The sequence below is a fragment of the Phyllobates terribilis genome, unplaced genomic scaffold, assembly GCF_046119375.1.
Source record: "Phyllobates terribilis strain yellow unplaced genomic scaffold, ASM4611937v1 Scaffold_5__5_contigs__length_657084704, whole genome shotgun sequence".
In the NCBI taxonomy this organism is placed as follows: Eukaryota; Metazoa; Chordata; class Amphibia; order Anura; family Dendrobatidae; genus Phyllobates; species Phyllobates terribilis.
The window spans coordinates 2,458,448-2,602,626 of NW_027362765.1; the positions used below are offsets into that span (position 1 = coordinate 2,458,448).

The following is a 144,179-nucleotide window of genomic DNA, read 5'->3' on the forward strand; positions in this document are numbered from 1 at the left end:
CTTCAAAGTAGCCACCTTTTGCTTTGATGACTGCTTTGCACACTCTTGGCATTCTCTTGATGAGCTTCAAGAGGTAGTCACCGGAAATGGTCTTCCAACAATCTTGAAGGAGTTCCCAGAGATGCTTAGCACTTGTTGGCCCTTTTGCCTTCACTCTGCGGTCCAGCTCACCCCAAACCATCTTTATTGGGTTCAGGTCTGCTGACTGTGGAGGCCTGGTCATCTGGCGTAGCACCCCATCACTCTCCTTCTTGATCAAATAGCCCTTACACAGCCTGGAGGTGTGTTTGAGGTCATTGTCCTGTTGAAAAATAAATGACGGTCCAACTAAACGCAAACCGGATGGAATAGCATGCCGCTGCAAGATGATGTAGTAGCCATGCTGGTTCAGTATGCCTTCAATTTTGAATAAATCCCCAACAGTGTCACCAGCAAAGCACCCTCACACCATCACACCTCCTCCTCTATGCTTCACGGTTGGAACCAGGCATGTAGAGTCCATCCGTTCACCTTTTCTGCATCGCACAAAGACACGGTAGTTGGAACCAAAGATCTCAAATTTGGACTCATCAGACCAAAGCACAGATTTCCACTGGTCTAATGTCCATTCCTTGTGTTCTTTAGCCCAAACAAGTCTCTTCTGCTTGTTGCCTGTCCTTAGCAGTGGTTTCCTAGCAGCTATTTTACCATGAAGGCCTGCTGCACAAAGTCTCCTCTTAACAGTTGTTGTAGAGATGTGTCTGCTGCTAGAACTCTGTGTGGCATTGACCTGGTCTCTAATCTGAGCTGCTGTTAACCTGCGATTTCTTAGGCTGGTGACTCGGATAAACTTATCCTCAGAAGCAGAGGTGACTCTTGGTCTTCCTTTCCTGGGGCAGTCCTCACGTAAGCCAGTTTCTTTGTATCGCTTGATGGTTTTTGCAACTGCACTTAGGGACACTTTCAAAGTTTGCCCAATTTTTCGGACTGACTGACCTTAATTTCTTAAAGTAATGATGGCCACTCGTTTTTCTTTACTTAGCTGCTTTTTTCTTGCCATAATACAAATTCTAACAGTCTATTTAGTAGGACTATCAGCTGTGTATCTACCTGATTTCTGCACAACACAACTGATGGTCCCAACCCCATTTATAAGCCAAGAAATCCCACTTATTAAACCTGACAGGGCACACCTGTGAAGTGAAAACAATTTCCGGTGACTACCTCTTGAAGCTCATCAAGAGAATGCCAAGAGTGCAAAGCAGTCATCAAAGCAAAGGGTGGCTACTTTGAAGAACCTAGAATATAAGACATATTTTCAGTTGTTTCACACTTTTTTGTTAAGTATATAATTCCACATGTGTTAATTCATAGTTTTGATGCCTTCAATGTGAATGTACAATTTTCAAAGTCATGAAAATACAGAAAAATCTTTAAATGATAAGGTGTGTCCAAACTTTTGGTCTGTACTGTATACAGGGCTGCCACCAGGAATTTCAGGGCTCCATACTGGCAAAATTTTTGGGCCCCCTTGAGACTCTGCCCAAGCTCCACCCAAACTCCGCAACCACATCTCAGAACTTCCAAAGTCCCACCCCTCACTCTGAAAAAGTCTATTTCTGCACCACGTCCTCACCAATCACATATTAACAGTTCCCATTGAACACCAGATCACATACATAGCCAAAAGATTTTTTAAGCCACCACCACAACAAGGAGACTCTTCTGGCCGGGTCCTTCTCTACTCTAACCTATTAAACATTTGTTAAAATATCCAGTACTCTTTTTAGGTATATTTGTATTTATTTTTCTTTAAGAGAATGTGTCACGTACATTTTTTAAAATGACCAATACTGCCACATACAAGGAACAAATACTGCCACATCATGACTAGACCACATATTACCACCACATAGTAACCAAATAATAGGACATACAAGGAACAAATACCACCACACCATGACCAGACCACATATTACCACCACATAGTAACCAAATAATAGGACATACAAGGAACAAATACTGCCACACCATGACTAGAACACATATTACCACCACATAGTAACCAAATAATAGGACATACAAGGAACAAATACCACCACACCATGACCAGACCACATATTACCGCAACATAGTAACCAAAGGAGGGAAAAAAGAAAAGAATCACACAGGTGGAGTATAGAGCAGGGGGGAGAAAAATGTAACAATCAAATCATGGGGACTAATACATACAGTACATAATTATATATATCCTTACTGATTCACTGCTACCAACATGATTTCAAACCAGCCATGTAGGGCTAATAAAGTGTCAAAATTAATTGTTGGTAAATATAAGAATAAATATAGAATATCTGATGTTAAAGAATACAATAGCAAAATCACGACAGCTATAAAAGTACAACCAAGATGGAAAAAGTTACTATGGTTCAAATCTGCAACCAAGAGCAAATAAAGTGACAGTGCACACAAGATTCATAAATACCAGATATATTAAGATCATATGAAAGCTCAGATATGGCAGAGAACATAATACAGAGCAACATGTGCCGCCATGAAAAAACTAGCAGCAGCTTGGAAGTGAAGGGAAGTACATACCGTAGTGGTAGAGGAATGCCCCCATGGACGTCTACAGCCGGGGGGGGGGAGGGGGCATTTCTCTACCATGGAGGTATGTACTTCCATCACTTCCAAGCTGCTGCTAGTTTTTTCATGGCGACACATGTTGCTTTGTATTGTGTTTTCTGCCATATCTGAGCTAGGCATGAGCGAACATTTCAATGTTCGGTTCAAAAAAGTTTGCCGAACAAATTGATATTTGCCGAATTTATTTGCCAAATGTTTGTCGAACATTTCTGAATCCCACAGGAGTCAAAGGGGGACCAAAAAAATGCATACACAACACCTAGAAACGGAACCAAAAGCTGCCAAAACACATCAAATTTGGTGTAGACGCCAGGGAAGTGCCATCAATTGACCCAGAGTACAAGTACTATAATTATTATTACTGTGACAGCGACATTTATTCAGTTGCGCTTTACAATTCAAAAGGGGTCACCGACTGGTACAACAGGAGAGAGGACCCCACCTGCGAGGTCGCACTGTCACGGACGTGGTTTGTGGAACCACAGGGCCACGGACCCCGGAGAGCCTGGAGGGGGGTGACTAAGCGAGCACCGGACTGTTTACTAGAGCCTCTGATGGTGAGGTTACACTTGGCTCCCAATGAACACCAGGTGCCACTCCAGGACAGACCAACGGACACGCAGCAGCTGGATCCAATAAGATAGACTAGATGGTGCAGCAGGCAGAGTCTGTATCAGGAGTGCAGCAGGCAGAGTCTGTACCAGGAGTGCAGCAGGCAGAGTCTGTACCAGGAGGGCAGCAGGCAGAGTCTGTACCAGGAGGGCAGCACGCAGAGTCTGTACCAGGAGCGCAGCACGCAGAGTCTGTACCAGGAGCGCAGCACGCAGAGTCTGTACCAGGAACGCAGCAGACAGAGTCTGTACCAGGAGCGCAGCAGGCAGAGTCTGTACGAGGAGAGCAGCAGGCAGAGTCTGTACGAAGAGCGCAGCAGGCAGAGTCTGTACGAGGAGCGCAGCAGGCAGAGTCTGTACGAGGAGCGCAGCAGGCAGAGTCTGTACCAGGAGTGCAGCAGGCAGAGTCTGTACGAGGAGTGCAGCAGGCAGAGTCTGTACGAGGAGCGCAGCAGGCAGAGTCTGTACGAGGAGCGCAGCAGGCAGAGTCTGTACGAGGAGCGCAGCAGGCAGAGTCTGTATGAGGAGCGCAGAAGGCAGAGTCTGTATCAGGAGCGCAGCAGGCAGAGTCTGTACGAGGAGCGCAGCAGGCAGAGTCTGTATCAGGAGTGCAGCAGGCAGATTCTGTACCAGGAGTGCAGCAGGCAGAGTCTGTACCAGGAGTGCAGCAGGCAGAGTCTGTACGAGGAGCGCAGCAGGCAGAGTCTGTACGAGGAGCGCAGCAGGCAGAGTCTGTACGAGGAGCGCAGCAGGCAGAGTCTGTATGAGGAGCGCAGAAGGCAGAGTCTGTATCAGGAGCGCAGCAGGCAGAGTCTGTACGAGGAGCGCAGCAGGCAGAGTCTGTATCAGGAGTGCAGCAGGCAGAGTCTGTATCAGGAGTGCAGCAAGGACTGGTACGCAACCTTACACAACTTAGACTGCAGAACAGGAAGGTTCCACTACAGCCAACCCAATAGATGGAGACCCAATCAGGATTCCCCACATTTAAAAAAAATAGTGGAAGACACTAGCAATGTGTAATCAATTTCACTACAGAAGAAAGAGTGTAAATAAGACCCACACCTCTTCCAGTACAGCCAACCCAGGAGATGGAGATCTAACCAGGAGTGTTCACATTGCCCTAAATGAGGGCCTAACACCACCAAGTGGCATCAATGTCATCAGACTACAAGTAGTTTAATGCAGACCCAAACCTGTCCCACTACAGCCAACCCAGGAGATGCAGACTCAATCGGAAGTGTTTACATTTTAAAAAAATAGGGCCTAAGACCACCATTTCCGTGGCCAACAGATTGGAGATGGTGGAGTTCAACCTCTTAGCTTTGTCGTGTAGGATGATACAATCTTTTACGTGACCACAACAGCGGGATTGAGGGCTGGCTGCAGTGCTGGGAGAGGGCAGAGTACGGTGAAACGGACAAACCGATAAACCGTGAGTGAGGTGCAGGCGGATATGTTACGGTGGATTGAGAAATGTGTGGTGTGCTCAGAGTGACACAGCAGGCATGTCTGCTTCACTTACAGCTGACGGGCTGTCACTCAGCCTAACTTCAGCGGGTATACAGCTGGTTCTGTCGGACACCTGCGTGACACAACTTGGAACGGTAACAGAGGAGGAGGAAGAAGCAGCAGAGGTGTTTGATGTGGCGGCTGATGGTTGTTTATTGAAAATCAATTTAGAGTTTATCATGTTTGCGTACCCGTTTGGGGAGAACAATATCTGCACCAAATGCTCAATTTCACTACAGTATAACTATAGAAATGCATGGAGACCAAAACCTCTTCCACTACAGTCAACCCCATGGATGGAGACCCATTCAGGCTTCCCTACCTTTCCAAAAATTAGCGGCAGACGCCAGGAAAGTGTAATCAATTTCACTACAGTAGAAATAGTGTAAATGAGACCCACATCTCTTCCAGTACAGACAACCCAAGAGATGGAGACTTAACCAGGAGTGTTCACATTGCCCTAAATGAGGGCCTAACAAACACCACCGAAGTGACATCAATTTCACTAGAGTATAAGTATTGCAAAGGCGGCCCAAACAAGTTCCACTACAGCCAACCCAATAGATGGAGACCCAATCATGATTCTCCACATTTCAAAAAATTAGTGGCAGACACTAGCAATGTCTAATCAATTTCACTACGGTAGAAATAGTGTAAATAAGATCCACACCTCTTCCAGTACAGCCAACCCAGGAGATGGAGACCTAACCAGGAGTGTTCACATTGCCCTAAATGAGGGCCTAACACCACCGAAGTGGCATCAATGTCATCAGACAACAAGTAGTTTAACGCAGACCCAAACCTGTCTCACTACAGCCAACAAAATGGATGGAGACTAGTGATGAGCGAGTATGTTCTGTTAACCCTTTCGGCGAGTATGCTCGGGCCGAGCTCCGAGTATTTACAGCAGCTCGGTGATATGTTTGAATCGCTCCCGTGTACATGATTTGCAACTGTTTGACAGCTTTAGTACATGTGAGGAATGTCTATTTCTTACACATTCCTCACATGTATTAAAGCTGTCAAACGGTCTCAAATCATGCACACGGGAGCGATTCAAGCATATCACCGAGCAGCTGTAAATACTCGGAGCTCGGCCCGAGCATACTCGGCGAAAGGGTTAACAGAACATACTCGCTCATCACTAATGGAGACACAATCAAAATTCTCCACATTCCCAAAATTAGGGCCTAAAACCTGCAGCAGCAACAAGAGCAGGCACAGAAGCTATATCACAGACTGCAGTTTCAAGAGATCAATGCAGTACACTTAAAACGACAACATCGCCTACTCTGTACAGTCTGCAATTGGGGTGCAAAAGTCCTTGGAGATCCATGACTTGTTCATCTTGATGAAAGTTAGGCGGTCTACACTTTCAGGGGACAGCCGGGTCCGCTTATCCGTTAATACACTACCAGCACCGCTGAAGACACGTTCAGAGAGAACTGGCTGCCGGGCATAATAAAACCTCCAAAACGTGAGAGGCCATTCATCCATTTTTGAAGACCAAAATGTAAAAGGGTCAAAATCCTCCCTGATTGTATTCATATTAAGCTTTAGATACTCCTCCACCATCCTCGCCAGTCATTCACCACATGTCAGACTTGTACTGGTGCAAAAAATGTGTGAAAGGACTCCCAGAAATAGCTTCTGCCACTTACTATGGTGCTGCTGCTAATGTTTTCGCATTGACAAACTGACGTGCGGGAGGTTGAAAGACTACAGCGGACTACAGCTGTGATGCACACTGTGTGCCTCACTGTTATCTTGAGGAAAACCTCTACTAAGGTTGCTTAAAAGCTTGTTTCGATACTCCAACATAAGCGGGTCCCTTTCCAGGGCAGGAAGCATCTGGAAAAATTGACTTTTATAACGTGGATCTATCACAGTGGCAACCCCGTAGTCAGCATTATTTTGAATCCTAGCTATACGGGGATCATGTTGCAGATAGTGTATCAAGAAGGCACTCATATGTCGGGCTCTTCCAGGAGGTCCAATGCCAGGCTGTATTGTGGCCTGCTTAACACTGATGCTTGTTTCCTCCGTCCCCTCCTGCCAACAAAGTTCAAACGAGAGGGAATGATTATCCTCTTTATCCTCTGACAGCTGCCCATCACCTCTTCCTCCTCCATTAGTTCCTCGGCTCTTGCACCTTCACTAACAGTTTGCCTGGTATCACCAAACCCTGTCGATCACTGTAATCCACCATCACTTGGCATCCGCCTGTGTGATGACAGTCTGGAAATTTGAGACATTGGTATCCCTTCCGCATCCTACTCTTCTTCTGGGGCCACCATCTACTGCCACAGGTTATTCAAAGTTTGCTCCAGCATGTATATGACCGGAATAGTCATGCTGATGACGGTATCGTCAGCGCTAACCAGTTTAGTAGCCATTTCAAAACCGTGCAGAAGGGTACGGAGGTCCTTAATCTGTTCCCACTCCACAAACGTGATATGCCCAAAGTCCGTACTGCGTTGCCCCACGCTATATGTCATGACATATTGCGTCAGAGCTCGTTGCCGCTGGCACAGCATGTGCAGAGTGGAATTCCGCCGCGTCGGCACATCGCAGATCAACCTGTTAACTGGCACTGACACAGACCTCTGTACTGATGCAAGTCGATGACATGAGGGGTGCGAACGGCGTAAGTGAGCACATAGCTTCCGTACTTTGTGAGGCAGCTCATCCAGGCCAGGATAGTGGCGGAGAAATCGCTGTACCACCAGATTGAGGATGTGAGCCATGCAAGGCACGACCTTCCCTGGCTCTAGGTTCATCGGAGACTGATATTGCTCAAACTGAGCCTGGAGAGCTGCCCACAACTCTTCACCTGTATGACTGCAATCTCCAAGACATTAATTTGAAGACTGCCTGATTACGATGAGCCCTGACTGCGCAGTACGGAGGTGGTGTGTATTCGCTCCGCACCCTTGGAACGCATGTCTCATTAAGGCAGAGGTTGAGTGCGCAGGTGGAGGCCCTAGATGAGGTGGAGGACGCAGAAGCAGAGGAGGAAGTGGGAAATACAGAGGTTTCTTCTGCAAGCCTTGGGAATTCCAAGATTTGTGGAGCAGCCCTTGACCCCACAGCCACCAGAGTCACCCAGTGCAGGGCCGGCTCCAGGTTTTTCTGGGCCCCGGGCGAGAGAGTCTCAGTGGGCCCTTTTAACACATACACGATTCATGATGCACAGATACGGCGGAGAAATATATATATATATAGTACACAGGACCCAGCCTGCCACCTCATCCTTCACATATGCAGACATGCGCACGCACACATGGTACGCACACACGGTACGCAGACACATGCACGCACACACGGTACGCAGACACATGCACGCACACACGGTACGCAGACACATGCACGCACACACGGTACGCAGACACATGCACGCACACACGGTACGCAGACACACGCACGCACACACGGTACGCAGACACACGCACGCACACACGGTACGCAGACACACGCACGCACACACGGTACGCAGACACACGCACGTACACACGGTACGCAGACACACGCACGCACACACGGTACGCAGACACACGCACGCACACACGGTACGCAGACACACGCACGCACACACGGTACGCAGACACACGCATGCACACACGGTACCCAGACACGCGCACGCACAAACGGTACCCAGACACATACACGCACACACGGTATGCAGACATGCACGTACACACGGTACGCAGACAAACGCACGCACACACGGTACGCAGACATGTACACATACAGACATACACATATTTTTACACAAATTCTTAAAGACATATATAAAACAGACAAATATATATACACAGTCATACACACTGACATTCACATACATGCACTCACACAGACTCATTACAAGTATTTTTAATATGGGGATTGGGGAAGCCTCACTCACCTGTCCCCGGTCCAGTGTCCTGTCCAGCAGCTCCTCAGGTATGGGGCAGTGCAGGGCCCCCGGCGTGTCAGACTTCATGGCCCTGGAACATCAGAGGGGCCCACTTGCGGTCGGGTCTGGGCCGCTCCTCCCCATCTGTGCAGGACCTCCGCTCCGACGGTGTTTGATTGCCGGCACTCCCCCCAGACATGGCCACGCGCTGTGCGGCTGTGTCTGCTAGTAATGACGCGGCAGGGGCGACACACAAGCACAATTAAAGGTGCAGTGCCATCGATCCTGCCGTGTCATTACTAGCAGACACAGCCGAACAGCGCGCGGCCATGTCTGGGGGGAGTGCCGGCAATCAAGCAGCGCCTGCGTCCCTGAACAGGTGCCGAGGATGCGGCCAGGGCCCCGACAGTGAGTGGGCGGGTGGGTGTGTGGGCCCGGCCCCGACAGTGAGTGGGCGGGTGGGTGTGTGGGCCGGGCCCCGACAGTGAGTGGGCGGCTGGGCCCCTCTGATTTTCCAGGGCCCCGGCACTTGCCCGGGTACGCCGGGTGCTGACGCCGGCCCTGACCCAGTGCCCAGTCAGCGAGATGTAATGCCCTTGGGCCATGCTTATCCGTCCAGGTGTCTGTGGTGAAATGCACCCTGGCACACATAGATTTAGACAAAGAACAGGTGATGTTGTCTGCGACATGCTGGTGTAGCCAGTAGTCAGTCCACTTGGTGCAACAGCTCTCCAAGGTGTGATCACTCCATTTTAGATGCAGACTAACGAGCAGATCTAATTTGATGCAGGTGTTAGTTTTGGAAATTAAAATTTACAGGGTGATTCCATAATTTTTTCCTCAGAATTGAGTGATTCCATAATTTTTTCCCTCTGCTTGGTCCCGAAAAAAAATTACCCTTACTGAGTACCACATTTTTTTTCTTGATTTCTTTTAGTGTTTCTTAAAGCCATAAAGTTGCCATTTGAAATTACTTTAGTTTTGTGCCATGTCTGTGATCTGCTTTTTTTCAACAACATTAAACAACTGAATGAACATCCTCCGAGCCCAGTGATTCCATAATTTTTGCCAGGGGTTGTAGTAGTCAAATTACTGCAGTTTATCCCTCTACTGAGTTTTTTATTGCAAAGTTTGCAGATAACGTGAGTTGTCTCATCCTTTGCAGCGACAAAAAAGGCCCATGCTAGGCAACCCTTGCTGCCCCTGCAAGCTGCAGATCCGTGACCACTGCTGGCCACAGCCACGGATATGGCTAAGGATGTAGTGCTCCTCGTGCTTGCAACACTCCATGTCTGCGCCATAGGGCAAAATGTAACCTCCTCGTTTTCCTCCTCCACCTCCTCGATGAGCTACTCGGCTGCGTGACTCTGGGTTCGCACCAAGTAGGATCTTCAACCTTGTCATCATCCAATGTGTTATCCTATTCTTCGCCCTCAGAGTGACCCCTCTCTTCTTGTTGCTCTGACAGCACAGTACAGTCCGCATGAGCCTCAGGTATCTGAGTCTAATCGGGATCACCTCTCTCCTCTGAGGTTAACGTCTGGTGACGAGGGTCAGGAACCTGCTCGGACCCTACTTCGTCCTGCCCCGAATCCAAGCTAAAAAAAATTTTGGGCATCGGGGCAGATGCTTTCCTCCCCGTGACTGTTTGGAGTACACTTCTGATGCCCATAGTGTAGAATGGGTAAAGAGTTCTACAGACTCACCCATCTGTGGTTCGCTACAGTCAGCTGGGCAGTTGGCCAGTTGTGACGCGGGGGGAAACATGAGTAATTGGGGTGCCACCTCTGAGGACTGTACTGCGTGTGATGTTGAGGTGGAGGAAGAAGAGGAGAGGCCACTGGAAGCAGAGCTTGCCATCCACTGGAGCACCTGCTCTTTCTAGGCCTTATCAACAAGGCGTATTGCTGTGCGGCTGCCAAAGGAAGGGAGTGCAGTAGGCCATCCACTAACATAAGTTGTCAGTTGTCTTTGGATAGGACCTGTTTGTGTTGGTTCACTAGTGCTTTCACTAACATTACCACATAACCCACGTACACCTTGAACACCAAGCCTATTCCCCCTTCCACCATGCCCTCTCTTTTTCCCACTCATGTTGGTCAGATACAGTGGTAGGAGCACGCAATTAACTAAAGAAAAATACGTTTTTTTCCTGTGCAATAGCTCAGCACACACCTGAATTTCAGTGACACTAAATGACAAGGTAAGATATGGCCTGCCATATAACATTACTAACAGACAAAAGAAATTTGTTAGTGTGCATGAGGCCGATAAAACCTACGAGATGTTCTCCAAACAATTTCAAACTGAGATGTCCCCTGCTGTATTACTTTAGGAACAGAAGAAATTATTTTTTTTGAATGTGGATGAGGCCAGTATGACATAGAATATATGCTCCAAAATATTTCAAACTCAGATCTAGCCAGCTGTATCACTTTACTCAGAGCAAAAAATATATTTCGGTTACTCTGCATAAGCTCTGCGTCCAGCTGACTTTGACCACCACTGACGTAGTAGCTGGTTTATAGCACTCTATGACTTTTGGCACAGGAAAAAATATTTTTTGGACTGGGCCAGGTAAGAGAAGTTTTTGTTTTTTTTTACTGTGAAACCAGGACAAGTTCAACTCCACTAAAATAGGATCTGCCTTTTAACAGACTGGATCAACTTTGCCACAGTAAAAAACTTTTGGTGGACTCTGCCTGCCAACCAAAAATAAATATAGGTTTGACTGTGCGTACAAGCTGAATTTGACCGCCACTGACGTAGTAGCAGGCTTATAGCACTGTATGACTTTTGGCACAGGAAAAAATATTTTTTGGACTGGGCGTAGCATGAGTAAAAATGTATTTTTTTACTCTGAAACCACCTGAAGTTCAACTCCACTAAAATAGTATCTGACACTAAAAAAACTTTAGTGCGCATAGCTTTCAATATCACAATAGCAACAGAAAAATAGCAGAGCACAATGTCAACCCCACTAAATGAAAAGGTGCACTGCGCTTACTTGATCACATTAGCAAGAGCAAAAAAAGATTCAAGGTATACTGAGACATGGAGCTCTATACCAGCGGTGCACAGCACTATTGTATGGCATTGGCCCTCTGTTTCTGTCAGAATCTCAGTACTTGCACAAGAACACCAAAATGTGCTGCACCAGCGGTTGCAGAGGTACACAGGCCAGGAATTATCTACACTATCTGACTGCCACACAAGCGCCCATCTATCTAGCTAATATCTCTCATTACACAGGAGAACACTGAGCTGCGTCTGTCTCCAGCAGTGACATGGATATAATGGCGCTGAGGGAACATGGCCGCTTTTTAAATTGAGAGGACATGTGATTTCAGCAGCCAATCGCAGAAGCCCTTATGTCTGGACAGTGTAGATGCTTCCTGCACTATGATTGGCTGGCTGTGCTTTCTTCAGTTAAAGTTACCGCCCACCGGAAAAAAGAAAAAAAAAGTAACCTGTTCTAAGCTCTCCACAGCCCCCACACTCACCTGGCACATATCACGGCCCATCATACACTTGCACTATGCGAACAAAACATTTCAAAACGCCGTGGTTGCCCTGTATTCGCAGTCCCGTGCAAATTCTTAAACTTTTCAGATTTTAAGAAAGTTTGCTCGCCTGTGTGATCACGAATCCGAATGTGCCATATTCGTGCCGAATTTGAAACTTTCGAACATCCGCCGAACAAATTCGCTCAACACTAGTGACGACCACGGTTTTAGGCTGTGGCCTTTTAGTATAGTATTGTTCAGCGACCAAGTGTGAATAAGTTCAACAACACACAGGCTGACTTTAAATCGAGTATATTTGGTATGCTTCACAAAATGTCTGTATTATTATGGCAGTAATATGGGATCAGGTGTGACGACCACGGTTTTAGACTGGGACCTTTTAGTATAGTATTGTTCAACCACCAAGTGTGAATAGGTTCAACAACACACTGCTGGCTGACTTTAAATTGAGTATTGGTATGCTCCACAAAATGTCTATTGTTACGGCAGTAATATGGGATCAGGTGTGATGATGGAAAATTGTCTCTGCTTTACAATACAGCAATGTGAGTAAAATAAAAAAAAATGCCTGTATTCTGCTAACAAGCATATGGAGCAGCAAAATGGTGTACTGTATTGCTTTTTAAGCTACTAATCAGGATTAAGATAAAAAAAAAAAATTATCTGGGGCCATGTCTACAGATATCTGTAACAGCAGGAGCAGACAGAATGTGCAATGGACCCTATTGTGCAGTATACAGTGTCCACAAAAACCTGCCTGCCTAGCTCCTGCTATCACCACTGAATATATGCAGCTGGATTAGTCCTCAGAAGGACTGTTAGTTCAGATGGATATCTATCTTGGTGTGGAATACCTATACCTAACTATTACACTGCCAATTCTGTCCTTCACACAGCAGCACCTCTCCCTACTCTGCCTGTTTCCGGGTTAGACTGTGATGAGCATAGGGGCACCAGGTCTTATATAGACCCGATGACGATATGGGGCCTGGCAATCACTGTAATGCCACAACCAAGATGGCTACGGCATTACAGTGAGTGGCAGACAATCCCTGCATGTTCACTGGCTCTCTTAAGAGCACCAAACATGCAGGGCAGGGACCCGAGCTCCCGCCCAAGCATCCCAGAAATACTCGCCAAGCATGTCGAGCAGTGAGATCCTCAGGCGAGTACCGAGCAGTGTCGAGCACGCTCGCTCATCACTACTTCTGATCTTTGGGCACCACCACATCCACATCCCCGTTACTTAACGTCACCCTTTCCCATATTGAATGCTTTATGAAAAAAAATTCCCTGGCTTTATTTTTTACAAGTACTCTCACAGATGTGTTATGTATAAATTCCCTGTAGGTAGTAATGTGTGGGTAATTTTTTTTAGCTTTATTAGACACAGCAACAGCAGACTCAGGAAAATTACTGGTAAATAGCGACGTTTGCGTATCTCAGCAGGCTTTGCGCCAGTCACACAACTGTTGGATAAATATACGCCATTTACTTTACCAATAGTAGAGTAATTTTTGTTCTATCGCCTTTATGACACACGCCAACAGCAGACTCAGGAAAATTACTGGTAAATAGTTTAGTTTGCATAGCTCAGCAGGCTTTGCGCCAGTCGCACAACTGCTAGATAAATATACGCTATTTTAGCAATAGGCCAGGAATATTATTTAGCTGAAAAAATTGTTTAGTATATGCAGGTACTAAGGAATATTATTTTGCTCTAAAAAAGAGCTGTTTTGTATATTATGGTACTGGATATGAAACCCGGCCTCTCTCCCAACTCCCATAATCTGTTCCTACATTATACACAACCTACAAACAGAGTGGCGTGACAGAGCCCAAAAAAGAGTCAGGTCAACATCATAATGATTCCAGATAATAAAATCAGTTTTATTGTGGATTAAAAATATAAAAAGGAGGTCCCACAGACACTTCTAAATAGAGCACAACCAATAAAATAGTAGGTCATAGGTGAAAACTACACAAAGGACAGAGACAACCATGTGAGTCCACATATATGGGAACATGAAAAGAAGTGACAATATTATCAATCCAAGTATCAATAAATCGAGTTACCAAGTAATTGGACAACGTAACTTACAAGCACAGTATACAATCATGCATATGTGTTATCTTGGCATCATAACAGTAAAGGTGCCCATAAGACATGTGTAACCTTTTATGATGTCCAGAAATATACTGACATTGCCTGGGAAGAGAAATTGACATTGACATAAAGATGAGTCATAACATACCCATAGTGCTGTATGGACTGGTGTCTCGCTGGGGCACCGACGCGCGTTTCGCATGAGGCTCTTCGGGGGGCGTTGTCCACAACGTTGTGCCAGGATAACACATATGCATGATTGTATACCGTGCTTGTAAGTTACGTTAAACAACCAAAATATCCAGATCAATATATACTAAACGTCTGGACAAAGAAGAGATACCAGCTGCATATAAAAGGTAGGTGGTGACAGATGTAAGGTAATTAATTTATCTACCCATACCTTATCCACAACTCAACTAACACTCTTAGAGAAGGGCCCTACCTATTCTCCTGTTTATCACCTAGACCCGTTCACGAAGGTGAAAGTTACACATCTATTTGCAAGGAAACTCATTTACAAAAAATTACATTACAAAACAGCGTTACATGACCTATTTCCTACCAGAGAAGAAAGGGAAGCATTGGAAACCCTGGAATCTCTGGAGGCAGAAAGTAATTCAGAGGTTAGTGACTTTCCCCATAATCTATGTAACAAATCTAAGAAATTTCCAGCCCTCAGCCTATGTCCTGCCATTGAGGTATTCACTAAGTTGGTCACTTTGGACATTGAAAATCTTTCCCAATGCACGCCTTGGAAATCTAACCCAAGTAAAATGGAAAAAATGGAGCTAAAATATTTACTAAAATTGAAAGATGTTATTTTTAAACCTGCGGATAAATGGGGAAAAATTGTTGTCTGGCCAGTCAGCCTTTACAAAAAGCAGGCATATAAACTTCTGAATACCCCCCATTGCTATAAAAAAACTTTCTTATAACCCCCTATCCTCTTTCCAGGATGAATTGGTGTCTATCCTCGAAGAGGCATTCAAACAGGGTGTGATCCCAAAAGAACTGTTGGATACGGTGCGCAAACTACAGTCCTGTTTGGCCACCTTTGACTTAATTCCAAAACATCACAAAAATCCGACTGATCCACCAGGTAGGCCAATTGTTGCCGGTAACGGCAGTTTGTGTGAAATTATATCTAGTGTAATTGATCACTACTTGAAGCTCTTGGTCTCTGGCCTGCCCTCCTACAAGATACCATGGCCGCCCTGCAAAGATTGGATCACCTCTGCCTCGGTGACCATATAGTCATGGTCACTGCAGACGTAGAGACACTTTATACATCCATCAAACATGAAGATGGTATTAGGGTGGTTTCGTGGTATCTGACGTCAAGTGGTCTCAAGCTGTCCCTGGCCGAGCTGCTCATGGTCCTCCTGGAATTTGTCCTTCGACATGTGTTTATTTTCAAAAAGAACATCTACTTACAACAACAGGGCTCCAATATGGGGGCCTCCTGTGCCCCCTCCTACGCCAACCTTTTCTGGGTTCGTGGGAGCGGGATATATTCCAGGCGGATACCACCTGTTGAGATGGACATCGTCCAGGGAAGGATCAGATACATTGATGATATATGGTTTGTGTGGGAGGCTACAGCCAGAGATTTGGAGAGGCTTATGACCAAGCTGAATGATAACAATTTGAATATTCGGCTAACATATAAATTCGGAAGAAGTCTGGACTTCTTGGATTTAAAAATCGGGGTATCTGAGAATGGTATTATAACTACTGACATATTTAGGAAATCAACTGCGACAAACTCGTTGTTACACGTAGAATTGGCACACCCACCCTCCACTATAAGAGGAATTCCAATAGGTCAGTTCCTTAGGGCCAAAAGGATATTCTCTAATGAGAAAACATTTGAGGAACAAGCGATAGAACTGGATAATCGGTTTGAAGAGGGGATATAGCTGTAGGTCAATCAGACGGGGTTACAGGATAGCAGCACGAACCCCAAGAGATCAATTAATTTATGGCAATAAAAAAAACATCAACAAATCAGAGGAGGTACGATTTATTTTGGTATATAACAATCAGTGGCCTGAAGTGAGATCAATTTTACAGAAGCACTGGCAAGTTCTATTAACAGATCCTATCCTCCGTCAAATCCTGCCCCCAGCACCCTCAATGGTGGCAAATCGAAGTCCAAACTTAAAAGATCTGGTTGTTCACAGTCACTATGATCTGGAGAGATGTAGAGATAAACAGAAAAGAGATTAATGTTTTTTTCCCGTGCGGGCTTTGTAAGGCGTATGGTTATTTGAAGAAGGCAAAGAAGTTTGATAATTTTGATGGCTCCAAAACATTTGAAATAAGGGCACATTTAAATTGTACCTCGAAGGGCGTAATTTATTATGCCCAATGTCCTTGTAAAAAGATATGTCGGACTTACTACTAAAGAATTAAAAATTTGAGTAAGAGAGCATGTTAGGGACATTATCAAAACCCAAAAAGGTGTAAGACCCTAACACTCTCAAAACTTTGCCACGCCATTTTTTACATCACCATCAATGCAGCCCAAGAGAATTCCGCATCATAGATATTGATCAAGTCACCATGGGAGCAAGAGGAGGGGACCTGCGGAGGATTTTAGCACAATTGGAGAGTAAGTGGATCTATCGACTGGGTACCCTAGCACCGGCAGGACTTAATGAAAGCTTTGGGTTCAGTTCCTTCCTATAATAGAGGCTAATGAGTAGATGGGGGTTTATTTTAATATCTTATGATTTTATTGTATATGTATTGGTGCTTGTTTTTAATTGTTTTTATTCATCCTTAGGAAAGCTTTTGCCTGGGTTGATGGGTCGTGTGGGATGTCCGTTTCCAGTGGCTGGGGGACCAGCTCAACTGTATGAGCAAGGCAGTTGCGCGTCTATCCTCGCAGATGACCCTATACGTGTGGGATAGAAGACTACAGTGACAATATAGTTGTCTATGTGAATTAGTGTATCACTATGTTAGATGTGGTTCTTAAATGTATAGGGGTTATTTTATACTAATATATACAGTGGGTACGGAAAGTATTCAGACCCCTTTAAATTTTTCACTCTTTGCTTCATTGCAGTCATTTGGTAAATTCTAAAAAGTTCATTTTTTTCTCATTAAAGTACACTCTGCACCCTATCTTGACTGAAAAAAACTGAAATGTAGAAATTTTTGCAAATTTATTAAAAAAGAAAAATTTAAATATCACATGGTCATAAGTATTCAGACCCTTTGCTCAGTCACTCATATTTAAGTCACATGCTGTCCATTTCCTTGTGATCCTCCTTGAGATGGTTCTACTCCTTCATTGGAGTCCAGCTGTGTTTAATTAAACTGATAGGACTCGATTTCGAAAGGCACACACCTGTCTATATAAGACCTCAAAGCTCACAGTGCATGTCAGACCAAATGAGAATCATGAGCTCAAAGGAACTGCCCAAGGAGCTCAGAGACAGAATTGTGGCAAGGCACACATCTAGCCAAGGTTATAAAAGAATTTCTGCATTACTCAAGGTTCATAAGAGCACAGTGGCCTCCATAATCCTTAAATGGAAGAAGATTGGGACCACCAGAAGCCTTCCTAGACCTGGCCGTCCAGCCAAACTGAGCAATCATGGCAGAAGAGCGTTGGTGAGAGAGGTATAGAAGAACCCCAAGATCACTGTGGCTGATCTCCAGAGATGCAGTAGGGAGATGGGAGAAAGTTCCACAAAGTCAACTATCACTGCAGTGCTCCACCAGTCGGGCGTTTATGGCAGAGTGGCCCGACGGAAGCCTCTCCTCAGTGCAAGACATATGAAAGCCCACATAGAGTTTGCTCAAAAACACACGAAGGACTCCCAGACTATGAGAAATAAGATTCTATGTTCTAATGAGACGAAGATAGAACTTTTTGGTGATAATTGTATGCGGTATGTGTGGAGAAAACCAGGCACTGCTCATCACCTGCCCAATACAATCCCAACAGTGAAACATGGTGGTGGCAGCATCATGCTATGGGGGTGTTTTTCAGCTGCAGGCACAGGATGACTGGTTGCAATTGAAGGAAACATGAATGTGGCCAAGTACTGAGATATCCTGGATGAAAACCTCTTCCAGAGTGCTCTGGACCTCAGACTTGGCCGAAGGTCCACCTTCCAACAAGACAATGACCCTAAGCACACAGCTAAAATAACAAAGGAGTGGCTTCAGAACAAATCTGTGACCATTCTTGACTGGCCCAGCCAGAACCCTGACCTAAACCCAATTGAGCATCTCTGGAGAGACCTGAAAATGGTTGTCCACCAACGTTCACCATCCAACCTGACGGAACTGGAGAGGATCTGCAAGGAAGAATGGCAGAGGATCCCCAAATCCAGGTGTGAAAAACTTGTTGCATCATTCCCAAGAACACTCATGGCTGTACTAGCTCAAAAGGATGCTTCTACTCAATACTGAGCAAAGGGTCAGAATACTTATGACCATGTGATATTTCAGTTTTTCTTTTTTAATAAATTTGCAAAAATGTCTACATTTCTATTTTTTTTTCAGTCAAGATGGGGTGCAGAGTGGACATTAATGAGAAAAAAATGAACATTTTAGAATTTACCAAATGGCTGCAATGAAACAAAGAGTGAAAAATTTAAAGGGGTCTGAATACTTTCCGTACCCGCTGTATTTATGTTATGTATCAACTTTTGCATATTTATTGTAGGTTTTTGGGTATTTAAGTTATATTTATTTTTTAATGTGTATGGACTATCTAGGGTCACTACCCTTGCCCTTATATTGAGCACTTATGCACTTTATTTATATAAAATTGGAAATATATAGCTATCCTAGCTTGTTTTTATATAGTATGGGTTTCACAATACTACATACTCTTTGCACTAGGCACTTTTTTCTTTTTATAATTTGGTCTTTAATGCTCATTAAGATAAGTGTTCCAAACTGGGTTTTTATTTTACATTTATTTCTATTCGGGAATATTTACTATATTTCTCTCCTTCGATTCCCTATATTGTATGAGGAATGTCCTATTACATTTTATATATAGATCTCTCTATGTCCTGGGCCCTATACCCCTTGACTGAATCCAAATTGATAGATTGATAGAGCGCACATATCCCTTCAGACTTCCGGAAGTGCCGGCACACGTGACCGCTATGCGTTTCAGCATGCTGGTCACGGCGCGCTTCTCAGGAAGTCCCATTTGCCATAAGGGATGGACCGATACGTGTATGCGCCACCCACTCCAGGCATGTGACAACAAGCAATAATGCGGACACTCCGACGTGGCAATTTTTTATTGGATGGTGTAATATTTATATATCACGGCCCCTATTCTTATAGACAGGCCCTCGGAAGAAGCATTGGCGAAACGGTGTCGGGGTGGGGAGGACACTGCATGTGGTGACAGCGGATTGACTAGGTAACTTTACTCTGTGTATATATGATTGATCAAGCCTGCAGTTTATCTGTATTCATAGGCCTGTTTTACATCATGACATAGCAATCCATTACCTGTATGACCATCATAGTCACTGAAGCACTGGCACCTTAAACGTTGGCATTTTAGGCTGTATTTTGTGAATTTTTTCATTAGGACAGTCTCTTCAGTATTGATTTAAATTAATTTTTGAGAATCTATGTTACCATCATGTGCATGATTCATGTCACTTAGTAACAAGTACATTGTATGTATACGTATATGGCATTATATTAATTCATTTCTTGTTTACTAGTGATGTTCAATTTTTTGGCCTTTTTTGGGGGTTCATTTTCCCTCCCAGCTCATGTATGTGTCACTCCCTTATAGAGGTTGTTGCCCTGTCTTGTTAATTGGTTTTATCAATTTGATTAAATAAAATCTATATCTTTTATATGCTGCTGGTATCTCTTCTTCGTCCAGACGTTTAGTACATATTGATCTGGATATTTTGGTTGTTTATTAATGTTGAAGTGTCCAGGAATGGATTAACATAGGACATTTAATGTAATTAATTGTAAGTTACGTTGTCCATTTACTTGGTAACTGGAATTATTGATACTTGGATTGATAATATTGTCACTTCTTTTCATGTACCCATATTTGTAGACTCACATGGTTGTCTCTCTGTCCTTTTTGTAGTTTTCACCCATGACATACTATTTTATTGGTTGTGCTCTATTTAGGAGGGTCCGTGGGACCTTCTTTTTAGATTTTGGATACACAATAAAACATTATGATGGTGACCTGACTCTTTTTGGGGCTCTGTCACTCCACTCTTTTTGTAGGTTGTACATTATTGAGAGCGCCCACATATGAACTATGGTTTATCTATTCCGCCATGTTCTTCGGTTTATATGCTTCTGACTATACACAATGCAACCTAGCAGAGATCTGCAGCATGTACTTGCAATGCTAACACCCTGCCGCCCTTTTCCTCTCCCTCGTATTAAATCTCACCCTACGCTATCTGAACCTAACAGAGAACTAATCTTCACTCTAAGTAGCTCTTAAAAGAGCTTTTTGGACTCAGAAACACTCCCTATACGCTGCTTTCACTCTCCCTACATTCACACTACGTTGAGTCCGCATGTAAAATGCGCAAGATGGCGCCGGCAGGGCTTAAATATCCCCCTACGATGCTGTAAGGCCAGCCAATCACAGTAATGCCACAACAAAGATGGCAACGGCATTACTGTGATTGGCAAGCAAGCCCAGCATGTTCATTGGCTGCAAATAAAGCGCCAAACATGCTGGGCGGGTCACTCGAATATACCGAGGTGAATAGCTAATGACTCGTCGAAGAGCCTGAATTGTGTACTATTCGTGAGAGTAAAGAATAGTGCGGAATGTATTCGCTCATCACTAGTAAAAAGACATAAATCCAAGTGACACATTCATTCCTGCTCCAAGTGTGTCAAAGGTTGTCATAACTCTGTCTCTCTGAGATTTGAAGTTACCTTTTAATACAAGTAATTTCATGTCCATGATGCTGTAATCAGGGATACAAAAATGTTTGGCTACAGGTAGATCTATTCTTTTTTTCTTTTATTGTGTGGCGATGAGAATTCATCCGTGTTCTAAGTTTTTGCCCCATCTCCCCTACATACAGACCCCCAGTTGGACCTTTGGTACATATAATTAAGTAACTACATTAGATGTGATGCAGCTGAAAGTACCTGGGATGTTGTGGTCCTGATGTGAGTTGGGAATCTTTATCTTGTCCGTGGTCATTATAAACGGACAGGTTTACATTTACAGTTGGTGGGGATGAATTGTATAAGTTTCACCACAAAGGTGAAACTATCCTCCCAGTCAGTTTGCTTAGTTTGCTTTCCCTCCTAGTACATTTTCATTCTAACAATGTTAGGTTTCTGGGAGATTATACTTGTTCCTTTTATTTTTGGTTCTCCTTAGCTTGCCTTCTTTGCCCTATATGAATGTGTTTTAGTTTCTCACTCAGGGTTTTCGTATTTTACTTCATACTTTCCTTTCCCCTGGTTGACAGTGTGTTGTGGCCTCCCCTCTGGTTCCTCAGGAGGTATGAGAAACTCCTCAATTAGAGAATTAGGTCCGTAGTATTTTTAGTTGTGCAGCTAGGGCCTTTCTAGTCTGTACAGAGACTAGTTGGGTGTAGCTGCGGCATTCTCCTCTGTGTGGGTTCTCCGGTGGCTATCAAGATGCGCTTTCTGGTTAAAACATTTCCCACATTTTGAACATGAAAATGGCTTCTCCCCTGTGTGAGTTCTCTGATGTTTGATAAGACTTGATTTCCGTACAAAACATTTTCCACATTCTGAACATGAAAATGGCTTCTCCCCTGTGTGAATTCTCTGATGTTTGATAAGATTTGATTTCTTTGCAAAATATTTACCACATTCTGAACATAAAAATGGCTTCTCCCCTGTGTGAGTTCTCTGATGGTCGATAAGCGTTGATTGCAATGTAAAACATTTCCCACATTCTGAACATGAAAATGGCTTCTCCCCTGTGTGAATTCTCTGATGTTTGATAAGATTTGATTTCTTTATAAAACATTTCTCACATTCTGAACATGAAAATGGCTTCAACCCTGTGTGAGTTCTCTGATGTGTAATAAGCTTTGATTTCTCTGTAAAGCAGTTCCCACATTCGGAACATGAAAATAGCTTCTGCCCTGAGTGAGTTCTCTGATGGCTGATAAGATTTGATTTCTTTATAAAACATTTCCCACATTCTGAACATGAAAATGGCTTCTCCCCTGTGTGAGTTATCTGGTGCCTAACAAAATCTGATTTCTGATTAAAACATCTCCCACACTTGGAACAAGAAAATCTATTCTTCGCTTTGTGAATTTTTTCATGCTTAAGAAAAGACTTTTTGAGGGGAAAATTATTTCTATATTCTGAACGTGAAAATGGCTTCTTTGCTTTAGGAGCAATTTGTTTTTTAATGCTTATTTTGTGACTCTGATTTTTCTGAGTAGTCGGTAATGAATCAGAAGACAGAACCTATTTCAAAGGATCAGAAGACAGATCTTTGATGTGAAGGGATGATGGTATATCTGGAGTAATGCTATTCACTTCAATTGTATCCTCTGAGATCTCAAAATTATCTGATTTGAAAATTGAAGATGTCAGCTGTCCCTCTGATCTCCTGGTACAATCATCTGTCAATAATAAAACAAATTATTATTTTTTAATAAAAAATCCGTGTAATTATATATTTTTGAACATTTCTACTTAAACTGTCTGTAAAAATGGGAAGTTATGCAAAAAAATTGAATTATTCACCAAGACAATGACAGTTCACAGTCTAATAGATAACCTCATAGGATGAACCAGAAGAGCGTGGTGTTCAATTGTTTGTTCATTCTGCTTCCCATATATGGAATAAAAAGCCACCAAACAATGTTATGTAAGCGAAAATAATACCAAGAAAAACTTCTCATCTCACAAAAAAACAAGTCCTCACTCAGGTCCATCATCTGAAAAACAGAGGTTTCCACATTATTAGTGGCTCAAAGGCTCTTGAAAAGCAACATGGCTTCCATAAACCAATCCAGCAGTATCTGCTCTCCCAAAGTCAAATCTCCCCCTTGTTCTGAGCTTTGCAGTGTGCCCAAACCACATTTATCATCCATGTATTTGGCATTACTATAGTGAGAAGAACCCACTTAATTTACGGTGTGTGTGTCTCCTGGAGCACAATCTGGACACTATGTGTTGGGTTATAAAACAACAAATGTGCAATTTTCACTCTACAACATCCACAGCGTGCTAATTTCAGGAAAGTGGCTTTGGAGTCAAAATAGTCACTACTCCTATAGATTAATTCACTGAGGGTTATAATTTCCAAAATGGAGCCACTTTAAGGTGATTTCTACTGATCTGGTTTTCTGCCATTGTGTCATATAAGGGCTTCTGCAAATGGTGTGTCCTATCTCCTCTGGGATCTCCTACTGTGACATCTGCTTCTGTCACCAGGAGCCACCTTTTTCCCTTCCCCCATGACAGCACCATACGAGAGAGAGTAGGATCTGCCCCTATTACCGGACAGGAAGCCCTGAGCACAAAATAAAAAGACAACCCCCACTTCCTCCTTCAATGTGGTTTCCTGTCCTCAAGGATGTAGAAGCCTGGAGCTCACGGCTGGAGCAGCCGTAAATCATGGAACACCAGTGAATCATGGAACACCATGCTGAGTTCTATAGCTACCTCTAGTGAGTGGCAATGAGCAGGGGCCCAGTTGGGCGCTGAAATGATAACATCAGTCTGGAAGAATCTAAATTTAATGATTCCGTACCTACCTACGTTTTTTTGGCCTAAGCCTCATGGCTTGTGTATTGAGCCTCATGGTTAGGCCTCATGGCTTGTGTATAAAGCCTCAAGGCTAGGCCTCATGGCTTGTGTATTGAGCCTCACGGCTAGGACTCATGGTTTGTGCATTGAGCCTCACGGTTAGGCCTCATGGCTTGCGTATTGAGCCTCACGGTTAGGCCTCATGGCTTGCGTATTGAGCATCATGGCTAGGCCTCATGGCTTGTGTATTGAGCCTCATGGCTTGCGTATTGAGTCTCACGGCTATGACTCATGGCTTGCGTATTGAACCTCACAGTTAGGCCTCATGGCTTGCGTATTAAGCCTCATGGCTTGTGTATTGAGCCTCACGGCTTGCGTATTGAACCTCACGGCTAGGCCTCATGGCTTGCATATTGAGCCTCATGGCTAGACCTCATGGTTTGCATAGAGCCTCACAGCTAGGCCTCATGCCAATTCAGGTGTAGGTTTATGACTCACGTTGGCCTGTCTGAAGGTTTTTTTAGACCGCTTAATAGTTGCGGAAGAACCTGCCACGTTAGGTCTAGGATTTTCCTCAGCTGTCTGCCTCACGGGGGGTTGCCCGGTTAGCAAGACAACTTGGGGCTTGTAGATCTGTTTCACTAAGGTCTCAAAACTTCACTGCCCTTTACTAGCAATATTACTGATATTGGTAAATAAGGTCTCTGGACGATGCCCTCGGTCTGGGGTGATTCTATTAAATACAGTCCAAAGGATAGCTGCTGAGTAACAGGTCCAGTCAATCCCTCATACTTGGATAGCATATTGAACTAGTCTGCATTTAACATCTATGTCCCAGTGGTCTTCTTGGTAAAGGTGTGAATGGAGGCGCTAAAAGAATAATACCAATTTAAGTTCAGTTTATCTTCACAATCTGGGATCATTAGTAACGTAACATAGATTGAATAAAGACCTAGGTCCATCAAGTTCAACCTTTCTCCCCCAATTGCACTCTGACACTAATTTACTAACTTACTGGGACTAGGCCTCACAAATGTATTATTACCTTTATAATTATAACTTCACTATTACAATTATAATGAATCAGTTTATAATTTTTAATTAGTTTTATTTTTTTGTATTTGTAACAATCGTTTTACTAAAATCCCTATACCTAAAAACTGTTGATCCAGAAGAAGGCAAAACCCAGGACACATTCAGCAATTAGCATCAAGGGGAAAAAAAAAAAATTCCCTCTTGACCCCAAGAAAAGGCGATCAGTCCTAGAACCCTGGATCAAATGTACTACTATAGGTGTAATATTTTATCTAATTTAACTGTAACCCACAATGTTATGTGTATCGAGGAAATCATCCAGCCTTTTCTTTTTTGAAAGCTGTTAGTGTCTGCCCTTACTACCTCTTGCGGTTGGCATTCCACAGTCTGACAGTAAAGGACCCTTTCATATTTTAGGTGCTGGAATAGCCTTTCTTCCACCCGTAATGAGTGCCCCTGGTCCTTAGTATGGTCTTTGGAGGGAATAAGTCATGTGCTAGTCCTTTGTACTGACCACACATATATTTATAGATGTAAATGAGATCCCCCTCTGAGGAGTTATTTTTCTAAGCTAAACAAGCTCAACTTTTTCAACCTCTCATCATATGAGAGGCCTCCATCTCTTTAGATGAACTGGCTGATAAACATCTGCAGCTCAGTTCCCCCCACCCCCTCCTGGTTGAAGGTGCAAGAGGAACATGGCTACGCTAAGCTTAAAAGAAACCACTTCGAATGACCTTTTGGACCTCAAGTGATTAAACTCTCTATACCCCATATCCCCCTGATAGGAAATGGTAGGAGGAGCTGCGAGTTGTAGTCACCGGTGGGGGGCTGAAAATCCAACATTTGCCCCAATCTACCCTTCTGGCTTACAGTGATAAGAAACTTGATTGTGCCAAGAGGGCAGCACTATACCGGTCTGACCTCCTAAGGGAGGTATGAGTTGGTTGATAGACCACCAATTGCCCCAATCTACCCTCCTGGTATGGAATGGTAAGATAAACTTGATTGTGCCAAGTAAGGCAGCACTATACCGATCAGCCTTCCTAAGGGAAGTGCGAGCTGGACTCACTGGTAACTATGGTTGATAATCCAAAAATTGCCTCAATCTACCCTCCTGATTCGGAATGGAAAGATAAACTTGATTGTACTGAGTCGGGCAGCACTAACGGCTTGCCCTACTAAGGGAGGTATGAGTTGGACTCGCTGGTATGGGACTGACGAACCAGTAAATATCCCAGTCCATCTTCCTAATGGAGTTGCCCGACAGACATGATTATGCAGGATCTGGTAAAATTATTTCAAGACCAGTGTATCCTCCCAGTTAGAAGTGCAGATGGACAAATTGGAAATTAAGTCAATGGAACCATATTACACTATGTATTCTTGCGATTAAAGTCATAAACTGGTAGACTCAACTAAGTGGCGAGTTGGTTAAATATCCAATCAGTGCGCTCTTGGAGTGATAAGACGGCAGCGCTGCAATAAACCTATAAAAGGAGGAATTAGTGGATGAGTTAAAATGTCCTTGTATCGGTGAGACTCCTGTGGTGAAGGAGAAGCATCTTTGCTAGTTAAGACGAATGTCTTCACACTGAGGTAAGACTGTTCTGATTATTACTCAAGCACAGGATGATACGTACTTAAGGTACATGTTTAACGGGACGGGATGCTAATACCTTAGCTTAAGACCATCTGAGATTTGACCAATACCGTAAGAGATCTAGATCTCTTTCTGAATGAGTTGCTTTGGAAAAAAAAAGGGTATCAGAGGTGATGGTTATCACTCAGTTTACTTAGTTTCTTTGCTTGAAAACTAATCTATTTTTCATTTGAACTATTTTCATCTAACAATCTACATGGTTGGATTATAAAGTTGCAGAATTAATGCTATTATAGGGGAATAGTGTAAATACGATCATTCCTGAATAGTGTTGAGCATTCCGATACTGAAATATCGGGTATCGACCGATATTCGCGGCATCGGAGTTCCGATACTTTTAGAATATCGGATACCGGAATTGGAAGTTCCCATAATGCCTGCACTCTGCAGTGTCTCTGAAGGATGACAAGCTGGATGGCAGCGCTCAGCTGCGATCCAGCCTGTCATCAGAATGCCATCCCAGCGTGGGAGAATTCTCCTGATCGTTTAAAAGCCGGCGGGCGGTAAAAAGCCGCCGGCTTTTAAACAATCACACAGCCCCATACTGCTTCCCCGCAGCCTCCCATCCCGATCCTAAGTTAGGACCGGGCGGGGAGCGCAGCACCAAGGAGCGGGGAGTGAAGGACCCGGGCGGGGAAGTCGGCAGTGAAAAGACTATACCGCCGGCTTTCCCGTTCTGTGCTGCGCTCCTCGCTCCCTGATGTATGTGGTATGATTTATAATTGGTGTGTGTGCGGTGTCTGCGTGCAGGCAGACATAGGCCGATGTGACACTACTACTCCCATCGGCCTATGTCTGTCCCCCGTCCACTCGTGCCAGCAGGATCAGCTCGATGGGAGCAGTAGTTCCCATCAGCCTGATCCTGCTATTTAAATTGCCCTACTGTGTCCTTTAAACTGCCCCATATGTTATTTTGGCCCCCATAGGTTTATATTTTTGGCCCTACACATGTTTTATTTTTTTAGGCCCCCATATTTTTTTGTTTGTTTTTGGTCGCCAATAAATTTTAAATACATTTCATTGGTGGCCAGTGGTTACCTAAAATAAATTAGTTTATACATTACCTGTCCCCGCCGATCGCCACATAAAATAAAGTAAAAAATAAAAAAAATACACCTATACTCACCTAGACACCTAATTCCCCGAAGCCATCGATCACCTGTAATAAAATATAAAATAATAAACCACAATTTTATCCTTAACCCTCCGTAGTAGTCCAAATCGAGTGTCCCACGATGATCTAAACAATCAGGAGAATTCTCTCACGCTGGGGTGGCATTGAAGGAAGAAGTGGGAGTTGCCTTCTTATTTTGTGCTCATGGCTTCCTGTCCGGTAATAGGGGTGGATCCTACACTCTCGTATGGTGCTGTCATGGGTTTCAGGAAAATCAAATTACCAGTAAGTAATTACCGTTTATTCATTCTGCAGGCAGTGCTGGTGATGGAAGAGACGTCGGAAGAAGCTCTTGGCGGTGCAGGCTCTGTCCAGCCACTAATAGCCCCAGCCCCCTGAGGAAGCCAGACATGGCGAAACGTGTTGGGGTGGCTATGTATATATTTTTGGTAGCACTAGGGAACCTGTGTATGTCCTAGTAAATAATCTGATCAATTAATCTATAAACTGCAGACAGAGGAAAACTATAATGAATATAATGAGCTCATGATATCAGATGTATCGTAATACTATAGTTTCTAGAGACTTAATATCACAGTAAGGGCACAGACAAACTAGTGTAGTTTTAATTTACTTCTTTACCACATTTTAGTAAAGCAGTAATAAGACATTTTTTTATACACCCCTCAACCAGAGTTTTTTTTACCCTCTCGGTAATTTGTCAATATGCATATGACAGAAAATACCCAAAAGTGACACCATTCTAAAAACTGCATCCCTCAAGGTGTTCAAAACGACATTCAAGAAGTTTAGTAACCCTCCAGGTGTTTCACAGGAATTAATGGAATGTGGAAGGAAATTTTTAGTTTCACAACAGGAGAAAATGGACCCCAAAATTTGTTGTGCATTTTCTCTTAAGCATGCTGATATCCCATGTAGGGGAAAACAACTTTTTGGGACCATGGCAGGGCTCAGAAGAAAAGGATCGCCATTTGACTTTTTAAATGTAAAATTTGCTGGAATAATTAGCGGACGCCATGTCGCGATTGGAGAGCCCCTGATGTGCCTAAACAGTGGAAACACCCCACAAGTGACACCATTTTGGAACCTAGACCCCTCAAGGAACTTATCTAGAAGTATGGTGAGCACCTTGAACCCCATGTTCTTCACAGAAGTTTATAATGTTGAGCCGTGAAAATATAGAAAATCTAATTTTTCCCACAAAAATGTTTTTTTGCCCCACATTTTGCTTCTTCAAAAGGGTAACAAGAAAAATTGCACCACACAATTTATTGTGCAATTTCCCCTGAGTATGCAGATACCCCATATGTGGGGGACAACTACTCTTTGGGAGTACGACACGGCTCAGAAAGGAAGGAATGACGTTTCTTTGATGGAATGGTCTGCAGGTGTCATGTCATGTTTGTAGAACTCCTGATGTGCCTGAACAGAGGAAAACCTCCACAAGTGAACCAATTTTGGAAACTAGATCCCTTAAGGAATTTATCTACCTTATTATTTGGACTATAAAATGCATTTTTTAACAAAAAAAACTTGTTAAAAAGTGTGTGCGTCTTATAGTCCAGAGGCAGCTTCCTGTGATGGAGGAGAAAGCTGACACCGCATCCTCCCCAATCACAGAAACCGGAGGCTGCAGGAGCTGAGCAGCTGAAGGACCTTCTGCAACAGTAATTTCAAGACCTTTCAGGTCTGCGAGTGTCATGTCGCATTTGGAGAGCCCCTGATTTGCCTAAACAGTGAAAAACTCCCACAAGTGACCTCTTTTTGGAAACCTGACCCCTCAGGGAACTTATCTAGATGTGTGGTGAGCACATTGAAACCACAGGTGCTTCACAAAATTTTACAACGTTGATCTGTGAAAATGAAAAAAATATATTTTTCCCACAAAAATGTTGTTTTAGCCCTAATTTTTTTCATTTTCACAAGGATAGCAGGAGAAAATGGACCCCAAAATTTGTTGTGCAATTTCTCCTGAGCACGCCGATACCCCATATGTGGAAGAAAACTACTTTTGACGCACAGTGCAAAGCTCAGAAGGGAAAAAGTGCCATATTGGAGTTCAGATTTTGCTGGACTAGTTTGAGGGTGCCATATCACATTGGCAGAGCCCCTGAGGTGCCAGAACAATAGAACCTCCCCCATAAGAGACCCCATTTTGCAAACTAAACCTCTCAATGAATCAATCTAGGGGTGCAGTGATCATATTGACACCACAGGGGGGGGCACAGAATTTTATACTATTGGGCAGTGAAGAAAAAATAATATTTTTCCCACTAAAATTTTGTTTTAGTCCTAGATTTTACATTTTCACACTGGGAAATGGATAAAAATGGCACCAAAATTAATCGCACAATTTCTGCTCAATGTAGAAATACCCCATATGTGGCTGTACAGTACTGCTTAGCCACACGGCGAGACTCGGGAAGGACGGAACGCTATTCGCCTCCTAGAGCAAAGGATTCCATATAAAAAGCCCCTAAGTGCTAGAAGAACAGAATACCCCCTCAAGTGATCCCATTTTGGAAAATATATCCCTTTGGGAATTTACCTACAGGTGTAGTGAAGACTTTGACTCCATGGGTGTTTTCCAGAAACAAGCAGCAGTGGATGTTGCGGAGTGAAAATTGCAAACTGCCGTTGTAGTACCCAGTACATAGTAGTGCCTGTACATAGTGCCCAGCTCATGCTTCTGGAGACATGCACCCGTTAATAAGGCCGACTCTCATCGCTACAGAAATGCCAAACATATGGACGCTAACTGCGGTTTGGGCACACTGTGGTGCTCAGAAGGGAGGGGAGCATTTGCATTAGGGAGAGTAGAATTTACTGAATTTCTTTTGGAGGGCGAGGAGCCATTTTCACTTTTCCAGAACCTCTCTGCTACCAGTAATGTGGTTAGTCCCTCATTATATGGGAACTATTGGCAGTGAGACGTCAAACTAGTAGGAGACGCCCTCTAGTGGACGTGTTCATTATCAATGAATATAGGTGATACCATGGTAAAGATAATATAGTTTCTCTCACTGGTGACAAATTAATAAATTAGAACTAGTGATGAGCGAGTATGTTCTGTTAACCCTTTCAGCTAGCACCGAGTATCTTCAGCGTGCTCGGTGTTATGTTAAAATCACTCCTGTGTGCATGATTTGCAACTGTTTGACAGCTTTAATACATGTGAGAAATGGCTGCTTCTTAAGCATTCTTCACATGTATTAAAGCTGTCAAACAGTGGCAAATCATGCACACGGGAGTGATTTTAACATTACTCTGAGCATGCTGAAGATACTAGGTGCTCGCTCGAGCATGCTCGCTCATCTCGAGTAACGAGCATGCTCGCTCATCTCGAGTAACGAGCATGCTCGCTCATCTCGAGTAACGAGCATGCTCGCTCATCTCGAGTAACGAGCATGCTCGCTCATCTCGAGTAACGAGCATGCTCGCGCATCTCGAGTAATGAGCATGCTCGCTCATCACTAATTAGAACGTGTCAGTAAGAAGATAGATAGCATTCATCTTGAGACAAGTAGAAGCGCAAGGAAGCGCGAAACGGCCGTCATCCACAATATGTTCCACTTACTCCCCAGCTCTTAGGTTTTAAAGTGATGAAATAAAGACTGGTATTTTTACAGTCGGTGAGTGCTATCTATCCTCTTACTGACACAGAGGATTGCTCACTGTTTCCATTGAGATATGCACCCGACTTGCGTGGGATGAGGTGTCCTGGCTGCTTTTGTAACATTGCTGCTTAAAGGGGTTGTTCGGTACTTTTAAAAAAATGCCAGTGTGTTTTAATGATAAATACAACCTTCCTTTTAATTACCTCGCGCTGCTGATACTGCCTGTGAGCAGGTGGCCACTCACAGTCAGCACATGACCCCACGCTGACGTCACGACAAGAGAGGCGTGACTCAGCGCTGGGGTCCCCGCGGTGGCTGCTGGGTTGTGGGCGGAGTTATTCCCCTGCATCACACCCAGCATCCACCGCACGCTTTCCCAGTGAATGAGAGTGCGTGGTGGAAGCCGGGTGTGACCCAGCAGCCACTGGTGGAACGCGGAAGAGGGACCCCTGGCTGCAGCCGCAACTTGTCGTGACATCAGCGGATGTCAGCGCCGGCTGCAGCCGGGGGTCACGTGCTGCCTGCGAGCGGCCACCAATAGCGCCGCTCACAGGCAGTATCAGCAGCGCAAGGTAATTGAAATACACAGGTGCCGGCTTTTTGTCTTTATCTCCGATAATAAATTAGAACACTTTACATCAAGACCATATAAAGACCACACATTCATTGTAATTTTAAAATTGCACAAATTTTCTTTTATTGTTATTGGTAAATATATATATATTAATAGAGAATCTTGAGTTGAGGGATTATTTGCTTATGGCAATTAGTTAATAAATTACTAATACCCTATGCTGATTCCAAGAACAGTTGAGGTGTTGCTGTCAGATTATCCTGAGACATAAAACTACACAAAGCAAATGGAAGACATTTATTAGCATCCTGAATAGGACCTGTGCACAATATATATCCTATGGGAATAAACATGCTAGAAATAGGAGGAAACCACTATGGCTAAATAGAGCTGTAAGGGGCGCAATAAGTGACAAAAAGAAAGCATTTAGAGTACTAAAGCAAGTAGGTAGTGATGAGGCATTAAATAAATACAGAAAATTAAATAAATTCTGTAAAAACTAAATCAAGGCAGCAAAGATTGAGACAGAGAGACTCATTGCCAGAGAAAGTAAAAATAATCCCAAAATATTCTTTAACTAGATAAATAGTAAAAAACTAAAAAATGATAGTGTTTGCCCCCTTAAAAATAGTCTGGGTGAAATGGTGGATGTGGATGAGGAAAAAGCGAATATGCCAAATGATTTTTTTTCAACCGTATTTACACAAGAAAATTGCATGACAGAAAATATGATTAGTGATGCCAAAAATTCTCCATTAAAAGTCACTTGCTTAACCCAGCAGGAAGTACGGCGGCCAGTGGCATCCGCCAATGGCGGCAGGCCAAGCGACTGCTATGGGGCCCGTGAGTTGGGGGGGCCCCATAGCAGTCCCCCCCTCCTTCACTCACCGCTCAGCTGCTTGATTGCCGCCGCCGCCTCCCACCGGCACTGTCTTCAGGCATGGCAGTGCGCTGTGTGGCTGTGTATTGTAGTAATGACACGGCAGGGGCGACACTGCGCTTTTAATTGTGCTTGTGTCGCCCCTGATGAAGGCAGGCCCCGAGGGGGTTCCTGACGAAGGGAGGCCCCGATGGGGGCCCTGATGAAGAGAGGCCCCAAGGGGGGCCCTGATGAAGAGAGGCCCCAAGGGGGGCCCTGATGAAGTGCCGTCAATTAAGCAGCGCCGGTGGAGCAGGAGGGGGGCCCTGATGAAGTGCCAGCAATCAAACACCGCCGGAGGTCCTCCCTGCGGAGATGTTGGGGAAGCGGTGTGGGCCCCAACGGCGAGTGGACCGCTCGGATGGTCCAGGGCCTGTGATGGCCATCAGACAAGCCGGCGGCCCTGCACAGCTGGACTGGACACAGGCTTGTCGCCAGATTCACCAATCCCCATATTAAGTATATTTCTAATGTGTCTTGTGTGTATGTCAGTGTGTATGACTGTGTGTGTGTATGTATGTATATATATATATATATATATATATATATATATATATATATATATATATATATATTATATATATATATATATGTCTGTTTTATGTGTTTTTAAGAATGTGTTCAAATATGTACGTATGTCTGTATGTGTAGTTATCTGTGTATCTGTTTGTGTATGTGCATGTCTGCTTACCGTGTGCACGCGCATGTCTGCGTAACGTGCGTGCATGTCTGCGTACCGTGTGCGCGCGCGCATGTCTGCGTACCGTGTGCGCGCGCGCATGTCTGCGTACCGTGTGCGCGCGCGCATGTCTGCGTACCGTGGGTGCGCGCGCATGTCTGCGTACCGTGGGTGCGCGCGCATGTCTGCGTACCGTGTGCGCGCGCACGGCACCGTGTGCGAGCGTGCATGCCTGCGTACTGTGTGCGCATGTCTGCGTACCGTGTGCGCGCGCATGTCTGCGTACCGTGTGCGCGCGCGCATGTCTGCGTACCGTGTGCGCGCGCATGTCTGCGTACCGTGTGCGCGCGCATGTCTGCGTACCGTGTGCATGTCTGCGCACCGTGTGCGCGCGCATGTCTGCGTACCGTGTGCGTGCGCATGTCTGCGTACCGTGTGCGCGCGTTCGCATGTCTGCGTACCGTGTGCGCGCGTGCGCATGTCTGCGTACTGTGTGCGCGCGTGCGCATGTCTGCGTACTGTGTGCGCATGTCTGCGTACTGTGTGTGTGCGCATGTCTGCGTACTGTGTGCGTGCATGTCTGCGTACTGTGTGCGCGCGCATGTCTGCGTACTGTGTGCGCGCGCATGTCTGCGTACTGTGTGTGTGCATGTCTGCGTACCGTGCGCATGTCTGCGTACCGTGTGCGCGCATGTCTGCGTACCGTGTGCGAGCGCATGTCTGCGTACCGTGTGCGAGCGCATGTCTGCGTACCGTGTGCGAGCGCATGTCTGCGTACCGTGTGCGCGCGCATGTCTGAGTACCGTGTGCGCGCGCATGTCTGAGTACCGTGTGCGAGCACGCATGCCTGCGTACCGTGTGCGAGCACGCATGTCTGCGTACTGTGTGCGCGCGTGCGCATGTCTGCATACTGTGTGTGTGCGCATGTCTGCGTACTGTGTGTGTGCGCTTGTTTGCGTACTGTGTGTGCGCATGTCTGCGTACCGTGTGTGCGCACGCATGTCTGCATACCGTGTGCGAGCGTGCGCATGTCTGCGTACTGTGTGTGTGCGCATGTCTGGGTACTGTATGTGTGCATGTCTGCGTACTGTATGTGTGTGCGCGTGTCTGCGTACTGTGAGTGTGTGCATATCTGCGTACTGTGTGTGTGCGCATGTCTGCGTACTGTGTGTGTGCGCATGTCTGCGTAATGTGTGTGTGCGTGTCTGCGTAACGTGTGCGTGTGCATGTTTGCATACAGTATATGAAGGATGAGGGGACAGCCTGGGCCCTGTGTACTATACCTATATTTCTCTACGGTATCTGTGCATCATGAATGGTGTATGTATTAAAAGGCCCACTGAGACTCTTTCGCCCGGGCCCACGAAAATCTGGAGTCGGCCCTGGTTGATAGCAATGATGGAGGAGGGAACGTCATGTGACACTCTCTCTCCCATCATTCCTCCTCTGCGTCTGACGCAGCGGCGTGATGACGCTCCACGCTGTCAGACAGTGGAGCTGGCAGCTACTGAGGTGATGACACAGACGCGCTGCAGAGACTGAAGCAGTGGGGAACGAGGAGCGGTAAGTATGTATTTATTTATAAATCAGTGAATACTGATAAAACTGGAGGACTGGGGGCTGCATTTTACCCTATAGTGGGGGGAAGCTGCATTTTACCCTATGGGGGGCTGCATTATACTGCGTACAGGACCATGGGGTGCATTATACTGTGTTGAGGACCATGGGGAGTGCATTCTACTGCGTGGAGGACCATGGGGAGTTCATTATACTGTCGCATTATACTGCATACAGGACCATGGAGAGAGCATTATACCGTGTGGAGGACCATGGCGAGTGCATTATACCGCGTGGAGGACCATGGCGAATGCATTATACAGCGTGGAGGACCATGGCGAGTGCATTATACCACGTGGAGGACCATGGCGAGTGCATTATACCGCGTGGAGGACCATGGCGAGTGCATTATACCGCGTGGAGGACCATGGCGAGTGCATTATGTAACATACCTGGCGGCGTCCTTGCATAGTGGTCCATCTCCCACTGTGCAAGAGCGCGCACTTGATCTCCAGTCCAGTTTGCTAGCCTGGCTTCCCTCCATGCTGTCTGTTTGCCTCTGTGTCTGCTGCTTAAGGGCGGCACCCGATCACTACCTGCTTTTTGTACCTGCTGCAGGCACACCCCTTGTGCGTCCTCAGCCTATTGCTGTCTGCCATCTGGTATTTAACCCAGCTGCTCCAATGAATCCCTGCCTGAGCATTGTGTTCTATCAGTTGGCCTTTGGTCACTGATATGCCAGGTCCCGTTTATGTTTCCTGCCTTCGGTATCAGTTCCCGTGTCTGAACTGTGTCCTGTCTGTATTATCTTCTAGCTTGTTGTCTTCTGCCTATCCTGGAGGCTGTATTTCCAGGCCTGTGTGAACTCGCTCCTGCCTGTTCGTTCCGCCTTCTAGGGACCGCATACCTAGACCCGCTCCTGTATCTTGCTGCTGTGTCTGTTCTTGTCTGAATACTCTCCTAGCCTGTTTTGTTTTTCTCTATGTTCGTACTTTCCCTTTTTTCTGCAGAGTCTGAACTCGTACCTAACTCCTGCTCGTTGTTACTGTACTTCCGTTTGTGAGTTTGTGGTCCACTCGCTACTTCTCTGCAAGTACCCTGTGGGTATCTGGTTCTGCCTTTCCCTTCTAGTCTGTTCCGTGTGTACAGAGCCCTGTCCCCACCGAGTCTGCGGTTTTCGCTTTGCTCAGCTCTGTCCACCGCGTCTGCGGTTTTCGCTTTGCTCAGCTCTGTCCACCGCGTCTGCGGTTTTCGCTTTGCTCAGCTCTGTCCACCGCGTCTGCGGTTTTCGCTTTGCTCAGCTCTGTCCACCGCGTCTGCGGTTTTCGCTTTGCTCAGCTCTGTCCACCGCGTCTGCGGTTTTCGCTTTGCTCAGCTCTGTCCACCGCGTCTGCGGTTTTCGCTTTGCTCAGCTCTGTCCACCGCGTCTGCGGTTTTCGCTTTGCTCAGCTCTGTCCACCGCGTCTGCGGTTTTCGCTTTGCTCAGCTCTGTCCACCGCGTCTGCGGTTTTCGCTTTGCTCAGCTCTGTCCACCGCGTCTGCAGTTTTCGCTTTGCTCAGCTCTGTCCACCGCGTCTGCGGTTTTCGCTTTGCTCAGCTCTGTCCACCGCGTCTGCGGTTTTCGCTTTGCTCAGCTCTGTCCACCGCGTCTGCGGTTTCAAATTTGTCTCCCAGTCTGTACTGGACCCTACCCAGCCTGCGCCCTAGTCTGCCTGTTCCTGTATTCCCCGGTGTGGGTCATCAGCCGTGTCCGGAGTCTGACCTGGAGTAGACCCTGGTTCCTCTGCTCGGTTCCTCCCTGGTGCACTGGCGTCGTATGCCGTCGTGCGACCTTGGTCGGATCGGGCAGATACTTAGTTATGCCCCTCCAGGCACTCTCCGGTTCATGGCACAGTGGAATCACTACATAAACACGCACACGCCAGTCAGTCCGGGCGTGTGCATTACAGCATGCTCAGGCCATGGTTCCCGTTGAGCCCCACGGCCTTCGATCTCTGAGACGTTTTCCAGCGAATACATGCATTAAAAATAAATAATTTTTTTTTTCTCTAGCTGAGTTCCAGGCGAACTACGCACCCGTCCAGATGGATCTATCAGCTCTCGTTCCTGCAGATCCGCCACGGTACTATGGGGATCCAAGACAGAGTCGTGCATTTGTGGAGCAATGCATGCTACACTTCAAGTTCTACCCTCTTTGTTTTCCCACCGATCGGGTTAAGGTGGGATTCATTATGTCTAACCTAGCGGGTGATGCCTTGGAATGGATCAACCCCCTATGGGAAACACAGGATCCTATCGTCCTCGACATAATGGCCTTCCTGGTGGCCTTTCTAATGGTCTTCGATGATCCTAACCCGGAGGCTCCTGCTGTAGCTTCACTTCCCAATATCCCGGAGCAGCCCCGATGGGTAATGTGTGTGGGTAGCGCACTAGTCCTCCTGCCCGAAGAGACTACTGCCCAATCAGAATCCACACAGGATGACTACGCTCTCTGGAATACTTCTCCCAACCTTAAGAGGCAGTCCAGACGTGCTAGGCGTAGAGGCAAGCCGTCACGCCAGGGTCTGTCCTCCCAAAGACCTCCTGACCCCAACCTTGAAGTCCCTGTTGAAGCTTCATTTCCCAGTATCCCGGAGCAGCCCTGATGGGTAATGTGCGTGGGTTGCGCACCAGTTCTCCTGCCCGAAGAGACAGCTGCCCACCCAGAATCCACACAGGAGGACTTCCTGCACCTGGTATCTGATACTTCACCCACTTTAATCGGTGAGCCTGTCCAAGGGTACTCCGAAGCAGAGGTTACCCCCGAGTCTCTACACCCCTCTGACCAGGCGGAGGACCTCCAGTTGTCTCCTGAACCCTTCGGGATGCTATCTGGTAGCGAATGGACAGAGACTTTCCTATACTCTGCACCTGATACCTCGCCCGCTTCATTCAGTGAGTCCGACCTAGTGTACTCCGAAGCAGAGGTTACCCCCGAGTCTCTGCACTCTTCCGACCCGGCGGAGGACCCCCAGTTGTTTCCTGAATCCTCTGGGGTACCACCTGATAACAAAGAGACAGTGACTTTTCTACACCTTGTACCGGATACCTCGCCCATTTCATCCTGTGAGCTTGACAAGATGTACCCCGAAGCAGAGGTTACCCCCGAGTCTCTGCACCCCTCCAACCCGTCGGAGGGCTTCCAGTTGTCTCCTGAACCCTCTGGGGTGCTACCTGATAATAAGTGGAGAGAGACTTCCTTGTGTGCTATTCCTGGTACTCCACCCGTTTCGTCTGTTGCTGAGGATGGCTGGATAGGAGGTAGCATCCTAGCTACCCAGAGGAGACCAGTTTTTCCGGTGGACAGTGGAAGTGATCTCCTTGAAGTAAAGGATTGGCCCTCGAATTCCCTGCGGAACATTCTGGCAGGCCTGAAGAAGAGGGGGTGTAAGGGGGGGTACTGTAACATACCTGGCGGCGTCCTTGCATAGTGGTCCATCTCCCACTGTGCAAGAGCGCGCACTTGATCTCCAGTCCAGTTTGCTAGCCTGGCTTCCCTCCATGCTGTTTGCCTCTGTGTCTGCTGCTTAAGGGCGGCGCCCGATCACTTCCTGCTTTTTGTACCTGCTGCAGGCACACCCCTTGTGCGTCCTCAGCCTATTGCTGTCTGCCATCTGGTATTTAACCCAGCTGCTCCAATGAATCCCTGCCTGAGCATTGTGTTCTATCAGTTGGCCTTTGGTCACTGATATGCCAGGTCCCGTTTATGTTTCCTGCCTTCGGTATCAGTTCCCGTGTCTGAACTGTGTCCTGTCTGTATTATCTTCTAGCTTGTTGTCTTCTACCTATCCTGGAGGCTGTATTTCCAGGCCTGTGTGAACTCGCTCCTGCCTGTTCGTTCCGCCTTCTAGGGACCGCATACCTAGACCCGCTCCTGTATCTTGCTGCTGTGTCTGTTCTTGTCTGAATACTCTCCTAGCCTGTTTTGTTTTTCTCTATGTTCGTACTTTCCCTTTTTTCTGCAGAGTCTGAACTCGTACCTAACTCCTGCTCGTTGTCACTGTACTTCCGTTTGTGAGTTTGTGGTCCACTCGCTACTTCTCTGCAAGTACCCTGTGGGTATCTGGTTCTGCCTTTCCCTTCTAGTCTGTTCCGTGTGTACAGAGCCCTGTCCCCACCACGTCTGCGGTTTTCGCTTTGCTCAGCTCTGTCCACCGCGTCTGCGGTTTTCGCTTTGCTCAACTCTGTCCACCGCGTCTGCGGTTTTCGCTTTGCTCAGCTCTGTCCACCGCGTCTGCGGTTTTCGCTTTGCTCAGCTCTGTCCACCGCGTCTGCGGTTTTCGCTTTGCTCAGCTCTGTCCACCGCGTCTGCGGTTTTCGCTTTGCTCAGCTCTGTCCACCGCGTCTGCGGTTTCAAATTTGTCTCCCAGTCTGTACTGGACCCTACCCAGCCTGCGCCCTAGTCTGCCTGTTCATGTATTCCCCGGTGTGGGTCAACAGCCGTGTCCGGAGTCTGACCTGGAGTAGACCCTGGTTCCTCTGCTCGGTTCCTCCCTGGTGCACTGGCGTCGTATGCCATTGTGCGACCTTGGTCGGATCGGGCAGATACTTAGTTATGCCCCTCCAGGCACTCTCCGGTTCATGGCACAGTGGAATCACTACATAAACACGCACACGCCAGTCAGTCCGGGCGTGTGCATTACACATTATTCCGCGTGGAGGACCATGGCGAGTGCATTATACCGCGTAGAGGACCATGACGAGTGTCTTATACCGCGTGGAGGACCATGACGAGTGTCTTATACCGCGTGGAGGACCATGACGAGTGTCTTATACCGCGTGGAGGACCATGACGAGTGTCTTATACCGCGTGGAGGACCATGACGAGTGTCTTATACCGCGTGGAGGACCATGACGAGTGTCTTATACCGCGTGGAGGACCATGACGAGTGTCTTATACCGCGTGGAGGACCATGACGAGTGTCTTATACCGTGTGGAGGACCATGACGAGTGTCTTATACCGTGTGGAGGACCATGGCGAGTGGAGTGTCTTATACCGTGTGGAGGACCATAGCGAGTGCATTATACTGTGTGGAGGACCATGGCGAGTGCATTATACTGTATACAGGACCATGGGGAGAGCATTATACTGTATACAGGACCATGGGGAGAGCATTATACTGCGTGGAGGACCATGGGGAGTTCATTATACTGCGTGGAGGACCATGGGGAGTTCATTATACTGCGTGGAGGATCATGGCGAGTGCATTATACTGCGTGGAGGACCATGGAGAGTGTCTTATACTGTGTGGAGGACCATGGCGAGTGTATTATACTGTGTGGAGGACCATGGCGAGTGTCTTATACTATGTGGAGGACCATGGTGAGTGTCTTATACTGAGTGGAGGACCATGGTGAGTGCATTATACTGTATGGAGGATCATGGCGAGTGCATTATACTGTGTGAAGGACCATGGCGAGTGCCTTATAATGTATGGAGGACCATGGCGAGTGCATTATACTCTCTGGAGTGTGGAGAGGTGTGGGGCCATTATATTGTATGTAGGCCCATTATACTGCATGGAGGGCTGTGTGGGGGTCACAGTTGGGGGATCATACTGTGTTGGGGTCACCATACTTTGCCTTGGGAGTTGAGGTGGGGTACAATAGGGTCATTATACTGTGAATGTGGAGGAATTCACCATGGGGGTATCATACTGTGTTTGGGGACACTTTTGTTGGCATTGTTGGCATCACACTTTATGGGGCAATGAAAAAGGAATCTAGGACTTCAGCAGGAGGAAAATTACTATGTAAAGGCTGCAAAGTTGTGAGATCTGCTCTTCTGTGACCCCGACAATTATTTACTTTTTTTGGGGGGGGTGGGGCCCAATTAGAACTTCTGCTATGGGGCCCCATGATTCCTATGTGCGCCCCTGATGGCGGTGTCTAAAAATCACTAAAGTTGACAAATCCCCGGGCCCGGATGGGATACACCCGCGAGTACTGCAGGAATTAAGTAACGTCATAGATAGACCATTATTTTTAATCCTTAAAGATTCCATAATAACAGGGTTTGTACCATAGGACTGGCGTATAGGAAATGTGGTGCCAATATTCAAAAAGGGGACAAAAACCAAACTTGGAAATTATAGGCCAGTAAGCTTAACCTCTACTGTGGGTAAAATCCTGGAGGGTTTCATAAGAGATGCTATACTAGAGTATCTGAAGAAGAATAACCTCATGACCCAATATCAACATGGGTTTACGAGGGACCGTTCCTGTCAGACTAATCTGATCAGTTTTTATGAGGAGGCAAGTTCTGGACTGGACCAAGGAAATGTAGTGGATGTTGTGTATATGGACTTTTCAAAAGCTTTTGATACGGTTCCACACAAAAGGTTGATACATAAAATGAGAACAATGGGGATAGGGGAAAATATATGTATGTGGGTTAAGAATTGGCTCAGTGATAGGAAACAAAGGGTGGTTATTAATGGAACACACTGAGACTGGGTCTCAGTTAACAGTGGGGTACCACAGGGGTCAGTATTGGGCCCCCTTCTTTTTAACATATTTATTAATGACCTTGTAGGGGGCATACAGAGTAGTTTTTCAATATTTGCAGATGACACTAAACCATGCAGGGTAATCAATACAGAGGAGGACAATTTTATATTACAGGAGGATCTATGTAAACTAGAAGCTTGGGCTGATAAATGGCAAATGAGCTTTAATGGGGATAAATGTAAGGTAATGTACTTGGGCAGAGGAAACAAAATGTATAATTATATGCTTAATTGTAAAACACTGGGCAAAACTGTCACTGAAAAAGACCTGGGTGTATTGGTGGACGACAAGCTCACGTTTGGTGACCAGTGTCAGGCTGCTGCTGCAAAGGCAAATAAAATAATGGGATGCATTAAAAGAGGCATAGATGCTCATGAGGAGAAGATAATTTTACCTCTATACAAGTCATTAGTGCGACCACACTTAGAATACTGTGTACAGTTCTGGTCTCCGGTGTATAAGAAAGACATAGCTGAACTAGAGCGGGTGCAGAGAAGAGCGACCAAGGTTATTAGAGGACTGGGGGGTCTGCAATACCAAGACAGGTTATTACACTTGGGGTTATTTACTGTGGAAAAAAGAAGGCTTAGGGGTGATCTTATTACTATGTACAAGTATATGAGGGGACAGTACAAAGACCTTTCTACTGATCTTTTTACTCTGAGGCCTGAGACGGGGACAAGGAGGCATCTTCTACGTCTGGAGGAAAGAAGGTTTAATCATAATCACAGACTGGGATTCTTTACTGTAAGAGCAGTGAGACTATGGAGCTCTCTGCCGCATGATGTTGTAATGAGTGATTCACTGTTAAAATTTAAGAAGGGCATGGATTCCTTTCTTGAAAAGTATAATATTACAGGTTATATATACTAGATTCCTTGATAGGGCGTTGATCCAGGGAACTAGTCTGATTGTCGTATGGAGTCGGGGAGGAATTTTTTTCCCCAATGTGGAGCTTATTGTTTGCCACATGTTTTTTTTTTTGCCTTCCTCTGGATCAACATGTTAGGCTATGGGTTGAACTAGATGGACTTAGTCTTCCTTCAACCTTAAAAACTATGTTACTATGACACCCGGCGGCAATCGTGCGGCACAGCTCCTGTGCACGCAAAATCGCATGGGCATATCTATACATCCAAGGTCGGTAAGATCTTACCAACCTGGATGTATGGATAAGTCCAATGTCGTGAAGAGGTTAAAGGGTGATGAGCAAGGCAATCCCTGGGATCTGGAAAATGGGGTATATAGCACCAAGTTTGTTTGTGGTCACCATCTTTTGAGCTGCCAGGTGACCATGAACAGTGCCCCAATACATTGTGTCTGCAAACTACTCCAACAAAATCTGCATTCCAATAACTAAATGGCGCATCTTCCTTTCTTAACCTGCCAGGTGCTCAGACAGTAGTGTACAATCGTATATAGTGTATTATCGGATTTGGCTGCGTAATGCATTCCAACAGCAGGAAGACTGTGTTCTGAGTGGGTGGAGTGCGTTCCAGAACAGGGGAGTTTGCGTTTCACTGTGGGATGAGGGATGGACGCCGTGCAGGACTATAGGACAAAAGAATAATAAGCCTGGAAATATGACAGGAGGTGAACATGTGTAAGTGGATCAGCCTGTGGGCCGTGGAGGATGATGATCAGTGATTAAAATAAGGAGAAGCCGTTCTGCAACATAAAGAATACAAAATAAATACCATGATAATGAAAGAAAATTAATCTCCCTTAAATGACATGCAAATACTGTATCTCAAAACACATATATGTACACTCCAACAGTGAAAAACTCATGGTTAACAAGAACAATGTGGTACATCTTATGCAGTTCTCCCATCACAGGAATGACAATAAATTATAATCCATATTGAGCCCACTGGGGGTAAGAGTTTGAAGTTCATGGATCCAAAAGGCCTCCCTTATCTTCAGTAGGCGTACAAGGTCACCTCCGCGTGTAGGGGGAAGCACCAGTTCAATGACCTGGAACTTGAGTTGAGATACTTATTATACAGTGTAAGGCGGCGGTGTTCACACAGTGCAGTAACTGAGGCAGTGACCCAAGAAAGTCCAACATAAGCAGCTTTTATTCAGCAGACTCACGGGTAAACAGAAAAGTCCTCCGGTTCGCAGCCGGGTTAACACAAGTCCATAACAACGGGCTCAGAGCCTGACGGGGCAGAGCCTTCCCAGGCATGGGTTCAGCTACTCACAGGTCCACCAAGCTTTCCTGCTATGCTCCTAGCAGGTTCCAACACTGAACAACACTAATCCTTAATGTAGGGTTTTTAAAGGACCTGTGGCAAGAGCCACTGGAAAACCCGGGTTGGAGTGAGGAGGCCGCCCTACTGCCTTCCTGTAGCCTCCTCTAAGAAATGAAGGCCCTGCCGGATTTTACTTAATCTGCCTTAGCCAGATAGCCTGACCAGGTCAATGCTCAACTTCATTCCTGCATTGCAGCCACAGCTGTGTCTGTGACGGCAATGCACTCCAATGGTTTAATAGGTCTCTGCACATATTCTGGGGGATATATACCGTCCCTCGTATACGATCCCAGTCACTGCCTCACAACAGCTATTATGTGCACTCTATTGTAATGTTTTGGATTTTCAGATGATTATGAATTTCAGAAATACCTTATGACAGTTTGTTTCTAGTACTTTTTATGCTTTTGTCTGATATATGTAGTTTTTATTTTTATGTGTTTAAGCTGCAGTACACACTGATGAAGGTCTTAAGGACCAAAACGTTTGTACCTGTGTTGGACTAGTTAAATACTTTAAAATTATGCCTGTTTGAGTGCCAAGTTTCATTTGCCTTTTCAAAGGTTTTGGACCCTATTCCACCAGTGCTGCGGTTTTCTACACTATTATCTACTCCAGGACGTAAGCATGCTGAAGTGTCATGTCCTCTTCTACGTTCTCCAATATCATTGCACAATCTAACCTATCATGTGATTTCTTAAAAGTCCCCCCGTTGGAGATGCGAGGATGGAACTTGAAGCGAGAATTTAGCCACCTCCCCAGCATCGAGTTGCATTGTGCCACATTGATGGAATACTTGAGAGTATAAAGGATCCCAATGGGATTGATTCGTCCAACCCTGTATAGCGATTAGTCTGAGTACTGTTTGAAATTTGAACATATACTTAATAAATGCTCTTTCAATCTTATGACCCTAACAGTTGACTACTTACAGAAGGCTATTCTATCTATCAAGGAACAGGTAAAAAATATTGAGACTCAACTTGCTGCTACTATCTCTACAACAAAACTCAGCACTCTACAAAACAAAATCAAGACGAGCATCGACCAGTGTCAAAGAGATAAGGAGAGCAAGAAAAGGAATAAGTTTGCGAGAGATACCGAAGATTATGAGCAAGAATGGGTCTATAGATGGCAAAACAGATACACCTCAAGAAATTATGCTCCCAGATTTGCCAAATCCACTACAGATTCTTCTACCTCCAGTTCGGACACGGACAGGAGGGACCTTTTTATCACTTCTGCTCATTATTTAGGTCAAAGAAAAAGATATTACCGATGCAGAAGACCAGAAGAGGTGGCCAACACAAGCGGAAACATGGACTTCATCCGAGTTATCTGCTCCCAGGCACAGCACAGTTGGTGGCAAATATCTCCTCTAGGACTTTGAGTATTGCACAACTTCCTGTACTACAAATGGGGTTATTTTTTGTCACTAACAAGTACAACATATTAAATCTTGATATGGAGTTACAATGTTTTTATCTCTCACTACGCCTTAGGACACAGTAGGCAATACCTTTTCTATTCCCTCTACCCTCTCTGATATTAATACCTTCATCACGGCTGCCAGTCTCTGCCTACGCCCCAAAAGTTCATACAGTCCTCCACATGGCTTATACGCGCTCGAGACCTTCATTGGTTTTGTGGATAGTGCCTTTCAGGACTAAAGTTCCAAGGTAGATAAAGGGCTGCTTCATTACCAGTCCAATATTTCTCCCCTTAACAGTCAGGTCCTCAGAAGCCTTCAGGAAGAGAGCAATCTTATCATCAAACCGGCAGACAAAGGGGGCGCCATAGTAGTGATGTATAAAGGGGATTATCTCCTGGAAGTCAGTAGACAACTTAACGATAACTCCACATACCAACGACTACCCCATGACTCAACACATCAAGTCAGGACTGCAATAGCATCTGTGATGGAACATTTTCTCTCCAGAGGAGTGATTGATAGTAAGGCACGTGATTTTCTCACTAAGCAACATCCCATCACACTTGCCTTTTATGTACTCCTCAAAATTCACAAAAGCCTTGACCATCCTCGCGGTCGTCCTATAGTAACCTCAACAGATTTGCTTCTTTCACCTTTAGCAATTTTCATAGACAAAATATTGACACCTTTAATTAAAAAAAAAGTCCCTCCTTTTTACTAGATACAGGAGCTTTTCTCAGTTTTATCACTGACCTAAAATGTGTCCCCCACTAAATGCATCTTGGTTTCTTTTGATATCAACAGCCTCTATACGGGCATTCCACACTCCAAAGGTATACATGCTGTACACAGTCTGTTGCTTGAGTCACAGACAGATCATTGAACTTTGCATTGAACTCCTGACCTTAGTTCTTAACAAAAATTATTTCTTGTTCCAAGATACTTACTTCCTACAGACTAAAGGGACAGCAATGGGCTCTGACATGGCCCCCCTTATGCAAACTGTTATATGGCCACCTTCGAAGCCCAAATAGTTTACTCCAATCTATTCTTCCATACTCACTCCATCGCATGGAAACGTTACATCGATGACATTTTTTGCATATGAGGGGTGTCCACAGGAATCTCTAAATGAATTCTATGACCTTTTGAACTCCTCCTGGACAGACCTGGGCTTTACCATGACTCACAGTTCTCATCAAATCAGTTTCCTGGATACCATGGTCCTCAAGGACCAACAAGGATTACTAACCACTGACATACACAAAACCTACCGATCAAAACGGTCTCTTACACTTTACGAGTAATCACTCTTTACAAATGAAACGGTCAATTCCAAAATCCCATTTCCAGCGGGTAAATAGGATAGTGAGTAATGATCAATTACACTCACAGAGGTTACCGGAAATGTGCCACAAATTTGAGGAAAGGGGCTATCCCCCTGAAATCCTACACCAACATAACACACCTTCAGCTCACACCCATCCTAAAACCATGAACCAGATTCTATTTGTCCACACTTACCATCCGTTCGCATACATCTTGCACAAAGCCATCCTGAGACATTGAAACATTCTACAATCTGCTTATCCCCACATCCCAGAGTTCCAACAACCATTTTTTCCATGTTTCAAACAGGCACCCAATCTCAAGGATTGACTAGTTTGTGCCGACGTGGGCCTCACACATACCTGGGTTAAACAACATTTTTTACAAATTCCTAAGAGGGGGACCTTCCCCTGCTTGCAGTGCCACCAATGCAACAACATCCTACATGGGAACACCATTTACCATCCCCATACTGGTAAACAATACCCGGTCAAAGGGTATTTTACCTGTTACACCAACTTCATATTATACTTCATTAAATGCCCTTGTGGTCTGGCATACATTGGTGACACGATACAACCACAAGCATAAGTCCACAATTAGATGCAAGAATCTACTACACTCTTGCTACAACATTTTGTTACATTAGGCCATAACATATCTCAACTCAAGTTCCAGGTCATTGAACAGGTGCTTTCCCCTAGACGCGGAGGAGACCGTGCACGCCTACTGAAGATAAGGGAGACCTTTTAGATCCATGAACTTCAAACCCTTACCCCCAGGGGGCTCAATAGGGAATATGTTTAATTGTCATTCCTGTGATAATTTTAGAGAGAACTGCATAAGTTGTACCACATTGTTGTCAGCCTTGAGTTTTTCACTGTTGGGAGTGTACATATATGTGCTTTGAGATACAGTATTTGCATGTCATTTTAGAGAGATTAATTTTCTTTCATTATCATGGTACTAATTTTGCATTCTTTATGTTGTAGAACGGCTTCTCCTTATTTTAATCACTGATCATCATCCTCCACGGCCCACAGGCTGATCCACTTATACCTGTTCACCTCCTGTCATATTTCCAGGCTTATTATTCTTTTGTCCTATAGTCCTGCACGGCTTCCATCCTTCATCCCACAGTGGAACGCAAACTCCCCTGTTCTGGAACGCACTCCACCCACTCAGAACACAGTCTTCCTGCTGTTGGAACGCAGGACGCAGCCTCTGACATGCACGTTCTGCACCGTGGAACGCACATTCGCGCTCAGTTTCTCCAGTCACGCCTCCTATGCCTTCAGGCAATTGATAGCAGCGTATGACACGGCGTCACTTCCTGACGTCACTGCTATCCAGACACCGCCTTCTAACACTTCAGTCCACTTCCAGGAATGTTACACCAGCGGTTCACCCTGATTGGTCTCCTGGGACATTAGTTCCAGCCCTCTGACCACATATACTAGGCTTTCTCCTCCCTTGACATGGCGACCTTAGGAACCAGTGGCAGATACCATGTTCCACGCCTGTCATACTTCCTGCTCTCACTACTGGGTATGTTTCTACATATATCTGCTGGTCCCTATTGGATAATTCCCTATGGGGCTGATGTTCTTATGGCTGTTTGTCTCCCTAGATCCTGTCTTTCCACTGAGACACTGTGTCCTTCCTGCTTTTACCTTTAACTATATTCCTAGCAGTCTGGTAGGTCACACTTATTATACAGCCATTATGTGCACTCTATTGCAATGTTTTTGAATTTCAGAAATACCTTATGACAGTTTATTTCTAGTACCGTATTTTTTGGACTATAAGGAGCACTTTTTTCCTCCAAAATTTTGGAGGAAAGTGGGGGGTGCATCTTATAGTCCGATATACATAAAATACTGTGGCTGTGAGTGGTGGGGGATGTGGGGGAAGTGACAGTGACGGAGTAGCGGTGCACAGGAGGAAGCAGCCGCCTGCGGCAGCCTACACTGTGCCCACTACTAAAGAAAATTAATATTCACTGCTCCCCACGTCCATGGGCGTGGGGAGCAGTGAATATTCATTTTCCTTAATAACCGGCACACTGTGCCTGCAGCGCGGCTCCTGGTAAGTATGGCACCCTGTATGTATGGCCCCCTGTATGTATGGCCCCACTCATCCCTGTATGCATGGCCCCCCTCATCCCTGTATGCATGGTCCCCTTCATCCCTGTATGTATGGCCCCCCTCATCCCTGTAGGCATAGCCCCCCTCATCCCTGTAGGCATAGCCCCCCTCATCCCTGTAGGCATGGCCCCCCCTCATCCCTGTAGGCATGGCCCCCCCTCATCCCTGTAGGCATGGCCCCCCCTCATCCCTGTAGGCATGGCCCCCCCTCATCCCTGTAGGCATGGCCCCCCCTCATCCCTGTAGGTATGGCCCCCCTCATCCCTGTAGGTATGGCCCCCCTCATCCCTGTATGCATGGCCCCCTTCATCCCTGTATGTATGGTCCCCTCATCCAGGTATGCTTGGCATCCCCTGATCCCCCTCACGCTGCACAGAAAAAAAAAAAAACTTTCATACTCACCTTCTCTCTCCTCCAGTGCTGTGTCCAGCTCTGTGGCGGAATAGTCACCGCTCCTCACGCTGGGACTCTGTGCGTGGGGAGCAGTGAGCATTCATTCTCCCTAATAGTGCGCACGCTGTAGCCGCAGCGCGGCTCCTGCTGCGCTCGGCTGTCAGCGTCCCCACTATTAAAGGCCATGAATATTCACCACGACTTAACAGGGCATCATGACCACATTTTTTGCTTACATTTTTTTTTCTATTTTCCTCCTCTAAAACCTAGGTGCGTCTTACAGACCGAAAAATACGGTACTTTTTAAGTTTTTGTCTGATATATGTAGTTTTTAATTTTTTGGTCTTTATGCTGCAGTACACACTGATGAAGGTCTTGAGGACCAAAACAATTGTACCCGTGTTGGACTGCAATTAAATACATTAAAATTATGCCTGTTTGAGTGCCAAGTTTCATTTGCTATTTGAATGGACCCTACTTGTTCACCTATTCCAGCAGTGCTATTATCTGAGAAGAATCTGTGACTTCTCTGCATTTAGTGGTTACTACTCACCTGGGTAGTCATATGTAGGAATCTCCTCTTTACACCGCTCATCACCCCTCACATATGTCTCTGTAGTATTAATATGGGTCAGATCTTCACCCTGAAACAAATATTGTAAAAGTCACAGACAGATGAAGAAGTCACATCTATGATCAGCTCTAATCCTGCCATCTCCACCGTTCTCATTACACAAATATAAAACACATAATACTGGTGGATAAAACAAGACTGAACACAAGACCTTCACAGCCATCTACACATCATAGGGGAGACCTCAAGACATCTTCTCTCCATCTACCTGATGATCCTGAGGAATATTGGGATCTTCTTGTTTACAGTCCTGTGGAAGAAGAGGACGGGGACATCTCTCTGGTGTTGTCCTCTTACTGGACAGATCTGGAGGAGACACATACAGGGACTGAATTAATTCTTTACATACAGATAATTATAGGCTGTGTGTATTTAGTCCTGTCTATTACCTGGTGATGTGAGGGGCTGGGGAACCTCCATCATGACGTCCTTGTACAGATCTTTGTGTCCTTCTAAATACTCCCACTCCTCCATGGAGAAATAGACAGCGACATCCTGACATCTTATAGGAACCTGACACATACAATGATACCGTCATCTCCCCGATCCCTTCATAGCGTTACTGTATAATGTCCCAGCATTCCCAGCAGTGTCACCTCTCCAGTCAGCAGCTCAATCATCTTGTAGGTGAGATCTAGGGTCTTCTGGTCATTGATGTCCTCATGTATCAGGGGGTGTGGTGGAGGCCCTGTGATTGGGCTCAGGGGTCTTCCCCATCCCTCAGACATAGGGTCCTGACAGCGCTCACTAGAGGTCTTCTTCACTACTGTGTAATCCTGGTAATGGAGAGACACATTAATAAACCTCACTACAGACATTTCCAGAGTCCTCACCTCTCCAGTTCTGTCCATATGTTATTCCCATAGATAAGAATGATGTAATGTGACGTCATCAGAATCTCTCACCTCTCCAGTAAGCCAGAAGAGGATCTCTAGGGTGAGGTGTAATATCCTCTCCGCCATCTTGTCCCTGTCCATATCCATGCTTAATAGATGAATCAGAAAATTTTTCTTATTTAAAGGATCCGATATTGTAGAGACCTGAATGAGAAGAACATGAGCCGATGTAAATTCATAAAAATCCTGTGTAATAATAAAATCACTGGAGATAATAAGGGAAACATATGAGATTTACTATTTTATACTATTTAGTTTTCTTCTTTACATCTAGTAACGTTAGATCTCAGGTCTGATTCACACACAGAAGTTTGAGACATTTATAAAAGTTTGTTTGTAAGAACATCAAGATAGGAGGTATTTGATGCCAAACTCTCCATGTACAATGTATTTTTTTCTCTGGATATGATAGGAGTTTTTTAGCATTTTCATGTACCGGATTGGTGTATAAGACGACTTTTTAACCCCTGAAAATCTTCTCAAAAGTCAGAAGTCGTCTTATACGCCGGGTGTCATCGTATAGGGCGTATACTCCTATACTCCGAATGTTGGGGGTATATATATATATATATATATATATATATATATATATATAAATATATATAATGTGTGGTGTGTGGGGGGAGCGGCAGCGGTGGAGGAGCGGGGCACAGGAGGCAGCAGCCACCTGCTGCAGCCTACACTGTCCCCGCTGCTATTGAAAATGAATATTCAGTGCTCCCCATGCCCATGGGGAGCACTGAATGTTCATGCTCTTTAATAGCGGTACACAGTGTAGCCACGCTGCGGCTCCTGCTGCTGCCGGAATCGCCTGTACCGGCTGTTAAAGGACATGAATATTCAACCTCTCTCTACGCCCATGGGTGTGGGGAGGGGGTGAATATTCATGCTCTTTAATAGTGGTACACAGTGTAGCTACGCTGCGGCTCCTGCTACTGCCGGAATCACCTGTGCCGGCTGTTAAAGGACATGAATATTCAACCTCTCTCTACGCCCATGGGTGTGGGGAGGGGGTGAATATTCATGCCCTTTAATGAGCGGGCACAGGAGATAGCCGGCAGCAGCAGGAGCCGCAGCGCGGCTCCTCTGTGTACCAGCTATGAAGGAGAGTGAAGTCACTGCTCCCTGCGCACACAGTCCCGGCGTGGGGAGCAGTGACTTCCGGCAGCTGAGCTCTCCTTGTGAGCCGCGAATCGTAGTGACGTCATGCGCAGCTCACATGGAGAGATCAGTGCAGGCAGACAGGATGCAGTGCTGGAGGAGAGAGAAGAAAGTTGAGTAGGAGTGTTTATTTTTTTTTATGTGCAGCATAATGGGGATTAGGGGGACCATGCATACCAGGACAGGGATGAGGGGTGCCATGCATACCGGGACAGGGATGAGGGGTGCCATGCATACCGGGACAGGGATGAGGGGTGCCATGCATACCGGGACAGGGATGAGGGGTGCCATGCATACCGGGACAGGGATGAGGGGTGCCATGCATACCGGGACAGGGATGAGGGGTGCCATGCATACCGGGACAGGGATGAGGGGTGCCATGCATACCGGGACAGGGATGAGGGGTGCCATGCATACCAGGACAGGGATGAGGGGTCCCATGCATACCAGGACAGGGATGAGGGGTGCCATGCATACCAGGATGGAGGGGTTCCATGCATACCAGGATGGGGGATTGCCACGTATAAAAGGAAGGGGGGGGGCATATATACCAGGATGGCGGATATTGTCAGAATTGGGGGACATTACCCCTATACTAGTGTCAGCAGAAGACCCCCTCCCCCTTAAAAGTACATCGTGAACACATTTTTTTTATCTTTCCCCCATCTCTCATATCTTCCCCACCTGATCTATCTATCATAATAAACGACATCACTCTTTCCGCTGTACCGACAATCTGCTGCCTCGGAGTAACCCTTGACTCTGCCCTGTCCTTCAAACCCTACATCCAAGCTCTCGCCACCTCCTGTCGCCTCCAGCTCAAAAACATTTCCAGAATCCGTCCTTTCCTCAACTCTAACTCTACTAAACTGCTTGTGCATGCCCTCATCATCTCCCGCCTCGACTATTGCAACATCCTCCTCTGTGGCCTCCCTGCTAACACTCTCGCACCCCTCCAGTCCATCCTCAACTCCGCTGCACGACTCGTTCATCTCTCGCCTCGCTACTCCTCTGCTAAGCCCCTTTGCAAATCGCTTCACTGGCTCCTAATTGCCCAGCGCATCCAGTTCAAACTACTAACACTGACCTACAAAGCCATCCATAACCTCTCTCCTCCGTATATCTCTGAACTAATCTCCCGATATATTCCCTCACGTAACCTCCGGTCCTCCCACGACCTCCTTTTCTCCTCCACACTTATCCGTTCCTCACGCAATCGCCTCCAAGATTTCTCCCGAATATCCCCCATCCTATGGAATTCTGTGCCTCAACACGTCCGATTATCCACCACATCCGGATCCTTCAGACGGAACCTGAAAACCAATCTCTTCAAGAAAGCTTACAGCCTGCAATGACCTCGCTGCCTCCTCAACAACGCCGAAGCTACTACTACTGCAACCCCCCAACCTACTGTCTCCTCCCTATTCCCGTAGAATGTAAGCCCGCAAGGGCAGGGCCCTCTTCCCTCCGTACCAGTCTATCATTGTTACTTTGTTTACTGTAGTGATATTCTTATTTTGTATGTAACCCCCATGGAATCAATGGCGCTATATAAATTAATAATAATCATAATAATAATTTTTTGCTTACATTTTTTTCTATTTTCATCCTCTAAAACCTAGGTGAGTCTTATGGTCCGGTGCGTCTTATAGTCCAAAAAATACGGTATTTATGGTAATTTATAAGCCCTCCCTGTCTCCAAGACTATCAGGGCGGTAGCACATCCCTCTGGACCGCCCTTGTATCCTATTACTGGTACCTCCTTCTCTGCCTCTCTGATCTCGCTCCTGAGGACTGCAGTGATGAGGTGAGGGGGCGCCTCACCGGGAAAGTGTAAGTGAAGCAAGCTGCAGGCGTCCCCCTCACCTCGTCACTGTAGTCCTCAGGAGCGAGATCAGAGAGGCAGAGAAGGAGGTACCAGTAATGATACAAGGGCCAGAGGGATGTGCTACCGCTCTGATAGTCTTGGAAAAAACTGTAAAAATCACTGCACACGTAGAGAGGTATGGTATGCTTTAGGTGAAACTTTATTTAAAGGGTGATGCTTGAGGCAACTAGTGGACGTTTCGGCCAACACTTGGCCGAAACGTCCACTAGTCGCCGCAAGCATCACCCTTTAAATAAAGTTTCACCTAAAGCATACCATACCTCTCTACGTGTGCAGTGATTTTTACTGACGGAACCACTGGCTCCCTTCACTAGGACCGTGCCTTTCCACTTTGTTGAGTGCTAGCCTTCATCGTTTCCACTGATAGTCTTGGAGACAGGGAGGGCTGGACAGGCAGGGAGAGCTGACCAATCCAAGCAGGATTTGTATACAACAACCAGCCAATCGCCGGTAAGGTTCATCACTTTAAAATTACCATATTGAAATCAAATCTGATTTTTTTTTTTAATTTTTACCGTATTTGCGTTAGAAGAGGGGTAGTCTTATACGGCGAGTATATCCCAAATCCTTTATTTTAACTGGAAAAGTTGGGGTCATCTTATACACCCAGTCGTCTTATACTCCGGCAAATACGGTAGGTTTCCATATATTACATGACAAACACCCCCAAAAAATACAATTGGGGATGGAGGTAGTGTGCAGACATTATACAGTGTGTGGGTGGATGGTGGTACTAGGGGGAACAGTATACTGTGTGTGGGGGCCATGAAAGGGGCACTGTACTATGGGAGCAATACATGATTCCTTCACAAAAACACCCTAAATATAACATTTTCAAAACAACCCCACAATTTGTGAATCTTCAGGTAAATCACTATCTAACCATTTGATTAGAGCTGATATTATTAAGCTAAAGTGTCTAAACAGACTTTCTTTCAAATCCATAAAGGGGCACTTTTCAGTGTTTGTCATTCCAGAACTGTGTGAGGATTATTAGAGGTGATAGTTTTCCCACCAATTAGAAGGGACACATGTGGATATTGGTGGTTTTTACTGGCTATATTTCTGGTGTGAATTACTCAGTAAAGTGCCCTTGTGTTAAAGGGGTTGTCCACTACTTTATATGATCCCTCAATGTATTCCCCCAGGGAAGTGTTTCTCTAAATACTTTGTGGTGCCTTTTCTGCCTGTGAGCGGCGCTATCACTGGCCGCTCACAGGCATCACGTGACCTCCCGGTTCAGCCGGCTCTGACATCTGATGTCACGTCATGTTCCGGCTGCAGCAGGGGGTACTCACTTCTGTGTTCCACGGTGGATGCTGGGCTGTGGGCGGGGTTACCCTGCGCATCACACCCGGTATCCACCGCGCACTCTCCCTCTCCTCATTTACTGGGAAAGCACGCGGTGGATGCTGGGTGTGACGCACGGGGTAACCCCGCCCACAGCCCAGCATCCACTGCGGGGAGCGCGTCACTGATGTCACACCTCACTTGACGTGACATCACGTCACGTGATGCCTCTGAGCGGCCAGCGATAGCGCCGCTCAGAGGCAGAAAAGGCACAGCAAGGTATTTGCAAAAACATTCTGGGCCCTGGGGGGATAAGTTGGGGGGTTCATATAAAGTAGTGGACAATTTCTTTAAAGTGGACATTGGACAAACACCACGATCAATTACAATCAGACTGAAGGAACATGGCTCCTCTATTCGGCTCTATGAGTCTAGGATGAAATCCACTGCGGCCCCTGCAAGAAAAAGAATGAAGAAGAGCAGAAGTTTGTTGAGACCACCGTGGCCAGACATTTCTCAGAGATGGTGATAAAAGTTCTGATCTCCGATGGTCGGTGTTAGAAGAGATGACCGCAGCGGATTCACAATCACAACGCTGTAAACTTCTACAGAGACGTGTTCTGGATTTACTCCCTGGAATCACTTTCTCCCAAGGGGTTAAATGACGTCTGTAACATCAACGTATTTCTATGAAGCTTCTTCTCTGAACTTTATTCCTCTGTTGTCTGTCGGGGAGTTGTTTTCTAAAAAAAAATATTTTTGTTTGTTTTTTTTCTTTTAGTTTACTGGGTTTGTAATGGGGGTGCCTGATAGACGCTTCTCTAATACTAACTGTTACAATTGATAACAGCTGACAATACACAGCTGATGTAAACCCAAAAAATATTACCCCGGTTGCCAACATACCAGGGCAATTGGGAAGAGGCAGGCAAAGTGCCAAAATTTGTCGCATCTAATTGGATTTTCCAATTCTGGGGCTGCTGTGGACTGGTATTTTTAGGCTGGAAGGGGCCAATATCCATGGACCTTCCCAGCTGGATAATATCAGTCCCAAGCTGTTTTCTTTACCTTAGCTGGTCATCAAAAATAGGGGGGGAACTCCACATCATTTTTTTAAATGTTAGACAGCCTCAACACATGCAGGGATTGCCTGTTTGTTAGGGAATCCTCACGTGTTGAAGCTGTTTAACAGCCGCAAATCATGCAGACACAGGGACTCGAACATAATATAGGAGCGCTCCAATGATACTCAGTTGTGCTCGAGCGTGCTCGGTTAACCCCTTATCTAAAGACCATTCGCTGATCACTAGTTCTTGGCTCTTACCGAAAGACCCCCGCAATGCGATGCTCGGCCCACTGTCCTCAGAAAGTATAGTAGTTCAAGGAGAGTTGTTATAGGAGGGAGTGCTTAGATTAATGTCCACTCCCTCCCCCTAAATATTATAAAGTTGCACCCTTTAGTTCCTTATCGGAGCATGTTCTCTCATCACTACCGATAACAAGATGTGGCCGGCCAATCGCAGTAATGCCAGTAGAAAACATGGCTACAGCACTACAGTGTATGGCAGGCAATGCCCGAATGTACATTGGCCGTATAACAGACACAAGACATACGGGGGGCGGACTACAACTCCCCCGATACTCGATCCAGTAATGGAGAGATAATCACCAGTATCTACATTACTGCGCTGGAGCTAGGAGAGGAATAATGGCGCTGTGTGAGGACTTCTCTGGGCTTCTGTCCTTCATCCTGCAGTCGTCTGAATGGATCTAATGTGGACGGGAACCAGCTAAGCCGCATTCTGTCCACAGCTGTTACCTCACTGTTCACACCACACAGAGACCCCAAAAGAGTCTCCATGCTGAAGGGGTTAATGCCCCCTGCACCCAGTAATGGGGGTCTCCACATACCTCCACCTGCAGAGCCGCCACCACATATATGGCTGCTCTGTGCGCACAGGAGCTGTGATGAGGTCACAGGAGGGGAGGAGTCAGGGGTCACATGATCAGGGGCCTCAGTGGATGCAGGACTCTGCTGTGCTGGTTGTCATGGTGCTGGGTGAGCTGAAGTTTATGTGTGGGGTCAGGAGGGGTTTACAGTGTGGATGTAGCAGAGCCGCGTGTGTACGAGGTGTACGGAGCGGAGCCGCGTGTGTACGAGGCGTACGGAGCAGAGCCGCGTGTGTACGAGGTGTACGGAGCGGAGCCGCGTGTGTACTAGGTGTATGGAGCAGAGCCGCGTGTGTACGAGGTGTACGGAGCGGAGCCGCGTGTGTATGAGGTGTACGGAGCGGAGCCGCGTGTGTACGAGGTGTACGGAGCGGAGCCGCGTGTGTACGAGGTGTACGGAGCGGAGCCGCGTGTGTACGAGGTGTACGGAGCGGAGCCGCGTGTGTACGAGGTGTACGGAGCGGAGCCGCGTGTGTACGAGGTGTACGGAGCGGAGCCGCGTGTGTACGAGGTGTACGGAGCGGAGCCGCGTGTGTACGAGGTGTACGGAGCGTAGCCGCGCGTGTACGAGGTGTACGGAGCGTAGCCGCGCGTGTACGAGGTGTACGGAGCGGAGCCGCGCGTGTACGAGGTGTACGGAGCGGAGCCGCGCGTGTACGAGGTGTACGGAGCGGAGCCGCGCGTGTACGAGGTGTACGGAGCGGAGCCGCGCGTGTACGAGGTGTACGGAGCGTAGCCGCGTGTGTACGAGGTGTACGGAGCGTAGCCGCGCGTGTACGAGGTGTACGGAGCAGAGCCGCGCGTGTACGAGGTGTACGGAGCGGAGCCGCGCGTGTACGAGGTGTACGGAGCGGAGCCGCGCGTGTACGAGGTGTACGGAGCGGAGCCGCGCGTGTACGAGGTGTACGGAGCCTAGCCGCGTGTGTACGAGGGGTACGGAGCGGAGCCGCGTGTGTACGAGGCGTACGGAGCGGAGCCGCGCGTGTACGAGGCGTACGGAGCGGAGCCGCGCGTGTACGAGGTGTACGGAGGGGAGCCGCGCGTGTACGAGGTGTACGGAGCGTAGCCGCGTGTGTACGAGGTGTACGGAGCGGAGCCGCGTGTGTACGAGGTGTACGGAGCGTAGCCGCGTGTGTACGAGGTGTACGGAGCGGAGCCGCGTGTGTACGAGGTGTACGGAGCGTAGCCGCGCGTGTACGAGGGGTACGGAGCGGAGCCGGGCGTGTACGAGGCGTACGGAGCCTAGCCGCGTGTGTACGAGGGGTACGGAGCGGAGCCGCGTGTGTACGAGGCGTACGGAGCGGAGCCGCGCGTGTACGAGGCGTACGGAGCGGAGCCGCGCGTGTACGAGGTGTACGGAGGGGAGCCGCGTGTGTACGAGGTGTACGGAGCGTAGCCGCGTGTGTACGAGGTGTACGGAGCGGAGCCGCGTGTGTACGAGGTGTACGGAGCGTAGCCGCGTGTGTACGAGGTGTACGGAGCGTAGCCGCGTGTGTACGAGGTGTACGGAGCGGAGCCGCGTGTGTACGAGGTGTACGGAGCGTAGCCGCGCGTGTACGAGGGGTACGGAGCGGAGCCGGGCGTGTACGAGGCGTACGGAGCGGAGCCGGGCGTGTATGAGGCGTACGGAGCCTAGCCGCGTGTGTACGAGGGGTACGGAGCGGAGCCGCGTGTGTACGAGGCGTACGGAGCGGAGCCGCACGTGTACGAGGCGTACGGAGCGGAGCCGCGCGTGTATGAGGCGTACGGAGAGGAGCCGCGCGTGTATGAGGCGTACGGAGCGGAGCCGCGCGTGTACGGAGCGGTGTACACAGCGGAGCCATGTGTGTACAAGGTGTACGGAGCCGGGTATGTACGGCTGTATACTCCCAGGTTAGGACAGAGACACTGCGGCTCTTTATCAGACTGTAGAAGAACTGACACTGGACACTCGGTAAAACTGCGCTCGGACGTCTTAAGTTTCTCGCACAGATATTGATAACATAAGATGGAGTCAGACGAACCCTCCTACAAAACCTGATAACAAAGTCATTACTACAGGACTGGATGAGAAAGGGATTTATTCTACAAGAAACGCTGGGGCCGCAAATGAGAGAATCCGGGCCCCGTGGCTGAATACTCCGGCCCCCAGCGTGTTAGGACCAGACGGGGTCTTTGTCCCTGGAGCTTCTCTGCTCGGTATAACGAGACTCTGATCTTGTTCTTATAAAGAGGGTTGGAGTAAAATAGAAGCTGCCTGAATATGAGGACCTTGTCTGATGTCTATGTCCTTGTGTACAAAGCTATGGAGATAGCGCTATTCTCTGTATAATAGATGTGATGTCGCTGGAGCCCTAATATTTCTGTACAGGGGTCTCTGTAGTACAGTGTCAATTTTAGGATATGATCAGATATCAAAATCAAACATCAGAATGATGTTTGAGGCTAAATACCCTGTCTGACAAGTGATCCTGACAAGTGATTCTGAAAAGTGATTTTGACAAATGACTTTTACAACTGTAATAATAATGAAACTCATTGGGACTTATGCACAGACTGCAAGCAAGCCAAATTCAAATGATGTTTGATTTTGATGTGTGAGTCTGATGTGTGACTTTCTTCAAACTTCAGAATGAGAATCACAATGACTTTTAGTTACCCTGAGTATTTTCATGGTGAATCTCATAAGACAAGAAAAGCTGCCAGCTCCTATCACTTGCCTGGATAGCTCAATGGTAAGGCATCAGCCTCTGAAACTACAGTGTCATTGTTCAAATCCCACTAGGAATATTATTATTTTTAAACTATGTCTGTTTAGCACACAAACTACAGAAATTATGCAAATGTACAGTCACTTGGAAATAGATATGTAGTAAATTAGTGCCTCCCAATTTAGTTTGGCTATGTAATTTACCATGCAAATAGACAACATGTCTGAAACTCTTAGCACGTCAGGATGGCAATCAAAATGTCAGATATTAAAAGTAAAACATCCCTGTAGTTTGTGTGCTAAACAGGCATAATTTAAAAAAAATAATAGTAATATTTCTATTGGGATTTGATCTGTGACACTGTAGCTTCAGAGGCTGATGCCTTACCATTGAGCTATCCAGGCAAGTGATAGCAACTGGAAGCTTTTTTGTCTTATGAGATCAACCATGAAAATACTCCGGGTGACTAAAAGTCATTGTGATTCTGATGTTTGAAGAAAGTCACACATCAGACTCACACATCAAAATCAAATATCATTTGAATTTGAATATACCACAAAAAGAACCAGACTTTGATATAAATCATGCTAACGCCCTTATTAAGCATTTTATTTAAAAAAACAGAGTGATTACACATGCCGCAATTTTTGTGAAAAAGTATAAATCCATTTATTTTACATATATGCTGACAAACAATTAAAAACAGTTATTTAACAGACAGTGAACCGTAGTAAATGATGAACTGATCAATTGGGGTGGTTTGCAGGTTTACAAGTGTATATCCTGAGTGGCATTAACATCAATCAAATCACATTGCAGTAAACAGTTTAACACCAGTCTTTTTTAGTAATCAGAAGGGCTTTATCTTCCCCTCTCCACGGGAGGTAGCAAACAGCAGGCAGAGAAAAAAAACAGTCACAGTTTAACAGCACATTATATACATATCTCAGTCTATGCCTCGAGTGCAATCATGAATGCAGGCTGCAAACTATCAGTGCTCATGTACCCAGTACACAGTTACCCTGTGCTGAAATCTCAAACCCCAGCTAGTGTCACCTCACTGAATCAAGCAAGAATATCTCATTTTGCGGTGTTGAATCATGTATTACATGCTATTACCGGTCAGGAAGGCTGTTAGGACCCACTTACCACGTGACCCCTGGCCCCAATGCGCATTTCGCACTAGCTTCCTCAAGGGGGCGTGGCTATTTGAATTTGGCTTGCTTGCAGTCTGTGCATAAGTCCCAATGAGTTTCAATCAGGTTTGCACTGAAAATAATATAACTCTTAGGTCCTACTTCAACTGAGTTATTAGCTCAGTGGTTAGTGCACTGGTGTCTGGATACAGAATTTGGGGTTCAAGTCCCAACAGTGACTTTTTATTATTATTATTACAGTTGTAAAAGTCACTTAAAATCACTTGTCAGAATCACTTGTCAGACAGGGTATTTAGCCTCAAACTGACATCATTCTGATATCTGATCATGTCATAAAATGGACACTGTACATGTGTGTGATGTCGCTCCTCTCCTCCCTTTCTGGGTGTTTGTAACAGGATAAGGGAGGATGAAATTTAGGATCACAGTGTGGAGCCATTTTGTTGGTGACTGCCAGTGATACTGACAAGTATAGTGTCACCGAGGACGGCCGGCCGCGCCAATTCTGTTAGTGCTGCTCTCTGTATCATAAGCTGCGGTTAGATACTGTCGTTGTAGTCCTTCCAAGAATTTGGATTGAGATAATTATCTCCAAATCTGCCATTTTTGGTTCAAATTAAATAAATGAATACGATGCATCGGATAAATAAAATAACACACAGCCAGTGTCTGAGTGTACAATTATTGTCTGCCTTCAGAACCCAAGCAACAAGTATTTTATTACACCCCCAGAAGAAAGGGGTGGCTAACATTGCCTAAGAAAGAAAGTATTTTAATTGGAAATAACAGTCCTTGAAAGCAGCTCTGTCCAATTTACTATACTTTTAAAAACAAAGGAAAGCTTAACACGAAGACAGCTCTATATTTCATACAATGCCGTGTTATCACTTTTATGAGTAACACTTATAAGACTAATATTAAAATATAAAATTATCAAATATATATATACGGTATTTTTCAGACCATAAGACACACTTTTTTCCCCCAATATTTGGGAGGAAAATTGGGGGTGCGTCTTATGGTCCGAACGTTACCTACGGTGGTGGTGAAGTGGGATTGCAGGGCCCTCCAGGATCGCGGTGGTTGTAGCAGCGGCAGCAGAGGTGAGGCAGAGCGGCTGGGGCCGGGACCTGTGCCCGGCCGGTACAGGGGCTGGGGCCAGTGTCGGGCTGTGAGCGTCGTTGGGTGGCGAGGCAGTGCGGCCTGCGCAGGTTTCCGGTGTGCGCAGCCATCTTTCTAGAGCTGTGATCTACAGGAAAATGGCCGCCCGAGCCGGCGCATGCGCAGACCGTAGCTCTGGCGGCCATTTTCCTGTAGATCACAGCTCTAGGAAGATGGCCGCGCACACCGGAAACCTGTGCAGTCCGCACTGATTCGCCGCTCACTGCCCGGCACCTGCCGCAGCCCGGTACAGGCACCAGCCCGAGGTCCCGGCCTCAGCACGGTACAGGCCCCAGTCCAAGGCCCCGGGCTCAGTCCGCTACAGGCCCCAGCCCGAGGCCCCGGCCTCAGCCCCAGCCACAGGCCTCAGCCACAGGCCTCAGCCCCAGCAATCGGCCAGGCTGAGGGCCTCAGCCAGGCACAGGCTCCACAGCATCTGACCTCTTCTGCTGCAGCCGCCGACTTCCTGAGGGACCCTGCCTCCTGTGACCCTCGCTTCACTGCCCCCCAGGTAAGATACCATACCTATTCAGACTATAAAATGGACCCCCATCTTATAAAAAATATTTTTTTCTATTTTCCACCCCAAAATATAAGGGTGCATCTTATAGTCCAAAAAAATACGGTAGGTAGATTTAATTGTCTAAAATAATAATCAAATCAAAGTATAAATATTTACCATAACAATACGGAGTGTTACACACAGTGGGATTATTCACAGCACATGATACACTACACATATCTAGATATAGGGCTCAGTGTAGTGTATCACATGATGGGATTAGATACACCAGTCCGGGGCGTATTGCACACAATGATGGGATTAGATACACCGGTCCGGGGCTTATTGCACACAATGACGGGATTAAATACACCGGTCTGGGGAATATCGCACATTTTGTTGGTGACCGCCAGCGATACTGACAAGTACAGTGTCACTGAGGACGGCCGGCAGAGCTGATCCTGATAGATGGTGCTGCTCGCTGTATCATAAACTGGGGTTAGATATGTGGACTGTATCACATGCGCGATTAGATACGCTTAGAGTAACACATGCTGCTATTAGATACAGGACTAAGTGTAGTCCTGTATGGGATTAGATATTGAGCTCAGCAGAGTGTATCATACAGGATGGGATTAGATACAGTTTCTAATGTATGGAGCAGGGTCAAACCTTACACCACTGCTCCCATAGAAGTGAACGGAGCGGGGTCACACATTACATCACTACTCCCATAGAAGTGGACAGAGAGGGGTCACTATTGAGGGGTTTGTACTTTTCTAGGGGTACAACAACAGTTTCATGTACCATACCATCCACAGTCTGCTGGTATTGTGGAAAGGATGAATAGGACAATAAAATCCAGAATTGCCAAAATGTTATTGGACAAAGGTCATACTTGGGTGGATGCAGTACCTTTTGTACTGTTGAGTGTTTGAGGAACAACTTCCTCCACATCTCAGTTTACTCCTTTTGAACTAATGTCAGGAAGGAAAATGCCATTGATTTTCCCACATGAACCATTTTTGTCCACACCTCAAAAAGATGCTGTTGCAAGGTTCAAATGGTTGCAATTGTTGCAGGAAAACTTGAAAACCATTCTTCCACATCCTGCATCAAGAATGCAGAGGATGGAGCCACCATATGAATCCAAATTCAAAAAAGGGGCTCTAGTCATGATAACAACTTTCAGGAAGAATGGACCTTGGGAAAGTAACTGGGAAGGTCCATTTGAAATAATCGACACCATGGGATGAGTTATGATCCTAGTGCAACCAGCATCCAACATGGTTAAAACTACCCGCAGACAACAAAAATTGTGGGAACATGTTGATCAATGCAAATTGTATATTGCAAAATAATGATACTGCATTTCTTTTAGGAAGAAATGGATTCCAATAAGAGCTGGAATATGGAATACCATGTCCTTTATGGAAGGGATTCAACACCAATCCTTCAAGAAAAGAAAAAGTTTCCCAGGAAAAGCTATTATCTGATGGGAACCACATTTCTGCTACTTTGTACTGTTTCAATTGTAATCTACGCAGAAGACATTTTATATCATGGAACAAATACTAGTGAAGTGGATGGACATATCAAAGGAACTTTACATTCACGGAAACCAAGAGGATCAAGTCTACAAAATCTAATAGATGAAGACATACCGGACGATTCAGTAGATATTACTGGAAACATTTGCATGGGTTATGGTGTAAAATGCGGTATTGAGCTACACTTCATACACGTCACTTAATATTACATGCTACCATAGGACCTAAGTCTAAATTTACACAGTTGCAAGGAGATTATATACATAATAAGACAGGCACATGGGAATGCAATCCTACAGATGTGTTATACTGGAATATAGAGATAAGAGGTGAAGAGAAAGCTGTGTGGCCGGGTGATATTACTAATGATATGATCACAAAAGGGACAGTTAGAACATCCGAAACAGAGATTGTGTTAAAGACACAACTTTTGGGGAAAATTTTGGATCCTTCATTACTTTCTATTACAGAAGGAGATGAAGATTGGGTAAAAACATGGAATTTCCAGATAACCAGAGAATCAGTACAAGTATCTGTAGTTTTTACAGTAACAAGTACTATCGCTCCAGAAGTAAGGGTTGCACCACAAGCAATACATCGTCATGAAAATATGGCTCCTCTTTTATTGAAATGCAACACAAGGTTAGAGTTACCTCCCGAGTCTTTGTTAAAATGGACCAGAAACAAATTATTTTTGGGAAGTTTTTCAAATGGTCCAACAAATGTTATACACAGAGGTCAATATGGGAATGTGAGATGGTTGGATAAGAATTTAGTTTTTTCTCTAGATAATCCATCTCCTAAGGATTCTGGACTTTACCAGTGTTGCGTTTTAACTAAAAATAATTATAAACAATGTAAAGATGTAAATGTTTGGTCAGCAGTAGATAATGTATGTACACAGACAAGGTTTCAACCATCTACTCCTTTCCAAATCAATCGATTCCAATCTAAACCTCTATTAAGGGATGGAGTGTTGATGACTATGGTCTGGACTTTTAACATGTCTAGTTGGAAAATCTCATCCAGATATCCCCAGTGTCAGTCACATCTCATCAACATGGAAATGGGAATAGAACAATGGTTTGGGAAAAGAATTTCAACACAGGTTAGAAGAGGTGGATATTAGAAGGTATTTTGGGGGGGATTAGGAACAGTGGGAAGTTTAATTAACACTATGAACATTCATACACTTAAATCAGATTTGGAAAATATTGGGTATATTGGAGGTAAAGGGGTAAAAATTCAGAAAAGTTTGCATCAACTCCTTGAGAAGATGATTTTGAACACGGCTGCTGTGTTGGGATCTTCAGTGTCACATCTACAAGATGCTACTTTAGCTCTAATAGAAAGTGAGCAGGAATCCCAAGTGGCCACAGCATGTCTAGAAATTCAGATTGAATATTCCACCAATCTGAAAATGATTGCACAAGCATTGCAAAGTGGAATTACCCTTTTAGGAATAATGAGAAATTTGCCTACAGAATATAATTTTGCGTTAAATCACACAGATTTGTGGGTAAATAAGTGGTTAGGATGTGAACAGAACATTTATGTAGGAACATCACTAATCCCAATATCAGGAAGAGAAGAAACCATGGTTCCTATTACTGTTCTGGGAATTCCTGTTAGTAATACACAATTGCTGTATTATCCATTACAGGACACAGATTTTGCATTTGATGGTACAAACACGGAACAATTAGACATTTCTTCATGCTTACATTTCGTTTCTAAGGTAATGTGTCTACCTGGACAGGATAAAGTCATTTATAACTCGTGTTTCCATAATCATACCTCATGTCATGCCAGAGTTGAGAATGTACACACGATACATGACTTGGTGACTCCAATAAGCTCGAACAAAATTTGTTTCCAGGTTATGTCCGAAAAAGAAGTTGTTTCTGCATTCTTCTCATCTTGTGTACATGCTGAAAATCTGACAATAGGTTTAGATTGTATGGAGGGAAGTGTGAAAACTATCTCCAAGAAGGAAGGAAGTATTAATATTACATCAATAGGGACAAGAAATCTGAAAATCTTTCCGATACAGTTCAATTTGTCACAAATAAATAATTTCCCTTGGGATATGTGGACAAATGAGATAAAGAAAGACAAAGGTTTGTTAACAAAACAACTAAAAGAAGCTGAGATTGTATTCAGACATGAACAAGGTCATTTAAGTGATATTGAACATGAGTGGACAAGTATGTCAGGCTCATCTTGGTGGAAAAATCTAGGAAGATCAGTAACAAGTTGGTCACAGTCTTCAGCAAAAATGGCAGCAGGTAATGTATTAACAAATCCAATCATAATCATATTTATTTTGGTCTTGCTGTGCATTTTTTTATCAGATTTTTATTATGTGTAAAATTAAGAAAATATACAAAAAAGATAAAGACAGAAATTAAAACGATGATACTTTAAGAGAAATGTTAAAATAAAAAAATATAACTTTTTGATTTTAATTTTTATTTTTAATTTAGAAGATTTTTGGGAACTCAGATGACATTCAATACAGGTGTTGATACAAGGTTTTCAGAATAAAGAATGAATGTGATACAAATGATGAGAGAATGAGTTTAGGATTGATTATGATATTTTTTAAATCATAATCGGGGGGACTGTAAAATATTAATTTCTTATGATAGAAAAATATACATAAGCTTTAACTTGCTTAGGCTCTAACCATGCTTAGATTCAAATATAGAGAAAGACTGGAGTTATTCTGGTAGAAACCTGTTAATTTTGTCAAACCTATAGGACTCTTGTCTATATGGGTTATTTGGGGATAACTAATGATCCTTAAAGGTCACTAGCCATATGTTTAAAATATACCAACAAGAGGTGATGTGCACGTAGCCAAAATGCATATGTCACAAGTTACTAGTTTTGTTCTAATATGATAGAAGCTACTAATATATCAGCAAGTCACCATATTGGGTTATGAAACTGTAAAAATATTCTCCAATGTATGTCTATGAGGCAAGATGGTATATAAGGAGAGCCGGACATGAATGGGGGAGATCACTCATTCCTCGAGTATCTCCAACACGGATCATGCTTCTATACTGGATACGTAAGAACCTATAATTGTTTCCTTTCTCTCTTCTAACCTGATACTTCTTTTTGTGTGCTATGAAATATATTTCTTCATTTTTGTAATCACTTTTGAATGAACATTAAATAAGCTTTTGTTTTATCCACACAATTCAAGATTGTTTTCCTCTCTATTCTCACAGTACCCTTACCTAAAGTAAGGAAGTGTTAGTTTTTCTAACACCAACCAACAACCTTTTCACACTGCTCTGGCTTCAAGAGTGGTATTACACAGCCCCCTAGAAATTGGGACAGGAAGGTAGTTCGACATGATGTGGGTGCCTGTTGTGCTCCCTCAGCAGGAGCAGTTTCATGTTGCCCACGGCTTTGGCGTGCATGTCCACTTCCCCCTCCCTTGCTACGCGCCTTGCCCATTTTAAATAGAGTTTAATATTTGTCACGTTGCCAAAAATGTCTGTATTATTATCGCAGTAATATAGGATCACGTCTGATGACCACGGTTTTATGCGGTGACCTGGGAGTCAGAGATGCTTCCAGGGGTCTTCCCCATGCTGTTTCCATGTCTTTTCAGCACTGTATGCATGTGTCTGATGATGTCTCACACACTACATAGCCTGATAAGGTTGTAAAATGTTAAAATGTCATTTACCGGTGAATGTATTTTTCACACTTGAAAGTAATGCAAAAACGCATCAAAAACGCTTTGTGTGAACATAGCCCAAGGGTTCCTTAACATATTTCCCAGGAAAATCCATTTTGGTTTCGTTTTTGTTTGTTTTATTGTGAGTCTGTAAAAGTGGTGTAATACCTCTGACAACATTGTTGACAGCAGTGACCTGGGAGTCTGAAATGCTTCTAGGGGTCTTCCCCATGCTGTTCCCATTGACTTGGGCAATTTTTAGGCCCCCTGCAGGCGCTGGAAAAATGCTTGAGTTTCCCATAGACTTACATTGGGCTTGTTGCTCGGGTCCAGCACCAAAGCATTCCAATTTGCTCGACTCAAGCACCCGAGCATTTTAGTGCTCGCTCATCACTACTGTTTCATTTTAACTCCAGATTAGTGGCCTGCAGAGCTGAAATCATGAAGATTCACTGTCCAAATATTTCTGGACCTACCTGTATTCATATATGTACACTATATGGACAATTATTGCATATCTTGCCCCCACCCCACAAAACAAATCCCAAAATGTTCTCCTGCCCCTTTTCCTAACTCCCAATCCCAAAATAGACAAGGACATTCGGAGTTGCCAATCCTCCCTCTTTTGTAGACTAGTGGAGATAAAGCATCTTCAGCCTCGGCTCTTTACTTCCTACAGACAACATGGTGGGAAAATGAACCACTTTTTATAATCAGTTATTTTTTATCACATTTTTTTAAAGGCAAATTACAATAAAATGCCCCTAATCCCTTTTTCTCCGTCTCCCAATCCATAATGCTGGGGTAAGATTATCTCTACAGAGACCCCTGTACAGGAATATTAGGGCTCCAGTGACATCACATCTATTATACAGAAGAATAGCGCTATCTCCATAGCTCTGTACACAAGGACATAGAGATCAGACAAGGTCCTCATATTCAGGCAGCTTCTATTTTACTCAAACCCTCTTTATAAGAACAAGATAAGAGTCTCATTATACCGAGTAGAGAAGCTCCAGGGACAAATAATAATAATAATTTTTATTTATATAGCGCCAACATATTCCGCAGCACTTTACAATTAAGCGGGGACATGTACAGGCAATAAATTCAATACAAGGTGAGACAGTTTAACAGTTACATCAGCAAGCTTACATTCTACAAGGAAATGGGGGGACACAATAGGTAGAAAGTGCTTGTTATTTCAGGTCTGGCAATTATAATAGGTCGGGATTATCATATAAGGCTGTATGATCCGGTCATCAGCTTGTATGTTCAAGTGCAATACTCAAATACCGAGTGCTGTTATCGTGTGCATGGAGGGTGTAGAGACAGATGAACAGTGGGGGGCAGATTCTGAATAGTATTTAGGAGGGAACAGGGGAAAGTTAGTTTACTGAGTATTTGAGGTGGTAGGCTTGTTTAAAGAGATGGGTTTTTAAAGCGCGCTTGAAGACATCGGGGCTAGGCATCAATCGGATCGTCTGGGGTAGAGCATTCCAGAGAACTGGCGCAGCACGAGAGAAGTCTTGGAGACGGAGGTGCGAGGTTCGGATTATGGGGGATGTTAGTCTTAGGTCATTTGTGGAACGAAGGGAACGTGTAGGATGATAGACTGAGATGAAAGAGGAGATATAAGGTGGTGCAGAACTGTGGAGAGCTTTGTGGGTGAGAGCAATGAGTTTATATCCGAAATACGACCCTGGCTGTCGCATTCAGGACAGATTGGAGAGGGGAAATTTTGGTAAGAGGGATACCGATCAGGAGAGAGTTGCAGTAATCCAGACGAGAGTGAACAAGAGCGACAGTAAGAGTTTTAACAGTTTCAAAAGTGAGAAAAGATCGGATTCTAGAGATGTTTTTAAGATGCAGGTGACAAGAGCGAGTGAGTGATCAGATATAGGGAGTAAAGGAAAGGTTAGTGTCGAATATGACCCCAAGGCAGCAGGCGTGCTGCTTGAGAGTTATGGTTGAACCCTCCAAGGTAATTTCGATGTTAGGTAGAGTTAGGTTAGTAGAGGGGGGAAACACAAGACCCCGTCTGCTCCTAACACGCTGGGGGCCAGGAGTATCCAGCCACAGGGCCCGGATTCTCTCATTTGTGGCCCCAGCGTTTCTTGTAGAATAAATCCCTTTCTCATCCAGTCCTGTAGTAATGACTTTGTTATCAGGTTTTGTAGGAGGGTTCGTCTGACTCCATCTTATGTTATCAATATCTGTGCGAGAAGCAAGAGCGCAGTTTTACCGAGTGTCCAGTGTCAGTTCTTCTACAGTCTGATAAAGAGCCGCGGTGTCTCAGCCTGAACCTGGCAGTATACAGCTGTATACAGTGTACATACAGGGCTCTGTACACACACGGCTCTGTACACACACGGCTCCGCTCCATACGCCTCATACACACACAGCTCAGCTCCGTACACCTCGTACACGCGCGGCTCCTCTCCACACGCCTCTCGTACACACACGATTCCGCTCCGCACGCCTCGTACACACAAGGCTCCGCTCCGCACACCTCGTACACACACGGCTCGGGTCCGTACACCTTGTACACGCATGACTCCGCTCCGTACGCCTCGTACACATGGCTCCACCTTGTACACACGGCTCCGCTCCATACGCCTCGTACACACACGGCTCCGCTACACACGCCTCGTACACACGGCTCCGCTCCGCACACCTCGTACACACGGCTCCGCTCCGCACACCTCGTACACACGGCTCCGCTCCGCACACCTCGTACACACGGCTCCGCTCCGCACGCCTCGTACACACACGGCTCTGCTCCATACACCTCGTACACACGTGGCTCTGCTCCGTACACCTCGTACACACGCGGCTCTGCTCCGTACACCTCGTACACACGCGGCTCTGCTCCGTACACCTCGTACACACGCGGCTCTGCTCCGTACACCACGTACACACGCGGCTCCGCTCCGTACGCCTCGTACACAAGTCTCCGCTCCGCACACCTCGTACACACGTCTCCGCTCCGCACGCCTCGTACACACATGGCTCTGCTCCGTACACCTCGTACACACGCGGCTCCGCTCCGTACACCTCGTACACACGCGGCTCCGCTCCGTACGCCTCGTACACACGCGGCTCCACTCTGTACACCTCGTACACACGCGGCTCTGCTCCGTACGCCTCGTACACACGCGGCTCCGCTCCGTACGCCTCGTACACACACGGCTCTGCTCCGTACACCTCGTACACACACGGCTCTGCTCCGTACACCTCGTACACACACGGCTCTGCTACATCCACACTGTAAACCCCTCCTGACCCCACACATAAACTTCAGCTCATCCAGCACCATGACAACCAGCACAGCAGAGTCCTGCATCCACTGAGGCCCCTGATCATGTGACCCCTGACTCCTCCCCTCCTGTGACCTCATCACTGCTCCTGTGCGCACAGAGCAGCCATATATGTGGTGGCGGCTCTGCAGGTGGAGGTATGTGGAGACCCCCATTACTGGGCCCAGGGGGCATTAACCCCTTCAGCACGGAGACTCTTTTGGGGTCTTGTGTTGCCCCTTTATAAGAATCATAAGGTTTTTGTTCTGTTCCCTGTAATAGATACATTCGACCCAACTATGGAGACAGGAAGGAGGAAACGTATTGTTCTCATAGTACAGGACCCCTTTACTGGCCCCACAGTGTAATGCCCCCATTATGCCCCTTATGCAGGATGTATGATGCCCCCACACAGTGTAATGCCACCATTATGCCCCTTATGCAGGATGTATGATGCCCCCACACAGTGTGATGCCCCCATTATGCCCCTTATACGGTATGTATGATGCCCCCACACAGTGTAATGCCCCCATTATGCCCCTTATACAGTATGTATGATGCCCCCACACAGTGTAATGCCCCCATTATGCCCCTTATACGGTATGTATGATGCCCCCACACAGTGTAATGCCCCCATTATGCCCCTTATACAGTATGTATGATGCCCCCACACAGTGTAATGCCCCTTATTATTATTATTATTATTATTATTATAGCACCATTCATTCCATGGCACTTTACATGTGAAAGGGGTATACAAAGCACAAGCAATTACAATAATCTTGAACAAAACGTGACAGCGACTGGTACAGGAGGAGAGAGGACCCTGCCCGTGAGGTCTCACAGTCTACAAGCGATGGGTGAGGATACAGTAGGTGAGGGTAGTGCTGGTCGTGCAGCGGTATTTGTGGAGTGGTGGTTACTGCAGGTGGTAGGCTTGTCGGAAGAGGTGGGTCTTCAGGCTCTTTTTGAAGGTTTCCATGGTCGACGAGAGTCTGATGTGTTGGGGTAGAGAGTTCCAGAATAGGGGGGGAAGCACGGGAGAAATCTTGTATACGGTTGTGGGAGGAGGAGATAAGAGGGGAGTAGAGAAGGAGATCTTGTGAGGATCGGAGGTTGCGTGCGGGTATGTACCGGGAGACTAGGTCAGAGATATATGGAGGAGACAGGTTGTGAATGGCTTTGTATGTCATGGTTAGGGTTTTGAACTGGAGTCTCTGGGCAATGGGGAGCCAGTGAAGAGATTGACAGAGAGAAGAGGCCGGGGAATAGCGGGGGGACAGGTGGATTAGTCGGGCAGCAGAGTTTAGGATGGATTGGAGGGGTGCGAGAGTGTTGGAAGGGAGGCCACAGAGCAGGAGGTTGCATTAGTCAAGGCCGAAGATGATGAGGGCGTGCACTAGTGTTTTTGCAGATTCATGGTTGAGGCATGTGCGGATCCGGGAGATATTTTTGAGTTGGAGTCGGCAGGAAGTGGAAAGGGCTTGGATATGTTGTTCCTATGAAGGAGAGTTCAGAGTCCAGGGTTACCCCAAGGCAGAGTTGATGGACTGGGGAGAGTGGGCAGCCATTGACTATGATGGATAGGTCAGTTGGGGGGTTTGAATGAGATGGCGGAAAGATGATGAATTCTGTTTTGTCCATGTTAAGTTTTAGAAATCTAGCAGAGAAGAAGGATGAAATAGCAGACAGACATTGTGGGATTTTGGTTAGTAAGGAGGTGATATCGGGTCCAGAGAGGTAGATCTGTGTGTTGTCAGCATAGAGGTGATAATAAAAGCCATGAGACTCTATGAGCTGTCCCAGGCCGAAGGTGTAGATGGAGAAGAGCAGGAGTCTTAGAACTGAACCTTGGGGGACACCGACAGATAGGGGGCGAGATGAGGAGGTGGTCTGTGAGTGAGAGTCACTGAATGTCCTGTCTGTTAGGTATGAGGAGATCCAGGATAGGGCCAAGTCTGTGATGCCGAGAGATGAGAGATGTAATGCACACGCCCGGGCTGAGCGGCGTGTGCGTGTGATTGTAGTGATTCCACTGGACCGTGCCGGAGAGTGAATGCCTGGAGGGGCGTAACTAGGTATTCACCCGATCCGACCAGGGTCGCACGACGGCATACGACGCCAGTGCACCAAGGAGGAACCGAGCAGAGGGACCAGGTGCTACTTCAGGACAAGCCCCGGACACGGCTGTTGACCCACACAGGGGAATACAGGAACAGACTGGTAGGCTGGCACACAGACTGGTGGGTATAGGCTGGCTCAACTGGGATGCAGGCAGGCGGGTATGCAGGCAGGGGGGTACAGGCAAGCACAGCTAGAGTGCAGACAGGGAGGCACTAGCAGGTAGGAACACAGGCGGAATAGGACCCAGTACACACTGGGACTCAGGAACAATACAGGCAGAGGGGTACAGACAAGCACAGCTAGAGTGCAGACAGGGAGGCACTAGCAGGTAGGGACACTGGCAGGATAGGACCCAGTACACATTAGGACTCAGGAACAGAACCACAGATGTGGCGGACAAACACAGCAGAGTGAGGCCGCCCAGAGAGGTGAGCGAGACTGCCGGAGCAGTAAGCAAGAGTAAAGCAGGACGAGGCCGCCTGGAGCGGTGAGCAAGAGTGGAGCAAGACTGCCGGAGCAGTGAGCAAAAGGGTCAGAGCGGAGCAAGGCTGCCGGAGCAGTGAGCAAAAGGGTCAGAGCGGAGCAAGGCTGCCGGAGCAGCGAGCAAAGGAGCCAGAGCAGGCTAGAACCGCCGGAGCGGTGAGCAAAGGAGTCAGAGCAGGCTAGAACCGCCGGAGCGGTGAGCATAGGAGTCAGAGCAGGCTAGAACTGCCGGAGCGGTGAGCAAAGGAGTCAGAGCAGGGGGGACAGGGCTCTGTTCACACGGAACAGACAGGAAGAGAAAGGCAGAGCCAGATACCCACAGGGTACTTGCAGTGAAGTAGCGAGTGGACCACAAACTCACAAACAGGAGTACAGAGACAACAAGCAGGAGTTAGGTACGAGTTCAGACTCTGCAGAAAAAGGAAGGGAACGGACATAGAGGCAAAACAGGTAAAGGATAGGAGAGAGTTCAGACTGGAACTGAGTGTACGGAGGAGACCGACACTGCAGCGGGATACAGGAGCGGGTCTGGGAATACTGCCCCCAGAGAGGCGGGACAAACAGGCAAGGAGCGTGTTCAGACAGGACAGACAAGATACAGGAGCAGGTCTAGGTAATCGGCCCCTAGAAGGCGGGAGGAACAGGCTAGGAGCGTGTTCAGACAGGACAGACAAGATACAGGAGCGGGTCTAGGTAATCGGCCCCTAGAAGGCGGGAGGAACAGGCTAGGAGCGTGTTCAGACAGGCCTGGAAATACAGCCTCCAGGATAGGCAGACAAGAGAACACAGAACGGGACCTGGCACCTTCAGAGTGCAAGCACACACTGAATGAAACACTATGCTCAGGCAGGGATTGATTGGAGCAGCTGAGCTATATACCAGGTGACAGACAGCAATAGGCTGAGGACGCACAAGGGGTGTGACCCACAGCAGGTACAAAAAGCAGGAAGTGATCGGGCGCCGCCCTTAAGCAGCAGAAACAGACACAAACAGACAGCATGGAGGGAAGCCAGAGAGACATTCTAGACTGGAGATCAAGTGCGCGCTCTTGCACAGTGGGAGATGGACCGCCATGCAAGGACGCCGCCAGGTATGTTACAGTCCCCCCCCCCTTACGCCCCCTCTTCTTCAGGCCTGCCAGAATCTTCCGCAGGGAATTCGAGGACCAGTCGTTCACTTCAAGGAGATCACTTCCACTGTCCACAGGAAAAACTGATCCCATCTGGTTAGCTAGGATGCTACCTCCTATCCAGCCATCCTCAGCAACAGACGAAATGGGTGGAGTACCAGGAACAGCACACAAGGAAGTCTCTCTCCACATATTTTCAGGTGGCACCCCAGAGGGTACAGGAGACAACTGGAAGTCCTTCACCGGGTTGGAGGGGGACAGAGACTTGGGGGTAATCTCTGCTTCGAGGTACATCTTGTCAAGCTCACAGGAAGAAATAGACGGGTTATCTGGTACATAATGAGGAAAAGTCACTGTCTCTTTGTTATCTGGTGGTACCCCGGAGGATTCAGGAAATAACTGGAGGTCCTCCGCTGGGTCAGAAGAGTGCAGAGGCTCAGAGAAAACATCTGCTTCAGAGTACACTAGGTCGGACTCACTGGACGAAGCAGGCGAGGTATCGGGTACCGAGTATAGGAAAGTCTCTGTCCATTCACCACCAGGTGGCACCCCGAAGGGTTCTGGAGACAACTGAAGGTCCTCCGCCTGGTCAGAGGGGTGTAGAGACTCATGGGTAACCTCTGCTTCAGAGTACACTAGGTCGGACTCACTGGACGAAGCAAGCGAGGTATCAGATCCAGGATATAGGAGAGTCTCTGTCCATTCACCACCAGGTGGCACCCCGAAGGGTTCTGGAGACAACTGGAGGTCCTCCGCCTGGTCGGAGGGGTGTAGAGACTCGGGAGTAACCTCTGCTTCGGAGTACACTAGGTTGGACTCAGTGGACGAAGCGAGCGAGGTATCAGGTACAGAGTATAGGAGAGTCTCTGTCCTTTCGCTACCAGGTAGCACCCCGAAGGGTTCTGGAGACAACTGGAGGTCCTCCGCCTGGTCGGAGTGGTGTAGAGACTCGGGAGTAACCTCTGCTTCGGAGTACACTAGGTTGGACTCACTGGACGAAGCGAGCGAGGTATCAGGTGCAGAGTATAGGAGAGTCTCTGTCCTTTCGCTACCAGGCAGCACCCCGAAGGGTTCTGGAGACAACTGGAGGTCCTCCACCTGGTTGGAGGGGTGTAGAGACTCGGTGGTAACTACCACTTTGGGGTACCCATTGTCAGGCTCACAGGACGAAGCGGACAAAGTATCGAGTACCGGGTGTAGAGAAGTCTCTCTCCATTTGTCAGCGAGTGGTATCCCGGAGGATTCAGGAGGCAACAGGGGATCCTCCGCCAGGTAGTAGAGGTGCACAGACTCTGAGGTAACCACAGCTTTGGAGCATCCTTGGACATGCACACCGGTTAAAGTGGGTGAAGCATCTGATGCCGGGTGCAGGAAGTTCTCCTGTGTGGAGTCTGGATGGGCAGAAGTCTCTTCGGGCAGGAGAACTGGTGCACTACCCACGCACATTACCCGTTGGGGCTTCTCCGGGATACAGGGAGATGAAGCTTCAGTAGGGACTTCAAGGTTGGGGTCAGGAGGTCTCAGGGAGGACAGACCCTGGCGTGACGGCTTGCCTCTACGTCTAGCACGTCTGGACTGCCTCTTGAGGTTGGGAGAAATATTCCGGAAAGCGTAGTCACCCTGTGAGGATTCTGGGTGGGCAGTAGTCTCATTGGGCTGGAGGACTATTGCGCTACCCACACACATTACCCATCGGGGCTGCTCCGGGATATTGGGAAGTGAAGCTTCAGCAGGAGCCTCCGGGTTAGGATCATTGAAGACCATTAGAAAGGCCACCAGGAAGGCCATTAGGTCCAGGAGGATCGGATCCTGTGTTTCAAATAGGGGGTTGATCCATTCCAAGGCATCACCCGCTAGGTAAGACATAATGAATGCCACCTTAACCCGATCGGTGGGAAAACATAGAGGGTAGAACTTGAAGTGTAGCATGCATTGCTCCACAAATGCACGACTTTGTCTTGGATCCCCATAGTAACGTGGCGGATCCGCAGGAACGAGAGCAGATAGATCCATCTGGACAGGTGCGTAATTCGCCTGGAACTCAGCTAAGAAAAAAAAAATTATTTATTTATTTTAATGCATGTATTCGCTGGAAAACTTCTCAGAGAGCGAAGGCCGTGGGGCTCAACGGGAACCATGGCCTGAGCATGCTGTAATGCACACGCCCGGGCTGAGCGGCGTGTGCGTGTGATTGTAGTGATTCCACTGGACCGTGCCGGAGAGTGAATGCCTGGAGGGGCGTAACTAGGTATTCACCCGATCCGACCAGGGTCACACGATGGCATACGACGCCAGTGCACCAAGGAGGAACCGAGCAGAGGGACCAGGTGCTACTCCAGGACAGACCCCGGACACGGCTGTTGACCCACACAGGGGAATACAGGAACAGACTGGTAGGCTGGCACACAGACTGGTGGGTATAGGCTGGCTCGACTGGGATGCAGGCAGGCGGGTATGCAGGCAGGGGGGTACAGGCAAGCACAGCTAGAGTGCAGACAGGGAGGCACTAGCAGGTAGGAACACAGGCGGGATAGGACCCAGTACACACTGGGACTCAGGAACAATACAGGCAGAGGGGTACAGGCAAGCACAGCTAGAGTGCAGACAGGGAGGCACTAGCAGGTAGGGACACTGGCGGGATAGGACCCAGTACACATTGGGACTCAGGAACAGAACCACAGATGTGGCGGACAAACACAGCAGAGTGAGGCCGCCCAGAGAGGTGAGCGAGACTGCCGGAGCAGTGAGCAAGAGTAAAGCAGGACGAGGCCGCCTGGAGCGGTGAGCAAGAGTGGAGCAAGACTGCCGGAGCAGTGAGCAAAAGGGTCAGAGCGGAGCAAGGCTGCCGGAGCAGCGAGCAAAGGAGCCAGAGCAGGCTAGAACCGCCGGAGCGGTGAGCAAAGGAGTCAGAGCAGGCTAGAACCGCCGGAGCGGTGAGCAAAGGAATCAGAGCAGGGGGGACAGGGCTCTGTTCACACGGAACAGACAGGAAGAGAAAGGCAGAGCCAGATACCCACAGGGTACTTGCAGTGAAGTAGCGAGTGGACCACAAACTCACAAACGGGAGTACAGAGACAACAAGCAGGAGTTAGGTACGAGTTCAGACTCTGCAGAAAAAGGAAGGGAACGGACATAGAGGCAAAACAGGTAAAGGATAGGAGAGAGTTCAGACTGGAACTGAGTGTACGGAGGAGACCGACACTGCAGCGGGATACAGGAGCGGGTCTGGGAATACTGCCCCCAGAGAGGCGGGACGAACAGGCAAGGAGCGTGTTCAGACAGGACAGACAAGATACAGGAGCGGGTCTAGGTAATCGGCCCCTAGAAGGCGGGAGGAACAGGCTAGGAGCGTGTTCAGACAGGCCTGGAAATACAGCCTCCAGGATAGGCAGACAAGAGAACACAGAACGGGACCTGGCACCTTCAGAGTGCAAGCACACACTGAATGAAACACTATGCTCAGGCAGGGATTGATTGGAGCAGCTGAGCTATATACCAGGTGACAGACAGCAATAGGCTGAGGACGCACAAGGGGTGTGACCCACAGCAGGTACAAAAAGCAGGAAGTGATCGGGCGCCGCCCTTAAGCAGCAGAAACAGACACAAACAGACAGAATGGAGGGAAGCCAGAGAGACATTCTGGACTGGAGATCAAGTGCGCGCTCTTGCACAGTGGGAGATGGACCACCATGCAAGGACGCCGCCAGGTATGTTACAAGAGAGTTTGTAGTAAGAGGGAATGGTCCACTGTGTCGAAGGCAGATGACAGGTCTAGGAGGAGGAGGACAGAGTAGTGTCGCTTAGATTTGGCGGTTAGTAGGTTGTTGGTGACTTTGGTCAGTGCAGTTTCAGTAGAATGGTGCGGTCGGAAACCAGATTGTAGGCGGCCGAAGAGGGAGCAGGAGGAGAGGTGGGAGGACAGCTCAGAATGGACATGTTGTTCCAGTAGTTTTGAGGCATAGGGGAGAGGTGATATGGGGCAATAGCTAGACAGAGAGGATGGGTCAAGGGAGGGCTACTTGAGGATTGGTGTGATTGAGGCATGTTTGAAGCATGAGGGGAAGACACCAGTTGTTAGTGACAGGTTGAAGAGGTGGGCTAGGGCTGGGATGAAGATAGTGGTAAGGTTTGGGATGAGGTGGGACGGGATTGGGTTAAGTTTACAGGTGGTGAGGTGTGATTTAGAGAGTAAAGAGGAAAGTTGATCTTCGGTAATGGTGGAGAATGTGGTTTTGGAGGAGGAGGGTTGAGTAGGTGTGGGAAGGGGCTCTGGGGGCTTTAGGCAAAAGCTTTGTCTGATGGTGTCAATCTTCTGTTTGAAGAATGAGGCAAAGTCTTCGGCTGAAATAAGAGGAGAGGGAGGAGGCACTGGGGGACGGAGGAGAGAATTGAAGGTGTTGAATAGTTGTTTGGGGTTGTGAGACAGGGAGGATATGAGAGATGAGAAGTATGTTTGTTTTGCTGCAGTGAGTGTGGACTTGAAGGTAGTGAGGGACTGTTTGAATGAGATGAAGTGCTCATTGGAGTGGGACCTTTTCCATCTACGCTCAGCAACCCTGGAGGCCCGTCGCAGTCCTTTAGTTAGGCTGGTGTGCCAGGGTTGTCTGTTGATTGTGCGAGCTTTGGTATGTGTGAGGGAGACTACTGAATAGAGAGCTGCAGCTGTTGTGGTGTTGTATAAAGTGGCATCAACATCTGCATCATGTAAGGACCTAATGTCTGTGAGAGGGAGGAGGGATTCAGAGAGTGAATGTAGGTCAAAGTGTTTAAAATTTCTGCGAGGGTATGCAAGTTTGTGGAGTGGGGATTGTTGCCCTGGAGAGGAGAGGCTAGAGAATGTAAGTAGGTTGTGGTCAGAGAGAGGGAGAAGTGAGTTAGAGAGGTTAGATAGGGAACAGAGGCGGGTGAAGATGAGGTCCAGTGTGTGTCCGTCTTTGTGGGTGGGTGTGGAAGACCACTGAGTAAGACCGAAGGAGGAAGTGAGGGATAGAAGCTTAGAGGCAGCTGAGAGGGAAGTGTCAATGGGGATGTTGAAGTCGCCCATGAGGATAGTGGGGATGTCAACGGAGAGGAAATGAAGTAGCCAAGTGGTGAAGTGGTCAAAGAAAGTGGTGGCTGATCCTGGGGGGCGGTAGATGACAGCCAGTTGGAGGGGGAGTAGATGCGCACGCAGTGCACTTCAAAAGAGGGGAGAGTAATTGAGGGTGGCAGTGGGATATGGGTGAAGGAGCAGTTATCTGAGAGGAGGAAACCTATTCCTCCACCGTGCTTGCCGGTGGGGCGGGGGGTATGGGAGAGGTGGAATCCGCCGTACGAAAGTGCAGCAGGAGAGGCCGTGTCGGAGGGGGTGAGCCAGGTTTCAGTGATGCCGAGGAAGGAAAGCTTGTTAGTGATGAAGAGGTTGTGAATGTAGGAAAGTTTGTTGCAGACGGAGCGGGCGTTCCATAGAGCTCCTGTTACGGGGGCTGGGCAGATGGGTATAAGGTTAGAAGGGTTATGAGAGTTTGGGATAGATCGTAGGTATGAGGTGGAAGTGGCTGTGGGGATGTGGTGAGGAGGGCCGGGATGTGGAGAGATGTCGCCGGCAGTGAGGAGGACCAGAGAAAGCGTTAGTAGGTGGGAGCAGGAGAGGGCATGAGGTGGCTGTCTGTGTTTTTAGACAAAGGATTGTATGTTGAGGAATAGCTCTGAGGAGGAGGTGAGATGGGTGGGGAGAATGAAGGGAGAGATGAAGAGTTCATTACTAGGTGTAGGGATTAGGGGTGGTTGGAAAAGGTGAAGGATTAAGGGGGTGAGAGTGAAAACAAAACACAAACATTGTTTACTGTGACTTAGTATCCAGTTACCTTCAGTTCACTTCAGGTTCAATTCAGAACTAATTCATATTTCTCACACTTAAGCAATGGCCACACTTAAGGTAATGGACACAGACTCCTGGCCCACAATATATTTGTAACAGAATGCATTCAGCTGTGAACCAGAGGGGAGTGGTCTGTGCTCATCTTGATCAACTGATTAAGGCTGAACCAGATGCTGGATACTCAAAGGCTAAGTAAACAAGGTCATAAATGAAAGTGGGGGGTAGCTGGTGTAACTTGAAGAACATACCATTAGTAAATAGGAGCAGAGAGGTACAGAGAAGGCTGCATGGAAATCAGGATAGAAAAGTTGGGTCACGTACCATTATGCTGGATGTATGATGCCCCCACACAGAGTAATGTTCCTACAGTACCACCATCCCCCCACACACAGTATAATGTTCCCACAGTACCGGCTGAGGTCCTGAAGTTGGAATAAGTCCTGAGGTTTTACAGTTGGAATACTCCTTCCGGACAGTGGTTCTCCCTTTGCCTGCTCCCCTACATGTATACCCTCGAGCATGTATACAGGCATGTAGGGGAGCAAGCCTTACTAGATATCAAGGCTTTGTACAGTAATATACTGCATGAGGATGATATTAGAGGAGTAAGACGTTTATTGAAATCAAGATCAATAGAGTGTAGCAGACATAATGACTTCATGGACGATCTTCTAAAATTCACTCTTACTCGTAACGTCTTTCTTTTTGACAGGAAGTACTTACCCGAGCTCAGGGGTACTGCAATGGGGAGCCCCTGTACCCCCTCATCTGATAACTTATTCCTGGGCTGGTGGGAGGAAACCACAATATTCAGGGATGATCATAAGTGGTGGCAATCATATATTGGGGCATGGGATAGATATATTGACAACATTTTTATCATCTGGTCAAGGACGAGTGAACAATTTCTTGAGTTTGTCAGGGAACTCAATATCTATAGAGTGGGGCCTTAGATTTATATCAGTTTAATTATTACCAGTTGCCTTTCCTGGATATACTAATCCAGAAAGTACGGGATGTGAGCCAGGGTTGTGAAGTCGGTAAGCCAAACCTTCGACTCCTACTCCTCAATTTTCATGACACCGACTTCCTCATACATGGCTCATAAATTTACAGTAGGACACATTTTTCTCAGCTAAAAGTCTAGACCCTTAGATCAGGAATAGGACAGACATTTATAGGACATTTCATAACTTTCCCAAATTCTTATGAAAAAATATTCCTCACAAACTACATTGTACTACTGTACCCAATTTATTTATTTTAGGAGTCGGTCCATTTTATGCCGACTCCGACTCCATCAAAATGGGCACCGACTCCACGACTTCGACTCCACAGCCCTGGATGGGACCCTAGGGACACTCATCTACCATAAACTATTAAAGTGGAATAGCAACCACCCCATCCTCCTAAAAAAAAAAAAACAAGCAATATCCAAGGGCCAATTTTTACAGTTGAGAAGAAACTGCTCTAATGTCACAGATATTAATAAAGAGGCAATAGACATAAACACTAGATTCAAGGAAAAAGGTACCCACAGTACATTTTGGATTCCGCACGATTGTTTACAGAAAAACAGGATAGACAGACATTCCTCCATACCTAACCAAGAGACCAAGAAAAAGATGGGATAACACAAGTAATAGAAACTTGTGACAATCAGAGTGACCTTATCTTTAATATCTTCAGAAAACACTAGGATGTACTTGTGGCCAACCTGGACCTGAGGGTGCTGTGGGATCTACTCCCACAATAACTTTCAGAAAGGGTTGGTCAATTAGGGACCGTTTAGTGCATAGTTTCTATAAAAACCTGCACCCTAGGGGACATGGCTAGATAGAAGAATCTGTGGTTTCTTTAGATGTGTAGAAAGTTGTACATGTAATTGGATGACACCATCTAAATCTTTCTCAAGTTCCTCTACAGATGAAACCTTTTTCCAGATGGATTATTCCAACTGTAAAACCTCAGGACTTGTATATGTGGCCACATGCACCTTCCTCCTAGATTATGTATGCACGACCAATAGGCAGTCTAGGAGGAGTGTGGGGTGGCATTTGGGCGAAATACGCCATGGTCGGGACACCCCATTAGTGAGACACATGAACAGTGCACATTGAGGTGAAACAAGAGACATCTCCTTTTGCATCGTTGAGGTGGTTAAACCCAATGTGAGAGGGGGTGATCTCAATAGATGTATCCTCATAAAGGAAAGTGAGTGGATTTCCAAACTGGATTCACGAGAGCCCCTAAGGGACTGAATAAGCAGATTTACTATGCTTGTTTTGTATGAATACAGCCCCAATCTGGATTACATTTTTGGATTTTATACTCTACCCATTGCTATTCAGTTCTCTGTGAATGAGGCTCACATATTGTTTTACTTCATCAAGAGATCTGAGCTTCTATATCAGAATTATTTCTTATCAGTTATATCCCACTTATACTGTTTAGTAACTAACAAGTGTGGTGATCCTTGTGTATCTCTAATTATGCAATAGGGGTCAAATATGACCATCTAGGAATATACTGTGGGCCACCATCCCATATTTTTTTGTAGTGATAAAGTAGATCTACATGCCTATTGCATGATGGGAGGATGTGCAATACTTGTTTTTAGTCTCCCATGATACTGATCTCAGAGAGAGGATTTTTCTGTTGGTGGAATGCAATCCAATACCATATGCGCTCCGGCGTGGAACGCAGACATCTGGCCATGCGCATTTGTGGACAATGATCCTAGATGTGCTCTGTCGTGGAATGATAACTGCGGGCACGCGCAGTCACAGGTACGAGTGACGCGGAGGCAATCAATTTATCTGGCGTTTCAGCGTAAAGCACGTCACTTCCGGACATGCACACTAGGAGATGGACATTATCGAACCTCTTGCTCATGAGAAGTAGCGTAGGCGCGGTACAGTATATCCTGTGACAATTCACCTCTAGGAATGGGAATGGGCATCCTAATCTGGGGTTTTGGATGAAATGTGATATTTAAACATGGACACCTGGCTATTAGGCACACTATGCTGAACATCATGAATTATCATCCCTGTATCAAGCCTCCTAATGAACCTGTTGGGGAAACGCTTTGAGGCGGATTATTGAAACATTCTCTGAGTACCATACCCTTTATACATATACCTTTATACATATTGTAGGGGTTTTACTTTCTTGGGCACAACGGGAGGAAAACAGGAGGCATGTTCCTTTAAAAGTTCATGTGGGTTTATTGCTTCATAAATCCAGAAGCCAAACAGAAAAACAAATAGCCTTTAGATCAGGCAAACAAAGTAAATGTCCTTAGCATGTCTCTGCTCAGCCAGGCTTGTGCGGCACACAGCTAGGGTAGCGTCCAGTGTCCTGGCTTGGTCTGAAGACAAACATACACAGGAGGCCGTCTACCTCCAAACACACAGACCATGTGCCAAACAACAGCCTTCATTTTATAGGCTATTAACCACACCCAGAGGTGAGGTATGTTGGTAGCTGGACCCGCCCACCTTACATATCTACCCTAAAGCCATGGGGCTTGGCATCTTCTACTGCCAGACAGGGGATTCTCGAGAGGGCATGGGCATTACCATGTAGCTTCCATGCTCTATGTTCTACATGAAAGTAGAAGTCCTGTAGGGCTAAAAACAGAGGTTGACCCCTCATCCATCCGAGTGGGGCATAGTCGGATGCTAATCTAAATTTTCGACCTAACAGATAGTACCGTAAAGTGTCCACCGCCCACTTTATGGCCAAGCATTCCTTCTCTATGACCGAATAATTTTTCTCGCAGGAGGACAGCTTTCTACTCAGAGGACAGGGTACTCCTCCCCGTGTATCTCCTGGGAAAGGACTGCTCCTAAACCGACATCTGAGGCATCTGTCTGGAGTATAAACTCTTTCTTGAAGTCCGGGGCAACCAGGACCAGTTGCCTACACAGAGCCAGTTTCATCTCTTGAAAGGCCGTCTCCGCCTCTGCAGTCCACTTGGCCATGGCTGATTTTGTCCCTTTAAGGAGGTCCGTCTGGGGTGCGGCTGACGCGCCCCTGGGCCTGTGTCGCGCTGCGTTGTGCACGCGGGAGCTTACCCGGAGCCGGATCTCTTGAGGGTTGTAGTCTCGTGGCGGTGATCCGGTCCGTGCCCAGGGAGTCAGACTAAGTGGCGCTGTATTAGCGGTAGATGTTGGACGACTACGCCACCCGTTGAGTACAGCTAAGGAGCTGCTGCTGCAGGGCAGACCGCTGAGGCCGGTGGTAGGATTGTGCAACGTGATAGTATAACCCCCAACGGGAGGGGTATGGCCTCAGGGCAGCCGACGTGGATGATGGGGGTAGCAGGAACCACTCGGAGACGGTACGGTGTAGTTCAGGGTCTTTACTGGTGACAACGATAGACCCTCCCGGAGTACTGGCTAGCGATTGGGGCCTGGTCAGTCCTTGAGCAGATGGGATCTCCCCTGGCCAGGCGGAGTTGTAGGCCTCCCAAACTAACGATACTCTTCTGGCTACCTTGCTAGAAGCGGGTATAAGTAGCCCACGTCCCTAAGTGTACCGTGTGGTGCTCACCCGTATGGCCGGTGACTCGGGGCCTTCTAGTAGCTTCCGCTCCACGACGGCGGTGCTGGTCCCACGCGTGTGACCGTGCCTTCGGGTTTCTGGGCCAGAGGACCTGCAATCCCCTGCCGGTCGGTTTCTGCTGCTGGATAGGAGTTAGTCCCCACAGCCTCGGACTCCGGGTCCGGTGATAACTTCTCAGTCAGGGCGAGCTCTGCAGCTGCCAGCCCCTGACTCCTTGTAGCACTGCTCCCACAGAGCTCCTGATGTTCTTTTCCTATATCTGCTTCTCTGTCTCTACTTCTTCTCTACTCACTAACCCTGCCTCAGCCCTAGGTTTATATAGGGGAAGTTCTTCCCCTCCCAGGACTGGGCAGGAGGTGTGGCATGCATAGGATCCCTGACCAAGTACCTCCCACCTGCTCTCAGACATAACATTGCTGTTACTGTGGAAACCAGACCCCTGGGGTGCCACACGGCCATCATGGTGAAGTTTGGGATGAATTTCCTGTAGTATCCCACGATTCCCAGGAAGGCTCTGTCTTGCTTTTTCGACAGCAGTCTATGCCAATTTTGGATTGCTTCTACTTTAGTAATTTGGGGTTTTATCTCGCCTCTACCCACTACATATCCGAGGTACTTGGCTTCTTCTTTCCCCATGCCACATTTCTTCTGGTTTATTGAAAACCCCACCTTCCTCAGAGCATCAAATACAGTCTGGATTTTTTCCAGATGACTCTCCCAGTCTGGACTGAAGATAATAATATCGTCCAGGTATGTTGCGCCATATTTCTTATGGGATGCAAGGATGCGATCCATGGCTCTCTGGAAGGTTGCAGGGGACCCCTGCAGTCCAAACGGCATCTGGACATACTGGAAGCATCCGTCAAGTGTAGAAAACGCAGTCTTCTCTTTGGCTACCTATGCCATAGGGATCTGCCAATATTGGTCTGGTAGTGCACCGCTCCTTGGTGCCCCTGTGTTTCCCTTCTAATATTGTTCTTCTACCAGCTGGAGTTACATTATCGCCATCTGGATATTTTTTTAAAAAAATTCTAAATAAAAGACATTTGTTTTTACCATTGGAGTCTGTGGAGCTGGATCATCGTCATTTCTATTACCTGTCTACTGAGCGCAAGCAGCAGCGCTGATCACGGATCCTGGAGACACCCAGCTGGTTCATGGAGGTGAGCTGGTTTTTTCTTTTCCCTTTCCATCTGCCAATATCTCTTCGTCATATCCAAGGTGGTTATGTGCCTTGCTGGCCCAAGCCTCTCGATCAGCTGATCAACGCGTGGCATGGGATATGCGTCAAATTTGGAGACCTCATTCAACTTCCGATAGTCGTTTCAGAATCTCCACTCACCATTGGGATTTGGGACCAAGACGATCGGGCTTGACCAATCGCTCTTGGATTCTTCAATGACACCGAGCTTCAGCATACAAGCTACCTCTTTGGAGATCAACTCTCGTCGGGCCTCAGGTATCTGATAGGGCTTCAAGTTTACCCGCACATGAGGCTCCGTCAGAAACTCGTGTTCTATGACACTTGTGCGTCCCGGCAATTCCGAGAACAGATCCCTGTTCTTCTGTATCAACTCCCGACACTGTTGTTTCTGGGCCTTCGTTAGCGTTTCCGCTATTGCGACTCTTCCAACGTCACCTTCTGGCTTGCCCAGCAAGCATGGAGCTTCCACAGCCTCTCTGTCTTGCCACGGCTTGATGAGGTTGACGTGGTATATCTGGTACGCCTTACATCGTCCCGGTTGATGAACCTTGTAGTTCACTTCACCCACTTTTTCCACCACTTCATACGGCCCTTGCCACTTGGCCAAGAACTTGCTTTCCATCGTAGGAATTAGCACGAGGACTCGGTCTCCTGGATTGAATTGCCTCACTCTGGCTAACTGGTTGTAGACTCTGGCATGAGCTTCTTGTGCCTGGAGGAGATGTTCTTTTACAATGGGCATCACCTTCGCAATCCTCTCCTGCATCAGAGCAACGTGCTCGATGACTCTCTTGTGGGGCGTGACCTCGGCTTCCCAGGTTTCCTTTGTGACATCCAGGTAACCCCGCGAATGTAGGCCATACAGGAGTTTGAATGGCGGGAACCCCGTAGAGGCCTGTGAAACCTCTCGGTTAGAGAACAACCGATAAGGTAGGAGACAGTCCCAGTCTCTTCCATCCCCTTCTATGGCCTTCCTCAGCATACTCTTCAGATTCTTGTTAAACCTTTCGACTAGGCCATCTGTCTGAGGATGGTATACTGAAGTCCTCAGTTGGGAGATTTGAAGGGCTTTGCATAACTCCGTGAGTATCTCCCTTTTGGTAAGCCTGTTCGTGAAAAGACATGGACCAACTCACGGGCTAGACTCTTTGCGGAGGAGTTCCTCAGTGGAATCGCTTCAGGATAGCGTGTGGCATAGACCAGGATAACCAATATATATATTGATGCCCACGAGCAGATTCAACCAGGGGACCGACCAAGTCCATAGCAATTCTTTCAAACTGCACTTCAATAATGGGCAATGGCACGAGGGGACTTTGAAAGTGAGAGGTGGGGGCGGTTAACTGGCACGTAGGGCAAGACCTGCAATACTTAAATATTTCCCGGTGACATCCAGGCCAATAGAACCTTTGCATGATCTGTTCCTGTATTTTTTCCACTCCCAGATGTCCCCCCAAGACATGTGAATGGACCATGTCCAACACCTTCCGTCTAAACGGGCCCGGCACTATTAACTGCTCTGCACGCTCCTCCCTCACTTTCTTGACCTGGTACAACAACTCCCCACTCATCATAAAATGGGGAAACCTTGTGTTACCCTCAGCTCCTGTGCAACCCCATTTATAACAGTGACATTATTAAAGGCTTCCTTCAGAGCTAGGTCCCTATGTTTGGCAGACCCAAAATTCTCGCTGGTCACCCCTAACTCCGGAATGGCAGACACAGGGGGCACCACCTCCTCATCCCCCACAAGGACACAAAAGGGAAACCTGTCTGACTCTGGGTGTGGTGATACCTCATTAGGATTAACTGTTTTCTTATCTGAGCCAGGGAACCCAGAACCCTTCCCCCACAGATCCCAAAGCATACAAAAGTCCCAGCCTATAATAATAGGGTGCAACAAGTCCAGAATGATGCCGACCTCGTGAGACTCAGTACCGTGGGCCGTTTCAATGTCCACTCTGGCCATGGGTTGTCCTTAGCATCACTATGAATGCACCGAACGCCGACTTTTTTCCCTCCCCGAGTCTAGTAGTGCTGTTACCTCCCATCCGTTCACCTTCACGGGACATGCTTGTGGCCCCTCGCTGGGTGGACAGTTCACACTGCTGGCTGGATAAACTTAATATGAACAACTGTGTCCTATACTGCAGTCCATCGGCTCAAGGGTCAGGGGACAACAGGTGGCTATATGGCCTGGGCCGTGGCACCTCCAGCAAACATCACTCTTAAGGACCTTGGGCACCACCTCCCTTGTCCCTTTGGACCTTGTCACCCTGGGCAACCCAAGGCTGTATGGGCCTCGGCAGGGAGTGCACAAACCGGTCCATCACCATCCACTCTACCATCTGCGCAGGCATTGAGGACTCCAGCTGCAGTCACTTCTGGACCAGGTGCAACAGGTCAAACATTTGGGAGCGAGGTGGTTTGTTCCGGTGATACGAACCAGCTGTTCCCTGATAGTCATTGTCACCCCCAAGCGCGCGAGAATCTCAGTTTTTAGCTTGCCATACTCTTTGGCATCCTGCAAAGCTAAATCATAGTACACCTTTTGGGTGTACTATGCAAAGCTAAATAGGGTGTCCTGCAAAGCAAAATCATAGTAAGCCTACTAGGCGTAGTTCTGGGGCTCTCCCGTCAAGTATGGCGCCAGTACCTTTGTCCACTGGTCTTGCGGAAATTCCTCCCTCTCGGCGACCCTTTCAAACACCGTCAGGAAGGCCTCAACGTCTTCCCCCGGGGTCATTTTCTGCAAAGCCCGTTATACCGCCTTCCGGACATGGGAGTCATCAGTCGGACCTGGTGTTGGAGCACTCATCATGCCCTGGATGGCGGTTGCCAGAAGCTGCATCTGCTGCCATTGTTCCTGCTAGTGCTGCTGGATCTGCTTTAACAGCCTGTTGGGGATGCTTGCTGGCTTGCGACAGACTTCACCCAGGGCATGCAGTCCATCCTGTAGCAGTCACGCGTCTCTGCTGGGAACACTGCTCGCACCTCTAACACCAATTTTAGAGGTTTTACTCACTTGGGTGGCGATGGGAGGAAAACAGGAGGCATGTTCCTTTAAAAGTTCATGTGGGTTTATTGCTTCATAAACCCAGAAGCCAAACAGAAAAGCAAATAGCCTTTAGATCAGGCAAACAAAGTAAATGTCCTTAGCAGGTCTCTGCTCAGTCAGGCTTGTATGGTACACAAGCTGGGGTAGCGTCTAGTGTCCTGGCTTGGTCTGAAGACAAACATACACAGGAGGCCTTCTCTGTCCAAACACACAAACCATGTGCCAAACAACAGCCTCCATTTTATAGGCTGTTAACCACACCCAGAGGTGAGGTATGTGGGTAGCTGGACCTGCCCATTCTCTCCTAGCTACCCGTAACCCATCTCCCAGGTGCACCAAACGATCCTCTTAGTGCTTATGTGCCCTAGAGAAACACTCCGAGTTACATCACAGAGACCAGCCATCTCTGTGACACATACCTCCCATCGACTACGCAACCATTAGCCACCTTACAATACTTTGATACATATCTGGTTTTATGATTACCCCATGGCTGATTAAAGGGAATCTATCACCCCCTGGGACTTATCTGACCTCTAATATTGGCATACAAGTAATAGAAATGTGAATCTATACATACAGTACAGACCAAAAGTTTGGACACACCTTCTCATTTAAAGATTTTTCTGTATTTTCATAACTATGAAAATTGTACATTCACATTGAAGGCATCAAAACTATGAATTAACACATGTAGAATTATATACTTAACAAAAAAAGTGTGAAACAACTGAAATATGTCTTATATTCTAGGTTCTTCAAAGTAGCCACCTTTTGCTTTGATGACTGGTTTGCACACTCTTGGCATTCTCTTGATGAGCTTAAAGAGGTAGTCACCGGAAATGGTTTTCACTTCACAGGTGTGCCCTGTCAGGTTTAATAAGTGGGATTTCTTGCCTAATAAATGGAGTTGGGACCATCAATTGTGTTGTGCAGAAGTCTGGTGGATACACAGCTGATATTCCTACTGAATAGACTGTTAGCTGCTTTTTTCTTGCCATAATACAAATTCTAAGTAAAGAAAAACGAGTGGCCATCATTACTTTAAGAAATGAAGGTCAGTCAGTGCGAAAGATTTGGAAAACTTTGAAAGTGTCCCCAAGTGCAGTTGCAAAAACCATCAAGTGCTACAAAGAAACTGGCTCACATGAGGACTGCCCCAGGAAAGGAAGACCAAGAGTCACCTCTGCTTCTGAGGATAAGTTTATCCGAGTCACCAGCCTCAGAAATCGCAGGTTAACAGCAGCTCAGATTGGAGACCAGGTCAATGCCACACAGAGTTCTAGCAGCAGACACATCTCTTCAACAACTGTTAAGAGGAGACTTTGTGCAGCAGGCCTTCATGGTAAAATAGCTGCTAGGAAACCACTGCTAAGGACAGGCAACAAGCAGAAGAGACTTGTTTGGGCTAAAGAACACAAGGAATGGACATTAGACCAGTGGAAATCTGTGCTTTGGTCTGATGAGTCCAAATTTGAGATCTTTGGTTCCAACCACCGTGTCTTTGTGTGACGCAGAAAAGGTGAACCCGACGCTGGTGACACTGTTGGGGATTTATTCAAAATTGAAGGAATACTGAACCAGCATGGCTACCACAGCATCTTGCAGCGGCATGCTGTTCCATCCGGTTTGTTTTTAGTAGGACCATCATTTATTTTTCAACAGGACAATGACCCCAAACACACCTCTAGGCTGTGTAAGGGCTATTTGACCAAGAAGGAGAGTGATGGGGTGCTACGCCAGATGACCTGGCCTCCACAGTCACCAGACCTGAACCCAATCGAGATGGTTTGGGGTAAGCTGGACCGCAGAGTGAAGGCAAAAGGGCCAACAAGTGCTAAGCATCTCTGGGAACTCCTTCAAGATTGTTGGCAGACCATTTCCGATGACTACCTCTTGAAGGTCATCAAGAGAATGCCAAGAGTGTGCAAAGAAGTCATCAAAGCAAAAGGTGGCTACTTTTAAGAACCTAGAATATAAGACATATTTTCAGTTGTTTCACACTTTTTTGCTAAGTATATAATTCCACATGTGTTAATTCATAGTTTTGATGCCTTCAGTGTGAATGTACAATTTTCATAGTCATGAAAATACAGAAAAATCTATAAATGAGAAGGTGTGTCCAAACTTTTGGTCTGTACTGTACCTGAATGCCTCATATTAGAGGTCTGTTTGCTGTGAAATGGCTTTTATTCAGTGAAGATTCTGATGCTTGCTGGCCGTGGGGTAGTCGGTGGAGTGGATTCCCTTTAATAAATACTCACTTAGCCCCATTCTTCATGCAGATACTAATAAATCCAGGACCTACGAGATTTTTACCATATGATAGTTGGATAGTTAGGGGTGTATCATCCATATCAGCAGCCCACAGGGCCACTATGGTGCCCGTGAAAAAACACAGAATTTGAGCTTGGTATAAGTTGGTATCCATGCAGCACATAAATGCATGTTTACTATGGCCATAAATCAGAAAAAAAACTATAAGAAGAAAAATGATCATAAACCCTGCTGTAAATAAATAAAAAGCAAAAGTGCATTTAAATAAAATAGGGTTCTTAGCAACACTGTTTTTTATCAAAAATAGCATGAAAGCTACCATGGCAAGGTGAACCTATTCGGAATAGTCCTACTCTGTATAATATTAAAAACCTTGCCGTGTATCAAAGCCTCAAACTTCTGTGTGTGAGTTAGACATGAGATCTAACGTGATAGAAGATTACAGTCCGGGGAAGACGGGAAACATTCATATAGACGGCTGGTGGAGATGTAGTCAGTGAAGAAATCTGGCTAAATATGTTTCTAGAGCCGTAGTAGAAGATGAATGTCGTCCTCATCATGAAGTAGTTATTTCTCATGTTACGTGTAATGAATATCTCCTGCAGTATTGCTAATGCCGATTGCAGTGTCGGTAAATGAGACGAGAATTAGCGTTATGGAAGATGAGTCTTTGAGAAACGTGTTCAGCTACAGACTCCAAGGAAGAAACTGCTTGTTGTCTGTGGCCTAAAATATATCGTTTTTATTAGTAGATGTAAAGCAGAAAACTAAATACTGTAAAATAATAAATCTCCTCATATGTTTCCCCTTATTATCTCCAGTAATTGTATTATCACACAGGATTTTTATGACGTTACATCTGCTCATCTTCTTCTCATTCAGGTCCTTACAATATCGGATCCTCTCAGTGAAGATCTTCTATTTAAGAGAATTTTCCTTATGAACCCATGAAAGATGGATATGGATAGAGACAAGATGGCGGAGAGGATATTACACCTCACCCTAGAGATCCTCTTCCGGCTTACTGGAGAGGTGAGAGATTCTGATGACGTCACATTACATCATTCTTATCTATGGGAATAACAGATGGGCAGAACTGGAGAGGTGAGGACTCTGAAAATGTCTGTACTGAGATTTATTAATGTCTCTCTCCATAACCAGGATTACACAGTAGTGAAGAAGACCTCTAGTGAGCGCTGTCAGGTCCATGTGTCTGAGGGATGGGAAAGACCCCTCAGCCCAAACTCAGGGCCATCATCTCACCCCCTGATACATGAGGACATCAATGACCAGAAGATCCTAGATCTCACCTACAAAATGATTGAGCTGCTGACTGGAGAGGTGACACTGCTGGGAATGCTGGGACATTATACAATAGCACTATGAAGGGATCGGGGGATGACGGTATCATTGTATGTGTCAGGTTCCCATAAGGTGTCAGGTTGTCGCTGTCTATTTCTCCATGGAGGAGTGGGAGTATTTAGAAGGACACAAAGATCTGTACAAGGACGTCATGATGGAGGTTCCCCAGCCCCTCACATCACCAGGTAATAGACAGGACTAAATACACACGGCCTATAATTATCTGTATGTAAAGAATGAATTCAGTCCCTGTATGTGTTTCCTCCAGATCTATCCAGTAAGAGGACAACACCAGAGCGATGTCCCCATCCTCTTCTTCCACAGGACTGTAAACAAGAAGATCCCAATGTTCCTCAGGATCATCAGGTAGATGCAGAGAAGATGTCATGAGATCTCCTCTATGATGTGTAGACGGCTGTGAAGGTCTTGTGTTCAGTCTTGTTTTATCCACCAGTATTATATGCGGTGGAGATGGCAGGATTAGAGCCGATCATAGATGTGACTTCTCCATCTGTCTGTGACTTTTACAATATTTGTTTCAGGGTGAAGATCTGACCCATATTAATACTACAGAGACATATGTAAGGGGTGATGAGTGGTGTAAAGAGGAGATTCCTACATATCACTACCCAGGTGAGTACTGACCACTAAATGCAGAGAAGTCACAGATTCTTCTCAGTCACCAGCTGTGGCTGCTTTATCGGTTGTGTAGTCCGGCCGTATCACAATCGTGTGATCACCATTTTGCCTCTAGACCACAACATTCTCCCCCACCCAAAACTGTTCAAATGATTTTGGGCATTGAAACCCTTTTCCATAGAACTTACAACCTGGAGGATCTACCTACTCCCTGTGATTAGGAGACGTTACCTGCCCAGATCTGTAAACCACAAAGCCAGAAAATCACTTGAAGAAAAATATTATGATGGTCCTGTAAGAGAAAGCGGAGGGTAATGATGGTGTTGGCTTCCTAGAACCCTGATATCTTATTGGATGAATCTACCTTCTCTCCCTTCTGTGCTGCTGAATGTCCTCATATGGTCCCTACAAGACCAGGTCCAGTCTTTCTGGCCAAACTTCACTTTTATGATCGACAACATTAAATGTGCAGTGACGGCCAAGTGTGAATTTCTGTACAATAACAACAGAGTTTCCCTTTATCCTGACTTTTCAATTTCTGTTAAAACTGACTAACTTCAAACCAGATTGTGATAAACTAAACAAAAAAAAATTACTCCTGTGCCATGATATATCTTTAATAGTGATGAGCGAGAATGCTCGTTACTCGAGCTTTACGAGCATGCTCGGGTGTTTTCCCGAGTATCTTCAGCTGTGCTCGGGCGTTATGTTTTCGTCACTCAGTGCTCATGATTTGTGACTGTTTGACAGCTTGAATACATGTGAAGAATGACTGTTTCTTAGGCATTCCTCACATGTATTAAAGCTGTCAAACTGTCGCAAATCATGAGCACTGAGTGATGAAAACATAACGCCCGAGCACCACTGAAGATACTCGGCGAGCACCCGAGCATGCTCGCCGAAAGGGTTAACAGAACATACTCGCTCATCACTAATCTTTAAGCTAAATTTAAGACGCCTCATCTCTGCACTATTATAAAAGTTCTCTTTGAAGTCTAATATTTCTTCTTGAAACTCATCTGACAGAAAATATTGTCCCTTACGATAGTTTAGATTGCCAAGAGCCACCGAGCCCCATACTCTAATTACCCCAGAGAGGTTTCACCACTAGTTACTCACTACTTACTGATGGAGACTGTTGAGTTTGATCATTTCAGTAGATGTGTTATTGTTACTCACAGTTTTTGACTATAGTAGTTAGTGCCCAAAATACTCTGATTTAACCCCTTCCTGCAGCCAGTTTTGTGTTCCTATCTGGGCCCATTCTTCAAATCTGACGTGTGTCACTTTATGTGGTGATAACTTTGGAATTCTTCACAAAGGATAATAGGAAACAAATGGACCTTACAAATAATATTCCAACTTCTCTTGAATCCGACAATCCCCTATATACGGTTGTACACTACTATCTGGGCACATGGCAGGTTAAGAAGGGAAGGAGCGACATTTAGCTATTTGAATGCAGATTTTGCTGGAATAGTTCGCAGACACAATGTATTGGGGGCGCTGTTCATGGTCACCTGGCAGCTCAAAAGATGGCTACCAGAAACAGGCTTGGCGCTATATACTCCATTTTCCAGATCCCAGGGTTTGCCTTGCTCATCATCCTTTAACCCCTCTACATGGATCTGGAGTTACACAGAGACCCCCTAGGCTTGGGCCACGGTGTTACCTGCTGTTCTGTGGTGTGAGATGGGAAGAAGAATAATCAGGTAGCCGGGTCAGAACCAAGAGGATAGAGAAAATACAAAATCAGAAGACACAAGAGTAGTCAGTAAACGGGCCGAGGTCACAACAGGAATCAAATACACAAGCCGGGAGCTGAGCACAGAGGACTGAACCAGAGGAGAACAAGGCTGTATCTGGCAGCTTCCGGCAATATGCTTCCAGCTTTAGTAGGGTGCGGTGTTTTCCAGTTGGCTGAAGCAGGGAGCAGATTACTCCAGCTGGACAGCACACACACACCATACTGCCAGACTGGATGGTACTACTGGTCCCAGGCTCCCTAATCTTAGTGGCTGCGAAGAGCCTGCGCCGCCCAGAACTTCTGGTTCTGACGTCTCCTCCATCACCAGCGCCACCTGCAGGATGAATAAGGCGGCTCCTGGCGAGAGAAACAGACGTCGCAGGAGCAGATCCCAGAGGAGATGAGACCCACCATTTGCAGAAGCCCTAATGTGACCAAATTGCAGAAAACCAGAGCAGTAGAAATCCCCATAAAGTGACTCCATTTTGGAAATTATAACCCTCAGTGAAATAATCTATAGGAGTAGTGACTATTTTGACTCCACAGTCACTTTCTGGAAATTAGCACGCAGTGGATGTTGGAGAGTGAAAATTACAAATATATAATTTCATTACCCAACACATGGTGCCCAGATTGTGCTCCAGGAGACACACACCATCAATTAAGTGGGTTCTTCTCACTATAGTAATGCCAAATACATGGATGCTGAATGTGGTTTGGGCGCACTGCAAGGCTCAGAAGAGGGGGGGAGATTAGACTTTGGGAAAGCGGATATTGCTGGATTGGGTTATGGAAGCCATGTTGCTTTTCAAAAGCCTTTGAGCCACTAATAATGAGGAAACCTCTGGTTTTCCATTGACAGATGATGGACCTGAGTGGGGACTTGTTTTTTGTGAGATGAGTAGAAGTTTTTATTGGTATTATTTCACCTACATAACATTGTTTGGTGGCTTTTTATTCCATATTTGGGAGGCAGAATTAACAAACAGTTGAACACTACTATCCACTGGTTCATCCTATGAGGTTTTCTATTAGACTGTGAACTGTTATTGTCTTGGTGAATAATGACGGCTAACATAGGGCAAAATAAAAAAAAAAATCACAGAAAAAGATACAGCCTTACCAACACCAAATCATATAACAAATGCACTAGCAGGATGCCGCAGACCCCCATGATAAAGGTGGGGGCAGCGCAGGTGCAAAATACTGATGGAGCAACCACTCACAAACCGACCAATTCATGGAGAGGATGGTTGCCTAGTATTAAAGATGCACACAGATGAAGCTTGCATAGGACGCCAGTCACACAGGTAAGTGTGATGCACAGTGTCTGGCTTAGGATAGTGATGATGCCCATACTATTAGATCAGGGCGGCTGTCCAGCACTATATAAGTGCACCCCACATGCACAGACACCTCAGTACACCCAACCAACACGAAAATGCTAGTGCATTTGTTATCTGATTTGGTGTTGGTAAGGCTGATTTTTTTCTGTGATATGTTTTCTTGGTAAATAATGATACTTACTCTGTTGCCTCATTGGGGGACACACAGGACCTTGGGTGTTATGCTGCTGTCCACTAGGAGGCGACACTATGCATAATCTGGAAAAGATTAACCGTGGCTCCTCCTCTGCAGTATACACCCCTGAACGGCATCAGCCTTCTCCAGTTTTTGCTTAGCGTCGCATAGGAGGCACACCTAAAACCTTTACTCTGTTTTCACTGATGGGATTACAGATGAAGAAAAGTGGGTCTAGTGCGAGACTCCCGGCATGGCTCCTTCCTCGGCCCCTTGTTACAGGGTGCACGGTTGAAGTCGAAATGGCTATTCCCCATATCGCTCCTTCCCCAGCCCCTCGTGTGCTGGTTCGAAGACGAGACCCCCCTCCTTCCCCAGTTCCTTTCGGTTTCTGGGTTGAGGTCGAGGCGAGGATATACCCCCCTGATAGTGACAGCCCCTGGGGGTATTAGGTTGAAACGCCTCAGGTAGGGCCTGTACAGGTACCAAGGACCCCAGCCCTGCTGCGGGTTCCTGTCGGGGCCGGGGGAGCGCAGGCAGGCATGATACAACAGAGGCACAGGCCTTCCTGCGCCCTGTTTCTGCGGCAGCACAAGTTCTATGGTGCCTCAGGGGGACTCTTCACAGGTTCACAGGGCCCCACCCCCTTTCGCTTCTACCCCACCGCTACCCTGCCTTTAAATCTGGGGAGGTCCGGTTCAGATCCGGCCCCCTCCCGGACTTCCACGCCGGCCTGGAGTCCCTTTGGGCATCAGGCACCTAATTTAGGCTGCGGCTTCGGCCTAGCCGAAGCCACCACCTCCTCTCCCCGGCCCGCCCCCCCGATGACAAATATTACACTTTACAGTGTCATAGAGCGGGCGGATCGAGACTGAAAGGGCGCTATTTTACACAGTTCTGCCGCCCTTTCAGCTCTCCGCCCCCCTTCTTTCTTAACTTTACTCCGGCGACCATTATCTGCTGCAGAATAAGGGACATAGCCAGTCTCTGGGGGGCACAGGACTGCGGATCTTCGGCGCTGGACCTAGGGGCACACTGGTGGGATAAGATCACAGCTGGAGTTCTTCCTCGGCTGTGAGTCCATTATTCCTTATAGGCTCCTCTGCATAGCCTCCCCTGTAGGGCCCTCTGCATAGCCACCCCAGTGCACTATGCCGGGCTCAAGGTCCAAGAGAACCAGGCAGGACTGCTATTATGCACTCTGTACAGCCTGCAGCAATACTCTCCCCAGCGGCAGCATGTATCCGCACTGCCAGGACTGCATCCAGGCTACTGTGCCAGAGCCCCAAGAAGCCCCTGCCAATGCTTCGGTGTCTAATGCCATGCTGGAATGGGTCACTCAGATGTCGCAATCTATGACACAGTCTATAGATAACCTAACTTCCACATTGCTTCAGGCTCTGCAAAGTCATGCCTCGGCTATGAACGCTACCCAGCAAAGGGAAAGCTCGACTCAGGGACATGTCGACCCGGGCACATCCACGTCTAGGTCAGGACACAAGCGGACCCACAGGTCACGTTCATCTGCGTCATCCCATAGCACACGGTCATCCCCTTCTAGGGAGACATACCATAGTTCCAGATCATCTAGACCGTCCCCTACCAGGGACATACAATACAGTTCTCCGCAGCGATCCCCGACCAGAGAAGGCCTCCACCCTGGTTCACCCAGCAGGAGACACCTTAGCGATACACAGGATTCGGAAGGCATCTGTGATTCCGACTCAGACAAGGAAACTGAAGGGTCCCTGATCCCAGTTCCCCCTAGCAATACAGCGCTAGTTGAGGTATTAATCTCGTCCATCCATCAGGTGCTGGACATTTCTGATCCGCCCCCAGAGGCACCACAACAAGATTTTATTTGAAGGAGTTCTGAAGCCGCCTAAGGTCTTTTTTGACCACCCAGAGTTTGTCGATCCTTAAAAAGCAGTTCTCACAGCCTGAGAAGAAGTTTACCAATCGCAAATATCTGGAAGCGCGGTACCCCTTCCCACAGGAGACCACCAAGGAATGGACAGATCCACCCAAAGTGGATCCCCCAGTCTCTAGGCTAGCAGCACAGTCACTCCTTTCACTGCCAGATAGCTCAATCCTCAGGGACGCAGCAGACCGGCAGGTAGAACGCATGGCTCGTTAAATTTTCGAGGCCGCAGGGGCCTCCCTGGCTCCCGCGTTCGCTTCAGTTTGGGTTGCCAAGGACATCCTGGCTTGGGCCCAAAATTTACAAGCTGGCCTCCCAGTATCTGTTCCTGAGCTGTCGGACCAAGCGGTTCAAATAGCAGTTGTAGCAGATTACATGCTTCATGCAGCTCTGGATTATGCAAGGGGTGCAGCGGGGATAGCATCAAACGCCATCACGATTCGGCGTATCCTCTGGCTGCGGGAATGGAAAGCAGACGCAGCCTCAAAGAAGTCCCTTACGCACCTCCTGTACCGCAGTGGTCGACTTTTTGGTGAACAGTTGGATACGATGATATCCAACGCCACCGGGAGTAAGAGTACCTCTCCTCCCCCAACTGAAACCCAAACGCACTTACAATAAGCATAACCAAACTCGATTCCGATCCTTTCGGAACTCTTCGGGCTGGTCCGCCTCACGGCCAGCACAAAATAACAACCGCCTCCCACGCAGGTACAACTCGCGGCCGATGCAAAAGTCGGACAAGACCTGGCAGTCAAAAGCAGGCCAGTCAAGGTCCAAAGGAGGAAAACCTCAGACCTTCTCCTCATCATGACTCACGGACTCCAGAAGACACCTCACCTGTAGGTGGCTGACTTTTGCTCTCTCATCAAGTATGGCTGCCTATTACAGAAGACAGGTGGGTCAGGGAACTAGTGTCTTCGGGATACAAGATAGAGTTCACTTCCAACCCATCAAACAGACTCTTTATTTCTGTTCCCCCAAAACCGCCACACAAGGCTCGTGCCTTCCGCCAAGCGGTCTTCTCGCTTCTTCAAGCTGGAGTCATAGTACCGGTCCCCGCGGCCGAGCGCTTCCGAGGGTTCTACTCCAATTTATTCGTAGTCCCCAATAAAGGAGGCGGCATACGGCCCATACTGGACCTAAAGCAGCTCAACAAATATGTACGGGTACGTCACTTCCGCATGAAGTCCCTTCGGTCCATCATTGCGTCTATGGAAAAGGGAGAATTTCTCGCCTCCATAGACATACAAGACGCATACCTGCATATACCAATTGCGCCCGCCCATCAGAGATTTCTCAGGCTCGCAATCGACCAGGACCACTACCAGTTCGTGGCTCTCCCTTTCGGACTCGCCACGGCTCCCAGAGTGTTTACCAAAGTCAAGGCAGCCACCATGGACGTCCTGCACTCCAGAGGCATAGTAGTCGTTCCATACCTGGACGATCTCCATATCAAGGCTCCCACCTTCAAGGACTGCGAGCTCAGTGTCTCAATCACAATCGACACTCTGAGTTGCCTGGGCTGGTTAGTCAACCTACAAAAGTCATCACCAACCCCGAGTCAGTCTCTGACCTTCCTGGGAATGCTATTCAGTACCTTAAGGGGTCTAGTGCTCCTTTCCAAGGACAAGGCACTGCCTCTCTGTCTAGGAGTTCGCACCCTCCTCAGCAAACCCCCTTGATCTCTCCGGTTTGCCATGAGAGTCCTTGGCAGGATGGTGGCGGCAATAGAAGCGGTCCCATTTGCCCAGCTTCACCTCAGGCCTCTCCAACTAGCCATCCTCAAGTCATGGGACAGGAACCCTCTTTCTCTCGACAGGGAGTTCCAGCTGACGTCGTCAACCAGGAGGTCCCTCCACTGGTGGCTCAACCCAACCTCACTAACAAAGGGGAAATCCTTTCTCACTGGTCAATGGAAGGTTCTGACCACCGAAGCGAGCCTGACGGGTTGGGGTGCGGTACACCTACACCACAGAGCACAGGGCAAGTGGTCCCCAGCGGAAGCGACCATGCCCATCAACATCTTGTAAATTCGTGCCATCCTCCTGGCATTGAGAGCCTTCCATCACTTACTGGCAGCCTCTCACATCAGAATACAGTCGGACAATGCCACGGCTGTGGCATATGTGAATCACCAAGGGGGGACCCGCAGTGCCAAGGCGATGCGAGAAGTGACACACATTCTCCACTGGGCGGAAGACACAGGTTCGGCTCTCTCTGCGGTCCACATTCCGGGTGTGGCAAGGAATGGACTCAGGAGAGTGGTCTCTCCATCCCGAAGTTTTTTGACAGATCTGCCATCGCTGGGGGACTCCAGACGTGGACCTAATGGCATCCCACTTCAATGCCAAGGTCTCCAACTTCATGGCCAGAACACACAATCCGCAGGCGCTAGGAGCGGACGCCCTGGTTCAGGACTGGACCCAGTTCCAGTTCCTGTACATTTTTCCACCTCTTACCCTGATATCCAGAGTGGTGAGGAAGATCAAGCAAGAGGGAATTCCAACCATCCTAATCACACTGGACTGGCCCAGACGTACATGGTACGCCGACATCATACAGCTCACAGCAGACGTCCCCTGGCGTCTCCCCGACCACCCCGATCTTCTGTCACAAGGCCCGTTCTACCACCAGAACTCAGAGGCCCTCAATTTGACGGCTTGGCTATTGAGACCTGGGTTCTAACCCAGTCAGGGTTCTCGCCGGAAGTCATTGGAACCATGTTCAGGGCACAGAAGCCAACCTCTGCTAAGATTTATTACTGTACCTGGAAAGCCTTCTTTACCTGGTGCGAATCTCTCGTGGCCAAATCCCATTCCCTTATTCCCTCCCCAGGGTACTTGGGTTTCTCCAATCATGTCTGGAGGCCAGACTGTCCCTGGCCTCCCTTAAGAGCCAGGTGTCAACTCTCTCAGTGCTTTCTCAGAGGTGCATCGCTAACAAGCCGCAAGTAAGGACATTTCTTCAGGGGGTTTCCCAATTGGTTCCCCCCTACAGACGACCACTAGAAACGTGGGACCTCAACCTGGTGCTGACAGCATTGCAGGAAACACCCTTTTGAACCCCTTAGGGAAGTCCCACTCCGCCTTCTATCCCAGAAAGTGGTTTTCCTGGTGGCAATCACCTCGCTACGCAGGGTGTCTGAACTGACAGCACTCTCCTGCAGACGGCCTCCCTGGCTTTTCACCAGGACAAGGTAGTCCTCCGTACGGTCCCATCCTTCCTCCCGAAGGTTGTATCCAACTTCCACCTCAATGAGAAAATTTCACTGCCATCCTTCTGTCCGGTCCCGGTTCATAGAGTGGAGAAGGCTCTGCATACGCTTGACCTTGTCAGGGCATTGCGTATCTATGTGTCTAGGACTGCGCCCTTCCGGAATTCTGATTCTCTTTTCCTTCTTCTGGAAGGCGGCAGCAAGGGTCTGCCAGCTTCCAAAGCTACCCTTGCCAGGTGGATCAAATCCACCATACAAGAGACCTACCGCCTCAAAAATTTTCCTCTTCCAGCAGGTATTATGGCACACGTGCGGTAGGGGCCTCCTGGGCCATTCGGCACAACAAGTGTGTAAGGCAGCCACCTGGACTAGCCTACACACGTTTACCAAACACTACAGGGTTCATACCCAGTCCTCAGCAGATGCGAGCCTGGGCAGATGTGTTCTGCAAGCGGCGCCCGTCTACACAATATTCGTCCATTGCTTCCCACCCAGGGACTGCTTTGGGACGTCCCAAGGTCCTGTGTCCCCCAATGAGGCGACAGAGTAAAGTAGATTTTTGTGTACTCACCGTAAAATCTCTAATTGGGGGACACAGCTCCCACCCTGTTGTCCGTTCCGGGCCGTTGTTATGTTGAGTTCTCATATTGTTTTTCCCTTGAGCTCGTACATAGTTGCCTTCTTATAGGCATGGTTATGTTATCCATGTTACGTTCCTCCTACTGCTTTTGCACAAACTGGAGAAGGCTGATGCCGTCCAGGGGTGTATGCTGCAGAGGAGGAGCCACGGTTAATCTTTTTCAGATTATGCATAGTGGACAGCACATAACACCCAAGGTCCTGTGTCCCCCAATTAGAGGCTAAGAGAAAGAGATTTTACGGTGAGTACACAAAAATCTCCTTTTTACATAAAGTACATTTTTACGGAGAGTTTAATTAGAAATGTTCAAAAATATAAAATTCAAGGATTTTTTTATTAAAAAGATAATAATTGGTTTTATTCTTGGCAGATGACTGTACCAGGAGATCAGAGGGACAGCTGACATCTTCAATTTTTAAATCAGATGATCTTGAGATCACACAAGATACAATTGAAGTGAATGCCATTACTCCAGATATACCATCATCCCTTCACAGCAAAGATCTGTCATCTGATCCTTTGAAACAGGTTCTGTCTTCTGATTCATTACCGACTACTAAGGAAAATCAAAGTCACAAAATAAGCATTAAAAAACAAATTGCTCCTAAAGCAAAGAAGCCATTTTCATGTTCAGAATATGGAAATAGTTTTTCCCTCGAAAAAGTTTTTTCTTAAATATCAAAGCATTCACACAGCAAAGAATAGATTTTTTTGTTTCAAGTGTGGGAAATTTTTTAACCAGAAATCAAATCTTGTTAATCACCAGAGAATTCACACAGGGGAGAAGCCATTTTCTTGTTCAGAAAGTGGAAAATGTTTTACAGAGAAATCAAGTTTTATCAGACATCAGAGAACTCACACAGGGGAGAAGCCTTTTTCTTGCTCAGAATGTGGAAAATGTTTTAGCCGGAAAACAGATTTGGTTGAGCACCAGAAAACTCACACAGGGGAGAAGCCTTTTTTCTGTTAAGACATGAGATGCCACTTGATAGAAGATTACAGTCCGGGGAAGACGGGAAACATTCATATAAACAACCGGTGGAGATGTAGTCAGTAAAGAACTCTGGTTAAATATGTTTCAAGAGCCGCAGTAGAAGATAAAGATGTCGTCCTCCTCATGAAGTAGTTATTTCTCATGTCACGTGTAATGAATATCTCCTGCAGTATTGCTAATGCCGATTGCAGTGTCGGTAAATGAGACGAGAATTAGCACTATGGAAGATGAGTCTATGAGAAACGTGTTCAGCTGCAGACTCCAAGGAAGAAACTGCTTGTTGTCTGTGGCCTAAAATATATAAAGGTTTTATTACTAGATGTAAAGAAGAAAACTAAATACTGTAAAATAATAAATCTCCTCATATGTTTCCCCGTATTATCTCCAGTAATTGTATTATTACACAGGATTTTTATGATATTACATCGGCTCATCATCTTCTCATTCAGGTCCCTACAATATCAGATCCTCTCAGTGAAGATCTATTAAAAAGAATTTTCCTTATGGACCCATCAAAGATGGATATGGACAGAGACAAGATGGCAGAGAGGATATTACACCTCACCCTAGAGATCCTCTTCCGTCTTACTGGAGAGGTGAGAGATTCTGATGATGTCACATTACATCATTATTATCTATGGGAATAACAGATGGACAGAACTGGAGAGGTGAGGACTCTGGAAATGTCTGTAGTGAGATTTATTAATGTGTCTCTCCATAACCAGGATTACACAGTAGTGAAGAAGACCTCTAGTGAGTGCTGTCAGGTCCATGTGTCTGAGGGATGGGGAAGACCCCTGAGCCCAATCACAGGACCTCCACCTCACCCCCTGATACATGAGGACATCAATGACCAGAAGATCCTAGAACTCACCTACAAGATGACTGAGCTGCTGACTGGAGAGGTGACACTGCTGGGACATTATACAATAGCGCTATGAAAGGATCGGGGGGATGACTGTATCATTGTATGTGTCAGGTTCCTATAAGATGTCAGGATGTCGCTGTCTATTTCGCCATGGAGGAGTGGGAGTATTTAGAAGGACACAAAGATCTGTACAAGGACGTCATGATGGAGGTTCCCCAGCCCCTCACATCACCAGGTAATAGACAGGACTAAATACACACTGCCTATAATTATCTGTATGTAAAGAATGAATTCAGTCCCTGTATGTGTTTCCTCCAGATCTATCCAGTAAGAGGATAACACCAGAGAGATGTCCCCGTCCTCTTCTTCCACAGGACTGTAAACAAGAAGATCCCAATGTTCCTCAGGATCATCAGGTAGATGGAGAGAAGGTGTCATGAGATCTCCCCTATGATGTGTAGAAATCTGTGAAGGTCTTGTGTTCAGTCTTGTTTTATCCACCAGTATTATATATTTTATACTTGTGTAATGAGTACGTTGGAGATGGCAGGATTAGAGCCGATCATAGATGGGACTTCTCATCTGTTTGTGACTTTTACAATATTTGTTTCAGGGTGAAGATCTGACCCATATTAATACTACAGAGACATATGTGAGGGGTGATGAGCGGTGTAAAGAGGAGATTCCTACATATGACTACCCAGGTGAGTAGTGACCACTAAATGCAGAGACGTCACAGATTATTCTCAGTCACCGGCTGTGGCTGCTTTATCAGTGGTGTAGTCTGGCCATATCACAATCGTGTGATTACCATTTTGCCACTAGATCACAACATTCTCCTCCACCCAAAACTGTTCAAATGATTTTGGGCATTTAAAACCCTTTTCCATAGAACTTACAACCTGGAAGATCAACCTACCCCCTGGGATTAGGAGACGCTGACCGTTACCTGCCCAGATCTGTAAACCACAAAGCCAGAAAATCACTTGAAGAAAAATATTATGATGAAAGTGGAGGGTAATGATGCTGTTGGCTTCCTAGATCCCTGATATCTTATTGGATGAATCCACCTTCTCTCCCTTCTGTGCTGCTGAATGTGCTCATATGGTTCCTACAAGACCAGGTCCAGTCTTTCTGGCCGAACGTCACTTTTATGATCGACAGCATTAAATGTGCAGTGAGGAACAAGTGTGAATTTCTGTACAATAACAACAGAGTTTCCCTTTATCCTGACTTTTCAATTTCTTTTAAAATCGACTAACTTCAAACCAGATTGTGATAAACGAAACAATAAAAACATTACACCTGTGCCATGATATATCTCTAAGCTAAATATAAGACACCTCAGCTCTGCACTATTATAAAAAGTTCTCTTTGAACATCTAATATTTCTTCTTGAAACTCATCTGACAGAAAATATTTTCCCTTACGATAGTTTAGATTCCCAAGAGCCACCGAGCCCCATACTCCAATTACCCCAGAGAGGTTTCACCACTAGTTACTCACTACTTACTGATGGAGACTGTTGAGTTTGATCATTTCAGTAGATGTGTTATTGCCTATACTCACAGTTTTTGACTTCAGTAATCCTCTGCTTTAACCCCTTCCTGCAGCCAGTTTTGTGTTCCTAATCAGACCCATTTTTCAAATCAGACGTGTGTCACTTTATATGGTGATAACTTTGGAATTCTTCACAAAGGATAATAGGAAACAAATGGACCTTACAAACTTCCAACTACTCTTGAATCCGACAATCCCCTATATACAGTTGTACACTACTGTCTGGGTACATGGCAGGTTAAGAAGGGAAGGAGCGACATTTAGCTATTTGAATGCAGATCTTGCTGGAATAGTTTGCAGACACAATGTATTGGGGGCACTGTTCATTGTCACCTGGCAGCTCAAAAGATGGCCACCACAAACAGGCTTGGCGTCATCTACTCCATTTTCCAGATCCCAGGGTTTGCCTTGCTCATCATCCTTTAACCCCTCTACATGTATTTGGACTTAGACAGAGACCCCCTACGATTGGGCCACAGTGTTACCTAATGTTCTGTGGTGTGAGATGGAAAGAAGAATAGTCAGGTAGCCGGGTCAGAACATGGAGGTCAGAGAAAATACAAAATCACACAAAAGTAGTCAGTAAACTGGCCGAGGTCACAACAGGACACAAATACACAAGTCGGGAGCTGAGCACAGAGGACTGAGCCAGAGGAGAACAAGGCTGTATCTGGCAGCTTCCAGCAATATGCTTCCAGCTTTAGTAGGGTACGGTGCTTTCCAAATGGCTGAAGCAGGGAGCAGATTACTCCAGCTGGACAGCACACACACCCATACTGCCAGACTGGATGGTACTACAGGTACCAACAACCCTAATCTTAGTGGCTGGACAGAGCCTGCGCCACACAGAGCTTCTGGTTCTGACGTCTCCTCCATCACCAGCGCCGCCTGCAGGATGAATAAGGCGGCTCCTGGTGAGAGAAACAGACGTCGCAGGAGCAGATCCCAGAGGAGATGGGACCCACCATTTACAGAAGCCCTAATATGACAAAATGTCAGAAAACCAGAGCAGTAGAAATCCCCATAAAGTGAGTCCATTTTGGAAATTATAACCCTCAGTGAAATAATCTATAGGAGTAGTGACTATTTTGACTCCACAGGCACTTTCCGGAAATTAGCACGCGGGATGATGGAGAGTGAAAATTACAAATATATAATTTCATTACCCAACACATAGTGCCCAGATTGTGCTCCAGGAGACACACACCATCAATTAAGTGGGTTCTTCTCACTATGGTAATGCCAAATACATGGATGCTAAATGTGGTTTGGGCGCACTGCAAGGCTCAGAAGTGAGGGGGAGATTTGACTTTGGGAGAGTGGATATTGCTGGATTGGGTTATGGAAGCCATGTTGCTTTTCAAAAGCCTTTGAGCCACTAATGATGTGGAAACCTCTGGTTTTCCATTGACAGATGATGGACCTGAGTGGGGACTTGTTTTTTGTGAGATGAGTAGAAGTTTTTATTGGTATTATTTCACCTACATAACATTGTTTGGTGGCTTTTTATTCCATATTTGGGAGGCAGAATGAACAAACAGTTGGACACTACGATCCACTGGTTCATCCTATGAGGTTTTCTATTAGACTGTGAACTGTTATTGTCTTGGTGAATAATGACGGCTAACATAGGGCAAAATAAAAAAAAAATCACAGAAAAAGATACAGCCTTACCAACACAAATCATATAACAAATGCACTAGCTGGATGCCGCAGACCCCCATGATAAAGGTGGGGGCAGCGCAGGTGCAAAATACTGATGGAGCAACCACTCACAATCATACCAATTCATGGAGGGGATGGTTGCCTAGTATTAAAGATGCACACAGATGAAGCTTGCATAGGACGCCAGTCACACGGGTAGGTTTGATGCACAGTGTCTGGCTTACAGCCTATTGATGATGCCCATACTATTAGATCAGGAGGGCTGCCCAGCACTATATAAGTGCACCCCACATGGACAGACACCCCAGTACACCCAACCAACACTAAAATGCTAATGCATTTGTTATCTGATTTGGTGTTGGTAAGGCTGATTTTTTTCTGTGATATGTTTTCTTGGTAAAAAATGATACTTACCAAGTACATTTTTACATAGAGATTAATTAGGAATATTCAACAATATAAATTTTAAGGATATGTTATTCATAAATAATAATTGGTTTTATTCTTGGCAGATGACTGTACCAGGAGATCAGAGGGACAGCTGACATCTTCAATTTTTAAATCAGATGATCTTGAGATCACACAAGATACAATTGAAGTGAATGCCATTACTCCAGATATACCGTCATCCCTTCACAGCAAAGATCTGTCATCTGATCATTTGAAACAGGTCCTGTCTTCTGATTCATTACCGACTACTAAGGAAGATCAAAGTCACAAAATAAGCATTAAAGAACAAACTGCTCCTAAAGCAGAGAAGCCATTTTCATGTTCAGAATATGGAAATAGTTTTTCCCTCGAAAAGTCTTTTCTTAAACATCAAAGCATTCACACAGCAGAGTATAGATTTTTTTGTTTCAAGTGTGGGAAATTTTTTAACCAGAAATCAGATCTTCTTAATCACCAGCGAAGTCACACAGGGGAGAAGCCATTTTCTTGTTCAGAAAGTGGAAAATGTTTTACAGAGAAATCAAGTTTAATCAAATATCAGAGAACTCACACAGGGGAGAAGCCTTTTTCCTTTTCAGAATGTGGGAAGTGTTTTAACGATGAATCAAATTTTGTTAAGCACCAAAGAACTCACACAGGGGAGAAGCCTTTTTCCTGTTCAGAATGTGGAAAATGTTTTAGCCAGAAATCAGATTTGGTTAATCACCAGAGAACTCACACAGGGGAGATGCTTTTTTCCTGTTCAGAATGTGGAAAATGTTTTAGCCGGAAAATAGATTTGGTTGAGCACCAGAGAATTCACACAGGGGAGAAGCCTTTTTTCTGTTCAGAATGTGGAAAATGTTTTAGCTGGAAATCAGCTTTTCTTAAGCACCAGAGAATTCACACAGGGGAGAAGCCTTTTTCCTGTTCAGAATGTGGGAAATGTTTTAGCCGGAAATCAGATGTTGTTATACACCAGAGAAATCACACAGGGGAGAAGCCTTTTTTCTGTTCAGAATGTGGAAAATGTTTTAGCTGGAAATCAGCTTTTCTTAAGCACCAGAGAATTCACACAGGGGAGAAACCTTTTTCCTGTTCAGAATGTGGGAAATGTTTTAGCCGGAAATCAGATTTGGTTAAGCACCAGAGAACTCACACAGGGGAGAAGCCTTTTTCCTGTTCAGAATGTGGAAAATGTTTTAGCCGGAAATCAGATTTGGTTAAGCACCAGAGAATTCACACAGGGGAGAAGCCTTTTTTCTGTTCAGAATGTGGAAAATGTTTTAGCTGGAAATCAGCTTTTCTTAAGCACCAGAGAATTCACACAGGGGAGAAGCCTTTTTCCTGTTCAGAATGTGGGAAATGTTTTAGCCGGAAATCAGATTTGGTTAAGCACCAGAGAATTCACACAGGGGAGAAGCCTTTTTTCTGTTCAGAATGTGGAAAATGTTTTAGCTGGAAATCAGCTTTTCTTAAGCACCAGAGAATTCACACAGGGGAGAAGCCTTTTTCCTGTTCAGAATGTGGGAAATGTTTTAGCCGGAAATCAGATTTGGTTAAGCACCAGAGAATTCACACAGGGGAGATGCTTTTTTCCTGTTCAGAATGTGTAAAATGTTTTAGCCGGAAAATAGATTTGGTTGAGCACCAGAGAATTCACACAGGGGAGAAGCCTTTTTTCTGTTCAGAATGTGGAAAATGTTTTAGCCGGAAATCAGATTTGGTTAAGCACCAGAGAATTCACACAGGGGAGAAGCCTTTTTTCTGTTCAGAATGTGGAAAATGTTTTAGCTGGAAATCAGCTTTTCTTAAGCACCAGAGAATTCACACAGGGGAGAAGCCTTTTTCGTGTTCAGAATGTGGGAAATGTTTTAGCCGGAAATCAGATTTGGTTAAGCACCAGAGAATTCACACAGGGGAGAAGCCTTTTTTCTGTTCAGAATGTGGAAAATGTTTTAGCTGGAAATCAGCTTTTCTTAAGCACCAGAGAATTCACACAGGGGAGAAGCCTTTTTCCTGTTCAGAATGTGGGAAATGTTTTAGCCGGAAATCAGATTTGGTTAGGCACCAGAGAATTCACACAGGGCAGAAGCCTTTTTTCTGTCCAGAATGTGGAAAATGTTTTAGCTGGAAATCAGCTTTTCTTAAGCACCAGAGAATTCACACAGGGGAGAAGCCTTTTTCCTGTTCAGAATGTGGGAAATGTTTTGTGAAGAAATCATCATTTCTTAGTCACCAGAGAACTCACACAGACGAGAAGCCATTTTCATGTTCTTAATGTGGGAAATGTTTTACACGGAAATCAACTCTTAAACTTCAGAGAAGTCACACTGAGGAGAAGCCTTTTTCATTTTTAACCAAAAATTGCATCTTCATAAAGGGGTTGTCCACTACTAGGACAACTCCTCATTCCTCATGTTTGGCCTTGTTAAAATAAATACACTCATACGCACTTCCTGTTCTGGCGCTGTTCCATCGGTGTCACAAATCGCGTTTCCGTAAGGATGTTACATCACACAAGATTGTTACATCACACAATCCTGCTCCCCATCATGGCCTGGACATAGCACCAAGAGAACGCACACACTGAGAGTATTCTCTTCAGACCGTGTTCCTAGGGGAATTATAAGCAATTTACAGCCTCAAACATGACGTCCGATATGGAAAAGAAAGAAGAGATCAGAGGTTAATCTGAGGTCCTCCACCTCCGTCAGCATGTCTCGTATGCAGCGTTTCTTATGGAAGGTCTTATCTTCCTGCTCTGGAGCTATTACTGCCTCACCTCAGCGTGGAAAAAGCAGTCTTAACCCTCATGATGCCAGACAGCTCCAGCCTGTAAGTCCTGCACCAACTTCTCTCTTAATGTAGGCCTCACAAGAAAACAGCTCCACAAATCTCCCTGTACTCTCACCAAAGCCCACATACTGAGCAGTGCTTGCTTCACAGGGACATTTACCCCCCAACCACAGGTTATTCTGATATGGGGAACAACATAACTTATTTGTATATCAGATTGCGTCTATCCCTACTAAAGAAGATATAGAGCAATATATTCAGAGGCTGGAGACCACATACAATACTGAAATACGTCCCCTCACTTCTATCCTGTCACAGCTTACTGACAAGGTACAGAGATTAGAGGATAATGTCATCCAAGTTGGTGGCCATCATAATGCTCAGAAACTAACACTGGATCTTCACAGCCAGTAAATAAACCATCTGTTTAATATGGTTGATGAGCAATAAATTCACAATAATATCTGGATAAAGGGTGTACCTGAAAGCATCAATGCACAAGTGATTATGCCAACACTGCGATCATTATTCATAATATCCTTGGTGATCCTATTGATAAGGAGGTGGAGATTTATAAGGCGCACCGTACAATAGGCAATCATGGCCCAGATCCTGAGAGTCCAAGGGACATTATCTCTCGCATACATTTTTTCAATGTAAAAGAGGCCATTGTGAGGAAAGCAGAGGAGTTGGATCCTGGTGATTTCAATGGAAAACGCATATAATTGCTCACATATCTATCCTGAATGACACTTGCTAAAAGAAGGGTATTGAAACCACTACTTGATGCCATCCGGGAAAATGGCCTGATGTACTCCTGGGGGTACCCATTCCAGCTGTATATTTTCAAAGATCCAAGCAACATGAGACCTATTTGTGATGCCCTGGACATTCCATATATCTGACTGGCCACCTGCTCCACCATTGCCACAGAGAGTTCCAGCACGTCACAGAAGGCGTTCAATGGATCAGGAACTTGATGGTGATGCAGCCAGATGGGAAAGGAACCTGCCAATCATATGAGCTCCTGAAATGAATCTTGTCTTCCCTGATGAGAGACAGTTTGCAGATGCTTACTTCTTTGAGCATATAATTAGATATATCTAAATAGAGCATTAGGAGCCACTCTTCCACTATATAGAATGTCTAAGTTCATATAAGATCTTAGACCGGCATATAAGTTGAGTTCACATGATACTACTGTAATATCAGGCTGTATTACTTTACTTGCTTTATATTCCATGGCTCCACCTAATAGGAATCCTAGAACTGAAAGTTTAACTTAGGCTATGTGCCCACGTTGCGGAAATCAAGCAGAAAATTTCTGCTTCATTTCTGCATGTCCTCTCCCGGAAAAACGCATGCGGAATTTCGCAAGTGTTTATCATGCGTTTTCTACATGCGGAATTGCCTTGCGTTTTTTATTGCATTGCGAAGGCAATTCCGCATGCAGAAACGCAAAAATTAATTGACATGCTGCGGATTTTTGTGCGCATCAAAAACGCTGCGGAAAAATCTGCAGCATGGGCATAGAACTTGCAGATTCTCATTGGGGACCATAGGGTGCAGCTTAACAAGCGTTTTACAAGCGTTTACGCTGCAGAAATTCTGCAGCATATACGCTTGTAAAACGCTACGTGGGCACATACCCTTATGCCTGTAAAGACAACCCCCAGTTAGGGACTTGCATTGGGATCTGTTTTGATATATTCATAATCTATACTTCTTAGACACTGAGAGGTAGACGTTACTTTCTACCGTCTATACTTCCTCTTTTCTCTTAATCTTTCTCTCCTTCCCTCCCCCTTTTTTCATATAATATGGCACAACTCAAAACTTGTTCATTGAATGTCAGAGGACTTAATGTTCCAGAGAAAGGAGCTCAAGTGTTTTATCGTAGGCATAAACAGCACGTACATTTTCTTTCTTCAGGAGTCACACTTTAGAGGCGATCATATACTGTACCTCAGATTACTAACAGATATTATTCATCTTGGCGTCCCAGAAAAATGCAGTTTTGAAGTCTAAGGTGCTGAGTATAGGCCACCACAGATCACTGCCGCGTACTATTGTAGAAACACTGTCTGACACGGAAGGGAGGTATGTGTTTGTTAAGATCTCCATCTACTCCAAAATTATGACTTTGGCGAACTGCTATCTCCCTAATTGTGACCAAATTAAGACATGTCGTTATTACTTAAACAAACTAAAATATTTTGCGGAGGACCTTATCATTGGAGGTGACTTTAATTTTGTCTTGGATCCTTCTTTAGACGCGTCCCGGGGCTGGAGTCACCAATCTAAAACACAAACAAAAGCTTTGCTAATTGTGCTTTGGTCTCAACTGGTCGATGTATGGAGGATACTACATCCAGACGTAAAGGATTATACCTATTATTCTCCTTTGCACAATATGCATAGCCATATAGTCCTTTTCTTAATTAGCCGTCACTTGCCTACATGGCAACCTACATCTCAGGTAGGAACTGCTGTATTTTCAGATCATGCTGTATATTGTAACTAGCTATTGAACCCGTTCTATGCCCGGGTGGTGAGCATTTTTATTGGTATATGGTCTCCCATGCTGGTATGTGCTGCCCCCCTCCTGGTATTTCTGCTGCCCCCATCTTGTCCCCACCATCCCATCCTGGTATGCATGGCACCCCTCATCCCCATCCTGATATGCATGGCACCCCTCATCCCCATCCTGGTATGCATGACACCCCTCATTCCCAATCCTGGTATGCATGGCACCCCTCACCCCCAATCCTGGTATGCATGGCACCCCTCATCCCCAATCCTTGTATGCATGGCACCCCTCATCCCCAATCTTGGTATGCATGGCACCCCTCATCCCCAATCCTGGTATGCATGGCACCTCTCATTCCAAATCTGGTATACATTGCACCCCTCATCCCAATCCTGGTATGTATGGTACCCAATCCCTCATCCTGGTATGCATGGCACTACTACTCCCCCAATCCTGGTATGCATGGCACCCCATCCCTCATCCTGGTATGCATGGTACCCCTCATCCCTATCCAGGTATGTATGGCAACCCTCATCCCCCAATCCTGGTATGCATGGCACCCCTGATTCCAAATCTGGTATACATTGCACCCCTTATTCCAATCCTGGTATGTATGTTACCCAATCCCTCATCCTGGTATAGATGGCACCACTCATCCGCCAATCCTGGTATGCATGGCACCCCATCCCTCATCCTGGTATACATGGCACCCCTCATCCCAATTCTGGTATGTATGGCCTCATCCCAGAAACCTGGTATGCATGGCACCCAATCCCTTATCCTGGTATGCAATTCACGCTTCATCCCCAATCCTGGTATATATGGCTCCCTCATCCCTATCCTGGTATGCATGGCACCCCATCCCCTATCCTGGTACGTATGGCAACCCTCATCCCTATTCTGGTATGCATGGTACCCTTCATCCTGGTATGCATGACACCCCATCCCTCATCCTGGTATACATGGCACCCCTCATCCCAATTCTGGTATGTATGGCTTCCTCATCCCAGAAACCTGGTATGCATGGCACCCAATCCCTCATACTGGTATGCATGGCACCCCTCACCCCCAATCCTGGTATGCATGGCACCCCTCATCCCCAATCCTGGTATGCATGGCACTCCTCATCCCCAATCTTGGTATGCATGGCACCCCTCATCCCCAATCCTGGTATGCATGGCACCCCTCATCCCCAATCTTGGTATGCATGGCACCTCTCATTCCAAATCTGGTATACATTGCACCCCTCATCCCAATCCTGGTATGTATGGCACTACTACTCCCCCAATCCTGGTATGCATGGCACCCCATCCCTCATCCTGGTATGCATGGTACCCCTCATCCCTATCCTAGTATGTATGGCACCCCTCATCCCCCAATCCTGGTATGTATGGCCTCCTCATACCCCAATCCTGGTATGCATGGCACCCCTGATTCCAATCCTGGTATGTATGTTACCCAATCCCTCATCCTGGTATGCATGGCACCACTCATCCCCCAATCCTGGTATGCATGACACCCCATCCCTCATCCTGGTATGCATGGTGCCCCTCATTCCTATCCTGGTATGCTTGGTACCCCTCATCCCTATTCTGGTATGTATGGTACCTCTCATCCTGGTATGCATGGCACCCCATCCCTCATCCTGGTATACATGGCACCCCTCATCCCAATTCTGGTATGTATGACCTCATCCCAGAAACCTGGTATGCATGGCACCCAATCCCTTATCCTGGTATGCAATTCACGCTTCATCCCCAATCCTGGTATATATGGCTCCCTCATCCCTATCCTGGTATGCATGGCACCCCATCCCCTATCCTGGTACGTATGGCAACCCTCATCCCTATACTGGTATGCATGGTACCCCTCATCCCTATTCTGGTATGCATGGTACCCTTCATCCTGGTATGCATGACACCCCATCCCTCATCCTGGTATACATGGCACCCCTCATCCCAATTCTGGTATGTATGGATTCCTCATCCCAGAAACCTAGTATGCATGGCACGCCTCATCCCCAATCATGGTATATATGGCTTCCTCATCCCTATCCTGGTATGCATGGCACCCCATCCCCTATCCTGGTATGTATGGCACCCCTCATCCCTATACTGGTATGCATGGCACCCCTCATCCCTATACTGGTATGCATGGTACCCCTCATCCTTATTCTGGTATGCATGGTACCCTTCATCCTGGTATGCATGGAACCCCCCGCATTCCTATCCTGGTATGTATGGTACCCCTCATCCCTATCCTGGTATTCATGGTTCCCCATCCCTATCCTGGTATTCATGGTACCCCGCATTCCTATCCTGGTATGCATGGCACTCCATCCCTCATTCTGGTATGCATGGTACCCCGCATTCCTGTCCTGGTATGTAGGGTACCCCTCGTCCCTATCCTAGTATTCATGGTACCTGTTAAATAATTAATAGCGGATATTCATTTTATTCTCAAATTTTGAGTTCTATGCATCAGCCATCGTGTCTAGTTGACATGCGCTATTTGTGTGTATATTTTTAGTTCACTACCATATGTAGAACAGGTGTGCCATACGACTGGCTATAAAAGCCCATGGTACAGAAAAGGGGGGCTCTCTTGCTCTTCCCACCCCACAAGACACAAGAATCTTCATGCTGAGAAGCAGCTGACGTAGGCCTGGACACGTGCTGGACAAAGACGTGATTTACCAGCCAGGATCCAAGGAAAGATGGGTGAATCTTAACAATTAAGCTAATTATGGACAAATGGACAATTACTTTTTAACTAATTATTGTATGTACCTGCTGCAATCTGATTCTATTTAATGGACAATCCAAGAATAAATAGATACATTTTTTTATAAGAATATCGTGATATTGATACTTTGAGAAGTCCTCAGTAGAAAAAATAATACAGAAAGAGTATTATTTTACAATGGTGAGCCAGCCAGTCCTGTTTTTTCGTTTTTTTTTAAAAGTGAATTTCCTTTTTTGAACAAAGGGGGGTATTCCTGACGAGTTGAACAGCTGTTGTTCATGTGTCAGTAAATTCACTAATTTGTCACAAGAAGCAGAAAGGAACCTACAGACTGAGGACTAACAGGAAGCAGAGGTACTAACAAGGAACAGAATCACACAGGAAAAGAATCAGACGAACTGAAGACAGGACGTGCTGATAAAGAGAAGCTAAGGAATCTTAAGGTAAGCAAAATATGGATATAATTTCTTCTTTTGCTAAACAAAGTAATATTAATTTCAAAATTAATGTAGGAAATGACTTAGACGTTTTGTGGCTCAGTTTATACAAAGAATGTGAATTGCAGAATTTACAGTTAACTTCTAAATTGGTAAATAGAGACAAACAGAAATTGCGGAATATTCTACATCTTGTACATGTATTTCATAATTTTGTACTTGAAAGTTCTAAGCAGGAAAATAGTGTAGAAATAGTGTCAGATAGTGACAATGATTCTGACTGTAATGTGGAAAATGAACAAGAAGTAAGACACGTGTCTGTAACTGAAGGTGACCTTGGGTCTGACCAAGTGACGGACATACAGAAACCTGACATGGGAGGAGACATGACTGATATACGAGAAACCGACATACTAGGTGATGTGGGAGGAGACGTGAGTGACGTAGGAGGAACGGACGTACAAGAGCCACTAAAAATATCAGAGAATTCAGGAATTACCCAGGCTCAACTACAAATTAAAATGAGGAAAAATTTGCTGAAATTATACAAAATCATGAGAAAATATGATGTCAAAATCCATGCCTGTAGAAATTCAGAGACATTTAAGAGCTTTTCTGATAAGTTTGATTTATCCAATGAGGAGAGGAATCAGTTATTTAAAATATGGATTCCTGTGACATTGTCCAGATGTTACTCTCCTAATGGATGGGAAAATGATTCGGACAGGTTAAAATATTTGATTTATTGTGTCACAAAGGATTTTCCCAACATAGAAGATCTGCAGAAACTAAGGATTGGTAGGAAGGAATGTACATATACATTCATGTCCATATTTGAACGGTTGTACAAAGCTCTCATCAAAAATGGAAAAGTACAACAAATGATAACAACTTTTGTACAAAAATTCAAATTCCTAGATCCAGTTTCCCAAGTTATGGCATCACAAAAAATTCATTATTTGAATGTGCTCAGTTGCTGGATTTTGTTAGAAAACATGAAAATCGTGAAAAGAAAATAAATCAAGTTAAATTTATAAAACCAGAAAAGGTAAATTCTTACCAAAAGCCAATATCAAACTCTCCTAGACTGAGTCATCCCCAAAGTGAACTCTATCGAATACGCAGGAGATTTCATATCTGTTATAAGCCATATCAGCCAGTGCAAAGGTCCATCTCTTTACAGAAAGAGTTAAAAATGCAAAGCTATGACTTTTCCCTAAGAAAGAAAATGGCCGAAATAGACGGACAGAGTCAGGTGAGACGACCAGCTCACAGTGACATCATGGAATGTGGACAGAAAAACAGGCAGTTCTCTGAGGTTTTGAAGGATAGAAAAATGTCTTTCCTAAATAGGGCGTTCCTGGAGATATTTGAGAGAGACAGAAGATTTGGTTTAGGGAGTGGCTAAGAAAAAACTGTAATTATAATGTAGCATAGAAGTGTTACAATGTCTTAATATTTATTTATAATCTTATACAGTAAAATTGTAGTTACATAGTTTCTAATAGTTCATATATATATATATATATATACACTTGTCTAAGTAGAGATTGTGTATAATTGTATATATATATATTTATAAAAAAAAAAATATATATATATATATTAATTAATAAATTAGAACTTCATATATAAATTTAAGTAACAATATTTTGAATTACATTAGAACCAACCAATATATGTATAAGATATTTAAATAATTCTGTTTCTGTATAAATTTAATATTTAATTTTATTTTCTTATATTTCCTTAGAGGTTTCATTCCAAAGCAGGATTTGATCAAACAACTCTAAAATGGATTTATTTCTTTATTCACACAGGAAGTGGAAAAATTGCATGATTTATGTGTATAACATTTTAAAATAATAACTAGTTAATTATTATGTGTAACATTAATTAATTAATATTTTCTGTGCATGAAGTGTTCGTTATAACAAGTAGCTTTACAGCATGACGTGTGACAGCTGCGGCCTTTGAACTTTGAGCTAATAGTATAGGATCCCATTCATTCTATTTTCAGCTGATGTAACTTAAGACCGGGCAGCCAGTGAAAAAAGAATCTAAGTCAAGAGTTTTTTCAAGTGTCTGAAATTCCAGTGACTTACTCTCATATTATATAATATGTACTTGCGGAATATTCAAAGAAATATAAAGATATTCAATTTAACTAATAGTTTACAATGCGCATTGAAAAATTGGGATACAACAATTTTGGGTTAAATATATATATATATATATATATATATATATATATATATATATATATATATATAAACTTCATATGTGGAATGTTTGAGTTGAACAGATCTGTGAATGTGACAGATGAGTAAATCAGCAGCTGCTAAGTGTGATTGATGTGACAGAGGCCTCGTACGTTTGTAGAGGGAAAAAGAACGTTTCTTTATGTGAAGGTACAAAAATATATTTAATTCTAAGAAAAATTATAATACATAATTAGGTATTATCTACATATATATATATACTTCTATATTTCTTTAATAATTATTATTTCTTGATTTAACTAATAGTGGATAAGGGCAACCACACATCAAATGGTTTACAAAGCAAATTTATATTTAGAATAATTTTCCACATGATAATATTCTTGAATAACTATGATATTATTTTTAATGGTTACCTAAATAGGTACACACCTCTCTTTAGACAAATCTATGCTACTCATCGATATGAAATTTATGCAAAATATTTCTAGAAGAATAATTATTTTTAATTTTGTTCTGATATATAAATTATTTTATAAAATAATATTTTTTGGTATTAAGGGGGAAAATGTGTTTTTGATCCTGATTACATAATCACTTTTGATCAATACTTATTTTCCACACATTTTAATAAAGAAGAAACAATAATAAGGTACAATGATATAATTAAGAAGGGTGTTACATGCAAAGTTGCATAGTTTAATAATTTTTTGGTGCTACAAGGTTATGACAAATATGAAATCATCCAGATAATGGAGATATAAGGGTATTTTTTATGGAGAATAAAATTACTCTGCATTTGTCATTAAAATTTAAAGGCCTTATTTTTATTTTTATTCTTATTTTTATTTTTAATTTTATTTTTAATTTTAAAAATTTTATTCTTACTTATTTTCTTATTTTTCCATTTTTCATTCTCAATTTTTGATTTTAATTCAGTTCAATATTTCAATTGAGAAAACACATTAATATTTAATGGGGTAATGTCAAGTACAAGAATATTGCTTCATTAAATATAATGATGATATGAATTAATATAAGAAAAATGTTTCAATTTTTTTGAGTAAACACAACAATTCATTCATTCATTCATTCATACATTCATATATTTATTCATTTTAGTTCAGGAGTATACATTCTTTGATATTATTGGTTTAATAAAGATATAAACACTTGTTGTTTCAAAACACACTGACACCTATGGGTTGGAAAAGGTAATTACACCTATGACATAAAAATATTTTATCACATGGAGAACTTGATTGAATTACTATCTATTATTGTTTATTATTCCAAACATAATTTATTTAAATATTTTGATAATAATTAGATGGATATTATTGATTACTATGGTACGCTGTGATATTATAGGTTAGGAAAGTTGCCAGATTTGGTATCAGATTAGGGAATGAAGACTTCAATCAAGACATCGCAATTATGAATTCTATCTTAATAAAGACTTTTCATATTTATAAATCAAAGAGACTCTCAAAAGTTACAAGAAGAAGCAACTGATATCCGGACGTCTCAGAAGGTAACAGGTGTGAATGCTGAGTGATAATAGACTGTGTCAGATACAATTCACACCACTGATCACCGGGACGGCAGAGGACGATGATCCTATATGTACTGGGTTGTGTTCAAGTTTCATCACGTTCCAGTGGTTTCCTATCACCTGCAACGCTTCAATGACAGCTGGTGAACAGGTAATACCTGGCATATGTGTCCTGTATATAAAGGACTGAGTACTGGTTATGGGGCTATATAAAGCTGGGAAGTGTCAAGTTAACCCTTGCTTTACTGAACATAGACGTCACATCTGTTCCAAAAGTGACACGAGACCAGTGCGGACGACACGGAAGATTCCAGAATATCCAATGTAAGTCCAGGTGACATCGCACAGATATTAAAGCTACATTTCATCCATGGACTTTGTTTTCTTATCAATTGACACACATGATCTTTCTAATAAAGAGTATAGTTTATGGACTGCACAATGATGAATACAATTATGGACTGTACAATATCTACACGCTATAATTTATTTCAAAGGAGTTCTCATCTAAAGACTGTTATAAAAGAACCAAGAAGAAGACGAGACGACAACCCGATGACATCAGATGATGACGATGGGACCCGTGATTGCTTCGATTTAGATATAGGGAAGTATAATTATACATGTTAAATGAATATTAGTCACGGCTTACCATAACATGAATTCACATCATTATATAACAACAATCTGATACTATTATTGATATTATTATTATTATTATTATTATGGAAATGTAATGATATTGCCAAGGAAGAAGGAAAGGAAAAAATGATTGATGAATGTATCTTCTTTTGAGAATTTTCAGTTTAAATCCTTTTATTCTCAAAAAAGGGGGAAATGTTAAATGGTTAATTATGGAAATTCATTTGAAATGTTAATCGATAATCATTTTTCTGAGTTCTATGCCTCAGCCATCGTGTCTAGTTGACATGCGCTATTTGTGTGTGTATTTTTAGTTCACTACCATATGTAGAACAGGTGTGCCATACGACTGGCTATAAAAGCCCATGGTACAGAAAGGGGGGGCTCTTGCTCTGCCCACCCCACAAGACACAGAAGAAGAATCTTCATGCTGAGACATATCTGACATGTAGGCCTAGACACGTGCTGGACAAAGACATGATTTACCAGCCAGGATCCAAGGAAAGATGGGTGAATCTTAACAATTAAGCTAATTATGGACAAATGGACAATTACTTTAGAACTAATTATTGTATGTACCTGCTGCAATCTGATTCTTTTTAATGGACACTCCAAGAATAAATAGATACATTTTTTTATAAGAATATCGTGATATTGATACTTTGCGAAGTCCTCAGTAGGAAAAAATAATACAAGAAGAGTATTATTTTACAGTGTCACAATAGGCTCTGAGCCTTTATATACCTGCGCACGGCAGCAGCCACCATCAGTTTGCTGCTGGACAGCCAGCAGCAGCAGCAGCAAGCCGAAAAGTGCAAGCATGTAAGGGATCTAGAGGTTGACAACATGTCTTCTTAACGGGAGTCCAGGTGCCCATCTCCACAAATGGACTTTTCAGGATCCGAGGGTGGCACCGTAGGCCGCAACCAATTGCCGCAACTTCTTTAATTTCATGCCTGCAGACTATAAAAAATAACCCAAAAAAGTTTGGTTGATTGGTCTGTGGCGTTCTTTTAAAGTGTTGCTTATAGCGGTCTCTGTGAGCTTCTCAATGCTGTTCAGCCAGCCAGGTATCCTGCCTGCAGTAGATGGAATGTGGCAATGGAACACTGCTGCGCGTGTCACAATAGGCTCTGAGCCTTTATATACCTGCGCACGGCAGCAGCCACCATCAGTTTGCTGATGGACAGCCAGCAGCAGCAGCAAGCCGAAAAGTGCAGGCATGTAAGGGATCTAGGGGTTGACAACATGTCTTTTTAACGGGAGTCCAGGTGCCTATCTCCACAAATGGACTTTTCAAGATCCGAGGGTGGCACTGTAGGCCGCAACCAATTGCCGCAACTTCTTTAATTTCATGCCTGCAGACTATAAAAAATAACCCAAAAAAGTTTGGTTGATTGGTCTGTGGCGTTCTTTTAAAGTGTTGCTTATGGCGGTCTCTCTGAGCTTCTCAATGCTGTTCAGCCAGCCAGGTATCCTGCCTGCAGTAGATGGAATGTGGCAATGGAACACTGGCTGCGCGTGTCATAATAGGCTCTGAGCCTTTATATACCAGCACACGGCAGCAGCCACCTTCAGTCTGCTGCTGGACAGCCAGCAGCAGCAGGAAAGGTAAGTAATCAGCAACACTCCTGCTAAGGGTAGACAGCTGCTCGTCCCCCCCTTAATTGGTTCTCCTCCCTTCCACCGGTGTTGAGGCGGGTGGGAACAGCAGGGGGTGAGGGTGCTGTGCTAAAATAGTTGGAGTCATGCAGATCTAAAACGCGTGGATTGCTGCAGCAGCAAGCCGAAAAGTGCAGGCATGTAAGGGATCTAGAGGTTGACAACATATCTTCTTAACGGGAGTCCAGGTGCCCATCTCCACAAATGGACTTTTCTGGATCTGAGGGTGGCACCGTAGGCCGCAACCAATTGCCGCAACTTCTTTAATTTCATGCCTGCAGACTATAAAATATAACCCAAAAAAGTTTGGTTGATTGGTCTGTGGTGTTCTTTTAAAGTGTTGCTTATAGCGGTCTCTGTGAGCTTCTCAATGCTGTTCAGCAAGCCAGGTATCCTGCCTGCAGTAGATGGAATGTGGCAATGGAACACTGCTGCGCGTGTCACAATAGGCTCTGAGCCTTTATATACCTGCGCACGGCAGCAGCCACCATCAGTTTGCTGATGGACAGCCAGCAGCAGCAAGCCGAAAAGTGCAGGCATGTAAGGGATCTAGGGGTTGACAACATGTCTTTTTAACGGGAGTCCAGGTGCCCATCTCCACAAATGGACTTTTCAGGATCCGAGGGTGGCACTGTAGGCCGCAACCAATTGCCGCAACTTCTTTAATTTCATGCCTGCAGACTATAAAAAATAACCCAAAAAAGTTTGATTGATTGGTCTGTGGCGTTCTTTTAAAGTGTTGCTTATGGCGGTCTCTGTGAGCTTCTCAATGCTGTTCAGCCAGCCAGGTATCCTGCCTGCAGTAGATGGAATGTGGCAATGGAACACTGGCTGCGCGTGTCATAATAGGCTCTGAGCCTTTATATACCAGCACACGGCAGCAGCCACCTTCAGTCTGCTGCTGGACAGCCAGCAGCAGCAGGAAAGGTAAGTAATCAGCAACACTCCTGCTAAGGGTAGACAGCTGCTCGTCCCCCCCTTAATTGGTTCTCCTCCCTTCCACCGGTGTTGAGGCGGGTGGGAACAGCAGGGGGTGAGGGTGCTGTGCTAAAATAGTTGGAGTCATGCAGATCTAAAACGCGTGGATTGCTGCAGCAGCAAGCCGAAAAGTGCAGGCATGTAAGGGATCTAGAGGTTGACAACATATCTTCTTAACGGGAGTCCAGGTGCCCATCTCCACAAATGGACTTTTCTGGATCTGAGGGTGGCACCGTAGGCCGCAACCAATTGCCGCAACTTCTTTAATTTCATGCCTGCAGACTATAAAATATAACCCAAAAAAGTTTGGTTGATTGGTCTGTGGTGTTCTTTTAAAGTGTTGCTTATAGCGGTCTCTGTGAGCTTCTCAATGCTGTTCAGCAAGCCAGGTATCCTGCCTGCAGTAGATGGAATGTGGCAATGGAACACTGCTGCGCGTGTCACAATAGGCTCTGAGCCTTTATATACCTGCGCACGGCAGCAGCCACCATCAGTTTGCTGATGGACAGCCAGCAGCAGCAAGCCGAAAAGTGCAGGCATGTAAGGGATCTAGGGGTTGACAACATGTCTTTTTAACGGGAGTCCAGGTGCCCATCTCCACAAATGGACTTTTCAGGATCCGAGGGTGGCACTGTAGGCCGCAACCAATTGCCGCAACTTCTTTAATTTCATGCCTGCAGACTATAAAAAATAACCCAAAAAAGTTTGGTTGATTGATCTGTGGCGTTCTTTTAAAGTGTTGCTTATGGCGGTCTCTGTGAGCTTCTCAATGCTGTTCAGCCAGCCAGGTATCCTGCCTGCAGTAGATGGAATGTGGCAATGGAACACTGGCTGCGCGTGTCATAATAGGCTCTGAGCCTTTATATACCAGCACACGGCAGCAGCCACCTTCAGTCTGCTGCTGGACAGCCAGCAGCAGCAGGAAAGGTAAGTAATCAGCAACACTCCTGCTAAGGGTAGACAGCTGCTCGTCCCCCCCTTAATTGGTTCTCCTCCCTTCCACCGGTGTTGAGGCGGGTGGGAACAGCAGGGGGTGAGGGTGCTGTGCTAAAATAGTTGGAGTCATGCAGATCTAAAACGCGTGGATTGCTGCAGCAGCAAGCCGAAAAGTGCAGGCATGTAAGGGATCTAGAGGTTGACAATATATCTTCTTAACGGGAGTCCAGGTGCCCATCTCCACAAATGGACTTTTCAGGATCCGAGGGTGGCACCGTAGGCCGCAACCAATTGCCGCAACTTCTTTAATTTCATGCCTGCAGACTATAAAAAATAACCCAAAAAAGTTTGGTTGATTGGTCTGTGGTGTTCTTTTAAAGTGTTGCTTATAGCAGTCTCTGTGAGCTTCTCAATGCTGTTCAGCCAGCCAGGTATCCTGCCTGCAGTAGATGGAATGTGGCAATGGAACACTGCTGCGCGTGTCACAATAGGCTCTGAGCCTTTATATACCTGCGCACGGCAGCAGCCACCTTCAGTCTACTGCTGGACAGCCAGCAACAGCAGCAGCAAGCCGAAAAGTGCAGGCATGTAAGGGATGTAGAGGTTGACAACATGTCTTCTTAATGGGAGTCCAGGTGCCCATCTCCACAAATGGACTTTTCAGGATCCGAGGGTGGCACCGTAGGCTGCAACCAATTGCCTCAACTTCTTTAAATTAATGTCTGCAGACTATAAAAAATAACCCCAAAAAGTTTGGTTGATTGGTCTGTGGCGTTCTTTTAAAGTGTTGCTTATAGCGGTCTCTGTGAGCTTCTCAATGCTGTTCAGCCAGCCAGGTATCCTGCCTGCAGTAGATGGAATGTGGCAATGGAACACTGCTGCGCGTGTCACAATAGGCTCTGAGCCTTTATATACCTGCGCACGGCAGCAGCCACCATCAGTTTGCTGATGGACAGCCAGCAGCAGCAGTAGCAAGCCGAAAAGTGCAGGCATGTAAGGGATCTAGAGGTTGACAACATGTCTTCTTAACGGGAGTCCAGGTGCCCATATCCACAAAAGGACTTTTCAGGATCCGAAGGTGGCACCGTAGGCCGCAACCAATTGCTGCAACTTCTTTAATTTCATGCCTGCAGACTATAAAAAATAACCCAAAAAAGTTTGGTTGATTGGTCTGTGGCGTCCTTTTAAAGTGTTGCTTATAGCGGTCTCTGTGAGCTTCTCAATGCTGTTCAGCCAGCCAGGTATCCTGCCTGCAGTAGATGGAATGTGGCAATGGAACACTGCTGCGCGTGTCACAATAGGCTCTGAGCCTTTATATACCTGCGCACGGCAGCAGCCACCATCAGTTTGCTGATGGACAGCCAGCAGCAGCAGCAAGCCGAAAAGTGCAGGCATGTAAGGGATCTAGAGGTTGACAACATGTCTTTTTAACGGGAGTCCAGGTGCCAATCTCCACAAATGGACTTTTCTGGATCTGAGGGCGGCACCGTAGGCCGCAACCAATTGCCGCAACTTCTTTAATTTCATGCCTGCAGACTATAAAAAATAACCCAAAAAAGTTTGGTTGTTTGGTCTGTGGTGTTCTTTTAAAGTGTTGCTTATAGCGGTCTCTGTGAGCTTCTCAATGCTGTTCAGCAAGCCAGGTATCCTTCCTGCAGTAGATGGAATGTGGCAATGGAACACTGCTGCGCGTGTCACAATAGGCTCTGAGCCTTTATATACCTGCGCACGGCAGCAGCCACCATCAGTTTGCCGATGGACAGCCAGCAGCAGCAGCAGCAAGCCGAAAAGTGCAGGCATGTAAGGGATCTAGGGGTTGACAACATGTCTTTTTAACGGGAGTCCAGGTGCCCATCTCCACAAATGGACTTTTCAGGATCCGAGGGTGGCACTGTAGGCCGCAACCAATTGCCGCAACTTCTTTAATTTCATGCCTGCAGACTATAAAAAATAACCCAAAAAAGTTTGGTTGATTGGTCTGTGGCGTTCTTTTAAAGTGTTGCTTATAGCGGTCTCTGTGAGCTTCTCAATGCTGTTCAGCCAGCCAGGTATCCTGCCTGCAGTAGATGGAATGTGGCAATGGAACACTGCTGCGCGTGTCACAATAGGCTCTGAGCCTTTATATACCTGCGCACGGCAGCAGCCACCTTCAGTCTGCTGCTGGACAGCCAGCTGCAGCAGCAAGCCGAAAAGTGAAGGCATGTAAGGGATCTAGAGGTTGACAACATGTCTTCTTAACGGGAGTCCAGGTGCCCATCTCCACAAATGGACTTTTCAGGATCCGAGGGTGGCACCGTAGGCCGCAACCAATTGCCACAACTTCTTTAATTTCATGCCTGCAGACTATAAAAAATAACCCAAAAAAGTTTGGTTGATTGCTCTGTGGCGTTCTTTTAAAGCAGGGGTCTCAAACTCGGCTGGGTATATGGGCCGCACATGGAAAAAATTTGAATTTGGGGGGCCGCATTCTTTGTTCAATGTGACATTTTTAGTGATACCATTTTTTTTGTATACACCTTTTGAACATTTTTTCCGTGTTTATTTTTTTATGGCTTGGGTCGTTATGGATGTGGCGATAATAAACGTGCGCTTTTTTGTGTTTACTTTAGTTTACATATAAAACAGCATTTTTAGCGCCCAATATTTTTTCATGCTTTATTTTTATTTTTTTTATTTTTACAATTTTGTTTCCCCCAATTGGCCACATTCAGTAATATTGTCTTACAATTAGCATCATATAGTAATAATGGCAAACATCTTGTAGTAATGTTCCCCATCCAAGTCCCCATCTTGTACTAATGTGCCCCATCCAGGTCCCCATCCTGTGGCTATGTGCCTCATCCAGGTCCCCATCTTGTGGCTATGTGCCCCATCCAGGTCCCCATCCTGTGACTATGTGCCCCATCCAGGTCCCCATCCTGTGGCTATGTGCCCCATCCAGGTCCCCATCTTGTGGCTATGTGCCCCATCCAGGTCCCCATCCTGTGGCTATGTACCCCATCCAGGTCCCCTCTTGTGGCTATGTACCCCATCCAGGTCCCCTCTTGTGGCTCTGTGCCCCATCCAGGTCCCCTCTTGTGGCTATGTGCCCCATCCAGGTCCCCATCCTGTGGCTATGTACCCCATCCAGGTCCCCTCTTGTGGCTATGTACCCCATCCAGGTCCCCTCTTGTGGCTATGTACCCCATCCAGGTCCCCATCTTGTGGCTATGTGCCCCATCCAGGTCCCCATCTTGTGGCTATGTGCCCCATCCAGGTCCCCTCTTGTGGCTATGTGCTCCATCCAGGTCCCCTCTTGTGGCTATGTGCTCCATCCAGGTCCCCATCCTGTGGCTATGTACCCCATCCAGGTCCCCTCTTGTGGCTATGTGCTCCATCCAGGTCCCCTCTTGTGGCTATGTGCTCCATCCAGGTCCCCTCTTGTGGCTATGTGCCCCATCCAGGTCCCCATCCTGTGGCTATGTGCTCCATCCAGGTCCCCATCTTGTGGCTATGTGCCCCATCCAGGTCCCCTCTTGTGGCTATGTACCCCATCCAGGTCCCCTCTTGTGGCTATGTGCCCCATCCAGGTCCCCTCTTGTGGCTATGTGCCCCATCCAGGTCCCCTCTTGTGGCTATGTGCCCCATCCAGGTCCCCATCCTGTGGCTATGTTTTCCCTGTGCTGTTCTTCACACACATAAAAAAAAAAAGATGATTCTCACCTGTCCTCCGTTCCCTCGGCGTCCTTCCTGCAGATGTGGCCCGCAGGCACCACAGAGTCAGACCCCTTGACGATCCCGACCTGGTCCAGGAGGAGCCGCCGACAGCAGCGCTGCATTGCCGCACAGAGACTGTCTCCCAGCATAGCATTTTCAATGTCAGCCGCCGGCCAATCAGAGGCCAGCAGCTGACATCTGCATATGGCAATGACGTCATACTCGCTGCGCCGACACGCAGATATCAGCTGCTGGCCTCTGATTGGCCGGCGGCTGGCATTGGAAATGCAGTGCTGGGAAACAGTCTCTGTGCGGCAATGCAGCGCTGCTGTCGGCGGCTCCTCCTGGACCTGGTCGGGATCATCAAGGGGTCTGTGCCTGCGGGCCGCATAAAGCAGCCTCAGGGGCCGCATGCGGCCCGCGGGCCGCGTGTTTGAGACCCCTGTTTTAAAGTGTTGCTTATAGCGGTCTCTGTGAGCTTCTCAATGCTGTTCAGCCAGCCAGGTATCCTGCCTGCAGTAGATGGAATGTGGCAATGGAACACTGCTGCACGTGTCACAATAGGCTCTGAGCCTTTACATACCTGCGCACGGCAGCAGCCACCTTCAGTCTGCTGCTGGACAGCCAGCAGCAGCAAGCCAAAAAGTGCAGGCATGTAAGGGATCTAGAAGTTGACAACATGTCTTCTTAACGGGAGTTCAGGTGCCCATCTCCACAAATGGACTTTTCAGGATCCGAGGGTGGCACCGTAGGCCGCAACCAATTGCCGCAAATTCTTTAATTTCATGCCTGCAGACTATAAAAAATAACCCAAAAAGTTTGGTTGATTGGTCTGTGGTGTTCTTTTAAAGTGTTGCTTATAGCGGTCTCTGTGAGCTTCTCAATGCTGTTCAGCCAGCCAGGTATCCTGCCTGCAGTAGATGGAATGTGGCAATGGAACACTGCTGCGCGTGTCACAATAGGCTCTGAGCCTTTATATACCTGCGCACGGCAGCAGCCACCATCAGTTTGCTGATGGACAGCCAGCAGCAGCAGCAGCAAGCCGAAAAGTGCAGGCATGTAAGGGATCTAGAGGTTGACAACATGTCTTTTTAACGGGAGTCCAGGTGCCCATCTCCACAAATGGACTTTTCTGGATCTGAGGGTGGCACCGTAGGCCGCAACCAATTGCCGCAACTTCTTTAATTTCATGCCTGCAGACTATAAAAAATAACCCAAAAAAGTTTGGTTGATTGGTCTGTGGCGTTCTTTTAAAGTGTTGCTTATGGCGGTCTCTGTGAGCTTCTCAATGCTGTTCAGCCAGCCAGGTATCCTGCCTGCAGTAGATGGAATGTGGCAATGGAACACTCGCTGCGCGTGTCATAATAGGCTCTGAGCCGTTATATACCAGCGCACGGCAGCACCACCTTCAGTCTGCTGCTGGACAGCCAGCAGCAGCAGGAAAGGTAAGTAATCAGCAACACTCCTGCTAAGGGTAGACAGCTGCTCGTCCCCCCCTTAATTGGTTCTCCTCCCTTCCACCGGTGTTGAGGCGGGTGGGAACAGCAGGGGGTGAGGGTGCTGTGCTAAAATAGTTGGAGTCATGCAGATCTAAAACGCGTGGATTGCTGCAGCAGCAAGCCGAAAAGTGCAGGCATGTAAGGGATCTAGGGGTTGACAACATGTTTTTTTAACGGGAGTCCAGGTGCCCATCTCCACAAATGGACTTTTCAGGATCCGAGGGTGGCACTGTAGGCCGCAACCAATTGCCACAACTTCTTTAATTTCATGCCTGCAGACTATAAAAAATAACCCCAAAAAGTTTGGTTGATTGGTCTGTGGCGTTCTTTTAAAGTGTTGCTTATGGCGGTCTCTGTGAGCTTCTCAATGCTGTTCAGCCAGCCAGGTATCCTGCCTGCAGTAGATGGAATGTGGCAATGGAACACTGGCTGCGCGTGTCATAATAGGCTCTGAGCCTTTATATACCAGCACACGGCAGCAGCCACCTTCAGTCTGCTGCTGGACAACCAGCAGCAGCAGGAAAGGTAAGTAATCAGCAACACTCCTGCTAAGGGTAGACAGCTGCTCGTCCCCCCCTTAATTGGTTCTCCTCCCTTCCACCGGTGTTGAGGCGGGTGGGAACAGCATGGGGTGAGGGTGCTGTGCTAAAATAGTTGGAGTCATGCAGATCTAAAACGCGTGGATTGCTGCAGCAGCAAGCCGAAAAGTGCAGGCATGTAAGGGATCTAGAGGTTGACAATATATCTTCTTAACGGGAGTCCAGGTGCCCATCTCCACAAATGGACTTTTCAGGATCCGAGGGTGGCACCGTAGGCCGCAACCAATTGCTGCAACTTCTTTAATTTCATGCCTGCAGACTATAAAAAATAACCCAAAAAAGTTTGGTTGATTGGTCTGTGGTGTTCTTTTAAAGTGTTGCTTATAGCGGTCTCTGTAAGCTTCTCAGTGCTGTTCAGCCAGCCAGGTATCCTGCCTGCAGTAGATGGAATGTGGCAATGGAACACTGCTGCGCGTGTCACAATAGGCTCTGAGCCTTTATATACCTGCGCACGGCAGCAGCCACCTTCAGTCTACTGCTGGACAGCCAGCAACAGCAGCAGCAAGCCGAAAAGTGCAGGCATGTAAGGGATGTAGAGGTTGACAACATGTCTTCTTAACGGGAGTCCAGGTGCCCATCTCCACAAATGGACTTTTCAGGATCCGAGGGTGGCACCGTAGGCTGCAACCAATTGCCTCAACTTCTTTAAATTAATGTCTGCAGACTATAAAAAATAACCCAAAAAAGTTTGGTTGATTGGTCTGTGGCGTTCTTTTAAAGTGTTGCTTATAGCGGTCTCTGTGAGCTTCTCAATGCTGTTCAGCCAGCCAGGTATCCTGCCTGCAGTAGATGGAATGTGGCAATGGAACACTGCTGCGCGTGTCACAATAGGCTCTGAGCCTTTATATACCTGCGCACGGCAGCAGCCACCATCAGTTTGCTGATGGACAGCCAGCAGCAGCAGCAAGCCGAAAAGTGCAGGCATGTAAGGGATCTAGAGGTTGACAACATGTCTTTTTAACGGGAGTCCAGGTGCCAATCTCCACAAATGGACTTTTCTGGATCTGAGGGCGGCACCGTAGGCCGCAACCAATTGCCGCAACTTCTTTAATTTCATGCCTGCAGACTATAAAAAATAACCCAAAAAAGTTTGGTTGTTTGGTCTGTGGTGTTCTTTTAAAGTGTTGCTTATAGCGGTCTCTGTGAGCTTCTCAATGCTGTTCAGCAAGCCAGGTATCCTTCCTGCAGTAGATGGAATGTGGCAATGGAACACTGCTGCGCGTGTCACAATAGGCTCTGAGCCTTTATATACCTGCGCACGGCAGCAGCCACCATCAGTTTGCCGATGGACAGCCAGCAGCAGCAGCAGCAAGCCGAAAAGTGCAGGCATGTAAGGGATCTAGGGGTTGACAACATGTATTTTTAACGGGAGTCCAGGTGCCCATCTCCACAAATGGACTTTTCAGGATCCGAGGGTGGCACTGTAGGCCGCAACCAATTGCCGCAACTTCTTTAATTTCATGCCTGCAGACTATAAAAAATAACCCAAAAAAGTTTGGTTGATTGGTCTGTGGCGTTCTTTTAAAGTGTTGCTTATAGCGGTCTCTGTGAGCTTCTCAATGCTGTTCAGCCAGCCAGGTATCCTGCCTGCAGTAGATGGAATGTGGCAATGGAACACTGCTGCGCGTGTCACAATAGGCTCTGAGCCTTTATATACCTGCGCACGGCAGCAGCCACCTTCAGTCTGCTGCTGGACAGCCAGCTGCAGCAGCAAGCCGAAAAGTGAAGGCATGTAAGGGATCTAGAGGTTGACAACATGTCTTCTTAACGGGAGTCCAGGTGCCCATCTCCACAAATGGACTTTTCAGGATCCGAGGGTGGCACCGTAGGCCGCAACCAATTGCCACAACTTCTTTAATTTCATGCCTGCAGACTATAAAAAATAACCCAAAAAAGTTTAGTTGATTGGTCTGTGGCGTTCTTTTAAAGTGTTGCTTATAGCGGTCTCTGTGAGCTTCTCAATGCTGTTCAGCCAGCCAGGTATCCTGCCTGCAGTAGATGGAATGTGGCAATGGAACACTGCTGCGCGTGTCACAATAGGCTCTGAGCCTTTATATACCTGCGCACGGCAGCAGCCACCATCAGTTTGCTGATGGACAGCCAACAGCAGCAGCAGCAAGCCGAAAAGTGCAGGCATGTAAGGGATCTAGAGGTTGACAACATGTCTTTTTAACGGGAGTCCAGGTGCCCATCTCCACAAATGGACTTTTCTGGATCTGAGGGTGGCACCGTAGGCCGCAACCAATTGCCGCAACTTCTTTAATTTCATGCCTGCAGACTATAAAAAATAACCCAAAAAAGTTTGGTTGATTGGTCTGTGGCGTTCTTTTAAAGTGTTGCTTATGGCGGTCTCTGTGAGCTTCTCAATGCTGTTCAGCCAGCCAGGTATCCTGCCTGCAGTAGATGGAATGTGGCAATGGAACACTCGCTGCGCGTGTCATAATAGGCTCTGAGCCGTTATATACCAGCGCACGGCAGCACCACCTTCAGTCTGCTGCTGGACAGCCAGCAGCAGCAGGAAAGGTAAGTAATCAGCAACACTCCTGCTAAGGGTAGACAGCTGCTCGTCCCCCCCTTAATTGGTTCTCCTCCCTTCCACCGGTGTTGAGGCGGGTGGGAACAGCAGGGGGTGAGGGTGCTGTGCTAAAATAGTTGGAGTCATGCAGATCTAAAACGCGTGGATTGCTGCAGCAGCAAGCCGAAAAGTGCAGGCATGTAAGGGATCTAGAGGTTGACAACATGTCTTCTTAACGGGAGTCCAGGTGCCCATCTCCACAAATGGACATTTCAGGATCCGAGGGTGGCACCGTAGGCCGCAACCAATTACCGCAACTTCTTTAATTTCATGCCTGCAGACTATAAAAAATAACCCAAAAAAGTTTGGTTGATTGGTCTGTGGTGTTCTTTTAAAGTGTTGCTTTTAGCGGTCTCTGTGAGCTTCTCAATGCTGTTCAGCAAGCCAGGTATCCTGCCTGCAGTAGATGGAATGTGGCAATGGAACACTGCTGCGCGTGTCACAATAGGCTCTGAGTCTTTATATACCTGCGCACGGCAGCAGCCACCATCAGTTTGATGATGGACAGCCAGCAGCAGCAAGCCGAAAAGTGGAGGCATGTAAGGGATCTAGAGGCTGACAACATGTCTTTTTAACGGGAGTCCAGGTGCCCATCTCCACAAATGGACTTTTCTGGATCCGAGGGTGGCACCGTAGGCCGCAACCAATTGCCGCAAATTCTTTAATTTCATGCCTGCAGTCTATAAAAAATAACCCAAAAAAGTTTGGCTGATTGGTCTGTGGCGTTCATTTAAAGTGTTGCTTATAGCGGTCTCTGTGAGCTTCTCAATGCTGTTCAGCTAGCCAGGCATCCTGCCTGCAGTAGATGGAATGTGGCAATGGAACACTGCTGCGCGTGTCACAATAGGCTCTGAGCCTTTATATACCTGCGCACGGCAGCAGCCACCTTCAGTCTGCTGCTGGACAGCCAGCAGCAGCAGCAAGCCGAAAAGTGCAGGCATGTAAAGGATCTAGAGGTTGACAACATGTCTTCTTAACGGGAGTCCAGGTGCCCATCTCCACAAATGGACTTTTCAGGATCCGAGGGTGGCACCGTAGGCCGCAACCAATTGCCGCAACTTCTTTAATTTCATGCCTGCAGACTATAAAAAATAACCCAAAAAAGTTTAGTTGATTGGTCTGTGGCGTTCTTTTAAAGTGTTACTTATAGCGGTCTCTGTGAGCTTCTCAATGCTGTTCAGCCAGCCAGGTATCCTGCCTGCAGTAGATGGAATGTGGCAATGGAACACTGCTGCGTGTGTCACAATAGGCTCTGAGCCTTTATATACCTGCGCACGGCAGCAGCCACCTTCAGTTTGCTGATGGACAGCCAGCAGCAGCAAGCCGAAAAGTGCAGGCATTTAAGGGATCAAGAGGTTGACAACATGTCTTCTTAACGGGAGTCCAGGTGCCTATCTCCACAAATGGACTTTTCAGGATCCGAGGGTGGCACCGTAGGCCGCAACCAATTGCCGCAACTTCTTTAATTTCATGCCTGCAGACTATAAAAAATAACCCAAAAAAGTTTGGTTGATTGGTCTGCGGCTTTCTTTTAAAGTGTTGCTTATAGCGGTCTCTGTGAGCTTCTCAATGCTGTTCAGCCAGCCAGGTATCCTGCCTGCAGTAGATGGAAAGTGGCAATGGAACACTGCTGCGCGTGTCACAATAGGCTCTGAGCCTTTATATACCTGCGCACGGCTGCAGCCACCTTCAGTCTGCTGCTAGACAGCCTCCGCAGCAGCAAGCCGAAAAGTGCAGGCATGTAAGGGATCTAGAGGTTGACAACATGTCTTCTTGACGGGAGTCCAGGTGCCCATCTCCACAAATGGACTTTTCAGGATCCGAGGGTGGCAAAGTAGGTCGCAACCAATTCCCGCAACCTCTTTAATTTCATGCCTGCAGACTATAAAAAATAACCCAAAAAAGTTTGGTTGATTGGTCTGTGGCGTTCTTTTAAAGTGTTGCTTATAGCGGTCTCTGTGAGCTTCTCAATGCTGTTCAGCCAGCCAGGTATCCTGCCTGCAGTAGATGGAATGTGGCAATGGAACACTGCTGCCCGTGTCACAATAGGCTTTGAGCCATTATATACCTGCGCAGGGCAGCAGCCACCTTCAGTCTGCTGCTGGACAGCCAGCAGCAGCAGCTGCAAGCCGAAAAGTGCAGTCATGTAAAGGATCTAGAGGTTAACAACATGTCTTCTTAACGGGAGTCCAGGTGCCCATCTCCACAAATGGACTTTTCCGGATCCGAGGGTGGCACCGTAGGCCGCAACCAACTGCCGCAACTTCTTTAATTTCATGCCTGCAGACTATAAAAAATAACCCCAAAAAGTTTGGTTGATTGGTCTGTGGCTTTCTTTTAAAGTGTTGCTTATAGCGGTCTCTATGAGCTTCTCATTGCTGTTCAGCCAGCCAGGTACGCTGCCTGCAGTAGATGGAATGTGGCAATGGAACACTGCTGCGCGTGTCACAATAGGCTCTGAGCCTTTATATACCTGCGCACGGCAGCAGCCACCTTCAGTCTGCTGCTGGACAGCCAGCAGCAGCAGCAAGCCGAAAAGTGCAGGCATGTAAGGGATCTAGAGGTTGACAACATGTCTTCTTAACGGGAGTCCAGGTGCCCATCTCCACAAATGGACTTTTCAGGATCCGAGGGTGGCACCGTAGGCCGCAACCAATTGCCGCAACTTCTTTAATTTCATGCCTGCAGACTATAAAAAATAACCCAAAAAAGTTTGGTTGATTGGTCTTTGGCGTTCTTTTAAAGTGTTGCTGATAGCGGTCTCTGTGAGCTTCTCAATGCTGTTCAGCCAGCCAGGTATCCTGCCTGCAGTAGATGGAATGTGGCAATGGAACACTGCTGCGCGTGTCACAATAGGCTCTGAGCCTTTATATACCTGCGCACGGCAGCAGCCACCTTCAGTAGCCAGCAGCAGCAGCAGCAAGCCGAAAAGTGCAGGCATGTAAGGGATCTAGAGGTTGACAACATGTCTTGTTAACGGGAGTCCAGGTGCCCATCTCCACAAATGGACTTTTCAGGATCCGAGGGTGGCACCGTAGGCCGCAACCAATTGCCGCAACTTCTTTAATTTCATGCCTGCAGACTATAAAAAATAACCCAAAAAAGTTTGGTTGATTGGTCTGTGGCGTTCTTTTAAAGTGTTGCTTATAGCGGTCTCTGTGAGCTTCTCAATGCTGTTCAGCCAGCCAGGTATCCTGCCTGCAGTAGATGGAATGTGGCAATGGAACACTGCTGCGCGTGTCACAATAGGCTCTGATCCTTTATATACATGTGACTCGCCCCCTGGGCCGTGGGGCACGCGGATTCGGGCGATAGGGAAACGATGGGAGTAGTAGTGGCGGCCCGGTCCCGCGGCTCAGGGTGGTCAGTCCAATGATAGTCTGCTACATGCTTTAGATAGTGTCCGACTACGCCACCCGTGGATTGCGGTTATTAGGAATCGCCGCTGCAAGGCAGTCCGCTGGGGCTGATGATGTATGCAGCTGGGAAGGTGTGACTCCCCACGGGAAGAGTGCAGCCCCAGGGCAGTGTAGTGGATGGTGGGAGTGATGGTAGTGAGAGTCTCAGTACTGATAGTGCTGGAGGAGCGAAGGAGCACACGGACAACAAGTTACAGTCCAGGGTCTTTACTCACAGTTCATTTGTTCCGGGTCACTTCCGTCGGCAGTGACCGCCCGAGCCGTGCTGCGTCCACCAGGTGAGGGGCTCGGTCAACTCCCAGGCAGTTCAGGAGCATGGCTCAGGACCCCCTTTAATCCTTTCTCTAGCCTGCCTCACCAGTGACCCACTTTTGTCCAGCTGCCGTGAACTTGTGCGTTTAAACGCGGGCCCCGTCCTCCGCTGTCCTATATGGCGCCTTCCTAGCAGGTTTGATGAGGTGTCGCACCAATAAATGATCACGACGACCGGTCTTTGGCTGAGGGTAGTTTCTCCTCCACCAACTTGGGAACCGGTACCCTTAGTCTGCCTGACCCTTCACCCTGGATTCTCGTGGGTTCTTAGGGTCCCTTCCACCTTCTTGTTCCTGAGCCCTTCTGTTTCTCTGTCTCTTCTTCTCTTTCTCTGTTCCTTTCTGTCCCTTTCTCGTGGAGCTGTGATGAGACTTAATCACAGCTCCCTTTCACCTCCTCTCTCTCTCTCCCTCTGCCTCTCTCTAGGCCCGCTCCTGAGTGGAGCTCCTACAGAGCCTCCACTCCCGGTCTTCTCCTCTGGCTGAACGAACCTAGATCTAAGATGGTGCCCACCTTTTATACCTCCCTCTGACCATGAGCCCAGGTGACCAGCAACCAATGGGCTCCTTCCTACGCTCAGGAACCAACCCCTATCTGCCCCTACAGCACTGGGTGCTCCACCCCCCTCCCCACTCCAGGCAGGGACATAGTCGGTCGTGCCTGCACTTCTGTCTAGTGGGAGCACCGTTGAGCAGTCCCTCGGAAATGGGGTGTGTGTGCTGTATGCAGCTAACTGAGCCCTGGTCCATACTCCATGCTTACCCGGTAGTGGAATATCACACCTCTGGTCTGAGGTGCAATACCCCTGTAGCGGCCGAACCCTCGGGGCGCTACACATGCGCACGGAAGCAGCCACCTTCAGTCTGCTGCGGGACAGCCAGCAGCAGCAAGCCGAAAAGTGCAGGCATGTAATGGATCTAGAGGTTGACAACATGTCTTCTTAACGGGAATCCAGGTGCCCATCTCCACAAATGGACTTTTCAGGATCCGAGGGTGGCACAGTAGGCCGCAACCAATTGCCGCAACTTCTTTAATTTCCTGCCTGCAGACTATAAAAAATAACCCCAAAAAGTTTGGTTGATTGGTCTGTGGCTTTCTTTTAAAGTGTTGCTTATAGCGGTCTCTGTGAGCTTCTCAATGCTGTTCAGCCAGCCAGGTATCCTGCCTGCAGTAGATGGAATGTGGCAATAGAACACTGCTGCTCGTGTCATAATAGGCTCTGAGCCTTTATATACCTGCGCACGGCAGCAGCCACCTTCAGTCTGCTGCTGGACAGCCAGCAGCAGCGGCAAGCTGAAAAGTGCAGGCATGTAAGGGATCTAGAGGTTGACAACATGTCTTCTTTACGGGAGTCCAGGTGCCCATCTCCACAAATGGACTTTTCAGGATCCGAGGGTGGCACCGTAGGCCGCAACCAATTGCCGCAAATTCTTTAATTTCATGCCTGCAGTCTATAAAAAATAACCCAAAAAAGTTTGGCTGATTGGTCTGTGGCGTTCTTTTAAAGTGTTGCTTATAGCGGTCTCTGTGAGCTTCTCAATGCTGTTCAGCCAGCCAGGTATCCTGCCTGCAGTAGATGGAATGTGGTAATGGAACACTGCTGCGCGTGTCATAATAGGCTCTGAGCCTTTATATACCTGCGCACGGCAGCAGCCACCTTCAGTCTGCTGCTGGACAGCCAGCAGCAGCGGCAAGCTGAAAAGTGCAGGCATGTAAGGGATCTAGAGGTTGACAACATGTCTTCTTTACGGGAGTCCAGGTGCCCATCTCCACAAATGGACTTTTCAGGATCCGAGGGTGGCACCGTAGGCCGCAACCAATTGCCGCAAATTCTTTAATTTCATGCCTGCAGTCTATAAAAAATAACCCAAAAAAGTTTGGCTGATTGGTCTGTGGCGTTCTTTTAAAGTGTTGCTTATAGCGGTCTCTGTGAGCTTCTCAATGCTGTTCAGCCAGCCAGGTATCCTGCCTGCAGTAGATGGAAAGTGGCAATGGAACACTGCTGCGCGTGTCACAATAGGCTCTGAGCCTTTATATACCTGCGCACGGCAGCAGCCACCTTCAGTATGCTGCTGGACAGCCAGCAGCAGCAGCAAGCCGAAAAGTGCAGGCATGTAAGGGATCTAGAGGTTGACAACATGTCTTCTTAACGGGAGTCCAGGTGCCCATCTCCACAAATGGACTTTTCAGGATCCGAGGGTGGCACCGTAGGCAGCAACCAATTGCCGCAACTTCTTTAATTTCATGCCTGCAGACTATAAAAAATAACCCAAATAAGTTTGGTTGATTGGTCTGTGGCGTTCTTTTAAAGTGTTGCTTATAGCGATCTCTGTGAGCTTCTCAATGCTGTTCAGCCAGCCAGGTATCCTGCCTGCAGTAGATAGAATGTGTCAATGGAACACTGCTGCGCGTGTCACAATAGGCTCTGAGCCTTTATATACCTGCGCACGGCAGCAGCCACCTTCAGTCTGCTGCTGGACAGCCAGCAGCAGCAGCAAGCCGAAAAGTGCAGGCATGTAAGGGATCTAGAGGTTGACAACATGTCTTCTTAACGGGAGTCCAGGTGCCCATCTCCACAAATGGACTTTTCAGGATCCGAGGGTGGCACCGTAGGCCGCAACCAATTGCCGCAACTTCTTTAATTTCATACCTGCAGACTATAAAAAAAAAAAAAAGTTTGGTTGATTGGTCTGTGGCGTTCTTTTAAAGTATTGCTTATAGCGGTCTCTGTGAGCTTCTCAATGCTGTTCAGCCAGCCAGGTATCCTGACTGCAGTAGATGGAATGTGGCAATGGAACACTACTGCGCGTGTCACAATAGGCTCTGAGCCTTTATATACCTGCGCACGGCAGCAGCCACCTTCAGTCTGCTGCTGGACAGCCAGCAGCAGCAGCAAGCCGAAAAGTGCAGGCATGTAAGGGATCTAGAGGTTGACAACATGTCTTCTTAATGGGAGTCCAGGTGCCCATCTCCACAAATGGACTTTTCAGGATCCGAGGGTGGCACCGTAGGCCGCAATCAATTGCCGCAACTTCTTTAATTTCATGCCTGCAGACAATAAAAAATAACCCAAAAAAGTTTGGTTGATTGGTCTGTGGCGTTCTTTTAAAGTGTTGCTTATAGCGGTCTCTGTGAGCTTCTCAATGCTGTTCAGCCAGCCAGGTATCCTGCCTGCAGTAGATGGAATGTGGCAATGGAACACTGCTGCGCGTGTCACAATAGGCTCTGAGCCTTTACAGTTATATGAAAACGTTTGGGCACCCCTATTAATCTTAAGCTTAATGTTTTATAAAAATTGGTGTTTTTGCAACAGCTATTTCAGTTTGATATATGTAATAACTGTTGGACACAGTAATGTTTCTGCCTTGAAATGAGGTTTATTGTACTAACAGAAAATGTGCAATCTGCATTCAAACAAAATTTGACAGGTGCATAAGTATGGGCACCTCACCAGAAAAGTGACATTAATATTTAGTAGATCCTCCTTTTTCAAAAATAACAGCCTCTAGTCGCTTCCTGTAGCTTTTAATGATTTCCTGGATCCTGGATGAAGGTATTTTTGACCATTCCTCTTTACAAAACAATTCCAGTTCAGTTAAGCTTGATGGTCGCCGAGCATGGACAGCCTTCTTCAAATGATCCCACAGATGTTCAATGATATTCAGGTCTGGGGACTGGGATGGCCATTCCAGAACATTGTAATTGTTCCTCTGCATGAATGCCTGAGTAGATTTGGAGCGGTGTTTTGGATCATTGTCTTGCTGAAAGATCCATCCCCTGCGTAACTTCAACTTTGTCACTGATTCTTGAACATTATTGTCAAGAATCTGCTGATACTGAGTGGAATCCATGTGTCCCTCAACTCTATCAAGATTCCCGGTGCCGGCATTGGCCACACAGCCCCAAAGCATTATGGAACCTCCACCAAATTTTACTGTGGGTAGCAAGTGTTTTTCTTGGAATGCTGTGTTTTTTTGCCGCCATGCATAACGCCTTTTTGTATGACCAAACAACTCAATCTTGGTTTCATCAGTCCACAGGACTTTCTTCCAAAAAGAAATTGGCTTCTCCAAATGTGCTTTTGCATACCTCAGCCGACTCTGTTTGTAGCGTGCTTGCAGAAACGGCTTCTTTCGCATCACTCTCCCATACAGCTTCTTCTTGTGCAAAGTGCGTTGTATAGTTGATTGATGCACAGTGACACCATCTGCAGCAAGTTGATGCTGCAGCTCTCTGGAGGTGGTGTGAGGATTGTCCTTGACTGATCTCACCATTCTTCTCCTCTGCCTTTCTGTTGTTTTTCTTGGCCTGCCACTTCTGGCCTTAACAAGAACTGTCCCTGTGTTCTTCCATTTCCTTACTATGTTGCTCACAGTGGAAACTGACAGGTTAAATCTCTGAGACAGCTTTTTGTATCCTTCTCCTGAATAACTATGTTGAATAATCTTTGTTTTCAGATCATTTGACAGTTGTTTTGAGGAGCCCATGATGCCACTCTTCAGAGGAGATTCAAACAGGAGAACAACTTGCAAGTGGCCACTTTAAGTAGCTTTTCTCATGATTGCATACATCTGGCTATGAAGTTCAAAGCTCAATGAGGTTACAAAACCAAAAAAAGTGCTTTAGTAAGTCAGTAAAAAGTAGGTAGGAGTATTTAAAACAAGAAAATGATAAGGGTGCCCATACTTATGCACCTGTCAAATTTTATTTGAATGCAGATTGTACATTTTCTGTTAGTACAATAAACCTCATTTCAAGGCAGAAACATTACTGTGTCCAACAGTTATTACATATATGAAACTGAAATAGCTGTTGCAAAAACACCAATTTTTATAAAACATTAAGCTTAAGATTAATAGGGGTGCCCAAACTTTTTCATATAACTGTATATACCTGCGCACGGCAGCAGCCACCTTCAGTCTGCTGCTGGACAGCCAGCAGCAGCAGCAAGCCGAAAAGTGCAGGCATGTAAGGGATCTAGAGGTTGACAACATGTTTTCTTAATGGGAGTCCAGGTGCCCATCTCCACAAATGGACTTTTCAGGATCCGAGGGTGGCACCGTAGGCCGCAACCAATTGCCGCAACTTCTTTAATTTCATTGCTGCAGACTATAAAAAATAATCTAAAAAAGTTTGGTAGATTGGTCTGTGGTGTTCTTTTAAAGTGTTGCTTATAGCGGTCTCTGTGAGCTTCTCAATGCTGTTCAGCCAGCCAGGTATCCTGCTTGCAGTAGATGGAATGTGGCAAGGGAACACTGCTGCGCGTGTCACAATAATCTCTGAGCCTTTATATACCTGCGCACGGCAGCAGCCACCTTCAGTCTGCTGCTGGACAACCAGCAGCAGCAGCAGCAAGCCGAAAAGTGCAGGCATGTAAGGGATCTAGAGGTTGACAACATGTCTTCTTAACGGGAGTCCAGGTGCCCATCTCCACAAATGGACTTTTCAGGATCAGAGGGTGGCACCGTAGGCCGCAAACAATTGCAGCAACTTCTTTAATTTCATGCCTGCAGACTATAAAAAATAACCCAAAAAAGTTTGGTTGATTGGTCTCTGGCGTTCTTTTAAAGTGTTGCTTATAGCGGTCTCTGTGAGCTTCTCAATGGTGTTCAGCCAGCCAGGTATCCTGCCTGCAGTAGATGGAATGTGGCAATGGAACACTCCTGCGCGTGTCACAATAGACTCTGAGCCTTTATATACCTGCGCACGGCAGCAGCCACCTTCAGTCTGCTGCTGGACAGCCAGCAGCAGCAAGCCGAAAAGTGCAGGCATGTAAGGGATCTAGAGGTTGACAACATGTCTTCTTAACGGGAGTCCAGGTGCCCATCTCCACAAATGGACTTTTCAGGATCCGAGGGTGGCACCGTAGGCCGCAACCAATTGCCGCAACTTCTTTAATTTCATGCCGGCAGACTATAAAAAATAACCCAAAAAAGTTTGGTTGATTGGTCTGTGGCGTTCTTTTAAAGTGTTGCTTATAGCGGTCTCTGTGAGCTTCTCAATGCTGTTCAGCCAGCTAGGTATCCTGCCTGCAGTAGATGGAATGTGGCAATGGAACACTACTGCGCGTGTCACAATAGGCTCTGAGCCTTTATATACCTGCGCACGGCAGCAGCCACCTTCAGTCTGCTGCTGGACAGCCAGCAGCAGCAGCAGCAAGCCGAAAAGTGCAGGCATGTAAGGGATCTAGAGGTTGACAACATGTCTTCTTAATGGGAGTCCAGGTGCCCATCTCCACAAATGGACTTTTCAGGATCCGAGGGTGGCACCGTAGGCTGCAACCAATTGCCGCAACTTCTTTAATTTCATGCCTGCAGACAATAAAAAATAACCCAAAAAAGTTTGGTTGATTGGTCTGTGGCGTTCTTTTAAAGTGTTGCTTATATGGGTCTCTGTGAGCTTCTCAATGCTGTTCAGCCAGCCAGGTATCCTGCCTGCAGTAGATGGATTGTGGCAATGGAACACTGCTGCGCGTGTCACAATAGGCTCTGAGCCTTTATATACCTGCGCACGGCAGCAGCCACCTTCAGTCTGCTGCTGGACAGCCAGCAGCAGCAGCAGCAAGCCGAAAAGTGCAGGCATGTAAGGGATCTAGAGGTTGAGAACATGTCTTCTTAACGGGAGTCCAGGTGCCCATCTCCACAAATGGACTTTTCAGGATCCGAGGGTGGCACCGTAGGCCGCAACCAATTGCCGCAAATTCTTTAATTTCATGCCTGCAGACTATAAAAAATAACCCAAAAAAGTTTGGTCGATTGGTCTGTGGCGTTCTTTTAAAGTGTTGCTTATAGCGGTCTCTGTGAGCTTCTCAATGCTGTTCAGCCAGCCAAGTATTCTGCCTGCAGTAGATGGAATGTGGCAATGGAACACTGCTGCGCATGTCACAATAGGCTCTGAGCCTTTATATACCTGCGCACGGCAGCAGCCACCTTCAGTCTGCTGCTGGACAGCCAGCAGCAGTAGCAAGCTGAAAAGTGCAGGCATGTAAGGGATCTGGAGGTTGACAACATGTCTTCTTAACGGGAGTCCAGGTGCCCATCTCCACAAATGGACTTTTCAGGATCCGAGGGTGGCACCGTAGGCCGCAACCAATTGCCGCAACTTCTTTAATTTCATGCC

The 144,179-nt window shown here is 46.3% G+C and overlaps 4 protein-coding genes across 4 annotated transcripts; 3 read left to right on the forward strand and 1 right to left on the reverse strand.

Annotated features, from left to right (window-relative positions):
* Positions 1-22,593: 22,593 nt before the first annotated feature.
* On the reverse strand, positions 22,594-57,147 carry LOC141271696 (uncharacterized). Its single transcript, XM_073681772.1, has 7 exons — positions 57,087-57,147; positions 50,846-50,980; positions 50,537-50,716; positions 50,330-50,453; positions 50,149-50,246; positions 49,860-49,950; positions 22,594-22,886 (listed from the first exon to the last, which is right to left on the reverse strand). The coding sequence occupies exons 2-7, from the start codon at positions 50,921-50,923 to the stop codon at positions 22,729-22,731; spliced, it is 729 nt and encodes a 242-aa protein (XP_073537873.1). The 5' UTR covers positions 50,924-50,980; positions 57,087-57,147; the 3' UTR covers positions 22,594-22,728.
* Positions 57,148-57,168: 21 nt separating this feature from the next.
* Positions 57,169-66,871, forward strand: LOC141271697 (uncharacterized). Its single transcript, XM_073681773.1, has 2 exons — positions 57,169-57,234; positions 64,017-66,871. Exon 2 carries the CDS (start codon positions 65,363-65,365, stop codon positions 66,554-66,556), a length of 1,194 nt encoding a protein of 397 aa, XP_073537874.1. The 5' UTR covers positions 57,169-57,234; positions 64,017-65,362; the 3' UTR covers positions 66,557-66,871.
* A 4,404-nt stretch (positions 66,872-71,275) lies between these two features.
* On the forward strand, positions 71,276-103,740 carry LOC141271700 (uncharacterized). Its single transcript, XM_073681776.1, has 7 exons — positions 71,276-71,342; positions 92,774-92,923; positions 93,053-93,232; positions 93,315-93,438; positions 93,522-93,619; positions 93,796-93,886; positions 103,309-103,740. Exons 2-7 carry the CDS (start codon positions 92,846-92,848, stop codon positions 103,611-103,613), a joined length of 876 nt encoding a protein of 291 aa, XP_073537877.1. The 5' UTR covers positions 71,276-71,342; positions 92,774-92,845; the 3' UTR covers positions 103,614-103,740.
* Positions 103,741-103,921: 181 nt separating this feature from the next.
* LOC141271698 (uncharacterized) lies at positions 103,922-112,551 on the forward strand. Its single transcript, XM_073681774.1, has 5 exons — positions 103,922-104,837; positions 104,912-105,035; positions 105,119-105,216; positions 105,414-105,504; positions 108,538-112,551. Exons 1-5 carry the CDS (start codon positions 104,583-104,585, stop codon positions 110,733-110,735), a joined length of 2,766 nt encoding a protein of 921 aa, XP_073537875.1. The 5' UTR covers positions 103,922-104,582; the 3' UTR covers positions 110,736-112,551.
* The last annotated feature ends 31,628 nt before the right edge of the window (positions 112,552-144,179 follow it).

What these genes read in the sequence shown, in the direction of transcription:
- LOC141271696 (XM_073681772.1), bottom strand. Translation starts at nt 50,923, where the DNA reads ATGGATATGGACAGGGACAAGATGGCGGAGAGGATATTACACCTCACC. An exon ending in TCTTCTGGCTTACTGGAGAG is followed by an intron (nt 50,717 to 50,845) that starts GTGAGAGATTCT and finishes CTCCATTACCAG; the next exon opens with GATTACACAGTAGTGAAGAA. An exon ending in ATATTCCTCAGGATCATCAG is followed by an intron (nt 49,951 to 50,148) that starts GTAGATGGAGAG and finishes TATTTGTTTCAG; the next exon opens with GGTGAAGATCTGACCCATAT.
- LOC141271697 (XM_073681773.1), top strand. Translation starts at nt 65,363, where the DNA reads ATGAACATTCATACACTTAAATCAGATTTGGAAAATATTGGGTATATT.
- LOC141271700 (XM_073681776.1), top strand. Translation starts at nt 92,846, where the DNA reads ATGGATATGGATAGAGACAAGATGGCGGAGAGGATATTACACCTCACC. An exon ending in TTGAGCTGCTGACTGGAGAG is followed by an intron (nt 93,233 to 93,314) that starts GTGACACTGCTG and finishes TGTATGTGTCAG; the next exon opens with GTTCCCATAAGGTGTCAGGT. An exon ending in ATGTTCCTCAGGATCATCAG is followed by an intron (nt 93,620 to 93,795) that starts GTAGATGCAGAG and finishes TATTTGTTTCAG; the next exon opens with GGTGAAGATCTGACCCATAT.
- LOC141271698 (XM_073681774.1), top strand. Translation starts at nt 104,583, where the DNA reads ATGGACAGAACTGGAGAGGTGAGGACTCTGGAAATGTCTGTAGTGAGA. An exon ending in CTGAGCTGCTGACTGGAGAG is followed by an intron (nt 104,838 to 104,911) that starts GTGACACTGCTG and finishes TGTATGTGTCAG; the next exon opens with GTTCCTATAAGATGTCAGGA. An exon ending in TCCTACATATGACTACCCAG is followed by an intron (nt 105,505 to 108,537) that starts GTGAGTAGTGAC and finishes TATTCTTGGCAG; the next exon opens with ATGACTGTACCAGGAGATCA.